Raw genomic sequence first — 123,398 nt, forward strand, 5'->3', positions numbered from 1 at the left:
TAGCCGTTTATATTGGTGTTTCGTACTATAATATTCACTCCATTCTCCAGTGGATAGGCTGATATTGTAAAGATTTAGCTTACGTTTATTTAAGTTAGCCAGCTCAAAATCATACCACTTGTTCATAAGTTTGACACTGACTTCTTTAGAGTATGTCAGGGTGGTCACTGCGCTTGATAGCGTATTATATAGGAATGTTGCCTTATTTTCGATACTCAGATTTTCAAAGTCAGTGTAGTTAAGCTGTCGTAATTCATTAACAAGGCTGTCGCTTGTATAATTTTCCCAGGAAAGTATTGCTCTCTCCGTTCTCATCTGAAATAGTTTATGTAATTTGATTTTGAATTTAATCGTTTCATGATCTGAAATCTGAAACTCTTCTAATTTTAAACATGATATAGAGCTACTATCTGTAAATAACAAGTCGATCAATGTATCTGTCTTATCGCCCTTTCGTGTATAAAAATCTATTTTTTGCTCCATAGCAAAGGATCGAAATAAGTCAACTAACTGTTTACTATAAGTTGTGCTCTTGTAAAGGTTTATATTGAAATCGCCCACAAAGATAATATTATCCTGTGTTACGCAGTTATTATTTAAAATGTCGTATAAGTACGTTATAAATTCTGCATCACTCGAGCTCGGTGGGTGATATATCAGAGCTAATTGATATTGGGTGAAAATATTTTTAACTTTTAGCATAATACACCAGATGTTCTTGTTTAATGTTCTGTTGTAACTTATTGAGTATTCAATTGTTTCATTTATAGATATATATTAGCACACCGCCTGTGTGCCTGCTGTGGGAATCGCACCGTACAAGTTTATATGTTTGTATCTGTAGCTCTTGATTCGTTATTTCTTCAGTCGAACAAGTCTCCGAACAAAATATTAAATGTGGTTTATGTACATCTATCAGACGCTCTAGTTCAGCTTTATTGGCGACGATATTGCTAATATTTAAATATATACAACTTAGCTCCTCTGGTATTCGTTGCTAAACTCGTGCCTTATTTCTTGGCTGCGAATATTTTTTATACGCTGGACAATCTTTGCTGAAAGCGTAATGGCTAACATCGACGTCAATAACTTTTTTTTGAACAAGTTCGCTACAGTTTACACATTTAACAATGTTAGATGTGCACTCTTTGCTATCATGGGGTCCGGCACAGTTGCTGCAAGCTACCTTATTCGTGCACTCAGCTGCTTTGTGCTTATATCCCAGACATTTAAACACTTATATGCTCGTAAGCGACGCAAGTATCCCACTCTATATATAGTTTCTTTTGTTGCAACACATTATCAAATGTTACTGCACCTGTTTCCACTAATGCAATGTAGCTTACTTCTCTACGATTGGTATTTTCATACAGTTTTAACACTTTAAAATTTATTCATTTTATTAAATGATTGAAACTATAATCGCCGAAATGTATGTCAAAAATCGCCACATTCAGATCTATTCATTTTTGTTTGGAGTAGCAACATTGACAAATGTTATAAAAAATGTACATCATTGTGAATCAAACTAAGCGTGATATCCTATCTGTCAACTTCCTGACAAGATGTTCAATATGGCTACTTTTTAGCGTTTTGACAGGGTGTTCAATATGGCGGCGCATATCTTCAGCGGGTGATAGAAAGAGATACAGAATGAGACAGCGATAGTCAATTACAAATCAGGTAATCATTTTGACGTCTATGCAGAAGATATCACAGTTTCATTCACAATGATGTGCATTTTGACAGCGCTCTCTCGAAACAAAGAGTTGCAAATCCATTCATCTATGGTCTCTTATATTAACCCATAACAAGCAAAAACGCCCTTCATACGCTTTTTTGGCCATCGAATACTTGCTGGTATGTACTTGTTTGACTTTTTCAATAACCCATTAGGGAACGCAAACCCATGAACCTTGGGGATTTAAATATCAGTTATACTCATTCAAATATATATATATATATATTATTAATGTGTAACGGACCAAGGAATATAATAGCAAACATTGTTAAATGCAATGGAGGCGACGTCGACCTTTTCAGTAGGACTTTATCGACATTCTCTGCTAAAATTCAAAGAAGTTTCTAAATTTCATTGAAACTATTCAAGTCAATTTTCATAAATGTATATTTAGTTTGTCTTTCTATTCTTAAACAATTATGTTATGTAATGCCGATTGGCGTAAATTTTAATTTTATTTATATTTTCTAAATAAATAATAATATTGTTTATTATATTTCGTAACGTTGAAATAAATTTTAAATTCTGAGATAGGGCGTACTTCAAACGAATTCTGTAATGAGTCGTTTTTGAAACAAGTTCTGAAATGGGAAGATTTCCAACTGCCAGCCGAGATAGGGTTATATTTCGTTAAGGCTGGGTTTTTCAGTGCGAGTTTAAACTCCAGTTAAAGTTGACTAGAGTTTAACCTTGCCACTTTGTTCCATAACAACAAATTTTGCTGCTCATCTCAGCTTAAGCGGCCGAAGTGGCAGGGCTAAACTCTAGTCAACTGTAACTGGAGTTTAAACTCGCACTGAAAAACCGGGCATAAGTCATCAACTTCCACTTTGCAAATGAAACTACTTTCTGAAAGCAGCACAGTGCCAGTTATTTTTCGATCACATTGAAGACTTTACCAAAAATACTTTCACTTTAGATGCGTGGGTGTACTTAATAATATAATTATCTTGTAAAAAATTAGAATTGAACATATCTAGTTATGTGAATCGTTTTAAAGATTTCCCTGAAGTAAAACACAAATATTTGTTCTATATCCGGTTTAAGCTATGGTTGTCCCTATTCGTCTGGAATTTCAGTCCATTAATTTCCGATTTTTTTTCACGGCGGCCGCCGTGGTGTGATGGTAGCATGCTCCGCCTACCACGCCGAAGATCCTGGGTTCACGCCCCAGGCATAGCAACATCAAAATTTTAGAAACATGTTTTTTCGTTTCGAAGAAAATTTGTCTAAGCGGGGTCGGCAGCGTTTGGCAAGCGCTCCGGGTGTATTTCTGCCATGAAAAGCTCTCAGTGAAAACCCATCTACCTTGCAGATGCCGTTCGGAGTCGGCTTAAAACATGTAGGTCGCGTCCGGCCAATTTGTAGGGAAAATCAAGAGGAGCACGACGCAAATTGGAAGAGAAGCTCGGCCTTAGATCTCTTCGGAGGTTATCGCGCCTTACATTTATTTATTATTATTTTTTATTAACATTATTAAAGTAAATTAACAAGTTAATATATCTAATGAGCATTAGCTGCCAGGGCTATCCGCTCGATGGGAAATAGTTATATCGAATAATTTTGTTTTTTTTGTTATTTAAGTTTTAAAGTAATGTTAGATGTGTGCTTTAAGGGATTCAAGGGGTTGTGTAGTGCAATATATAGCTTCTCCAACCAAATTGTCAACCTCACCTTCGAGCGGCGAATCCCGTTTCATTAACAGACGAGGCTCTGGCGACCCCAAGCTCCTCATTAACTTGGGGTGGGGAGGGAGGCGTGGCCTGAAGGTTTAATGTGGCCATATAAATCGTCCCCGAGATGGTCGGGCCACCACCTTAATGGTGCTGTGTTACCGGAGCGTACCGGATCTGTATCCAGCAAAGGACCATCACATCGATAACACTCCCCAAAGCATTCGGGGAGTAGCCTTATCGCTACAACATCAACAACATGTATGCTTTAATGGCTTTGACGAAGTTATTGATTGAAGTTATGTTCACTTTCGTAGGTATTTTTAGTAGCTCAATCCAGTTGCTTTTTAGGTAGCGTCTTCTGGTTTCATCAGGGCATTCCGTGAATATATCTTTTAATGAAGGTAAGCCAGCTTCTATCAGGATGTTTTTTATTGGTGTTGTTCGGAAGGTGAAGACGCATGCCCTTGCTGCCTGGTTATAAATGGAGCTAAAGATATTCAGCGTTGATTTTGGAGACTTGCCATATAGATACAATCCATAGTCTATCTTACTTAATATTAAAGTTTTTGTTACATATCTAAGAGTGTTTATGTGTTGATGTTGTTATTTATTCTGAATAAACCAATACGGATGAATAGCCACTTCCATAACTTATATTCAATATAATATTACACACCTAGATCTTAGGGAATATCAAGTTTTGAAGAAATGTATGTACATATATGCGTCACTAACCGATCTGTATAATCTGTGTTCTAACATCTCAACTTAACCAAAATCTGTAAATCAGATTAGCGGATATAAGTTTTGAACATACCTTTTCGAGTTGATCGCTGTATATATACAGGTGAGTGTTATATCGGCGGGGTATATGGATATTTTTACACCATCCCAGTTGCCGATTGAAAACACCATCAAACTTTTTATTGCTTAGTGACAGTAATTTCGAAAACAATTCTTTAATCTGGGTAAGTAGGTAGAGATAGGATGATCATATACTCAGCCGACGATATACTATATATAAACATACATACAAATGTATTAAAATTTAACTAAAATTACATATATAATTAATATAAAAATTTAAGTCAATGCTTATTTTTAAACGAGTTACAGCACAACTTTTTGATCGTATAAAAATTCGAATTAGGTAGGTACATTTAAATTTTCTTATTTTCTGCGTCAGCTCAGGTAACTGCCGCAACTTTTTGTCTTTTACTTATCCTTTGGCATCTGCAGCATGTTTCAGATAGTAACTTCCAGCAGTTCAAATGGAAGCACGACCCACATCGATCACAGCGAAATACTTTTTGCTGCCACGGATAAATTACTTGATCCCTTTGGCAAAATTCGCAATGGAAACCGCGAGCAGTGCAAAGCTAAAATTTATTTAAATAAACAAAAATGAAAATGAACGAAAATATCAGTCTCATTTTATGACTTAACTTATTTAAAAACAAGTAAGGAAGGCTAAGTTCGGGTGTAACCTAACATTACATACTCAGCGGAGAGCTTTGGTGACAAGTATGGGAAAATCACCATGTAGAAAAATGAGCCTAGGGTTGTTTGTATGACATGTGTATCAAATGGAAGGTATTAAAGAGTATAGTAAAATAGAGTGGGCCATAGTGCTATAGGTGGACGCCTTTTCGGGATATCGCCATAAAGGTCGACCAGAGGTGACTCTAGAATGTGTTTGTACGATATGGGTATCAAATGAAAGGTGGTAATGAGGGTTTTGAAAGGGAGAAGCCCTTAGTTGTATATGTGAAGGCGTCAAAAAACCAATCCAATCGCAATGTTTGTTTTTTCGTATTTGGTGTAGAATTATAGCAATTTTTTCATCTTTTGAAATTTTCGATATCGAAAAAGTGGGCATGGTCATAGTCGGATTTCGCCCATTTTTAATACCAAGATAAAACGAGTTCGGATAAATACGTGAACTAAGTTTAGTAAAGATATATAGATTTTTGATCAAGTTATCGTGTTAACGGCCAAGTGGAAGGACAGACAGTCGACTGTGTATAAAACCTGGGCGTGGCTTCAACCGATTTCGCCCATTTTCACAGAAAACAGTTATCGTCATAGAATCTATGCCCCCACCAAATTTCACAAGGATTGGTAAATTTTTGTTCGACTTATGGCATTAAAAGTATTCTAGACAAATTAAATGAAAAAGGGCGGAGCCACGGCCATTTTAAAATTTTCTTTTATTTTTGTATTTTGTTGCAACATATCAACTGGAGTTTAATCTTGACATAATTTACTTATATACTATAAAGATATTGAATTTTTTGTTAAAATTTGACTTAAAAATTTTTTTTTTAAATTGGGCGTGTTTGTCATCCGAGTTTACTAATTTTTATTTAGCACATATATAGTAATAGGAGTAACGATGCTGCCAAATTTCATCATGATATCTTCAACGACTGCTTGCAACTGCAAACTTGTAAATTACCTCCTATTAAAAGTGGGCGGAGCAACGCCCATTGTCCAAAATTTTACTAATTTTCTATTCTGCGTCATAAGGTCAACCCACCTTCCAAAGTTTCATCGCTTTATCCGTCTTTGGTAATGAATTATCGCACTTTTTCGGTTTTTCGAAATTTGCGATATCGAAAAAGTGGGCGTGGTTACAGTCCCATTTCGTTCATTTTAAATAGCGATCTGATAGCGTTTTCTTTTCTTAAATAAATTGTTGCCTAACTAAATGGTAAAGCCTTAATAGAGTTACTCCTACCCAGACCTGTTAAATAATGATTACTAATGGTAATGATTAGCCGTGCCATTGAATATTTTCTTTAAACGCCATTTAATGATTACTTGCAATTATTTTATATTTTTAATAATTACTTTTCAATTGATTCAAAAAGTATCAAAAAAAAAAATCATGAATTTTTACGATTATAATCAATAATTCAATAATTATTGAAAAAAATCAGAAATAATTAAAAGTAATCAAAAATCAGAAAAAATCAAAAATTATCAAAATTAATGATTATTTTTGATTTTTTTAAATTTTTTTGATTATTTTTCCGCTTTGTTGAAAGAAAAGTTCTCATTTGTTGCATGCATACAAGTATATTTTAGGATGCAGTAGTAAATCGTAAGCGCTTATCGAGGCGAATATATACATGCAACATATAGGGCAAATAGTATATGAGCGTTGATTTAAACATATACTGAGGTAAGTATATACACATGCGCACTATTACATTCATTATATAAAATAATAATGGTTTCATCCTTAAGTCAAGCTAATTTTCTTTTGTATCTAAAATTAATATATCTGTTATTTTGGATTAAGTTATGGCTATGCACTGCTTATTTTGTAATCAAAGTTTATCATATTGTACGCTTTATTTTAGCAACATTGGTCTCATATAATCGCCACTATGTTAGTGTTCTTCGTCCAATTTAGTGAGCTTTATCATAAATAAGCATTTTTTCGGTAATATATTTTGAACGACTCAAAATTTTAGTTTTCCGCCTTCGGATTATTAATACTGACGTCAAGCTAAGTTTTTCAGGACACGTATTAGCAGTCGACCGCTGTTATAGACTTTTAAAATGTATACGAGTATATATATATATATATATTCTTGAAAAATATCCAACCATGTCGAAAAAAATAAATGTATGATAGGCAAACAAATATGTTTGGAATTTCCATTGTTAGTACTAAAAATATGGCTCACTGCAAACCATAAAATTTTATAGATTCTAGACGTAATCATAAGGAATTAAAAAACAAGTTTCATCCTAATGTACATGGACATATGTTAATAAGTTTACTTGGAATATAACAACTTTTGGTTAGACAACTGATCATGATGATGAATGACAACTTAGAGGATCGCTCCAGTTGGAAGTGAAGCTATCAACCTAAGTAGTATTATTCATACTATTGTTTTGTCGTAAAACAATGCGCGGTTACATCTATAGACACGATAATTTGTAGGTGGGTATGGACATATGTACCCATATGCTTAGATAAGCGATTACGATATACCGTTACATCAACCGATGTACTTGTATGTACAAAATAATCTGTGCATAGCCATAACGTAATCCAAAATAGTGGATATATTTATTTTGGATATACAAAACTGGCTAGACTTAAGAATGAAACCCCCTCACTAGGGTAGGCACCTTGTCGTTGGTGTGAGGGCTTAGCCGAACTCCATAGCGCCCGAGTATGAGGCGGAGCTGTTTAGGACTGACATCTACGCCGTTTCGCCTCATAGGAGGGCGGCGGGATGTCGGTGAAGAAGAACTGCCAACTCCCTAATCCAGGGTGTTATGCGGACCGTGCCTATTGGACGATTTGCAGCCAGGGGATAAATTCGGCTGTATTCGAACGGAGCCTTCCCGATACCGGGCCACATCGGAAAGTATTTATGGCCTTACCACAGTAAGGGGGCGCTGCTGTGGCGGACGGTTCTTTTCCCGTATATAATACTGGACCGCTAAGCGCGCCTTGTCGAGCAGGCCAAGATGAAGGACTCATTACCTGATTGTAATAAGGACGATGTAAAGAGGAGGACTCAGTCGCAATCCAAGGACGACAAATACGAATTAAGCGATGCGTCGGACTCAGCGAGCGAGAGTAGTGCTGATTCAATGAACTCCGTGTTGGAGAAGCACACAAATGGAAACGGAGTAGAAGAGTGGAGAAGGGTACGGAGCAGAGGAAGTAAAAGAGCCCTCTCGAAGTACCGTGCAGCACTAAGAATTGTACAACGATTGGGAGCAGTGGTCGACCCAACAGAAGTGGAGATCGAGCGCTTGAAATGGGCCCATGAAGCGGTAGAAGTAGGTCGAAGGCAGTTCAAAAGGTAAAAGGTTTGCTGCGAGAAACCCTCGGTTCTGCAACCCGTACGAGGAGAAAGATGCGTCGAATGGCAGAATGAAGAGGCAACGTTCGGCGGAAGGCGACAAGCCTGCTTTCAAGAGGCAGAAAGGACCCAGTCCTAGATCCGCGAGGCAGGGTAGTCGCATAGACAAGACAAGTAGGCCCAAAGCTGTAAGACAGATGGGCTCCAATAGCGAGGTAGCAACTACCTCGAAAGCCCTCCGGCGCATAATACCTCATAATTTGAGCCTGAGTCGAATACCCGAAGCTAACAGTGGAAGAAAAATGGCTCCACAGGGAGACGCGCTTCACTCTGGGACAATTCGATCTGGGTACTATGATATGTTATGCTCTAACTTATCCAGAATGATAACACACTATTCTGCCGTTCATAGCGAACTGCCTGGTCAATGAGGACCTCATGTAGACTGATTGAGTCCATAGTGATACCAGGAGTTTGTTAAACGACCAAACTAAAAATCCCTATCAAAAATCAGGACCCATGTTATAATATAACTCCGTACTCTTGGAAAATACTAAAGGCTTTCTAGGACCTATGTTACTTGCTGCTTCTAGATCTGATAGCCGCATCACTCCTAATACCTGGAGTCTTAGCCTGGCAAGCGAAGGGCACGAGCACTAAACGTGCTCGCACGTTTCCCCTCCAACCTGCACTTCTTACATCTGCTATCTATGACCAAGCCTAATTTGAAGGCATGTGACGCCAGAAGACAGTGTCCAGTCAGAATGCCCCTCATGAGTTTACAGCCCTCTCTCTTTAATTATAGAAGTAACTGTGTTAGTCTAAGGTTGTAAAATCTACACATGATACTCGACACTTTGCAGCTCCGAGTTTGGGTGCACGCCTTTCCCGCTTGGTTGATCATGTGCACTTCTCCCTTTCTCTTAATTTCGCCTAATCTAATTGGGATGTCTACGGAGCAAACCTTTTTAGCTAGTTCATCCGCTTTTCCATTCCCATCTCTTCCTATATGCACTGGGAACCAGTATTGCTGCGAGAAACCCTCGGTTCTGCAACCGGTACGAGGAGGAAGAAGCGTCGAATGGCAGAATGAAGAGGTAACGTTCGGCGGAAGGCGACAAGCCTGCTTTCAAGAGGCAGAAAGGACCCAGTCCTAGAGCCGCGAGGCAGGGCAGTCCCATAGACAAAACAAGTAGGCCCAAAGCTGTAAGACAGATGGGCTCCAATAGCGAGGTAGCAACTACCTCGAAAGCTGCGAGTCAGAGGGAAGTTCCAATTACGGAAGTAGGAGATAAGCCAAAGGGAGATAACGCTAAGACTCCGGCTTTCTCGGAGGCGCTAAAGGGAGTTAACGCTAAGACTCCGGCTTTCTCGGAGGTTCCAAAGGGAGATAACACTAAGACTCCTGCTTTTCCCGAGAATATGAGTGATGTGGCAAAGCAGTCACTGACTGTGGCGCTGGTTGATCGTAGCAGTCCTTTCGGACAAATGACTACTGAAAGGTGGAGATCTGTGAAAAGGCAGCTTATTAGCTTAATGCTTAAGATGATGCGGGAACAACCAAGTAAGCCCCTTCCAACCTTTGATTCGGGGGGATGGTATAATGGTGTGAAGATGATAGCGTGCGACAACATCGCGAGCTTGCGGTGGCTGGAGGAAGTGGTTCCAAACCTCCAAAGGCAAGGTACGAACGCGCGGTTTGAGGTGGTGGATAAAGCGCAAATCCCCACGGTACCAAAAGTTAAGGTATGGATACCATGCGTGATGAAGTCGGAGGATACACTGCGACTTCTGCAGAATCAGAATCCGAACATACCGACACAGGATTGGAAGGTACTTACTGTATCTCGGCCTACCGAGGATGGTCAATTCTACATCTTCCAAATAAACAAGCAGGCGGAGGATATTTTGTACACGCAGCTTGGCAAAATGTCCTTTGGCACTGGCAAAATTTACATGCGACTCTGGAAAAGAAGTCCCGAGGATAAAAACCCTAACACGCTAGAGGTGGGCAAAGTCGAAAAGGACCTCAAAAGCCTAAGGGAAAAAAGACAGGCGGAGGTCCCGACGTCACCACGAACACTAGAAGAGGACCAACCGCTAAATGGTGCTGTGACTCGCACAGAGGAACACCCGGCACAACAGTCGCGAGAGGCTGAAGGGGGCCTCTAATACTCTAAACTAAAAGGGCTAGGGGAGGACGACGACGTCAAGGCGAAGGTGCTGGAGGGGGACAAACAGCCCAATGGTGCTGCGAGTCCTACAGATAAACCTCGAACACAGTAAAGTGGCGTCGAGCGAACTCCTCCTAACCCTTGAGGAAGGTTCGTGTAGCTTTTCTACCAAAGGCGGGGAAGATCGGTCACGTGCATCCCAAAGGCTATATACCCATTAGCTTAACATCATTTCTGCTCAAAACCTTTGAGAGGCTAATAGATGTGTACATAAAGTCCAACGTGGATGAAAAGCTGCTCTCCACAACACAGCATGCGTACACCAAAGGCAAGTTGGTAGACACTTCATTGCATAGGGTGGTAATAAGCATAGAGAAATCCCTGGAATATAAGGAGTATGCTCTAGGAGTCTTCTTGGACATTGCCGGAGCTTTCAATAATGTTGCAAAATGGGCGATTATGGATGGTCTTAATTACATTAAAGTACATCCTGCCTTAATCAGATGGATCGGCTGCATGTTAAATTGCAGAAAGATTACATCACAATGGGGAATGTACGAGGCCACGAAATCAGTGGACAGGGGCACGCCGCAGGGAGGGGTGCTATCACCTCTGCTGTGGACGCTGGTCATCAACCAACTGCTCAGGCAATTCGATGAGGAACCCGTAAAACTTACGGCTTACGCAGATGACGTTGCAATTGTCATAAGTGGAAAGTGCCTTCCAACGATTAGTTCTTTGATGGATCGGGCGCTTCGGGATATTCATACCTGGGCATCTAATGTCGGGTTGAAAGTCAATGCGGAGAAGACGGATATGGTCTTGTTTACAAAGAGGTCCCAAATTGGACCAGGGCTAAGTTAGGAGGGGTGACCTTACAGGAGAAACCTTGCACAAAATATCTATCATCCTAGACAGTAAGCTGTCATGGAAGCTCAACGTGGAGGAGAGGATCAAGAAGGCCTCAACGGCACTCTATGCATGTAAAAGAATGCTGGGGTGTACGTGGGGTCTATCGCCCTCTCTTTCTTATTGGGTTTTTACAGCGATTTTAAGCCCTATTCTATACTATGGAGTTCTTGTTTGGTGGAAAGCCACACAAAAAACAACATACCTCAAAAAATTAGAGGGGGTATGTAGACTATCGATGCTTAGCATTACGGGAGCCCTGAAAACAACCCCGACGGCTGCACTGTATGTCATTCTGCACACCCCACCTGTAGACCTGGTAGCAAAGAACAAAGCGTTAACGACCGCAACCAGGCTCGGTGCTTTGGGGCAGCTGGAGCGCCGACCATATGGCCATAGTAGTATAACGTCATCAATCACAAGACGAACAGACTACATGATTCCCTATCTGCGCTTCGAGGGAGATCTTAAGGCCACAATAGAGGTGGACGGTTGGCGCAAGGGTGCGCAAATGGCGGACGAGGCGATACATGTGTACACCGATGGTTCCAAAGTAGTGGAAGGAGTAGGGTCTGCGGTATACTGCGCTGATCCGGAAATAAACAGATCCTACAGGCTGCCGGATTACTGTAGCGTTTTCCAAGCGGAAATATTAGCCGTAACCAAAGCAGTAGAAACCCTGGAAGAGAATAGTTTAAGCTGCAACCGTGTTAACATTTATATTGACAGTCAAGCAGCAATTAAGGCAGTAATCTCGCATTGCACAGCATCTAAATGCGTGTTAGAGTGTAAGCAGTCTCTGGAGAGAATCGCGACAGGGATAAGCATACATCTATATTGGGTCCCAGGGCATATGGGAATAGACGGGAATGAAAAAGCGGACGAACTAGCTAAAAAGGGCGCATCCCTTGAAGCTTGCTCCGTAGACGTCCCAATTAGATTGGGCGAGATTAAGCGAAGGCGAGAGGTGCACATGATCGACCAAGCCGGAAAGGCGTGGGTTCACGCGCGGGGCTGTAAAGTGTCGAAGATTATGTGTAGGTCTTACAACCTTAGACTAACACAGTTGCTTCTATCATTAAAAATAGAGGAATGTAGACTCATGACGGGTATTCTGACTGGACACTGCCTTCTGGCGTCACATGCCTTTAAATTAGGCTTGGTCAGTGATAGCAGATGTAGGAAGTGCGGGTTGGAGGAGGAAACGATCGATCACGTTCTGTGCTCGTGCCCTGCACTTGCCAGGCAAGACTCCAGCTATTAGGAGTGATACAGCTGTCAGATCTAGAAGCATCATGTGGCTTAAGTCCTAGGAAGCTTCTAGTATTTGCCAAGAGGACGGAGCTTTTTATAACATAGGTCCTGAGTTTGGTCGTTAAAACAAACTTCTGGTAACACTACGGACTCAATCAAACTATGTGAGGTCCTCATGGACCGGCCAGTTCAACCTAACCCGACCTAAGAATGAAACCATAAAAGATCGTTGCTAAATGAAAGCTTTTGGACGCCAACCTATGAATCCAACATTTTTTTACATATTACCTGGGTAATTAGAAAAACCGCCGTTTTCGATCCCACATTATTTTATAAAATGAGTGTAGTAAAATATACAGATGTGTGTATACTTACCGGAGAATATGTTTGAATCAACGCTCATATACTATTCGCCCTATATGTTGCATCCTCAAATGTACTTGTATGTAGAAATTATCCCGTGCATGCAAGAAAGGAAAATTTTTCTTTCAACAAAGCGGAAAAATAATCAAAAATAATCAAAAAAAAAATCAAAAATAATCGAAAAAGTCAAAAATAATCAAAAGTAATCATTTTGATTATTTTTGATTTTTTTTTCTAATCGTAATCAATTAGTATTTGCTTTTTTCGGAAAACAATTGAAATAATCATTGGCCATTAAAATATGCATCTAATTAATTGATTACTAATGCTAATTCAAATTTAAAAGGTCTGCTCCTACCCCAGAAAATTTACAACATTTATAGTGCATGCAAAGAACATAAATGGCTAACCCGTGTGTTAGCTGATTTTCACAAAAGCGCTGTCAATGATAATAAAAATTCATCAGCAATTATATCTTTCATTTAAATTTTCTTCGCTAAAAATTTGTGAAGTTACGTTACGAACATACCAAATAAGATACCAAATTTCATTAAGATACATCAAAATTTACTAAGTTATCGTGTTCACGCACAGACAGACGAACGGACGGAAGGACGGACGGACATGGCTAAATGAATTTCTTTTTCCGCCCAGATCATTTTGATATATAGAAGTCTATATCTATCTCGATTAGTTTATGCCGTTACGGGCTATCTATATGCGAACAAAATTAATATACTCTGTGAGCTCTGCTCAGCTGAGTATAATTAAAGAGGATAAATATAATAAGAGACGTCACTCGATACTTTGCATAATGTTTTTGGTTGGGGTAATCGCAGGTTTTTGTTTGGGCGAGATGTGCATAAATGTCTTTATACCTTTGCGTAGGGTATTTGTGTTTATTTTTCCGACTGTATTTAATTAATTAACTAACTCTCTTTCCAAAAATAACATTTGCATAAGGTGCCTACACGACATGAATAAATGCGAGACAATTGAAAATGTCCCTCATGGAAAACATTAGGCATCATTTTTTTGGATTTCCAGCGAGTTACTCGCCACTCGTAGTAGACTGGTGGCTCTTATTATATTTATCCTCTTTGGTATAATTACCAGTTTTACACTGAATTGAATTTGAAATGCCCAAACCGAACCGAAAACTTTCCCATAAATACGTTTCTCAAGTACCAACGAAACAGAAACTTCTTAAACTCACCACACAATTAAAAATATGATGTTCACAGTTCTCGATAAGCTGATCAATTGAGCGTTGCATGCTTTTGTTGTTTACGTCAATAAAATCTGATAGTGACCAAATATCCGGATCGTTTGTAATATGCTCTGGTATGCTATCAAAATATGCTTGATATCTATACGTAGTAGATGAATAAAAATGTATTTTGTACACACATATGTGCTAAAAATAAAATATGTGACCCGGTCTATGAAAAGGTCGCTTATGACTCAAAAAAAAAAAAAAACAGCTGTTTCTCGCAAAAAAAAAAAAAAAAATAGCTGTTAACAGCTGTTTCTCGCAATTTCTTTTTTGAGTCATAAGCCACCTTTTCATAGACCGGGTCACATATATTTAAATATACCTGATAGCAAATCGACAAGTTTTCACAAAATCTTTAACAAATTTTAATTGTACACGTTTCTTACGCGCTAAAAACAATCCTTTAGTCGCTATGTAGAGTGTTGGGTTTAAGTCGGGTACATAAAATAGTGGATATGTATACATTTGCTCTAACAAACGATAAGAAAAAACACTGACCGGATAGCATTTGAAATCCCAACTACAGATACAAATTAAAAAAACAAACGGAATTACATTCATAAATGTTTAGCACATTGAAATATACTAACGGCCCATTCCACAGTGACCAATGCCAAACAATAATAAAAGAAGGCTCTATTTTGAGACCGCAAGCCTAAATTTTCTAATTTTTTTACAGCCGGGCAATTGCAAGTTTTAGCTGATGAAAATAAAGTTAGGGCGTAGTGAATCGTAACAGCTTCAGTATAGCTTCAGTTAAGCGCCAAATAAGTAAGTAATATATTAGAGTACCACTATTGTAACTGGGAAATGTGCCATATATACACCTTTTCCAGTTTAAGTTCAGAAAATTACAATTCAAGTTCATAATTTCCAATTTAAATTCAGAAATTTACAATTCAAGTTCAGAAATTTAAAATTCAAGTTCAGAAATTCCAATTTAAATGCAGAAATTTACAATTCAAATTCAGAAAATTACAATTCAGGTTCAGAAATTCCAATTTAAATTCAGAAATTTCCAATTCAAGTTCAGAAAATTTGTCGGGTATTTTTTTTCATCCAATGGAAATAAATGCATGTAAGATGGTATTTATGTGTTAAGGAAGCATTGGACATCTTAACTCGTTTAAATCAATTTTGCGAGATAGCGAAGAAAAAACTCTCACTCATAAGAAGCAATTGCAATGCCATCCAGCTATATTCTTAGCGTCACAATCATTGATCTGCACTGAGTATGACAGCAGTGATGACGAAGATATGACCACTTAAACAGTCAACGGAGCGTCCACACTCTCGAAAGTAACGTATCCGTACTGTCTGCATAGATGTTGTTGTTGTAGCAATGTTTCGCCACACCTAATAGCTGCGACCGATCACAAATTGTCATCAATATCCTCTAACGGGAGTCCAAGGAAACTTGCTGTTTCGACAGGCGTGGACCATAATGAGGCCTTGGTTCCACATTACAATTAAAGAGATGGTTGGTGTCATGTGGGGACACATTGCAAGCGGGGCATACATTTTGTATGTCGGGGTTGATTCTGGATATGTAAGAGTTTAACCTGTTACCGTATCCAGAACGAAGTTGAGCCAGAGTGACTCGCGTTTCCCTGGGGAGTATGCGTTCCTCTTCCGCAAGTTTTGGGTACTGTTCCCCGAGTACTGGATTCACCAGGCAATTCCCGGCATAAAGGTCCGACGCCTGTTTGTGGAGTTCACCAAGGACCTGCTTGTGTTTTTTTGCTTCATACGGCTGAGTTCTCAGCTGCCGTATTTCCACAAAATGCTTACCGAGATTACTCCTTAAGTCCCTAGGCGGTGCTGACTCATCAATCAGATGTCTGTTGGGATGCCCAGGTTTCTGGGTATTCAACAGGAACTGTTTGGTTAGCATCTCATTTCTCTCACTGATGGGGAGTATTCTCGTCTCATTATGTAGATGGTGCTCTGGGGACATAAGAAGACAGCCCGTCGCGGTTCTGAGCGCAGTATTTTGGCAGGCCTGTAGCTTCTTCCAGTGAGTAGTTTTTAGGCTTGGCGACCATATAGGGGACGCGTAGCACGCAAACGGCTTGGCAATTGCTTTGTATGTGGTAATGAGCTTTTCTTTGTCTTTTCCCCAAGTACTGCCAGCAAGGGATTTGAGGATTTTATTACGGCTCTGGATTTTCGGAACAGTTGCGGCTGCGTGCTCACCAAAATGTAGATCCTGATCGAAAGTCACACCCAAGATTTTTGGGTGTAGGACAGTCGGTAGCGTAGTGCCATCGACGTGGATCTTCAAAATGGTCGACATTTGGGACGTCCAGGTTGTAAATAGGGTCGCGGTTGATTTAGTCGGTGATAATGCCAGGTTTCGCGAGGCGAAAAAACTGGAGAGATCAGGGAGGTAGCCGTTTATTTTGTTGCAAAGCTCATCGATCTTTGGGCCCGGGCCTGTTGCCATTATTGTGCAGTCATCGGCGTAAGAAACGATAGTAACTCCTTCTGGTGGGCAAGGTAGTTTTGATATATAAACATTAAACAAAATTGGGGATAGGACACCACCCTGAGGCACCCCTTGTTTAATTCTTCTTGGCTTTGATATTTCGTTTATGAATTGCACCGATGCCTGTCTGCATAGATCTTGGCGCCATCTGCCAAAATATCTCAACTTATCCGCCATCATCATCATTCATCATGAATTGGCACTTAATCGCGATTTCGGCAATTTTGTAACAAATCATGCCAGCTTTCCCTGTTTCGCGGTAACTGACGGCGATTGGGAGCACCATGAGAGGTCAAGTCTTCCTCCACCTTCGCAAATCTGTGGAGGTCTCTCCCTTTCACTGCTTCCAAACTGCTGTTTCAACTGAAGTACTTTCTTGGCCGTAGCGTCATCATGAACTTGGAAAGAATTATCCTCCATTTGATTTCAAGCTTCGGGATGTACACACCTTTAAGAAAACTTGGGGTACACTATACCCAAGCCACCATTTTGGCAACATGGTCAACGCCGCAAGTAACATATAAGTATTAAATGAATTAATTAAAATAACTTTTGAAAATTAAAACCCTACTTATCAATTTCTGAATTCGAACTGTAGTTTTCTGAACTTGGAATGAAAATTCTGAACTTGAATTTGTATTTTCTGAACATGAATTGTAGTTTTCTGAATTTAAATTGGAATTTCTGAACTTAAATTGTAATTTTCGGAACTTGAATTGGAAAATCTGAACTTGAATTGTAAATTTCTGAACTTTAATTGTAAATTTCTGAATTTAAATTGGAAATTCTGAACTTGAATTGTAATTTTCTGAACTTGAATTGCAATTTTCTGAACTTGAATTGTAATTTTCTGAACTTGGATTGGAAAATCTGAACTTCAATTATAAATTTCTGAACTTGAATTGTAAATTTCTGAATTTAAATTGGAAAATCTGAACTTGAATTATAAATTTCTGAACTTGAATTGTAAATTTCTGAATTTAAATTGGTAATTCTGAACTTGAATTTTAATTTTCTGAACTCGAATTGCAATTTTCTGAACTTGAATTGTAAATTTCTGAACTTAAACTGGAAAAGGTGTATTTAATGTGTTTAACGACATACTCTTGCAAAATTTTTGCAGGTATTGGTGATATTTGATTTCGGTGACATCCGGTACAATGATATTTGCCTAGATAAGTGCAATAACGAAAGCTTTTCATATACTGACGAGAAACGCGCATGCCGCAGCCCGCACAGCGAGTATTCTGCTTTTGTATAATCTCTTTACGGCTAAGAAGAGAAAAGGAAATTTAAATAAATATGAGTTGGAAAAAACTTACTGGTAATATGCTCGAATGTCGCGCCCTGCGTTATTTTGGTGGATCGATCCTCAATTTCAAAAAATATATACTTTTTATGAACATAAGATAAGTGCATATGTAAATATTGAAAATATATATTTTTAATTAAATAAAAGATCTACAGTGTTTCTGTGCATATTACTTTTCTGCGTAGGCAGCCTTTCGCTGCGTTTTAAAACAAAAATCCTTAGCCGATGCAGCGTAGGTGACCCATAGCCACAAAATATAGCAAAAAAGAACTTTTAGCCGATCTAATACCGGCTACGCGTAGATCTTCGGCTGCGCTTCAAAAAAGTTACCCTTAACCGATCAGACACCGGCCAAGCGATCCACAGATCTCTTAACACTATTTCGGTCTTAAATATTTCAAAATATAATTTAAATAATTTTTCCAAATTTACGTCTTATCTAATATTTTTTTTTTTTTATTTTTTGTCAGATCGTCAGGGATTGAACACCAAACTAACGGATACTCTTCTCAAAAGTCATGATACTTGATGACATGACGTTTTTACTAAGACTTCGTTGAAACCAACTTTACCAATCCTATTTCTAACAATTCAGAAATTGATGATATTGTGACGAATATTAGTGACACTAAGTGATACTCACATCACTAATCTGATACTAAGTAAATAAAGCCACAACAACAATAAAGCAAGCAGTCACTTGTATTTGCATAAACGAATCAATCATTATGTCTACACATATGTACGTACACGCTAGAGGTTTACGCCGATCACTTCATCGGCGACGGCGGTGTAGGCTCTATTATATACCGGCGGCGGCGGCGTGGGCGGCGCGCCGGTGTACGCCGGTGTTCTTACTTTAAAAAGCTTAATTTTTCTATTTAAAAAAATAATATTTAGGAAAGGTTTTGTTTGTATGTATTTAAGGAAATCCACGTTTTGGCCATTTCGGAAAGATCCGGGGTTTTTGCCTCAAAATCTTGCAGATCGATCAAAATTTTTCAGGAGTAGCTCCTTGCGGAGGGATTGTCCCTCGTTCACTTACTCCAGAGAGGCTTGGAACCTAACCCCGGTCTTTGGAATTGGTACTGCTGCGTCTGCTGAAAAGAAATAGAGATACATACATAAAATGGTCACACTTTTGTCTGTATATCTCGTGCAAAGCGTAGTTTCACCTGGGGTTAGCTCTTAATAATCGTCGCGAACACAATTTCTTTAAATAATTTGTGTCTCCTTGGCGGTCACGCACGACATGCGAACAGTATCAATCCTGACCACCAGTCACTACTACGTCTCCTGACCCTCACACCATATGCCAGCATAGAAGCTATAGGAGTGCGACTTCGAACTCATACCTTCGTTAACGTCACTTTCCTAGAAGCTCTAGGTGTAGCTCTGAAGACTTTCTAAATGATGTTTTTACGTGCTATGCTGCCGAGCTATACCAGAGAAACACCTTAAAACATTAGCGAGTGACTATTCGGCCAAGGATGCCGCCCTCGAAATCATAATCAGTCTAAGTGGATGCCATTGCGTAACTCATTGGTGAAAATAGTATAATCCTCGACGCATCTACATAATTAAAATTTTACAAGGACCCTGGATAAGATTTTTAAAATGTAGACCAAAGTTTGCAGACGTTTGTACTCACAACATAGATTTTAATAGTCTTCGTTAAATCAAAACGATATTTTAGAATGACAGTCGACCGATATGATATAAGAGCTCATTATGGATGACCGCGTAGCTTCAGTTTTCAGACTAGTTCGGCTGTCCACTATGTTAGGGTAGTAGCACACACAGTCATTAGTTCGACTGTCTTGGGAAAGCTTTTGCTTCACCACTATGAGTGTTCTTGCGAAGGACAAAGCCTGACCTGGTAAATATATGTGCCTACGTATTCACATTTGTAAAAGGAGCCGTACCGTGTAAGTGATATTTATATTTGGGTGATAGGCTATAATCAATGTGATTCACTCTAAGGGACTACCTGGAGACTTGGGTGTTGAATGATGAAGTGTGAAAATCAAAATCAATATTTCAGACGCTATTGTATAGTTTCGCAAATAAACAACAGATGTTTGAATGTAAGCCAAAGGGATTTTTCAAACCCTTCTAATACGTACATATGTCCCCAACTTAAGTATGAGGTAAGGATCATTCCAAAGAAGTGTTTATGCCCCTAGAACCTACTAAAGGATTTTGCATCACTGATTTCGCTTATTCTTTCAGTCAATCGCAATATAAAATTAAAAAAAAAATCGGCACCTTTTTTGGGTAATTTGCTGTTTTTTAACAACTTGAGGACAATTTGAAAACATGTTCGCCTTGGGTCATTTTATTTTAATTCATTGTTAATTATTAATTTTTTGAAAAAAAAAAAATTTAAATTGAGCATATAAATTTATTATATAACTTTTCTTTTAGTGTTTTGTTTTAATAACTTGGTGAATTGGGTGATGCAAAGTCTGTGTTAAGCTAACATCGAAAGCGCCAGTTTTTTTAAATAACTTTTGAACAAATAGAAGGAGTTAAGTTTCGCAATTGGTTTCTTATAACTGGCAGTGATGCGCATCCGTTAATACCAATTTCGACCATATCCGACAAATTTTCGACATGAACAATAAATGGCCTAAACAGTCTTAAACGAGTAGAAAATGTATTAACGCACCGGACGCCGCCGCCGCCGCCGCGCCGATATTTTTGACATTCGGCGGCGGCGTGCGAAAAACGACAAAAATCGGCGGCGGTGTATATCTCTAGTACACGCAGCGGAGAGAAAACGCACAAACACATGCATATATCTGAGATACTCCCAAAAGTATGAAATAATTTTTGCAAGTATCACTCACAAACACACGCGCATATGAGATGCTGTAGGCGTGCATCTGTAGTTATAGCTGATAAGTTTATAGCTGATAAATAACTAGTAAATTCTAGAATAGAACCGCCTAGAAATATGTCAACGAGGAAACCAAACACTATAAAAGCAGCAACAGTTGAGGCACGAAATTTAGTTTGATTTAAGACGCTATCTGGCGAGCAATAGTAGTGTTATTCTGAAGTACTTTAATAAAGGCTATTTTGCATTATTGAATAGTGGAGTTATTTATTCAACAGTTTAGTGATTCCAACGTTAGCAGAAGGTTGCAAATAAGGGGAATTGCAGTAAATTCGTTACAATTGGTGTCAGAAGAGGAATTGTTGAATAAATTCCAGAGGAAAACAAGGGCATGGCAAAGTTAAGTAAAATGAAGATCGAGCAACTGAAGGAGTTGGAGAGCCGTGGATTGAATACAACCGGCATTAAACTCGAACTTCAGGCAAGACTACGAGAGGCAATGGAATTAGAAGGAATTGACGTGGAAGAGTATGTCTTTCATCTTGATGGCGATGAGACAACAAAATTGGAGGAGAAAAATGAAACACCGCAGACAATGGCGAACACAGACCTGAACATGATATTGGCTGCAATATCGGCACAAATATCCGAAATGTCATCACAAAAATCCACCAACATATCATCGCAACTGGAAGAACAGAAGACATATATGACATCTCAACTGGAAGAACAGAAGACATATATGACATCTCAGTCGGCTGAGCAGTTGAAAGCACAAGAAACGCGTATTTCAGAAATGTCGACACAGATTACATCCAAGATTGAAGCACAAGAGGAGCGCTTATCATTGCAGGTGGCACAAATGTCTTCGCAGTTAGAAGCACAGAATACAAAAATTGTACAGCTCGAGGACAAAATCGATGCCGAGACAGAAGCTTTGAGAGGTAGTATGCAGGAGTTACAAATAAATCGCACAACAATTTCAGCGAGTAATCCAAAGGTAAAGACACCATCCTTTGACGGTTCTGTTCCTTTCCAGGTCTTTAAGCTACAGTTTGAGAAGACCGCAGCAGTGAACAACTGGAATGCTGAAGATAAAGTTGCAGCTTTATTCGTAGCATTGAAGGGACCAGCAGCCGAAATCCTACAGACGATTCCCGAAGGAGAGCGGAACAACTATGAAGCATTGATGGCCGCTGTAGAATGACGTTACGGAAGCGAACACAGGAAACAAATCTACCAAACAGAATTGCAAAACCGCTGCCAAAAATCTAACGAGACTTTGCAGGAGTTTGCTTCGGACATTGAAAGATTGGCTCATCTTGTAAATTCGGACGCACCCGTGGAATACACTGAAAGGGTAAAGCTTCAGAGCTTTATAAACGGCATACGGGACGTCGAAACGAAGCGAGCCACATACGCGAACCCAAAGCAAACATTTGCTGAAACGGTATCCCATGCATTGACGCAGGAAAGGCGTCACTATTGAGTAAACCAGCATACAAAGCTCATCGTGTGGAAGTAGAAAGACCAGAGTGGGTAGACACAATTTGGAAGCACTGAAAGGATCACAACAGAAAAGTGCGGCAACCCAGGTCACAGTGCACGTCATTGCAACACCGGTCCTAATACTTCCAACAATGTGGGTGACCGTAAACGCAGAGCTAGCGGAGATGAGCAAATCTCCAAGTCCACTCAATCGTTAAACTAAAGAGAGTCAGCCGCAAGGGGCGACAGCTGGCTCCCGCAATTCAATGCCCCATAACCTCTATCTTGCAAATTGGAAGAAGGTTGAACAATCTTACTGTCGGAAGACATGTGAATGGAAAGGAACGTTTACTGACTGCAGATACGGGTGCATCTCATTCCATCATTCGAGCGGATTTAGTCAACAAGAAGATAAGACAATTGCATGGAGCAAGATTGCGTACAGCCACTGTAGAAGAGACCACGGTTCTAGCAGAAGTAGCATGTGAAGTCACAGGTGGGAACGTCACGGTAGTGCACAATTTTATAGTGGCAGAGATTGTTGATGAAATCATAAATGGAGTGGACTTCTTAATCGACCAGGGCATCAAGATCGGCATGCAAAGCAAGACGATGCGATATAAGAACATGGATGTACTACTTAATTTCGGCTACGAGAGAGACTACAACAGTAAACGAGTGCTGGTGGAAGAGAGTCAGCAAATACCACCAAAATCCGAATCAGTCATCTGGGCAAAGGTTGATGGAGATTGTGCGACAAACAAATTGTGGGTTGTCGAAGCAGCAAACAAATTAGCACCGAATATACTTGTAGGAAAAACCCTGTCTATGACAAAACAAGATGGACGTATTCCGGTAAGAGTACTCAATGAGTTCAAGTCACCACTCCAATTGACCAAAGGAGCTATTTTGGGAAGATGCCAAGAGGCTGAAGTAGTTATTAACTGTGGACAGCTCCCGGAACACGTTTCATCTAGTAATACTGACCTTTCAAATGACATCACGGCATGGACGGAGGGGTTAGAGGAAGCCTATCAGAGTAAGGCAAAACAACTGCTCCTAAAGTACGCGAATATATTTGATCAGGATGGTTCCAAACCAGGCCGCACCAACGTTGTGAAACATCAAATTGACACTGGAGATGCGAGGCCGATCCGTCAAGCTCCACGTAGTGTTCCACTGGCGAAGCGGGAAGTTGTGAGTCAAATCATACAAGAAATGAGCGACAGCGCGTCATCGAACCATCAGCTAGTCCATGGAGCTCACCGGTGGTACTTGTGAAGAAAAGGATGGGAAAATGAGGTTTTGCTTGGTGTACCTGGACGACATCATCGTATTGGGCAAGAACTTTGATGAACATCTTAAGAACTTGGAGGAAGTTTTCCAGAGAATAGCTGGCGCTGGTCTGAAACTAAGTCCCAAAAGGTGTTCGCTGTTTAAAAAGGAAGTAAATTATTTGGGTCACAAGGTAACGACAGAAGGCATATGTACAGCGAATGAAAAGATAGAGGCAGTAAAGGATTGGCCAAGACCACAGAACTTGCATGAATTAAGAAGTTTCCTTGGGCTGTGCACATATTACCGCCGATTTGTACCAAACTTTTCCAGCGTAGTCCATAGCCTCCATGAGCTTGCAAGAAAAAATAAAGCTTTTGAATGGAAGAAGGAGCAAGAAGTGGCTTTCCAAACTTTGAAGGAGCGTTTGTGCACTGCCCCAATGTTGGCATATCCGATTCCAGGAGCAACATTTATTCTAGATACAGATGCGAGTGGATATGCTATAGGAGGCATTTTATCATAACTGGTCGATGGACAGGAGAAGGTAGTTGCATATTACAGCCGTTCGATTGGAAAACCAGAGAGGAACTACTGCGTTACGCGGACAGTTGGCATTGGTAGAGTGCATTAAAAATTTTCACAAATACCTCTACGGCCAGCGATTCCGCGTCAGGACAGATCACGCAGCGTTGAAATGGCTTCTGCAGTTCCGTAATCCGGAAGGACAATTGGCACGGTGGATCGAGCGACTACAAAGCTATGACTTTTCCGGCTAATGATTATAACATGTACGGATGAATGGGACAAGGAACAACTAAGGAAGTGTTAGCTAGAAGATACTGATCTGTCACATGTTATGCAAGGGCTCGAACGAAACGAAAGACCAAATAGAGAGGAGATGTCAGCAGAGAGTCTCATTGCGAAGTCATATTGGGCAGAGTGGAACAGTTTAGAATTGATATCCGGTTGCTTGCATCGAGTATGGGAGAGTGAGGATGGTCAATGCAAGAAGAAACTGATATTTGTTCCCAGAAAGAGGATCCTGACGTGCTCAGTGAGCTGCATAATGATCCAAGCGGAGGTCATCTTGGAACCACGAAGACGCTCGAGAAGATTAAACAGAGATTATATTGGGTTGGTTGCCGTCAGTTGGTCACTGAGTGGACTGTGAAAACTCGAAGTCATGGCCAGATGAAGCAATATAACTCAGGTGCGCCATTTGAATGGATCGCTATGGATGTCGCAGGTCCATTTCCTACTAGCAACTGCGGAAACAAATATGTACTGGTGGTTATGGAAGTTAACACGCGCCAGTTGCCCTTATCGCAACATTCGCACGTATGGTCAGTACACGCGCGCCGAGTCAGCAAATTATATTTCTCACAACATACGGCTGCGCATGGCAACCTAACACTTTAATTCAAGGCCATGGTTAGTGACGGCAACTAACACCTGCAAATTATGGTTCTCACTACATACGGCCGCGCATGGCCTAACACCTAACACCTTAATTCAAGGCCATGGTTAGTGACGGCAATTAACACTCATGCTACGGAACTACTCCAGACGCACAGTCAGCTAAATTCTATTACACATGATTGTGAAATGCACACATACAGCACCTATGGGAAGAAACCGACTTCAACATTCTCACACAGCGGGCTGTCAACAAGTTACGCAAGAGGCGCGTCGCGGCTTGTTGATTGGCTATATATGGGAGCAGTTGCGGCAGACCCGGCAGTCGAGTTCGGGACGGATTAGTGTTAACAGTAAATTAATCTTAATTGTAATTGCGAAAAAATTTAATTAAAATATACTTGTAAAAGACTATTTGAACTTGTGTTGTTTAGTGTTGTTGGTTGGGCGAGTTGGCCCAACAAATTAATTTTTTTATAAAACAAGGACTATAGTCCTTTAACTGGCGCCCGAGCAGGGACCCAGGAAGTGAAGGGAACTGTGAAAAAAATTCAAAAAAGAATTTGTTCGAAAAAAAAGAAGAAACTGTGAAAAAAGTGCTAAAAAGGAAAAACAGTCCTTGCAAAAAAGAAAGAGCTGCCTAAAGAATTTGTTGAAAAAAGGAAACCGTGGAAAAAACTACAGGAGAATTTCTGGCAAGATCATCAGCATTACATACTGCCGGCATTACCTACTAGTGGAAGTTCCTGAAGTGCCTGCTTGCAACGTAATAGTGGTCACTAGTGAAAATTCCTGAGAGCTCCTGTACGCACTGCAGTGTAATTCTGATATAGTACGGATGATTTATCTCATCACGTGAGTATAAAAAACACAAAGGTAAAGTCAAATAAAAAATATTCCCACAAATAATGGACGATATAAGAGCCACAGTGACAAATTTGACTGGGGCCGTCAACGCCCTTCTTGAAAAAATAAATTTGCTAGAAATGCGGTTGGCTCGCGTTGATTCAGCTAGGTCTTCCTCTACAGCGGCCACTACTCCAGTGGTTCAGACTTTGCGGTAACGAAGGGAAAGCCCCTTTACCGAGCGATTCTCCAACATATTAGACAGAAGGTGCGGGGAGCAGCTGATTCTGCACTTATTTCCTACAATATATTCGATAGCAATTGGGGAAAAATTAAGGAATGCCTCTCCCTGCACTACGCAGATAAGAGGGATGTTGGTACACTCGAACACCAACTGCACCAGCTACAGCAAAAGGGAATGAGAATTGATGAATTCTACGCCAGGGTGAATCATCAATTCTCCCTCATTATTAATAAAATAAAAGCCGAATCCTACACGGAAGATGCCGTTAAAGTTCTGGAAGAAACCTACCGAAATCGTGCCCTGGACGGTTTTATACGTGGGGTTAACGGCGAAATGTCGCGAATGCTTCTAAAACATTGCCAGAGGCATATTCAGCTTGTTTGGAAATCCAAAATGTGGATTTCCGCAATTTTTCCGTTCATACGAACAATTCCAATAACCGTGTGGCTGTCCCTGTTAACAATTTTCCAGGTACCTCCTCATTTAGGAATAGGATCAAGCCTCCCCAGTTACCCCCTAAACCTACTTGGCGCAACCAGGAAAAGCACTCATATGTAAGGAGTGACCGCCCGTCAGGTCGATTTGGAAATGCCAGCACCCCACTACATTCGCCTGTAGAGAAAATGGACGTAGACCCCTCGGTACAGACACGCAACGTTAATTACATGAATCGCCCAAATCCGTTTAAAAGAAGCGCAAGTTCAGAAAATCTACCACGGAAGCAGCAAAGGGTGTTTTCCATACTACACCCGAGGAGAGCGAAGAGAGAGATGTGGACCTGAAGGAATCGCCAAGTGAAAACAACTCGGAGGATTTTCTGTCTTCCGGTCATCTAGCGTACCATACTTAGAATATACCTTGCCTGACGGTCGTGTGCTGGATTTCCTCGTGGATACCGGCGCAAATAAGAATTTCATAAAAAATAATATTGCAACGAAAACAACTCCTGTAAAGAAATTATTCAGTGGGGGTAGCGTGCCAATAAAGGATAAAGTAAAACTAAAATTATTCGAAAGTGTGGGTAACTCCACCGAATTTGATTTCTTCGTTTTACCGACTCTTAGTGAATTCTGCGGAATCATTGGGGACGATACCCTGAGGAAATTAGGTGCGATAATATATAGGAAGAATAACCTCCTTAGTATAGACAATTACAAAATCCCCTTGAAAGACAGAAGATCTCTCGATGCAAACTTCACATTAGGAAAGGACCTACCTCTTGATATCCATGGAAAGGTCAATTCACTATTAGAAAAATACTCTGGTCTTTTCAAACCACTTAACGGTTATGAGCTTGCAAACACGAATGTCCGTGCAGAAATAAAAACATCAACTGACGAACCGGTGTATAGTAAATCCTACCCCTACCCAGCATGTATGAGAGATGAAGTCGAAAAACAGGTATATGAGCTCCTAGACGAAGGTGTCATCCGGCCGTCGAAAGCCCATACAATTCTCCAATTTGGGCAGTCCCTAAAAAGCCTAAGGCGAATGGGGACAAACAGTATCGTATGGTTATAGTCTATAAACGGTTGAACGCTGTAACTATCGCCGATACTTACCCAATTCCCGATATAAACGCTACTCTTTGCAGCCTTGGCCAAGCCAACTTCTATACTGCAATTGATTTGACTTCCGGATTTCACCAAATTCCCATGAAGGAATCGGACATCCCAAAGACAGCCTTCTCCACAATGAATGGCAAATATGAATTTCTTCGGTTGCCATTCGGGTTGAAAAATGCGCCTGCGATTTTCCAAAGGATGATAGACGATGTCCTCAAGCAGTACATCGGGAAAATTTGTTACGTCTATATCGACGACATCATCGTATTTGGCAAGGATGCAGAGGAACACCTCGTTAATGTTGAGAAGGTTTTTGCAACGCTTTGGGAGGCGAACCTTAAGGTTAATTTGGAAAAGACATGCTTCTTTGAAAAAAAAGTCGAATTTCTAGGCTATGTTATTACTCCCGATGGAGTACGCGCTGACCCAAAAAAGGTAGAAGCTATTAAAACGATTTCACCCCGGAAAATTTGAAGGATTTAAAAAGTTTCCTTGGTATGACCTCATACTATAGGAAATTCATTACGCCAAGGTCGCAAAGCCACTCACAAACCTCACTCGGGAGGAAATGCACAGGTAAAAGCGAACGCGTCCAAAAATGTAGCGATTATGCTTAACAAGGATGCCTTACAGGCCTTCTGCGAGCTGAAACAACTACTGATGTCAGCGGACGTATTAGCATTTCCAGATTTTTCCAAAGCATTTAATTTGACAACGGACGCATCAAACTACGCCATTGGCGCTGTACTATCACAAGGATCAATAGGCGACGATAAACCGATAGCTTACATATCACGGTCCCTAAACAAAGCCGAAGAAAACTACGCTACGAATGAAAAAGAGCTTCTAGCTATTGTTTGGACACTAGATAATTTGCATTCCTACCTTTATGGCGCAAAGAAAATTAGGGTTTACACTGATCAACAACCTCTGACATTCTCCTTGAGTAATCGCAATTACAATGCAAAGCTCAAGCGATGGAAAGCTCGTATAGAGGAATATAACTGCGAGTTAATCTAAAAGCCAGGTAAGACAAAGGTAGTCGCTGATGCACTCTCCCGTCTCAAGACGGAAGTGAACGTACTCACTGACTCCATAGCTGTACAACCATCGAGTACTATAGCTGACGCGGTGTCTGAAACTGACACTGCTTCAGAGGGTACCATGCACTCCGCAGAGCAGGACAGCTCTGACCTCATACCTCACGTAGAGGCACCCATAAATGTGTTTAGAAATCAAATAATTTTTAGGCGGGGGGCGAGTTGCGAGTGTACAGAAGAGGCTCATAGGGGGTACAAGAGGTACTTTGTCACAATGCCTGTATTAAGCGTCGAAGCTTTGTCACCAGTCCTCAAAAATTACCTCAACCCAAATGTTATAAATGGCATTAAAATTCCGGAAACTGACCTCCATAGTCTGCAGGCTGTATGCGTTAACAATTTCAGCAGATATAAAATTAGGATCACACAGTGCGTGGTAGAAAATGTGACAATAGCCGATAGGGTATTTGACATTATCGAGAAGGAGCACAAGCGCGCGCATCGATATGCTCGTGAGAATAGGGAACAGGTACTCGAAAAATTTTATGTCCAAACAGATTAGGGAATACATTAGCCAATGCGAAACATGTAAATTTAACAAATACGATAGGCACCCTTCTAGACCATATGAGCAACCAACTCCCATTCCTAGTTATCCGTGCGAAATCTTGCACATCGACATTTTCGAAATTGAACGACAAAAATATTTGAGTTGTATCGACAAATTTACCAAATTTGCTAAGCTCTTCCCAATCAAAAATAAGTCATCTCCTCATTTGCGAATGAACCTAACGATCGCGCTGCATTATTTTACAGTGCCACGAGCCTTGGTCATGGACAACGAACGCGGATTCTTGTCACCACTTGTATTAAATTATATCAGGTCCTTAGGGGTAGTAATATACCAAACACCAACGCAGCGAAGCGAGGCCAATGGTCAGGTAGAGAGGCTACACTCTACTTCGTCTACAGTCGAAATATACCGCTGCCTTTCCGTTGAATTTCCTAGATTAACACCTGAAGAACGCGTCGCAATAACTGTGGATAGGTATTGTAACGAATTTACATGCAAATCCTCTTATTTGCAATCCTCTGCTGAGTTCGAATCATAAACTGTTGAATAAATAACTCCAATTTGTAATAATGCAAAATGGCCTTTATTAAAGTACTTCACAATAACAAACTGTGCAACGAATAGCTTGCTTAATAACCACACTGATTGATAGTTCAATGAAACTCTACTATTCAAAATAACACTGCTATTGCTCGCTAGATATCGTCTTAATCAAACTGCTTGACAACTCAAATCAAACTGAATTCTTCTTACTCGCTTGTGCCGCTTTTATAGTTTACGCTGCATACATCTAGGCTCTTCTATTTCCAGAACTTACCAACTATATTCGTGTGTGTATAGTTCTCATATAGTTTCTACTTGTTTACAATTGTCTACTTTTTAGCGCTTCTCAGCTGTACATATGTGAGTTTGTAGTTTACAGTCTCCCGCACACACATAAGCGTATAAGTAAATTCATCTGTGTGTGACATCTCATCTCTCGCTGCCTTGTATGTAAATGTTGCACGTCGGAATGTGTACATATGTGTAGACGCAATTATTGATTCGTTTATGTAGATACATAATGATTGAATTATTGATGTGAATTCACGTCACTGCTTAGCATCGGCCTGGAGATGGCAGCACTCCTTAGTTTTGCTAATATTCGTAACACTGCCCTCCACCTAAGTCTGATCGTCCCGATCAGACAAATCTCCCGATCTAACTGCCGCTAGCATCTCCAAATGTACCACTCTTCTAATTCGTAGTTTCCCAGTGGTTTGTATGCGGTAGATGGTATCACTGATCTTCTTCACAACTTTGTACGGGCCTTTCCAACTGCACCGAAATTTGGCTGGAACACCTTTCCGCCGGTGAGGGTTGTTTAAGTGTACCAAATCTCCCTCCAAGAACCCTTCCGAATTATTGTTCTCATTGTCCCTGCGTTTGATCTTACTACTCATTATCATTAGTCGTTCCCTCGCACTCTGTTGTTTGACCAATGGACTACTTCGCAGAGCTTGCGCTTGACGGATTGGCTTGACAGTATCGTTCCGCCGTTTCCCAAGAGAAGTGCGCGATGGCTTGAAACCACCCTTGCATGCTTCCTGCAAAATTCTTGCAGTCGTTTTAGTGCGTCCATTTGGGTTTGTCAATGCCGGTGTTTTTCTCGCAGGTACTTTTGATTTCGCTTTGTTTGGCCCATTCGTTTCATCAACCTTTACCTTTGACATTCGTGGCCTTTGTCGACTTTTCTCCACCAGTACTCGATTACTGCTGAAACCTTTTTCCAAACTGAAGTTAATTGGCACATCCTGGTTCTTATAATGCATCACCCTTTTCTGCATATCGATCTTGATGTCATGGTCAACTAAGAAGTCCACTCCCAATATGACTTCATCAACGATCTCCGCCACAACGAATTTGTGTAGAACCATGACCTTCCCAATTAGGACTTCACATATTACTTCTCCCTGGACTTGGTTATATTCGCCTGTGACCGTACGCAACCTCGCTCCAGGTAATGACTTTACTCTCTTGTAGACCAAATCAGATCGAATCAAGGAATGAGATGCGCCCGTATCTACAGTCAGTACACGCTCCTTGCCATCCACATTCCCTCTGACGGTAAGACTGCTTGATTTCCTTCCAATTTGCGACACAGATATCACAGGACATTCAATAGCTGGGGCAAGTTTTCGTTCTTTACATTCGACACGCTCTTGCTCATTTCCGCCAGCTTTGCGTTTACGGCCACCCACATTGTTGGAACTATTAGGACCAAGATCGCAATGACGTGCAATGTGACCTGGGTTGCCGCACTTCAAACATTTAATAACTCCGGCATTCTTCTGTTGAGATCCCTTCAGTGCTTCCAAAATTGTGTCTACCCAATCTGGCCTTTCTACTTCCACACGGCGTGCTTTGAAAACTGGCTTACACAGAAGCGACGCTGTTTCCTGAATCAGAGCATGCGATACCGTTTCAGCAAATGTTAGTTTTGGATTCGCATATGTAGCCCGCTTCGTTTCCACATCTCGTATGCCATTTATAAAGCTCTGAATCTTTACCCTCTCGGTGTATTCCACGGGTGCGTCCGCATTTGCGAGATGAGCCAACCTTTCAACATCTGAAGCAAACTCCTGCAATGTCTCATTTGCTTTTTGGTAGCGGTTTTGCAACTCAATTTGGAATATCTGTTTCCTATGCTCGCTTCCGTAACGTCTCTCGACAGCGGCCATCAACGCTTCATAGTTGTTCCGCTCTCCTTCGGGAATCGTCTGTAGGATTTCGGCTGCTGGCCCTTTCAATGCCACGAACAGAGCTGCAACTTTATCTTCATCATTCCAGTTGTTCGCTGTCGACGTCTTCTCAAATTGGAGCTTAAATACCTGGAATGGAACAGAACCATCAAACGTTGGGGATTTTACCTTCAGAGTAGACGTTGAAGTGATTGGACGGTTCAATTGTAACTCCTGAATCCGATCTTTCAAAGCATGCATCTCGGCCTCAACTTTATTTTGTCGTTCACTAACAGCCTCCAGCTGCGATGAGAATTTTGTTTCCTGTGCCTCCAGCTTTGTTGAGATACGTTCTTCTTGTGCTTCGAGCTGTAATGTTATGCGTGCCTCTTGTTCTTTTAATTGTTCTGCAATTTGTGACGCCATGTGTGTTTTCTGTTCTTCCAATTGTGATGACATATATGTCTTCTGTTCTTCCAGTTGAGTTTCCATCTTGGATGTTATCTGTGTCGACATTTCTGAAATGCGTGCCTCCTGTGATTCCAATTGTGAAGAAATTTGTGTCGACATTTCTGAAATACGTGTATCTTGTGCTTCAATTTTCGATGTTACTGTCGACGTTTGTGCAGATATTGCAGCCAATATCACGTTCAAGTCTGTGCTGGTAACCCTTTGCGATGTTTCGTTTTTCTCTTCAATTTTTGTTGTCTCCTCGCCATCAAGATGAAAGACATACTCTTCCACATCAATTCCTTCTGCTTCCATTGCCTCTCGTAGCCGTGCCTGAAGTTCAAGTTTAACGCCGCTTGTATTCAATCCACGGCTCTCTAACTCCTTCTTTAGTTGCTGGATCTTTAATTCACTGAACTTTGCCATGTCCAAGTTGTATTCCCAATCTTCGGAATTTATTCAACAATTCCTCTTCTGACACCAATTGTAACGAATTTACATGCAAATCCTCTTATTTGCAATCCTCTGCTGAGTTCGAATCACTAAACTGTTGAATAAATAACTCCAATTTGTAATAATGCAAAATGGCCTTTATTAAAGTACTTCACAATAACAAACTGTGCAACGAATAGTTTGCTTAATAACCACACTGATTGATGAAACACACTGATGATTGAAACTCTACTATTCAAAATAACACTGCTATTGCTCGCTAGATATCGTCTTAATCAAACTGCTTGACAACTCAAATCAAACTGAATTCTTCTTACTCGCTTGTGCCGCTTTTATAGTTTACGCTGCATACATCTAGGCTCTTCTATTTCCAGAACTTACCAACTATATTCGTGTGTGTATAGTTCTCATATAGTTTCTACTTGTTTACAATTGTCTACTTTTTAGCGCTTCTCAGCTGTACATATGTGAGTTTGTAGTTTACAGTCTCCCGCACACACATAAGCGTATAAGTAAATTCATCTGTGTGTGACATCTCATCTCTCGCTGCCTTGTATGTAAATGTTGCTCGTCGGAATGTGTACATATGTGTAGACGCAATTATTGATTCGTTTATGTAGATACATAATGATTGAATTATTGATGTGAATTCACGTCACTGCTTAGCATCGGCCTGGAGATGGCAGCACTCCTTAGTTTTGCTAATATTCGTAACAGTATAATAACACGATACATTCCGTAATAAAGCGCAAACCGTCTGATGTTTTTCTGAATAGGACAGCTAGGATAAATTACCAGGATTTAGCAAACTTCAGGGAGCGCACTAACGAGGACATAAAGGCTCTTCTCCTACACGAACAGGAAAGTAGGAACTTAAGAAATAATAAAACTCGTTCGCCCGCCCCCCCCCCCCCCCCCGCAATTTTGACAGTGGCGATGAATTATTCATAGCTAATAAACAAATAAAAAGCAAGCAAAAGCCACTTTATAAGAACGAAGCTGTGGCGGAAAATAGAAATTCCACTATAACCACGCAAAGTGGGAAAAAATACTACAAATCGGATATTAAAAATATCCAACGAAAACAAAAATGTCTATAAACAGACAAAATGTCCAAGGACACATTAAAAACTTACAAAAAACATAAGAGGCGAGATTCGGCACTAAGAGGGAACTTCAAAACAAGAGCGGGCTTTTAAGTAGGACAAATCGTGCCTTAGTAGGAGGTGGCGCCATCGAACATGACAAATGGCAATGCGACCTCCAAAACGGATACACACGATCCCCCATAGCTGGTTCGAGAAATGTTGGCTCCTCTGGTCGAAATTCAGGCACTCAAAATCTCAGCAAGGCCGAAGAATTAATAATGTTGGTCAAGAGGTAGAAAACTCATGCATAGATCCTAAGCCCCGGTGGTCCGGGTACAAATTCACTTTTGTATTCGATCTGTCGTATTGGTTCAATTTCAGTTAACTCGGTGGTCCGAGCGATATCAATCGAAGTGGTTCAATTCCTCCATGAGACTATTGGCTTTAATTGACATGAGAAATCACTCGTTCGATGGGCGGGAAAATTTTCACTTAAAAAAACTTATGTTGTTCACTTTCAAAGGGGATACTCACGAGCCTTCGTCATGTCATCTGAGTTTATGCCTGCATTCCAATACAAAACAAAAAAAAAGAAAACTAAAGGAACAAAAGTTAAAGAATTATTTGAGAGAGAAACATGATCTCACAAAGAAAAGGCGCTAAAAGCCACAAAAGAAAACAAAAAAAAGAAAAACAAAGAAAAGGCGTTTAAAGCCACAAAAAGAAAAAAAAGGGGAAACATTCCTCGAAAAATACTAATACTAACAAAAAACTAAAGCTAACTAACTAACTTACAAAAAATAACAAAAAAAGAAAAAATATAAATCTAACAAAAACTAACAACTAACTTACTAAATTAATTACTGAAAACTAACTGTCAGAAAAATTCCACTTTTAACATCACTCCTGGGTCCTCGTAAAATCCTGTCAAACCCTTGCCGACCCGAACTCCACTCATTAGGTATAGCAGTAGGATTTAAAAATAGTCTACTTTATACTTGAAATGTTAATTACAATTTGAAATCTAAAATCTACCTAAATTAAAATGAAATTTGAAATTAACTTAAACTAGTACCTAAACTTTGAAATATAAATTTTTTAATAGCAATAGTTGACTATGTATTTCACTAGTTATTAGAATTATGTGTACTCCGACTCCTAGAATCTGCCTCTGTGCATCCGCACAAGCATATGTGGTATTCGATCTCGACTCGCCCGTGGTAACCGTACGTGATGGTTACGGCTGGATAATCAATGGCTACTTCAAATTAATTCATGTAATCAACCTAGCCCGTTATGAGGAAATAGCAAACTGCCTGGAAATTGAAGTCAAGAAACTGGATGAAACGAACGACCTCACAGACGTCATTTCTTTCCACTTGAGTAAAATCCAAACGCAGCTCGAGGAGTTAAAAGGCCCAAAGAACAAGAGAATCAAGCGATCAATCAACTGTATAGGATCGGCTTGGAAATGGATAGCCGGTTCCCCCGACGCTTCCGATTGGGATGAGCTCCTACGAGCCCAAGACACGCTAGTATCTAATAATAACCAACAATACAAGGTAAACTCTGAAATATTTAAGAAAACTCAGTTATTGCAGGTTGTCAACGGCATCGTAACCAACACAAATGACATCATTGGCCAGAATCATCTCATAAAACTTTCACAAGAAATCCTTCAGAAAGTCATGATCCTGAAGGACGATATGAACGAACTGGTGCAGGGCTGCCAGATGGCTAAGGCAGGTATTGTCAACAGCAACCTACTAGACAAAGAAGAGATCAATGGACTTATAAGCGAAGTAGATGTCCTTCCATACAGCAATGTGATCGAAGCAATAGAATTCAGCGAACCTTCAATCTACACCAACGGCACGATGCTACTTTACGTTGTGTCCATGCCAAAGGTGGCCCAAACGAGATTTAACCATCTGATCACCAGAGCAATAAAAGAGCAGTAAAAGACGGACATCGCATAGACCTGAAGTACAGCACAGTCTTAATCAACAAAGAGCAAACGTATGGTATCAAGGATAGCTGCACCCACCTTACAAGCGCAATGGTATGCAAGCAAAAAGCGCTGGACTTACTTCGAGAGGACGACTGTCTGCCACGTCTGCTCATAGGTGGTAAAACTAGTTGTCGGTACATCAATTGCAATGACTCGACGATCGAGGTGATCAAGGAAGACACGATTCTCTTAGACAATTTCAATAACACCGTGTGGTCAGGTGATGCTCCCAATCACTTGAGCGGCTCTTACATCCTTCAACTGGACGATGAAACGATCCGCATTGGTGACAGAACCTACTGGAGTATGAGTAGTTCAGGAGTTCAAATACTCCCCCCTGTGCTATCTACTATTGCAAATAAAAGCCTTGCAGTTAACCTCAATCTTGTACACGAGATGACAATCGGCAATGTTAAGCTCTTGAGGTACCTGAGGGACAAAACAAATTGGTTCACGGCGTCGGAAACTTTGGGGCTACTTCTGCTCCTACTCATGATTTGGATAATTTGGAGGAAATTAACAACGGGTCCAAAATTCCCAGAATTGCGACTATCCATTAGAAGACAACATAAAGAGGACACTTGTTCAAATCCTAATCTGCGGGACGCAGATCTTTAAAGGGGGAAGAGTTAACACGCGCCAGTTGCCCTTATCGCAACATTCCCACGTATGGCCAGTACACGCGCGCCGAGTCAGCAAATTATATTTCTCACAACATACGGCTGCGCATGGCAACCTAACACCTTAATTCAAGGGCATGGTTAGTGACGGCAACTAACACCTGCAAATTATGGTTCTCACTACATACCGCCGCGCATGGCAACCTAATACCTTAATTAAAGGCCATGGTTAGTGACGGCAATTAACACTCATGCTACGGAACTACTCCAGACGCACAGTCAGCTAAATGCTATTACACATGATTGTGAAATGAACACATACAGCACCTATGGGAAGAAACCGACTTCAACATTCTCACACAGCGGGCTGTCATCAAGTTACGCAAGAGGCGCGTCGCGGCTTGTTGATTGGCTATATATGGGAGCAGTTGCGGCAGACCCGGCAGTCGAGTTCGGGACGGTTTAGTGTTAACAGTAAATTAATCTTAATTGTAATTGCGAATTAATTGAATTAAAATATACTTGTAAAAGACTATTTGAACTTGTGTTGTTTAGTGTTGTTGGTTGGGCGAGTTGGCCCAACAAATTAATTTTTTTACAAAACAAGGACTATAGTCCTTTAACTTGGATTATTTCAGCAAATAGCCAGAGGTATACCCAATCCCAAATCAAGAAGCGGAAACAGTAGCAGAAGTGTTTATAAACAATTGGGTTGCAAGGTATGGTGTACCAATTGAGTTGCATTCTGACCAAGGCAGGAATTTCGAATCAGCTGTGTTCCAGGAAATGTGTAAATCATTGGGCATTCGAAAAACACGGACAACTGCTTTGCATCCTCAGTCCGATGGTATGGTGGAACGATTCAATAGAACATTGGAGCAGCACTTAAGAAAAGTAGTGGACAAGTTCCATAAAGAGTGGGATACCCGCATACCATTATTCTTGATGGCTTACCGATCAGCAGTGCATGAGACAACGGGCAATGACCTTCTACTGCCAGCTGATTTGAAGTTTGGGATAGATGCCGATGCGGAAAGAAATGTCAAGAAATCCACTGGTGTTTTGGAAGAAGAGCTGAGAGAAATACACGATCTGATAAGGCAACGAACAAAGATTATGAGTGAAAAGATGAAAGACAGATACGATAAAGCAATTAATTCGGAAGGTTTTCAGGAAGGAGATTTGGTGCTGCTATACAACCCACAACGGAAAAAAGGTTTGTCGCCGAAATTGCAGTGTAACTGGGAAGGCCCATACAAAGTTATAAAACGGATAAACGATGTAGTTTACCACATACAAACCATTGGTAAACCACGAACCAAAATGAAAGTGGTTCATCTGGAAAGGCTGGCGGCGTTTAGATCAGGAAAATTGTCTGATCGGGACGATCAGACTTAGGTGGAGGGCAGTGTGACGAATATTAGTGACACTAAGTGATACTCACATCACTTATTTGATACTATGCAAATAAAGCCACAACAACAATAAAACAAGCAGTCACTTGTATTTGCATAAACGAATCAATCATTATGTCTACACATATGTACGTATACGCAGCGGAGAGAAAACGCACAAACATGTATATATCTGAGATACTCCCAAAAGTATGCAATAATTTGTGCAAGTATCACTCACAAACACACGCGCATATGAGAGGCTGTAGGCGTGCTTCTGTAGTTATAGCTGATAAATAACTAGTAAATTCTAGAATAGAACCACCTAGAAATATGTCAACGAGGAAACCAAATACTATAAAAGCAGCAACAGTTGAGGCACGAAAGTTAGTTTGATTTAAGACGCTATCTGGCGAGCAATAGTAGTGTTATTCTGAAGTACTTTAATAAAGGCCATTTTGCATTATTGAATAGTGGAGTTATTTATTCAACAGCTTATTGATTCGAACGTTAGCAGAAGGTTGCAAATAAGGGGAATTGCAGTAAATTCGTTACAATATGTTTGCCGATTTCTTCCAATCCAACTACTCTAATACATGTGATTCGGTGCCTTCGGATTATGCAACATGTTTTATGGCGTCTAGAAAAACTAAAGGTTTCCTGTTCTGGCGAGCCATCAATTGTGCTTAAAACATGTGCTCAATACTTTAATAGACCTCTGGCTTCTATGTTAAACGACTCTCTGATGCAAGGGATGTTTCCCAAGCAGTGGAAGGAGCCCTCTTTAATTCCTCTCTTTAAAAATGATAGCAGAAATTATAGGAGGATTGCCAAACTACGTGTTGCATCATCGGCGATTGACTTAGCACAACGCAGTTTTTTTAAGGGTAAATCAACTGTAACTAATTTGCTTGAGCTAACAACCCTTGTATACCCCACAGCTTTAAGGCATCAGTGAAATGATGTTATATACACAGGTTTCAGTAAGGCATACTCTTGTACAAACTTTCGTCGATTTAGTCTTGTTTGTATGGAGAAAGCATACCGTTATATTTGAAAATTGTTGGTCTCATTTTGCTGATGTTACTTCTGGTGTTCCACAAAGTAGCCACCTAGGTTCAGTGTTTTCCTACTTTTCAATAATAGCCTTCGAAGCCTTTTGAAGTACAGCAAGCCGTTGATGTATGAGGTTGGTGTCAAACTTATTATGCCTATCAGCTCAACAGAGAGTAGAGCACTTCTTCAGCCAGATCTTAGCAGCCCAGTAGAACGATGTCTTGTGAACATCATGCGCTTTTGAGCTCTGAAGTCGTTTTCATATAGCTTTGACTGATAAACGAGTTTTTCCCCTTCAACTTCCTTTCTCTTGTAACCATATTAGGAAATATGTTTGTAAACTTAATGGTGTGTTCAATTTTACTTAAGATTTTTATGAATTAATGAGCTTAACACCGATAAATTATAATTGTTATTCAATTATTCATTTTTGGTTTTATTGGGAAAAACTGAAAAGAAGGAAATATTTACTGGCATATTGCGATGGCACCATTTCGAAAACCGCCACGTCATCATCGTCAGGCAATTTCGTAATGTTTTTATTTATTTCCACAGTTTTCACCGGGAATCGAACCGCGATCGAACTGCTGAAATCACAATCGCCTAACCATTGGGCTATTGTGTTGTATTTGCTTTCTTGGCTTATTTCAGATTTACTCCATTTTTACGCTCTCGCACAATTTGAGACATTCTGTCTCATCATAATTTCTACTAGGCGTGCTTTTTATACTCAGCTGAGCAGAGCTCACAGAGTATACTAATTTTGTTCGCATAACGGTACCATGTAACGGCATAACTAATCGAGATAGATATAGACTTCTATATATCAAAATGATCTGGGCGAAAAATAAAATTCATTTAGCCTTGTCCATCTGTCCGTCCGTCCGTCCGTCCATAAACACGATAACTTGAGTGAATTATGAGGTATCTTGATGAAATTTGGTATGTACCTTCCTGGGCACTCATCACAGATCGCCATTTAAAATGAACGAAATCGGACTATAACCACGCCCACTTTTTCGATATCGAAAATTTCGAAAAACCGAAAAACTGCAATAATTCATTACCAAGGACGGATAAAGCGATGAAACTTGGTAGGTGGATTGACTTTATGACGCAGAATAGAAAATTAGTAAAATCTTGGACAATGGGCGTGGCACCGCCCTTTTAAAAAAAATATATTTTTAAGTCAAATTTAAACAAAAAATTGAATATCCCTACATAAGTAAATTATGTCAACATTCAACTCCAGTAATGATATGGTGCAACAAAATACAAAAATAAAAGAAAATTTCAAAATGGGCGTGGCTCCGCCCTTTTTCATTTAATTTGTCTAGAATACTTTTAATGCCATAAGTCGAACAAAAAGGTAATGGCATAGCTTCTATGACGATAACTGTTTTCTGTGAAAATGGGCGAAATCGGTTGAAGCCACGCCCAGTTTTTATACACAGTCGACCGCCTGTCCTTCCGCTCGGCCGTTAACACTATAAATTGACCAAAAATCGATATATCTTTACGAAATCCGACTATGACCACGCCCACTTTTTCGATATCGAAAATTTCGATAAATGAAAAAAATGCCAAAATTCTATACCAAATACGAAAAAAGGGATGAAACATGGTGATTGGATTGGTTTTTTGACGCAATATATAACTTTAGAAAAAACTTTGTAAAATGGGTGTGACATCTACCATATTAAGTAGAAGAAAATGAAAAAGTTCTGCAGGGCGAAATCCAAAGCCCTTGGAATCATGACAGGAATGGTATTACATATATAAATAAATTAGCGATACCCGACAGATGATGTTCTGGGTCACCCTGGTCCGATATCTCGAAAACGCCTTCACATATACAACTAAGGTTCACTCCCTTTTAAAATACTCATTAACACCTTTCATTTGATACCCATATCGTACAAACACATTATAGAGTCCCCCCTGGTCCACCTTTATGGCGATATCTCGAAAAGGGGTTCACATAAAGAACTGAGGCCCACTCCCTTTTAAAATACTCATTAACACCTTTCACTTGATACCCATATCGTACAAACTCATTATAGAGTCACCCCTGGTCCACCTTTATGATATTCCATTTGATACCAATGTCATACAAACACATTCCAGGGTTACCCTAGGTTCATTTTCCTACATGTGATTTTCTCTTATTTTGTCTCCAAAGCTCTCACCTGAGTATCTAATGTTCGGTTACACCCGAACTTAGCCTTCCTTACTTGTTGTTATTGGTATTGTACCACTCCTCTTCACTGCAGTAGAATGAATAACAATTATCATTTATAGGTGTTAAGCTCCTTAATTCTTAAAAACATATTATGAAATATCATGTTGATATTATTGTTAAGCCAGCTTACCGCTGTAAAATGTTGGTAAACATTTTAGTTGAATTTCGCTACAGAACTATACGAAAACGACCACAGAGCCAATCCATTGGATTGAAGCTATAATAACCTGTGCACAAGAAAAGCCGATGTTTTTGATGGCCCTATCGACAATTGTTGACCAAAATAATGCAGTGAACATGTTATAGTACTTGATTATTTACCAATTGTATTACCTGGCTGTGGGATGATTCGTGAAAATTATTTGTTGCCGTGGTGGCGCCCAGTAACGAGTGCCCCTTGTTAACGGCCGTATAACATTTTCGTCTGGATTAGATGTAGACCTATAATCAGGAATTGGTAAGAGTTGTTGTGGTGTATCCTCCTCTGAAACGAGCCATTTTAAATCTGATACCTTTGGCAAATGTTTATCGTCAAATTTCGAAATAAGGGAGAGACCAACTACTTCAGCGGAAAGCGAATCCAAAATACTTTCATCCACTTCCGCATAAGGAATATGTTCACTGGATTCATCGCGAGATCGCTATAAATTTTATGGAATTTTTTTTTTTCTTGATAGCATTGTTCGTTCGTTAAAAAGTTACATACCTCTATTTCTAGTTTTGGCCTACTCTTATTGTATCGTAAATCATTAGTGGCTAAGCAATCTGTCGCAGTTGTTACTTTGGCTGTTGGAAGACATGTTAAAAGTCAGCTAAATAAGACATTTAATAACCGTTTAATTGCAATAAAATTACTTTTTCTCCTCCGCAATTTTGTTTCTGGATCAGTGCTCTTGTCCCATTTAATATGCTCTATTGCTGATATTATCGCTTCGGATACCAAAAAGTGAGCATTCTCCTTTTCCAAATCTGTATTATTTCGAGACATTTGGGAAGTTTGTAAAAAATCTGTCAAACTTTGCTGATACTTTGGTAATGTTTTACAAACTCGGCTACATTTTGCACCTTCGTTTTCTTTCGTTACTGACTTTGTGGATTCATTACTGGCAGGCGTTTTATAATCAAGCGTGCTTATGCCGTCTTCGAAGAGAGTTTGAGAATTTCGTGGACGAAACTTTTTTCCATATACAGGCATAAAAGAATCAAAAACACCACCTCCACTTGCACTATTAATAGAATACCCAGTATTTTGAAATAGATTACAAGGAAAAACAGCAGCAGCAGCAGAAGCAACAGAAGAAGCATTTTGTTCGGCATCAATGCCATTACCACTATAACAACTACTACTTTGATTGGCTAAAGACCAATGAGTATACTTTGGTGGAGTGCTGAAGAGATTACACAAAAAACTACCAATGGGGCTAGAATTTTTCGGTTTCTAAAAAAAAAAAAGAGATATTTTTATTAATACTGTGGCGAATATAATCACTATGCTGTTAGTAAATAATCAGAACACAACGAAGTGATATCTCACACACACACATGCAGTCAACTGCCGAAGTAGTTACTCACACATATACACGCATATGGCTATAAGAAAAGCATAAACTACAAATATACATGTAAATAGCTGGTAACAAAGCATGAGATACAATTGTTCTCGAAAAGATTTTCGCGAAATGACTAGACCTTAGGAGAAACGGGTGAACGAGAAAACCGAGAGTATGAAAGCAGCGCAAGCTGGGGAATCAGTCATCAGTTTAATTTAAACACGCTATTAGTTGTGAAGTATAAGTGTTATTGTGAAGTACTCCCAAAGTAGTCTAATAAAGACCATTTTGCATTACTGAATATTGGAGTTATTTATTCGACAGTTCAGCGATTCGATCGTTGGTAGAAGGTGTAAAATAATCAGGAATCCACAGAATTCGTTATAATGCAAATGAGAAAGGCTAAGTATGGTTAAGAAGAACATAATATACCCAGCTACACATTTTTCCATGAAATATTTTTTGTTAGAAGACTTTCTGGGGCTGGCGATTTTTTGATTCCTAGCGAATAAGTACTTTTCTATGCAAAAGAGCTTAACCATGCCCATTACCGTGTGGTTGTTGTTGTTGTGTTAACAGTGCTTCCCCCATTCAATGGGCACGACCAGGGATATTGCATATTAATTACAGGTCCCTGGCAAAAGCTTTTACCGATTCTGTGTGGATTTGGCTTAGGGCCTGCTTATGCTTGTCTGGATCACACGGCTGTGTTGGCAGGTGCCGGATCTCGTCATAGTACTTATGGATATGTTCCCTTAACCCCCGTTGGGGCGTGGCTAGATCAAGCAGTTGTTTGCTGGGATGTCCTGGGTTATGAAAATTTAGCAAAAACTGCCTGTTCAGCATTTCGTTGTGCTCTTTGGCCTCACTATGTATATGGTGTTCGGGGATCAGGAGACATCCGGTGCAGTTCTGATAGCAGCTTTCTGACAGGCCTGCAGCCTTTTCCAGTATGTGTTTTTAAGACCAGGCGACCAAACTGGTGAAACGTAGCTCATGAGCGGCCGGCCAAATGCTATGTACGTGGTAAGAAACGTTTCTTTATCTTTTTCCCAGGTGCTGCCAGCAAGCGACTTAAGGATTTTGTTGCGGCTTTGTATTTTAGATACAACTAGCCTTTACCCGCGGCCCCGTCCGCAAGGAAAATTTTAAATATATGGGCTATTCGCGTTAGCCTGCTTATTATCTGTTTATAATTTTGTTTTCTGTCTAATGCATTTTATTTTTGTAATTGAGTAAAAAAAAGAACTAAATGAGCTGATAACCTGATAGGATCCCAAATGATCCAGAAAAAGCTACGAAATGACCCCAACGCTATCGCGGACGGATCCCGAAAACCATCCAGAAATGCCCCGAAAGGGTCTCCAAAAGTTCCCCGAATAGTCCCAAAAAACCCCGAAATGAGAGCGACACGATTCTAGACGTATCCAGAGAACCACACAGAAATGATCCCTGAAGGTGTTCCAAAATGATCCCGAAAAGGTTCCGAAATGACCCTGACGGGCTCCCGGGCGGATCTCAAAAACCATCCAGAAAATATCCAGGAAGGGTCCCTAAATTATCCCGACTAACTCCAGAAAAAGTTCCGAAATGGCTCCGACGGGATCCACGATGGATCGCGAAAACCATACAGAAATGATTCCGGAAGGATTCCAAAATGATCCCGAAATAGTCCGGAATTGACCCAGATGGGATCCCGCACAGATCCAGAAATGATCCCGGAAGGGTGCAAAAACTATCCCGGAAAAGTAACAAAAAATCCCGAAATGGCGTCCCGGACGGATCCAGAAATGATCTCGGAAGGGTCCCCAAATGATCCCAAAATGGTCCCGAAATGACCCTGATGGATCCGGCAAACCATCAAGAAATTATGCCGAAAGGGTCCCAAAATGATCCCGAAATAATACAGAAAAAGTCACGAAACGACCCCCAGAGGATCCCCAAATGATCCCGTATTAGCCCCGAAATAACCCCGACGGGATCCCGGACAAATCCCGAAAACCATCCAGAAATGATGCCGGAAGGAATCCCAAATTATTCCGTAAAAGTCCCGCATTGATTCCGACGGGATCCCGAACGGATACCGAAAATCATTCAGAAGTGATGCCGGAAAGGTCCTCAAATGATCACCTAATAGTCCCGAAATGACCCTTAAGGGGTCATGGACGGATCCCATAAACCATCCAGAAATGATCCCGATATAGTCCCGAAGAAGTCCCGAAATGACCCTGACGGGATCTCGAACGCACCCCTAAATGACCCTGACGGGATCCCGGACAGATCCAGAAATGATCTTGGGAGGGACCCCAAATGATCCCGAAAAAGTCCCGCAATGATTCCGAGGGGATCCTGATCGGATACCGAAAACCATCCAGAAGTGATGCCGGAAAGGTCCTCAAATGATAACCTAATACCAAAATGACCCTGACGGCATCCCGGACTGATCCCAAAATCCATCCAGAAATGATCTTGGGAGGGTCCCAAAATTATCCCGAAATAGTCTGGGAAAAGTCCAGAAATTACCCTGACGGATCCCGGACGAATCCTGAAAACCAATCTTAAATGATGCCGAAAAAGTCCCGAAATGACCCTGATGGGACCCGGAAAGGATCCCGAAAACTAACCAGAAATGATGCCGGAAAGGTCCTCAAATGATCTCCCAATAGTTCCCAAAAGACCCTGACGGGATCCCGAACGGATCCCGACAACTATCCAGAAATGATACCGAAAGGGCCCGCAAATGATCCCGTATTAGTCGAGAAAAAGTCCCGAAATGACCCCGACGGGATGCCGGACGAATCCCAAAAACCATCCAGAAATGATGTCGGAAGGGACCCCAATGATCCCGAAAAAGTCCCGCAATTATTCCGACGGGAATCTGAACGGATACCGAAAACCATTCAGAAGTGATGCCGGAACGGTCCTCAAATGCTCACCTAATAGTCCCAAAATGACCCTGAGGGCATCCCGGACAAATCCCGAAATCCATCCAGAAATGATCTTGGGAAGGTCCCAAAATGATCCCGAAATAGTCTCGGAAAACTCCAGAAATTACCCTGACGGGTTTCCGGACGAATCCTGAAAGCCATCCTTAAATGATCCCGAAAAATCCCCGAAATGACCCTGACGGGATCCCGAAAGGATTCCAAAAACTATCCAGAAATGATGCCGGAAAGGTCCTCAAATGATCCCCTAATAGTTCCATTTCGGAACGGATCCCGACAACTATCCAGAAATTATGCCGAAAGGGTCCGCAAATGATCCCGTATTAGTCGAGAAAAGGTCCCGAACGAATCCCAAAAACCATCCAGAAATGATGCCGGTAGGTATCCCAAATGATCCCGAAATAATCCCGAAATGACCTCGTCGGCATCCCGGACGGATACCGAAAATTATCCAGAAATGATGCCGGAAAGGTCCACAAATGATCCCCTAATAGTCCCGAAATTACCCTGATGGGATCCCGGACGGATCCCGAAAACCATCCAGAAATGATGCCGGAAGAGCCCCCAAATGATCCCGAAAAAGTTCCCAAATGACCCCGACGATATCCCGGACAGATCCCGAAAACCATCCAGAAATGATGCCGGAAGAGCCCCCAAATGATCCCGAAAAAGTCCCCAAATGACCCCGACGAGATCCCGCACTGATCCCGAAAACCATCCAGAAATGATGCCGGAAGAGCCCCAAATGATCCCGAAAAAGTCCCCAAATGACCCCGACATACTCCAGAAAAGGTTCCGAAATGGCTCCGAGGGAATCAACGACGGATCGCGAAAACCATACAGAAATGATTCCGGAAGGATCCCAAAATGATCCCGAAATAGTCCGGAAATGACCCAGATGGGATCCCGCACAGATCCAGAAATGATCCCGGAAGGGTCCAAAAACTATGCCGGAAAAGTAACAAAAAATCCCGAAATGGCTCCTACGGCATCCCGGACGGATCCAGAAATGATCTCGGAAGGGTCCCCAAATGATCCCAAAATGGTCCCGAAATGACCCTGATGGATCCGGCAAACCATCAAGAAATTATGCCGGAAGGGTCCCCAAATGATCCCGAAATAAAACAGAAAAAGTCACGAAACGACCCCTAGAGGATCCCCAAATGATCCCGTATTAGCCCCGAAAAAGTCCCAAAATGACCCTGACGGGATCCCTAAAGGATTCCGAAAACAATACAGAAATGATGCCGGAAAGGTCCTCAAATGATCCCCTAATAGTCCCAAATTACTGTGACGGGATCCCGACAACTATCCAGAAATGATGCCGAAAGGGTCCGCAAATGATCCCGTATTAGTCGAAAAAAAGTCCCGAAAGGACCACGACGGGATCCCGGACGAATCCCAAAAACCATCCAGAAATGATGCCGGTAGGTATCCCAAATGATCCCGAAATAGTCCCGAAATGACCTCGTCGGCATCCCGGACGGATCCCGAAAATTATCCAGAAATGATGCCGGAAAGGTTCCCAAATGATCCCCTAATAGTCCCGAAATTACCCTAATGGGATCCCGGACGGATCCCGAAAACCATCCAGAAATGATGCCGGAAGGGTTCCCAAATGATCCCGTATTAGTCGCGAAAAGTCCCGAAATGACCCCGACGGGATCCCCGACGGATCCCGAAAACCATCCAGAAATGATGCCGGATGAGCCCCAAAATGATCCCGAAAAAGTCCCCAAATGACCCCGACGAGATCCCGGACGGATCCCGAAAACCATCCAGAAATGATGCCGGAAGAGCCCCCAAATGATCCCGAAAAAGTCCCCAAATGACCCCGACGATATCCCGGACGGATCCCGAAAACCATCCAGAAATGATGCCGGAAGAGCCCCCAAATGATCCCGAAAAAGTCCTCATATGACCCCGACGAGATCCCGCACGGATCCCGAAAACCATCCAGAAATGATGCCGGAAGGGTCCCCAAATGATCGCGAAATAGTCCCGAAATGATTCCGGAGTAATCCCGAAAATGTTCCAAAATAACCCCGACGGGATCCCGGACGGATCCCGTAAACTATACAGAAATGATCCCGGAAGGGTCCCAAAATGATCCCGAAATAGTCCCGAAAAAGTCCCGAAATTACCCCGGCGTAATCCCGGACCGATCCCGAAAACCATCCAGAAATGATCCCGGAAGGGTCTCGATATGGCGGCCACCGTGGTGTGAGGGTAGCGTGCTCCGCCTATCACACCGTATGCCCTGGGCTCAACTCCCGGGCAAAGCAACATCAAAATTTTAGAAATAAGATTTTTCAATTAGAAGAAAATTTTTCTAAGCGGGGTCGCCCCCCGGCAGTGTCTGGCAAGCGCTCCGATTGTATTTCTGCCATGAAAAGCTCTCAGTGAAAACTCATCTGCCTTGCAGATGCCGTTCGGAGTCGGCATAAAAACATGTAGGTCCCGTCCGGCCAATTTGTAGGGAAAAATCAAGAGGAGCACGACGCAAATTGGAAGAGAAGCTCGGCCTTAGATCTCTTCGGAGGTTATCGCGCCTTACATTTATTTATTTTTTTATTTAATTATAAAACCATGTTAATAAGGCAGCAGGCGCATTGGAGCGAATAAAAAGTTAGATAGAAACATACAGGTAAAGCTAGTAAAAGCGTGCTAATAAAAACAATTGATGGAGGGCGGATGGCGGGAGTAGAGGAGAGGACTACTGATCGTTCCTCCAAAATTGTCTAGATCTCGTTCTGTATGTACCAGATACCAAAAACTATTGATTTAGGAGAAAATTTAGATTGAGTTATAACAATTTATGGATTTTACACCAGAGGGGGGGGGGGGGGGGGTGATAAAGGGGGGCGGGCGGAGGGTGTCACTGCTTACTTTGTAAGCCCTCGACTTATTTGACCCCTTGAGTCTGTGATATTGGTGAAGGCCAGTATACGTAAAGTTATGTGTAAAAATTATGAAAAATAATTTTTTCCCCAACCCCTCTTTCCATGTTCGAAAAAAATTTCGCTGGTAGAGTACTGTCTGTGTCCCAAATTTCATCAAAATCCGTGTAGCCATTCTGGCGTGATTCAGTCGCAAAGACGAAAAAATATAATAATTAAATTATAACTGTTCCTAGGGGGCGGGGACCACGCCCCTTTTGAAAAATATATAGCTAGTAGATCCTTCTAGACTATTGGCTATATGTGTGCAAAATTTCATCCAAATCGGTCCAGCCGTTCTTGCGTTATTGAGTCACAAAGACAAACGTCTGGACAAACATCCAAACATCCAAACATCCAAACATCCAAACATCTTCACATCCAAACTTTGCCATTTATAATATATATTAGATTAGATATTAGATTAGATTAGATATTAGATTAGATTTCGGTGGCATGCGCCTTGAAGGTCAGAGTAGATAGTATCGAACGTTCGAACGATCGTGTGAACACAAGCACTATAAGAATCGCAAATGGACTATGGTCAGCCATATCATCGTGTGAGACATCGAGGCAAACCTGGCCCTCATATGACAAGGGGCGCACAGAGGCGCTTCTGATTTTAAACAAACAGCTATATCGTCCCTGATAAAGGTTCTAACAGGGCATTGCTTAATAGGCACGCATGGTGCTAGAATGGGGGTAACGACCTTCGACTATTGTCGCAGCTGCAGATGTACAGAAGAGGAAGAGAGCGTCCAGCACCTTCTCTGTCACTGTCCAGCGCTTAGTAGGCGTAGGATGGCTATCCTTGGTAAACCTTTTCTACATGACCTCGCTGAGGTCTCTTGCTATGAAGTAAAGGCTCTGGCAAAATTTATAATTTCCACGAGGTGGTTTGACCCGCTTTAGGCAGAGTAGGGGTCCTCCTTTGAGACCGTATAGGGTATTACAATGGGCCCATTGGTGGCCTAAGTAGTGAGCTGTTACCATAGTGTTCAGCTCAGCCCTTGCAACCTAACCTAACCCCTAAGATCTTTGGGTGACTGACAGTCGGTAGTGTGACACCATCGACGTGAACGTCCAATATTTGCAACATCTGTTCCTTCCACGTCGTAAACAGAGTGAACGTGGATTGTCGGTGATAATGCCAGGTTGCGCGAGGTGAAGAAACTAGAAAGATCGGGGAGATAGCTGTTTATTTTAGAAACTAATTAATCAATTGAAGGGCCAGGTTCAGTTGGCATTATCGCGCAGTCGTTAGCATAGGAAATGATTGTAACTCCTTCTGGTGGGCGAGTTTCCTCATTCACCCTTCCTCTCCTTCTCTATCAGTCCTTGTCTTTGTCCTATCGTTCTTCCTGTACTACTCCTTCTCCCTTTTTTTATCTTATTATACCCCTTCCCCAGAAATAATATATTGCCTTATATTAAAATCGCAACATACAACTTTTTGCGTCTCCAACTTTTCCGGTATATTACAAGGTGACGTTGTAGGCATTTCCTGTTGTAAAACGCTTTGTTCGGATCGATTGCTATCATATGTTTGATCAGTCCATATTTTAATATCATCACAGTTAATTAATTTGATGGGACACGCTGCTGTGTCGCTACTAAAAGACGCGATTGATGATGTACTTGCTGCAGATGGATTTACGGTGGCGATGTCACTTAAATCTGAAGCCGTTGCTTGTAGTAATGGCAAATCAGCAAAATCACTTCCAGAAAATGAGCCTGTTGTAGTTGTTGTACTGGTGTTAGTATTTGAATTGCTATAACACGTACTAAATTCATTCGAGGAGTTATTGGCAACAAAGGGTATCGAAGTAGGACTCGTGTGCTTATATTTTATTATATCTGCAGGATTATTTACAATCGATTTACTTAGCATGGTTTTGGATCGTCTTCTAGTCTTTGAATCCCAAACAAATTCAAATGGTACACTAGGTTTATGCTGTAATATCGGTAGACTTTTGGTTTTACGAAACGTCGTAAAAATAGGAACCCCAAGTTCGGCATTTGAGCTTTTTTGTACGACAGTCTGTGAGTGTAAAGTGGATTATTCAAAAAATGTTGGTCAAATTAGCTTAAAGCTTCTATTACCTGATTATTTACTAGACTGTCACTTTCGAATTCAGCTATTTTCGAATTCTTCGCTGGTGAAATAGAAAATAATGGATGAGAAGTGCTTCGTCTATGTTTAATATGCGTTGAAAGATAATTAGCTGTTAAAGCGCCGGCTGTCGTAGGACTATACAAATTTGACTCAATTTGACTTAATAGACTAAACTGATTTAATTCAATAGCTGACAAACAAATAAGAAGCGCTGTTGAGTATTGTTCCTTTTGTAGATATGCGTATTCCTTGTAATAGATATTTAGAAGTTCCTTTTCCGCCACCAACAATTGTAAGCAGGCACTTAAACAATTAGCTTTTAGATTTCGCGCTACCCAGGAGTGTAGGAAGTATTCAATGGCATGTTCTATATTGCCACCAACAAGTGGAGGTGTTGTTTCATGTGATGATTGTCTAATACTTTGCGGCGACACCGACATTTGTGTTGAGATATTAGAAGCAATGGAATTGCGAATTTGTGCTGATCTACAAACCCAATCAAACTCATCCACCATCTTTTTGAAACCATCAGTACTGTTTAATGATAGGTTTTCTTCAGAGGAATGTGCCTAAAAATAGCAAAACAAGTTTTTAGATTTAATAGAGTACATAGCTGATTTTATTCCAAATGATGTTGATGATGAAATTTCTTCATTCTACGAGGACAATGGTTCTTGCACATGTTAAACACCGTATGCTAATTTCTAAACCACAATTCTTCGTTACTTCGATCCGTCTTTGGAACTCCCTTCCAGCCAGAATAAGACAAATAAGTAATGCACTGTAAAGTTGGAACAGGGGGGCATTGGAAACACGTCCTTTTCAACCTCCCATTACATGTTCAGCTGTGCGGATCGGAATCTTCTTGCTTTCCCACAGCGTCATAAATCAAAATATATGTTCAAAATTTTGTTGCCTTATGCTGGGAGCACTGGAGGATTGGAAACGCGTCCTTTTCAACCTCCCTTAAAAGAGTGACTCCCAGACTCGTCCATTTGTCATGCTGATAAATATGCTGATCGGAATCACATGGCATTCCGACAGCATATTCAATAGAACTAAGTAATTTTAATTAATGAATTGTATTTAGTAATTTAAGTTTTAGGCCTAAACTGCCGTAATAATAAATAAATTCAATTAAATTTCAAAAAAGAATTAATCTTGTTTTATAACTGACTCACCTCTCCTTCTTCAACTGACTCTCTTTACTGATCTTCTATCCGTTTTTCTTGCCACCTCCTATTTTCTCTAAGGATAGAATCTAATAATTATTACTGTACTACCATTGCAAGTCTCCTTTATTCTTATTTCTTTTCTGCGTCCCTAGGCTAAGCTCTATAAATTTATAATGTAACCATTGTGTCTTAGTTCACAAATTATCTATTGTTTATCTATGTTATTGAAATATTTTTGAATTTTCGCTTTTGTTCTCTGTCACTGATCTGACTAGCCCTATAAAATAGTTTTGCCAAATTGTTGTGCTAGGAAAAATTTAATACAATACAAATACAAATACTATAATTGGATAATTAAAATTCAACTTTTAGCTCCTAGGGTGTTGATACCCAATATATGGACCCTGGTATCTATCGTATGTGTTTATACCATATAGATACTAAGCTTTCCGTTAAAGAAAAGTTTCGCTTAGCCGAGTGGAATATAATTAATTATGGTCTAAAAATAAGCTGTGCCAAATTTCATTCGAATTGGATAACTCTTAGAAGTGCCACCTTGCATTTGAAAATTTTTAAAGCCACCTGCATTCATGGTGCAGCAGTTTATATAAATTAATTGATTTAATTTATTTATTATTACGGCTGTTTAGGCCTAAAACTTAAACTACTAAGTACAATTCATTATTATAATCTCTTATTTCTATTGAATATGCTGTTGGAATGCCATGTGATTCCGATCAGCATATTTACCAGCGTGACAAACGGACGAGTCTGGGAGCCACTCATTTAAGGGAGGTTGGAAAGGAAGCGTTTCCAATCCTCCAGTGCTCCCAGATTAAGGAATTGGAATGTATTAGTCTCCGATCAACACAGCTAAACATGTCTTTGGATGTTGGAAATTGAAAATAGCGTGTATCCAATCACACCTCAACTTCGTTTAGTAAGGTCGCTGTCCGAATGCATGAAGATTCCGATCAGCACAGCGCAACATATAATGGGAGGTTGAAAAGGACGTGTTTCCAATCCCCCTGCTCCAACTTTTGTTTGGCCTTATTTTCATTATTTTCGTTACACATCATATAATTTTGTTGTTATCTTAATGCTGTCGGAATGCGAGTGATTCCGATCAGCAACAGTAAATATCGGCTGAAAATACCGAATTCCAGAGAAATTAGTTATTGGAACTGTCTGGAGTTACAGGTGGCGACCAATTTTCTTTTCCTTAGGGACGGATGCATTTTATTTTGGTGCTTCCGATATTACCATTGCCTTTTCGCGCTCCAGTATCGAATATATCATGTAAAAAAATAAAAGGAGAAAATTTTTATCTTATTGGAAGGGTTTTACAATGCTCCAATAAACTTTTTTTTTTATTGAAGTTATTACTATTTTTTAATCACATAAAACAGAAAAAGTTCACTGAAATATTACAGGCCATTATAAAATATATTTTGCTTGTCCACTACTGTTTTGAAAAGAGGTAATCTAAAATTATTGTTTTCTCTGATTACGTATGAATGTGCCTCATTTAAATATATAAGCTTTTCGCTGAGGTAACCGTTAAATTGATAGAAGGTGCAGAAAAATCGAGCATTTTCCTGAAACTCAATACAATATACATGGATATATTTACATATGTATATGAAATTCTTAATTTCGATAAAATTCTAGACCCAGCCAGCATTTTTTGAAAATTTTGATCAAAAAATATTTAAATATTATACCCCAAGATGATTAAAAACGTTTAAATTTAAAAGCAATTTCTGTTCGAAAATTAATGTATCGTCGGGAGAAATATGTACCCTAAATGTGATTATTCTTGAATAATAATTTTAGAGTAATATTTGACTGTTTTCCACGGTCATTTTCTAATCATATTCGTGAACATATTTCAATCGTTTTGGTTGAGATTTTTGAATCATTGCGATTATCATGCATTTATTCTTCATATCTCATCCAAAATAAGATACTAAAAGAAAGAAAGCGTGCAGAAGTGAGCTATTCGAATCACAGGTAACTCCCAAACAAACTTGACGGATATACCTACAGCTCCGACTACAACATCCAACATCAGCTATTATCGTCTAGATCTTAAAATACGGATACGGGACGTTGAAGCCGTATCCAGGTATGTGAAGATAGTTTCACTTACCTGGGGTTCAAATAGCTTTCAATACCTTTGTATTGTCCAATCATTATGTATTTTCTGGGAAGCCGAAGGTGGAGAAATGGTTGGGGAAATCTTCGGTCACGAGCAGCATTACATTATTTTTTGTCTTGTAGAATATCTTTTTTTATAAATAACTAGCGGGACCCGGTGTGCTTCGCTACACCAATAGAGATATTGGAAAAAGAATAAAATATCATAGAATTTTTTAATCTTTATTTCAATTCTTAATCCAAAACATTTGGATACACTACATTTTTCGTTTTTCCATCTGGGATATAAATAAACAAACAATTTGGAATGCCTACTCTGGAACAGGCAACGTATAGCTGTCCATGCGAAAAGCACGGTTCCTCCAAATTCAATCCGCATACTCGAAGCGTTTGTTCTTGCGCCTTGTTGACTGACATAGTAAATGACAGGCTCACTGGAAATTGCAAAAGCTTGAATTCAAATGGCATGTCTGTTGGTATCAGTGGGATTCGCGGTATAAGCACAATGTCACCTTTCGCCTTGCCGGTCAGTATTGTTGCTTCAATTAAATTCGTCATCAACTTTTTTACATTCAGTCTTGTTCCATTACACAGTTTTGGTGCATTTAAATTCCGTAATAAAATAACTGATGAGCCGACCTTCAAATTTAAACAATGCGGTGGCATACCAGACGGTTCCAATGAATTCAAAAATTCAACTGGATAATTCACTGCGTCATCTTGATTAATTACGCTATCCACTGACTTGTATGTTGTCACCACACCTGGCAATTTTTTCAGAATGTGATGGTTGATTTCCTTGAAATGTATTGCGCGTTCTCTCAACCAATCGTGATTCATGTAATTTTGAATAATATTTGGAAACACTCGTTCAATTAATTCTTCTTTTGATTGGATAATTGTACAAAAATTGTTTGGCAATGTTATCAAACCATTTGTTTTGTCGATTAAAATTTTGCCATTTCCGATCTCTAACAATTGCTTCGAGAACTGCTCTGCAGACTGATCATTGTGCAACTGAACACGCATGTTTATGTGTAATGTTAATTTTTTCACGTATCGCCACAAAAGGGAAGACTTCAAACATGCATTGATCTCATCTGCCGGTGTTGATCGTAGAATAACGGGCAATGTTTGTCGAAAGTCACCTGACAATAAAATTAAAGCACTACCAAAAAGCCTTCGGTTACCACGTAAATCTTGCATCGTTCGATTTAATGCTTCCAATGATTTTTTGTTTGCCATTGTACACTCATCGCATAGAATAACCGCTGCTTGTTGCAAAACTTTTGCCATCGCTGAATTTTTGGATATGTTACAGGTTGGAGTTTCAACCACCTGTATATTCAATGGCAATTTTAAAGCTGAATGAGCTGTTCGTCCTCCATCCAATAAAGTTGCAGCAATTCCAGAAGAAGCGAGTGCCAAAGTAATTTTCTGTTGCGATCGAATAGTTGCTAAAATCAATGAAATCACAAATGTTTTTCCGGTGCCGCCAGGTGCATCCAAAAAATACAATCCACCAGTGTTATCAGAAACAGGTTGCATGATTTTGTCATATATATCCTTTTGTTTATTGTTCAATTTGGTGATGTTGGATTGAACAAATGTACGTAAATCGTCGCAATCGATTTGTTGTTCACGCTGCAACTCTCGATCAAATAAATCATGCAATGGACGATTTGGTGAAATCAAGGCTAACTGCCCCAATGCTTTATTGGCAATCGCAAGTCACATATCTTCAATTATTATCAAAGCTTCATTATACATTTCCAATATAATCAGCAGATCAGGATCCATTGCTCTACGACGCATGCGAATTAAAATATCTTCAGTCATATAATCTTTATATTTTCTCCACAATTCAATTGTATTCGATGGCATGCATGTTGATATTATAATCGAAAATAGCATTCGTATTTGCTGTGGATGAGATGAAATCGTTGCATCATGAAGTGTTGCGTACCAATGAGTGCCATCTTCTTCAAATGCAAGAGCTGACATGCTTCGCGATGTCTGACAAAAATGACCGTGAACCGTTCTTAAATCCTGAAATGATTTTGGTCCTCGAACGTTTACCAACAACATTCGCAAATAGAAACATTCAGCATTGTTGGGATGTTTCGTATACATCCTGCCCAAAGCATCTGTTTGGAAAATACCTGGATGACCATCAACTGGTGTTCCTTGTTTACGCCGTTGAAATTTTTTCGATGATGCATTCCAGGTGTAATATTGCGGTATATCAACATATATCAAATTTCTGGCAAATATGTCGATTTCACACAATTGAAAAAAAGCAGTTAAAGTAGTTGCTGGTGGTTGTGCTGCTCTCTGCTGTACATTCTCAGTAGTGAAATAAACTCGTTGACCATTCTCCAGATGAACTGCCAAATGGACAACAACAGGATGTCTTTCGTGCAAAGGAAACGAAAAGATACGCCAAACTGCTTCCTTCCGCCCCATTTGATATTGAGAGATTTCATCATTTCTATTTTCACCATCTACTCTAAAAACAGCCATATCACTTCTTTTATTCACATACAAATGTACTTGATAGACTTTACTGAGTTAATTCTTAATTTCACAAATAAATCCATCAGTTCCACATCGTTTCACATCGGATTACGCGTAAAAGTGATGAAAAGATCTGGTCGGCCGTATTTTCGACATATGACATAGCATCTTGTGCATATTCGTGCATGTGGCGTGGACTACCAATATAAGAAGCTGGTAATATCGTCAGACGTCCGATATCATTCACATTTGCATCATTCGCTATTGCATCTTGCAAATTTTCTGTACTCTTCAGATCGCAATTTTGCTTGATTGAATCGGATGAAATTGAGACGTTCAGTTTCAATTTCTGCATACATGTCTACAATGTATTGGTGAAAAAGTTTACCACATCTAAGAATGTAATTTTGTTCTTGTGCACGAATAATCAATCGATAAGAATAATAATTCATTGCACTAACTTTCTTTTGAACATCTCGACCTGTAAAAAATATGTCCATTCGATTTAAAATTTTAGTTTTTATTTAATATCTGATTAATATAATTAGTATATTATTTACCGGTTCTTGGATCTATCATTGGTATATTAATGTGATAACCATCATCACCTTTCCAATGTAGAATTGGATATTGTAATGCGTGGTAACTGCGATGAAGCTCCGAAACACGCTGTAATTGTTCATTTCTACGATGAAGTACAATATCGGGGGATTGAAACTTATCGTCAACAATTACAATTGCCACTTCAGCAATCGTCGGTACATGAAATCTTCTGACATGCTCACCAAACGGCGTTTTATCCGCTCTGATTATAAGATGGCATACGATCGAGAGCGGTTTTGAACAATTTCACCAATTCATTGTTCTGATGAAAAAATCTTTGGAGATTGCAAATAATCGCTCGTTTCGTATGTGAGCCAATTGTGCAACGTTCATCCAACTCACGATTTTCATCTCCGATAAAATATATTTGCAAAGATTGATGATTAGCGTCAGGAAATGGTAACAATGCACCCGCTCGATGATAAATCTGACCTTGAATCTGTAATATGTATGCAATGTAATTTTATGTTGGATCAGAATCCTTAAAAACATTGTAGAAACTGTTACTTAGATCTACAGAACAATTAGATATTCCACATGAAGTAATCACCTTAAATGTCGGCATAAAATTGTATCTTATAATTTTTGTAGCACCAAAAGAAGTCATTTGAAATGATGAATTGTATTCTTGTATGTCAATGGTTCCCAACCGGTGGTCCGCGGACAAAATATGGTCCGCGAATGATTTGAAATTTAACGGTTGGTAAACAAAAACTATCCACATATGGCATGGCAAAATAACGGCTGCTCCACATACATATATTTATTTTCCATGTATTTTGTTTCTGTAATTTGAGCCTTATGCCAAATCGTATTACCACAAAAGTTATTACGCCAAATTTCGGTGCTGTAGGACCCCCCTCCATAAAATAAGAACACATAAGTGAAATCGGAATAGCGATTGTGATTTTCTTAAAAAGTAACAGCTATTGAAGGTAGCAGTCACTGATACTGAAAAAACAGTGCGTCGCTCATAACTAACCCAGTCATTTGTTATATTTGAGTTTCTGTAATAGCATTTAGTATTACTTTACTGTGTGAGGAAGGGAATTGATCATTACTGATCGTTGTTCTTAACTTTATTTTTTGAATTTGTCCGTACAGGTAAGTAGACATTTTAATTAAATTATTTTCGTTGGTCTAAAAAACTTCCGATTTCTGGAATACCATGTACATTTTAAAAGCGTATATTTCTGTTTAAATCAGCTCACGATTATGTGTAAATGGTGTTGAATCAGTGCATATCAAATTGCTGTTGTGATTTGTATATGATTTGATATGATATCGTAATTTTAATGAAACATCAATATAGGTATATGCATATGCACATGTGAAGTAACATGGTTAAATTACAAGAGTTACGTTCCATTGAGACTTGAGCGAGATACGGATAGAAATTTAACATGCAAATGCAACAACAACGTTGTGATCCTGATATTTATCTGGTTCAATTTCTGATCCGTATAGCTGTTCTGTTCGTTTCGTTTTCTGTAGTAGATTTTTTGACAGCTAACCACTTTTGAGTTGGTAGCACTCATGACTCAACTATATGGTTGGTTCATCTCTACAGCAACAACATACATTTGTTCACATTGCCAAAATCAGAGTGTTGCTGTTAGACGAATGGAATGGAATGAAATGATAAAACTTAGCAGTATTTGTATGTAGTAAGAAAATGTTGTAAATTCGTTGGTTTCATTTTAAGTTTGCCATCTCCTTCTGACAATCTCTACTACAGTGAAATGAAATGAAAAAAATAAAATCAGCTGGTGAGATGAGCCAACCATATAGTTGAGCCATTGTAGCACTGAACTAAATATGTGTACATTTGTGTATACATAAAAGAATTCGCCATATTTAAAAGCAAAAACACTGAAAGAGTAAACAACTTGAAGATGATGTAAGGAAAATAAATAGTTTGCTTACGTGCGAAACTATTTAAATGTTAATAATTCTATCAGTATCTTAAAATTTTGTGTACGTTTCTTCTTATTTTCAACAAAACAGATGTTTTATATTAGTGCTGCCAGTTCTCATAAAGTTGATCCAGATCGTTCCAATGAGATTTGAGCCACAGCCAGAGCTCGATAAACCAATGGAACGGCCCTAAGGTTACCTATTCCATGCAAGGAAGAACAGCTGATGTTCCTTGTAAGAACACTATCGGTTAGATAACTAGAGGTCACGATTTAAATGTTTATGAACTTCTAAAAGTCGAATTGATAATTCTAGTGCGAAGATATAAATAAACAAACAATTTGGAATGCCTACTCTGGAACAGGCAACGTATAGCTGTCCATGCGAAAAGCACGGTTCCTCCAAATTCAATCCGCATACTCGAAGCGTTTGTTCTTGCGCCTTGTTGACTGACATAGTAAATGACAGGCTCACTGGAAATTGCAAAAGCTTGAATTCAAATGGCATGTCTGTTGGTATCAGTGGGATTCGCGGTATAAGCACAATGTCACCTTTCGCCTTGCCGGTCAGTATTGTTGCTTCAATTAAATTCGTCATCAACTTTTTTACATTCAGTCTTGTTCCATTACACAGTTTTGGTGCATTTAAATTCCGTAATAAAATAACTGATGAGCCGACCTTCAAATTTAAACAATGCGGTGGCATACCAGACGGTTCCAATGAATTCAAAAATTCAACTGGATAATTCACTGCGTCATCTTGATTAATTACGCTATCCACTGACTTGTATGTTGTCACCACACCTGGCAATTTTTTCAGAATGTAATGGTTGATTTCCTTGAAATGTATTGCGCGTTCTCTCAACCAATCGTGATTCATGTAATTTTGAATAATATTTGGAAACACTCGTTCAATTAATTCTTCTTTTGATTGGATAATTGTACAAAAATTGTTTGGCAATGTTATCAAACCATTTGTTTTGTCGATTGAAATTTTGCCATTTCCGATCTCTAACAATTGCTTCGAGAACTGCTCTGCAGACTGATCATTGTGCAACTGAACACGCATGTTTATGTGTAATGTTAATTTTTTCACGTATCGCCACAAAAGGGAAGACTTCAAACATGCATTGATCTCATCTGCCGGTGTTGATCGTAGAATAACGGGCAATGTTTGTCGAAAGTCACCTGACAATAAAATTAAAGCACTACCAAAAAGCCTTCGGTTACCACGTAAATCTTGCATCGTTCGATTTAATGCTTCCAATGATTTTTTGTTTGCCATTGTACACTCATCGCATAGAATAACCGCTGCTTGTTGCAAAACTTTTGCCATCGCTGAATTTTTGGATATGTTACAGGTTGGAGTTTCAACCACCTGTATATTCAATGGCAATTTTAAAGCTGAATGAGCTGTTCGTCCTCCATCCAATAAAGTTGCAGCAATTCCAGAAGAAGCGAGTGCCAAAGTAATTTTCTGTTGCGATCGAATAGTTGCTAAAATCAATGAAATCACAAATGTTTTTCCGGTGCCGCCAGGTGCATCCAAAAAATACAATCCACCAGTGTTATCAGAAACAGGTTGCATGATTTTGTCATATATATCCTTTTGTTTATTGTTCAATTTGGTGATGTTGGATTGAACAAATGTACGTAAATCGTCACAATCGATTTGTTGTTCACGCTGCAACTCTCGATCAAATAAATCATGCAATGGACGATTTGGTGAAATCAAGGCTAACTGCTCCAATGCTTTATTGGCAATCGCAAGTCACATATCTTCAATTATTATCAAAGCTTCATTATACATTTCCAATATAATCAGCAGATCAGGATCCATTGCTCTACGACGCATGCGAATTAAAATATCTTCAGTCATATAATCTTTATATTTTCTCCACAATTCAATTGTATTCGATGGCATGCATGTTGATATTATAATCGAAAATAGCATTCGTATTTGCTGTGGATGAGATGAAATCGTTGCATCATGAAGTGTTGCGTACCAATGAGTGCCATCTTCTTCAAATGCAAGAGCTGACATGCTTCGCGATGTCTGACAAAAATGACCGTGAACCGTTCTTAAATCCTGAAATGATTTTGGTCCTCGAACGTTTACCAACAACATTCGCAAATAGAAACATTCAGCATTGTTGGGATGTTTCGTATACATCCTGCCCAAAGCATCTGTTTGGAAAATACCTGGATGACCATCAACTGGTGTTCCTTGTTTACGCCGTTGAAATTTTTTCGATGATGCATTCCAGGTGTAATATTGCGGTATATCAACATATATCAAATTTCTGGCAAATATGTCGATTTCACACAATTGAAAAAAAGCAGTTAAAGTAGTTGCTGGTGGTTGTGCTGCTCTCTGCTGTACATTCTCAGTAGTGAAATAAACTCGTTGACCATTCTCCAGATGAACTGCCAAATGGACAACAACAGGATGTCTTTCGTGCAAAGGAAACGAAAAGATACGCCAAACTGCTTCCTTCCGCCCCATTTGATATTGAGAGATTTCATCATTTCTATTTTCACCATCTACTCTAAAAACAGCCATATCACTTCTTTTATTCACATACAAATGTACTTGATAGACTTTACTGAGTTAATTCTTAATTTCACAAATAAATCCATCAGTTCCACATCGTTTCACATCGGATTACGCGTAAAAGTGATGAAAAGATCTGGTCGGCCGTATTTTCGACATATGACATAGCATCTTGTGCATATTCGTGCATGTGGCGTGGACTACCAATATAAGAAGCTGGTAATATCGTCAGACGTCCGATATCATTCACATTTGCATCATTCGCTATTGCATCTTGCAAATTTTCTGTACTCTTCAGATCGCAATTTTGCTTGATTGAATCGGATGAAATTGAGACGTTCAGTTTCAATTTCTGCATACATGTCTACAATGTATTGGTGAAAAAGTTTACCACATCTAAGAATGTAATTTTGTTCTTGTGCACGAATAATCAATCGATAAGAATAATAATTCATTGCACTAACTTTCTTTTGAACATCTCGACCTGTAAAAAATATGTCCATTCGATTTAAAATTTTAGTTTTTATTTAATATCTGATTAATATAATTAGTATATTATTTACCGGTTCTTGGATCTATCATTGGTATATTAATGTGATAACCATCATCACCTTTCCAATGTAGAATTGGATATTGTAATGCGTGGTAACTGCGATGAAGCTCCGAAACACGCTGTAATTGTTCATTTCTACGATGAAGTACAATATCGGGGGATTGAAACTTATCGTCAACAATTACAATTGCCACTTCAGCAATCGTCGGTACATGAAATCTTCTGACATGTTCACCAAACGGCGTTTTATCCGCTCTGATTATAAGATGGCATACGATCGAGAGCGGTTTTGAACAATTTCACCAATTCATTGTTCTGATGAAAAAATCTTTGGAAATTGCAAATAATCGCTCGTTTCGTATGTGAGCCAATTGTGCAACGTTCATCCAACTCACGATTTTCATCTCCGATAAAATATATTTGCAAAGATTGATGATTAGCGTCAGGAAATGGTAACAATGCACCCGCTCGATGATAAATCTGACCTTGAATCTGTAATATGTATGCAATGTAATTTTATGTTGGATCAGAATCCTTAAAAACATTGTAGAAACTGTTACTTAGATCTACAGAACAATTAGATATTCCACATGAAGTAATCACCTTAAATGTCGGCATAAAATTGTATCTTATAATTTTTGTAGCACCAAAAGAAGTCATTTGAAATGATGAATTGTATTCTTGTATGTCAATGGTTCCCAACCGGTGGTCCGCGGACAAAATATGGTCCGCGAATGATTTGAAATTTAACGGTTGGTAAACAAAAACTATCCACATATGGCATGGCAAAATAACGGCTGCTCCACATACATATATTTATTTTCCATGTATTTTGTTTCTGTAATTTGAGCCTTATGCCAAATCGTATTACCACAAAAGTTATTACGCCAAATTTCGGTGCTGTAGGACCCCCCTCCATAAAATAAGAACACATAAGTGAAATCGGAATAGCGATTGTGATTTTCTTAAAAAGTAACAGCTATTGAAGGTAGCAGTCACTGATACTGAAAAAACAGTGCGTCGCTCATAACTAACCCAGTCATTTGTTATATTTGAGTTTCTGTAATAGCATTTAGTATTACTTTACTGTGTGAGGAAGGGAATTGATCATTACTGATCGTTGTTCTTAACTTTATTTTTTGAATTTGTCCGTACAGGTAAGTAGACATTTTAATTAAATTATTTTCGTTGGTCTAAAAAACTTCGATTTCTGGAATACCATGTACATTTTAAAAGTGTATATTTCTGTTTAAATCAGCTCACGATTATGTGTAAATGGTGTTGAATCAGTGCATATCAAATTGCTGTTGTGATTTGTATATGATTTGATATGATATCGTAATTTTAATGAAACATCAATATAGGTATATGCATATGCACATGTGAAGTAACATGGTTAAATTACAAGAGTTACGTTCCATTGAGACTTGAGCGAGATACGGATAGAAATTTAACATGCAAATGCAACAACAACGTTGTGATCCTGATATTTATCTGGTTCAATTTCTGATCCGTATAGCTGTTCTGTTCGTTTCGTTTTCTGTAGTAGATTTTTTGACAGCTAACCACTTTTGAGTTGGTAGCACTCATGACTCAACTATATGGTTGGTTCATCTCTACAGCAACAACATACATTTGTTCACATTGCCAAAATCAGAGTGTTGCTGTTAGACGAATGGAATGGAATGAAATGATAAAACTTAGCAGTATTTGTATGTAGTAAGAAAATGTTGTAAATTCGTTGGTTTCATTTTAAGTTTGCCATCTCCTTCTGACAATCTCTACTACAGTGAAATGAAATGAAAAAAATAAAATCAGCTGGTGAGATGAGCCAACCATATAGTTGAGCCATTGTAGCACTGAACTAAATATGTGTACATTTGTGTATACATAAAAGAATTCGCCATATTTAAAAGCAAAAACACTGAAAGAGTAAACAACTTGAAGATGATGTAAGGAAAATAAATAGTTTGCTTACGTGCGAAACTATTTAAATGTTAATAATTCTATCAGTATCTTAAAATTTTGTGTACGTTTCTTCTTATTTTCAACAAAACAGATGTTTTATATTAGTGCTGCCAGTTCTCATAAAGTTGATCCAGATCGTTCCAATGAGATTTGAGCCACAGCCAGAGCTCGATAAACCAATGGAACGGCCCTAAGGTTACCTATTCCATGCAAGGAAGAACAGCTGATGTTCCTTGTAAGAACACTATCGGTTAGATAACTAGAGGTCACGATTTAAATGTTTATGAACTTCTAAAAGTCGAATTGATAATTCTAGTGCGAAGATATAAATAAACAAACAATTTGGAATGCCTACTCTGGAACAGGCAACGTATAGCTGTCCATGCGAAAAGCACGGTTCCTCCAAATTCAATCCGCATACTCGAAGCGTTTGTTCTTGCGCCTTGTTGACTGACATAGTAAATGACAGGCTCACTGGAAATTGCAAAAGCTTGAATTCAAATGGCATGTCTGTTGGTATCAGTGGGATTCGCGGTATAAGCACAATGTCACCTTTCGCCTTGCCGGTCAGTATTGTTGCTTCAATTAAATTCGTCATCAACTTTTTTACATTCAGTCTTGTTCCATTACACAGTTTTGGTGCATTTAAATTCCGTAATAAAATAACTGATGAGCCGACCTTCAAATTTAAACAATGCGGTGGCATACCAGACGGTTCCAATGAATTCAAAAATTCAACTGGATAATTCACTGCGTCATCTTGATTAATTACGCTATCCACTGACTTGTATGTTGTCACCACACCTGGCAATTTTTTCAGAATGTAATGGTTGATTTCCTTGAAATGTATTGCGCGTTCTCTCAACCAATCGTGATTCATGTAATTTTGAATAATATTTGGAAACACTCGTTCAATTAATTCTTCTTTTGATTGGATAATTGTACAAAAATTGTTTGGCAATGTTATCAAACCATTTGTTTTGTCGATTGAAATTTTGCCATTTCCGATCTCTAACAATTGCTTCGAGAACTGCTCTGCAGACTGATCATTGTGCAACTGAACACGCATGTTTATGTGTAATGTTAATTTTTTCACGTATCGCCACAAAAGGGAAGACTTCAAACATGCATTGATCTCATCTGCCGGTGTTGATCGTAGAATAACGGGCAATGTTTGTCGAAAGTCACCTGACAATAAAATTAAAGCACTACCAAAAAGCCTTCGGTTACCACGTAAATCTTGCATCGTTCGATTTAATGCTTCCAATGATTTTTTGTTTGCCATTGTACACTCATCGCATAGAATAACCGCTGCTTGTTGCAAAACTTTTGCCATCGCTGAATTTTTGGATATGTTACAGGTTGGAGTTTCAACCACCTGTATATTCAATGGCAATTTTAAAGCTGAATGAGCTGTTCGTCCTCCATCCAATAAAGTTGCAGCAATTCCAGAAGAAGCGAGTGCCAAAGTAATTTTCTGTTGCGATCGAATAGTTGCTAAAATCAATGAAATCACAAATGTTTTTCCGGTGCCGCCAGGTGCATCCAAAAAATACAATCCACCAGTGTTATCAGAAACAGGTTGCATGATTTTGTCATATATATCCTTTTGTTTATTGTTCAATTTGGTGATGTTGGATTGAACAAATGTACGTAAATCGTCACAATCCATTTGTTGTTCACGCTGCAACTCTCGATCAAATAAATCATGCAATGGACGATTTGGTGAAATCAAGGCTAACTGCCCCAATGCTTTATTGGCAATCGCAAGTCACATATCTTCAATTATTATCAAAGCTTCATTATACATTTCCAATATAATCAGCAGATCAGGATCCATTGCTCTACGACGCATGCGAATTAAAATATCTTCAGTCATATAATCTTTATATTTTCTCCACAATTCAATTGTATTCGATGGCATGCATGTTGATATTATAATCGAAAATAGCATTCGTATTTGCTGTGGATGAGATGAAATCGTTGCATCATGAAGTGTTGCGTACCAATGAGTGCCATCTTCTTCAAATGCAAGAGCTGACATGCTTCGCGATGTCTGACAAAAATGACCGTGAACCGTTCTTAAATCCTGAAATGATTTTGGTCCTCGAACGTTTACCAACAACATTCGCAAATAGAAACATTCAGCATTGTTGGGATGTTTCGTATACATCCTGCCCAAAGCATCTGTTTGGAAAATACCTGGATGACCATCAACTGGTGTTCCTTGTTTACGCCGTTGAAATTTTTTCGATGATGCATTCCAGGTGTAATATTGCGGTATATCAACATATATCAAATTTCTGGCAAATATGTCGATTTCACACAATTGAAAAAAAGCAGTTAAAGTAGTTGCTGGTGGTTGTGCTGCTCTCTGCTGTACATTCTCAGTAGTGAAATAAACTCGTTGACCATTCTCCAGATGAACTGCCAAATGGACAACAACAGGATGTCTTTCGTGCAAAGGAAACGAAAAGATACGCCAAACTGCTTCCTTCCTGCTTATGTATCGCCCCATTTGATATTGAGAGATTTCATCATTTCTATTTTCACCATCTACTCTAAAAACAGCCATATCACTTCTTTTATTCACATCTTTACAAATGTACTTGATAGACTTTACTGAGTTAATTCTTAATTTCACAAATAAATCCATCAGTTCCACATCGTTCCACATCGGATTACGCGTAAAAGTGATGAAAAGATCTGGTCGGCCGTATTTTCGACATATGACATAGCATCTTGTGCATATTCGTGCATGTGGCGTGGACTACCAATATAAGAAGCTGGTAATATCGTCAGACGTCCGATATCATTCACATTTGCATCATTCGCTATTGCATCTTGCAAATTTTCTGTACTCTTCAGATCGCAATTTTGCTTGATTGAATCGGATGAAATTGAGACGTTCAGTTTCAATTTCTGCATACATGTCTACAATGTATTGGTGAAAAAGTTTACCACATCTAAGAATGTAATTTTGTTCTTGTGCACGAATAATCAATCGATAAGAATAATAATTCATTGCACTAACTTTCTTTTGAACATCTCGACCTGTAAAAAATATGTCCATTCGATTTAAAATTTTAGTTTTTATTTAATATCTGATTAATATAATTAGTATATTATTTACCGGTTCTTGGATCTATCATTGGTATATTAATGTGATAACCATCATCACCTTTCCAATGTAGAATTGGATATTGTAATGCGTGGTAACTGCGATGAAGCTCCGAAACACGCTGTAATTGTTCATTTCTACGATGAAGTACAATATCGGGGGATTGAAACTTATCGTCAACAATTACAATTGCCACTTCAGCAATCGTCGGTACATGAAATCTTCTGACATGCTCACCAAACGGCGTTTTATCCGCTCTGATTATAAGATGGCATACGATCGAGAGCGGTTTTGAACAATTTCACCAATTCATTGTTCTGATGAAAAAATCTTTGGAGATTGCAAATAATCGCTCGTTTCGTATGTGAGCCAATTGTGCAACGTTCATCCAACTCACGATTTTCATCTCCGATAAAATATATTTGCAAAGATTGATGATTAGCGTCAGGAAATGGTAACAATGCACCCGCTCGATGATAAATCTGACCTTGAATCTGTAATATGTATGCAATGTAATTTTATGTTGGATCAGAATCCTTAAAAACATTGTAGAAACTGTTACTTAGATCTACAGAACAATTAGATATTCCACATGAAGTAATCACCTTAAATGTCGGCATAAAATTGTATCTTATAATTTTTGTAGCACCAAAAGAAGTCATTTGAAATGATGAATTGTATTCTTGTATGTCAATGGTTCCCAACCGGTGGTCCGCGGACAAAATATGGTCCGCGAATGATTTGAAATTTAACGGTTGGTAAACAAAAACTATCCACATATGGCATGGCAAAATAACGGCTGCTCCACATACATATATTTATTTTCCATGTATTTTGTTTCTGTAATTTGAGCCTTATGCCAAATCGTATTACCACAAAAGTTATTATGCCAAATTTCGGTGCTGTAGGACCCCCCTCCATAAAATAAGAATACATAAGTGAAATCGGAATAGCGATTGTGATTTTCTTAAAAAGTAACAGCTATTGAAGGTAGCAGTCACTGATACTGAAAAAACAGTGCGTCGCTCATAACTAACCCAGTCATTGGTTATATTTGAGTTTCTGTAATAGCATTTAGTATTACTTTACTGTGTGAGGAAGGGAATTGATCATTACTGATCGTTGTTCTTAACTTTATTTTTTGAATTTGTCCGTTAATGGTACAGGTAAGTAGACATTTTAATTAAATTATTTTCGTTGGTCTAAAAAACTTCGATTTCTGGAATACCATGTACATTTTAAAAGCGTATATTTCTGTTTAAATCAGCTCACGATTATGTGTAAATGGTGTTGAATCAGTGCATATCAAATTGCTGTTGTGATTTGTATATGATTTGATATGATATCGTAATTTTAATGAAACATCAATATAGGTATATGCATATGCACATGTGAAGTAACATGGTTAAATTACAAGAGTTACGTTCCATTGAGACTTGAGCGAGATACGGATAGAAATTTAACATGCAAATGCAACAACAACGTTGTGATCCTGATATTTATCTGGTTCAATTTCTGATCCGTATAGCTGTTCTGTTCGTTTCGTTTTCTGTAGTAGATTTTTTGACAGCTAACCACTTTTGAGTTGGTAGCACTCTTGACTCAACTATATGGTTGGTTCATCTCTACAGCAACAACATACATTTGTTCAAATTGCCAAAATCAGAGTGTTGCTGTTAGACGAATGGAATGGAATGAAATGATAAAACTTAGCAGTATTTGTATGTAGTAAGAAAATGTTGTAAATTCGTTGGTTTCATTTTAAGTTTGCCATCTCCTTCTGACAATCTCTACTACAGTGAAATGAAATGAAAAAAATAAAATCAGCTGGTGAGATGAGCCAACCGTATAGTTGAGCCATTGTAGCACTGAACTAAATATGTGTACATTTGTGTATACATAAAAGAATTCGCCATATTTAAAATCAAAAACACTGAAAGAGTAAACAACTTGAAGATGATGTAAGGAAAATAAATAGTTTGCTTACGTGCGAAACTATTTAAATGTTAATAATTCTATCAGTATCTTAAAATTTTGTGTACGTTTCTTCTTATTTTCAACAAAACAGATGTTTTATATTAGTGCTGCCAGTTCTCATAAAGTTGACCCAGATCGTTCCAATGAGATTTGAGCCACAGCCAGAGCTCGATAAACCAATGGAACGGCCCTAAGGTTACCTATTCCATGCAAGGAAGAACAGCTGATGTTCCTTGTAAGAACACTATCGGTTAGATAACTAGAGGTCACGATTTAAATGTTTATGAACTTCTAAAAGTCGAATTGATAATTCTAGTGCGAAGATTTGTTATTCGTGGGTTTGTAGTACATTATTTTTGTTTTTTTTTTTTTGTTATATAAAAAATAAGTACCTCCCGTGACAAAACCAAAACAAGTATTTATCGATTAGTTTCCCACCTGCTTACTTGGTTATGCATTTGTCACGAGAGAGCTACTTACTTGGTTTTGTTGTGTCACGGGAGAAGCTAGCTTAGGCTACGCTCACACTGCAACCGATTTTTGTAGTCCGGCACGGCCGGCAAATTCGAGCGCGTTCTATTTGCACGGACGAGCAAAAGTTTGTTTACATTCGGGTGAAATCGAATGAAACTTGCGAGCACATTTAAAACACATGTGTGCGGATGTGTGTTTGCTGATGGACGACAAAAGTCGGTTGCAGTGTGATCGTAGTGTGACACCATGATAAATATTTTTTATCATGTCTGAACTTACGGTTTTGTTTTCCTAGTTTGTATTTAGCTCTATTTTTTTTTTTTATTTTATTTTAAGGACATGACGCCCAAGAGAAAATACGATAGTAACTACATAAAGTTTGGATTTACCTCGATAGAAAATAAGGGAGAAATAAAACCACAGTGTGTTATATGCTCAACTGCCCTCGCAAATGAAGCTTTAAAACCGGCGAAGTTAAAACGCTACTTAGACAAGATACATCCTAATTTGTCTGACCGTCCAGTAGAATTCTTTGAAGGAAAATTAGAAAACCTAAAAAAATGAAACTCGGACCTAGAGGTACGAGATTTTCAGCATCACAAAAGTCATTAGTAGCTTCGTTTGAGATTTCTAAATTGATAGCACAATCTAAAAAACCTCATACAATCGGGGAAACGCTTGTGAAACCCTGTATGATCAAAGCCGTCGAAGAAGTACTGGGATTAGAGGCCAAGAAAAAAATTCAGGATATACCTCTGTCCGTCAAAGCTCGAATTGAGCTAATGTCAAATGATATAGAGGAGCAACTTGTTTCAAACATCAAAAAATCTCTACTACAGTGAAATGAAATGAAAAAAATAAAATCAGCTGGTGAGATGAGCCAACCGTATAGTTGAGCCATTATAGCACTGAACTAAATATGTGTACATTTGTGTATACATAAAAGAATTCGCCATATTTAAAAGCAAAAACACTGAAAGAGTAAACAACTTGAAGATGATGTAAGGAAAATAAATAGTTTGCTTACGTGCGAAACTATTTAAATGTTAATAATTCTATCAGTATCTTAAAATTTTGTGTACGTTTCTTCTTATTTTCAACAAAACAGATGTTTTATATTAGTGCTGCCAGTTCTCATAAAGTTGATCCAGATCGTTCCAATGAGATTTGAGCCACAGCCAGAGCTCGATAAACCAATGGAACGGCCCTAAGGTTACCTATTCCATGCAAGGAAGAACAGCTGATGTTCCTTGTAAGAACACTATCGGTTAGATAACTAGAGGTCACGATTTAAATGTTTATGAACTTCTAAAAGTCGAATTGATAATTCTAGTGCGAAGATTTGTTATTCGTGGGTTTGTAGTACATTATTTTTGTTTTTTTTTTTGTTATATAAAAAATAAGTACCTCCCGTGACAAAACCAAAACAAGTAAGTATCGATTAGTTTCCCACCTGCTTACTTGGTTATGCATTTGTCACGAGAGAGCTACTTACTTGGTTTTGTTGTGTCACGGGAGAAGCTAGCTTAGGCTACGCGCACACTGCAACCGATTTTTGTAGTCCAGCACGGCCGGCAAATTCGAGCGCGTTCTATTTGCACGGACGAGCAAAAGTTTGTTTACATTCGGGTGAAATCGAATGAAACTTGCGAGCACATTTAAAACACATGTGTGCGGATGTGTGTTTGCTGATGGACGACAAAAGTCGGTTGCAGTGTGATCGTAGTGTGACACCATGATAAATATTTTTTATCATGTCTGAACTTACGGTTTTGTTTTCCTAGTTTGTATTTAGCTCTATTTTTTTTTTTTTAATTTTATTTTAAGGACATGACGCCCAAGAGAAAATACGATAGTAACTACATAAAGTTTGGATTTACCTCGATAGAAAATAAGGGAGAAATAAAACCACAGTGTGTTATATGCTCAACTGCCCTCGCAAATGAAGCTTTAAAACCGGCGAAGTTAAAACGCTACTTAGACAAGATACATCCTAATTTGTCTGACCGTCCAGTAGAATTCTTTGAAGGAAAATTAGAAAACCTAAAAAAAATGAAACTCGGACCTAGAGGTACGAGATTTTCAGCATCACAAAAGTCATTAGTAGCTTCGTTTGAGATTTCTAAATTGATAGCACAATCTAAAAAACCTCATACAATCGGGGAAACGCTTGTGAAACCCTGTATGATCAAAGCCGTCGAAGAAGTACTGGGATTAGAGGCCAAGAAAAAAATTCAGGATATACCTCTGTCCGTCAAAGCTCGAATTGAGCTAATGTCAAATGATATAGAGGAGCAACTTGTTTCAAAAATCAAAAAATCTCCATTTTTCGCTTTGCAGTGTGATGAATCGACCGATATTTCAAATTGTTGTCAACTACTGGCATTTGTTCGCTTTTTAGATGACAACGTAATTAAAGAAGAATTATTGATTTCACGGGAGCTGGAAACAACATCGAAAGGTATCGACGTCAGGAGTTCAATAGCGGAATATTTTGATAAGCATAATCTGATGTGGGATCACCTCGTTTCTCTCTGCACTGATGGTGCTCCAGCAATGTTAGGGTCACGTTCTGGTTTGTGGACTTTAGTTAAACAGAAAAATCCCAAGGTAATAACGTCACATTTCTTAATTCATCGACAGGCGTTAGCTTCTAAGACTTTACCCGTATGCCTTAATGATACGTTGCAAATGGCTATAAAAGTTGTGAATGTAATTAAAAGCGGCGCATTAAATACACGCCTTTTCAAAAAGTTTTGCACTGATATGGAGTCTAACCATGAAGTACTTCTTTTTCACACAGAAGTTCGATGGCTTTCGAAAGGTAATATGTTGGCAAGATTGTACGAACTAAGGGCAGAGGTTGAGATATTTCTGGTTGATAAAAAAATGAATGATATTTCAAAACAGTTTACTAATCCGACGTGTCAGCTAAATTTGGCTTATCTTGTGGACATTTTCGAACATTTGAATAAACTGAATATGCAACTGCAAGGTCCCGGAAATAAACAGTTACAAAACGTCGGAAATATATTCATTTTTGAAGACAAACTTCGAGCTTTTATTTGCAAACTTCAGTTATGGATAAATAAACTTGAAGAAAAAATTATTCTGCGTTTGCGACATTTAAAACTCTTGTGGAAGACAAAAAGTATGTCTCGAGTGTAGCAAATATCCAAAAAAACATTAAAACTCATTTACAAATGTTGATTGATGAATTCAATCGTTACTTCCCAGAATATGCCGAAGAAGCTATAGTTGATCAAAAACTGATTCGTAGCCCTTTTACCATGAACGTAAGTGAAGTTGCTGAAGGAATCCAGGAAGAACTGATAGAACTCCAAAATGACAGAAACTGCAAGGATGCTTTTGAATCGAATTCAATAGAGTCGTTTTGGTGTAAAAAAGCTATTTCTTATAACAAACTTCGAGAAATTGCCTTGCGTTATTTGATGTGTTTTTCAACGACTTATTTATGTGAGCAGGAATTTTCTGCTTTGTTGGTAATTAAAAACAAGGCAAGGAATCGTTTGGAAGTAAGTGATGATCTGCGTGTAGCTTTAAGCAACAGCATTAGTCCGAGGATCCACGAGCTCGTACAGAATATACAAGCTCAAAAATCACATTGATACCAAATTACCGAACATTTTTTTAATTTATTTTTGTGTACATAAATACCCATTGAGGTTTTAAATAAAGTTCAATTTGATTTTTAAAATTTTTTATTATACCTACTTAACTAGTGGTCCCTGGCACCAACATAAAGGTAAAAGTGGTTCCTGGCCTAGAAAAGGTTGGGAACTACTGTTGTATATGATTCATAAAATGCTTCGACATTGGTGATCCTCCAAAAATCAATGAGTGCAGGATCAGGTGAAGTTTCAAATGCCGGCAATTTCACTTTGCCATTAGCACAACACATGCCAGCCGTTTCACCCAGAAACTTAGCTGCTTCACAATGTGGACATATCGCACTCAATTATCCAATATATCCATGCATACTGTAATCAATTTGTGGATGGTAATTAAAAGCAGCACGATACATATTTTCTAGAACACGACGTCGTATTTGTCTTGGTCGTGCTGGATTTCTTTGCCGCTGTGGTTCTGCTGATCTATTTCGTGCATATCGTTCACGTCGTATTTCTTTGAAGTAACATTCTGTTAGCACTACGCGTACGTCGAGCGATATTTAGACGTCTGGCTTGATGCATTTTCTTCAAGAGAAAGGACAAAAATTCACTAAAACTCCATCTTCAACGCAAGAAATTTAATTTAAGAAAAGCACATGTGCAAACAAAAAATGGGCGGTCGAAATACACCCACACGTATATATCCAAAAGACAAAACGAAAATATAAACAGTGCAAAAATTTGATGAAAAACACAAAAAACACGTGCGCACGATTAGATACAGTTCAAATCACTAAATGTATTCTGTAAAATGAACGAAGAAAGAACATTTGAAAAAATAAATTTGAATGGAAAAACATGATACATCATTGCCACAATTTTCTACTATGTTTTTGTTCAATGATACGACATACTTACAGAAGGAATTCCCAATGTATTATAAATATTGATATCAATTCAATTGAAAATGAAGAAATACTCAATTATGAATCGAAAACTACATAAATATTGAACACACGTGTTGATTCTCCATAGTTCATAACAAAAAGACCTAATGACAATATACACCGAAAGTACGATGTGACAGATATGTTGTGTTGTGGTGTATCTCTTTCCATTGTATCTGAAAAATCCCTATTGCCAAAATGGCAGCCATGTTCGTTGTATTGTATTGTATTTTTATTTAATTTCCCAGCACAACACTTTGACAAAATTATTTTAAAGAGCTATTCAAAACAGCATAAGATCAAAAAAATAGTGCAGGTCAGGGAAACAGACTCTTAGTCCCTACCTCCGTTTGCACCGTCTGCCAGCACAGAATATATAGGTTTGCGACATCCGCCCAATGCAGCTCCTGCCTTGGGTGGTGCCACTTTCCTAGATGTTCTGGTCTCCGCGACGGCAACCCCCCGACGGGTTTCATCGCGCCATGTTGCCAGGTCGCAAACCCAAATCATCCGGGTACCCCAATGCTTGCCCAAGGACGCCCAGTCCCAGGGCCACAACAGCAATTGCGTCCTGGCCTTCCACAACCCAGGCATAGTCACCCGTCACTTATCCCCAGAGTGGCGGCGTCTCCCCTTATGCACTTCAGAATTCTGCAGTTAAACTGTAATAGACTAACTGGGAAGATTACGGAGATAGTCGATTTCATGAAGCGGCACAACATCCGCATTGCTGCGATTCAAGAGACTAAACTCACAGCAAGATCTGCATTGCAGACCTGCTCTTGGTATAATGTCCACAGGAAAGACCGCGAGAGCGGAAATGGAGGCGGCCTCGCGTTTATCATACACCACTCTGTGCAATATTATATATTTGATCCTGGCATCGACCGCAGGGACAATGTCTTAGAACATCAAGGCCTATCTGTCCGGTCAGGCGATGCAAACCTAGAAATCATCAACATCTACATCCCTCCTGCCACCTGTTGCCCCAGTGGATACCGCCCTAATATCAGGGCCTTACTCACTGGCAACAATCGCATTATCTTAGGCGATTTCAATGGCCATCATGATCTATGGCATTCAAACTTGCGGGCGGACAGTAGGGGTGAGATGTTGGCGGATCAAATAGAAGAAACGAAGTTCTGCACAATAAACGGAGACGCCCCCACACGTATGGTAGGAAGCTGTCACAGCTCGCCAGATATCTCAATCGTGAGCGCAGAACTCGTAAACTGCGTCAACTGGCAGCCGATGGTAACATTGGCATCCGACCACCTGCCCATACTTATTTCGCTCGAGCGTACCGCCGACTTCAGCGTCACTGAAAAACGCACTTTCATAAACTTCTAAAAAGAAAAGTGGAAAGAATATAAATCCTTTACAGATAACCGCTTTGCTGCCCTCCCTATCCCGACTGATGCCCGCCAAGGGGAGCGTGCCTTCCGTAAGGTCATTGAATCCGCCTCGGCACGTTTCATTCCCGCCGGGAGAATTCCCGAAATCCGGCCCCACTTCCCGGCGGAGGCCGCAAATTTAGCGGGGGAACGTGACCTTATAAGACAGCTTGATCCAGGCGACCCCCAAATAAGGGATATAAACGAACGCATCAGATTGCTTGTGGATGAACACAAGCGGGCGAAATGGGAGGAGCACCTAAGAGGTTGTAACCTCTCTACCGGTGTGGGTAAACTCTGGTCCACCGTAAAGTCCCTATCGAATCCGACTAAGCGCAAAGACAAAGTTCCCATCGCCTTTGGCGACAAAGTGCTGTCGGATGCGAAAAAATACGCGAGCGCTTTCTGCCGACAATATATAATGCATCCTACGGTCGACAAAGATAGACGGACGCCATTAGACGCGCACATAAACACAAATTCAGCGCGTCACCAATCACCATCACCGCTAAAGAGGTTGACGCCGCCATTGGTCGTGCTAAAACATCCAAAGCAGTGGGCCCAGACGGCATAGCCATGCCGATGCTTAAAAGCCTAGAGAAAGAGGGTTTCAAATATTTAGCGTATGTCTTCAAACTGTCTCTTTCCACCTTTGTCATACCCGAGAAATGGAAAATGGCCAAGGTGGTCCCGCTACTAAAGCCTGGGAAATCAGCTAACATAGGTCGCTTCCCAAGGCAGTCGGTTCTATGTACCGGAGGGACTCGGGATTTTTCCCGACCAAGGACTGTCATTTCAGTGTGACCCCATCTAATTTGTTTCGTCCCTCCCACAAACTGTCATCCTCCCAGCAGCTCCTTGCAGCAGGACTGCTCCATATTATCTTACTCCGGGAAGGCATCGAATCCAATCCGGGTCCGTCTCCTGACCCCGGTCCTGAGAAATGGTTTTGCTGCATCTGCTGGAAAAGAATATTTTTAGGACGGTCATACTCTGTTCAGTGTGTCTCGTGCAAGGATGGTTGCATCGGACAGGTTGTTCTGGGCTTGATCCCAAAACCCGACGTCCACGTGACTTTTATAAATCTTTTGTGGCTCCTCGCTGTTCACGCCCAAGGGCGTCCCGTAGTCTACGCTTAAGCGCCCCCCACTACCTTCCAGCAGCCCCGCTGCTCAGCAAGCCACAACAAGTACCCGCTGCTGCTCGCGCCCCACGGCGCCAACAACTCAAACAGCTAATACCACTCATAACTACTACCTTCGTAGTAGAGTTGGTAGCAATGCTGAGCATCAGCCCCTGCCCCCGTCTTCTCCCCCCCCCCCCCCTTTTTTCCGCCAGCAATCGTGCAGGTCAGGGAAACAGACTCTTAGTCCCTACCTCCGTTTGCACCGTCTACCAGCACAGAATATATACATAGGTTTGCGACATCCGCCCAATGCAGCTCCTGCCTTGGGTGGTGCCACTTTCCTAGATGTTCAGGTCTCCGCGACGGCAACCCCCCCCCGACGGGTTTCATCGCGCCATGTTGCCAGGTCGCAAACCCAAATCATCCGGGTACCCCAATGCTTGCCCAAGGACGCCCAGTCCCAGGGCCAGAACAGCAATTGCGTCCTGGCCGTCCACAACCCAGGCGTAGTCACCCGTCACTTACTCGCAGAGTGGCGGCGTCTCCCCTTATGCACTTCAGAATTCTGCAGTTAAACTGTAATGGACTAACTGGGAAGATTACGGAGATAGTCGATTTCATGAAGCGGCACAACATCCGCATTGCTGCGATTCAAGAGACTAAACTCACAGCAATATCTGCATTGCAGACCTGCTCTGGGTATAATGTCCACAGGAAAGACCGCGAGAGTGGAAATGGAGGCGGTCTCGCGTTTATCATACACCACTCTGTGCAATATTATATATTTGATCCTGGCATCAACCGCAGGGACAATGTCTTAGAACGTCAAGGCCTATCTGTCCGGTCAGGCGATGCAAACCTAGAAATCATCAACATCTACATCCCTCCTGCCACCTGTTGCCCCAGTGGATACCGCCCTAATATCAGGGCCTTACTCACTGACAACAATCGCATTATCTTAGGCGATTTCAATGCCCATCATGATCTATGGCATTCAAACTTGCGGGCGGACAGTAGGGGTGAGATGTTGGCGGATCAAATAGAAGTGTTAGTGCCCAACAAATCGGTACGCCCTTGAGTACCTAAAGTTACAAATTTATTCTACTTCAAAATGCAACCTTGTGGCTGTATATCAAGTAAATCGCATACACGAGTTCAACTGACGTTAAGGCATTGTATTGGAGCCTTTGCCTTTTCCTTTTCTTTTCGTTGGCGGCGTTGAACAAGGAGGACAAGCAGCACAAGTATTTTAACGACCACGCTTATAATTAGAATTACAATCATATAATTGCAATATAACTTAACTATTTCCTTTGTACAGAATTACAGCTGAATTAAATGAATTTTACAAGGTAATACAGCTTAAAATACGTGTTATTTTTCCACCCGCCAACATTCTAAAATACTTGTGGTAAACGACAACCGAAAGCACGTTGTGGAAAATATATTGTTGGGAATTTCTACGCATCCACCATTTTGCCATGAATGACTTGCAAAATTCCGAAGTTTCCCTTGTTAGTGATGCACCCCCGCTTATTGGTGCATTCAGCAGTAATTCACAATCGCACGTTACGGGGGGCAATTTATCAATTGGAACAACTGCTACCACAATACCAGCGAGTGTGCCCGGAATATTTTCCACGAATAGTGCTTACCAAATGTCACCATACACATCGCTACATGCCGGGCTCGGAGGCCTGGGTGTACCCATAAATCAACAGCCATGTTATACTAGCACACATATGATGCATAACCAATATCTTTATAATGGTGTACCCTCTTATATTGGTAAACCTCAGCTAAACTCAACGTTTGCTCACCCATCTGGGTGCGTGTACGGTCAGAGTCGTCACGGACCAAATAGTACCATTTTCACATCCATTCAAGGGGGTAACGACCAACATGCATCGCAATTGCCATTCGATACATCACAGGCTAACGTAGGCACTGCACATATAGGAACATATGGCGCTGCCGCACCATATCAACCTGTCTCACCAGTGAACGGCTGGTCCGGGCAACCACATAGAGGTTTAGCGCCCGTCAGCAACAGCACGTGGGGTGGTATATACACGCAGCCTCGGTATAATCTCGACGTAAGCCTGACACCATCGCAAGTGGCAGCACGACACGTGCTTAGTAAAGATCTGCCACCCTTCTCTGGAAAACCAGAGGAGTGGCCACTCTTCATAACGAACTACGAGCAATCAACTGAGCGTTGTGGGTTTACCGAACAGGAAAATCTAATTCGACTTCAAGTCACTACGCGGGGCGGCTCTAGAAGCTGTGAGAGGGAAACTAATGATGCCGTTCACCTCGCCATTGCTACATTGCGCATGCTTTTCGGGCGACCCGATGTAATCCACGATACACTCCAGCGCAAGTTGAGACAAATGCCAACAGTAAAAACTGATCGGTTGCACACTTTAATCGATCTCGCTCTGGCCGTTCAAAATTATAGGGCAACGATGCAGGTGTTGGGTCTTAGCGACTATCTCAATGATCCAATGTTGATAAATGAGTTGCTGGTCAAACTTCCAGGGGATATGAAACTAGATTGGGGTCGCCGTCGAATGACCACAGCTCGCGTCGACATTATAGCATTTGACGATTGGCTTTTCGGCCTAGCATCGTGCGCCAGTCATCTGTGCGGCAACGACCATAATCTCTCCGAGTGTCAAAACTTCAAGGCAAAGAGCAGAAATGAACGTTGGCAGGTGGTGAAGGACAAAAAAATATGCATCCTCTGCTTCGAAACGCATTTGCTTCGTCGCTGTGTATCCAAGAAAGAGTGCGGAGTTGACGGTTGTAGAATGGCCCACAACCCCCTATTACATAGTCGATCATCTGCAGCTGACAACAGCAAGGTGAACAATAATGACGGGCCCACAGTGCTATTCCATCAGCGTAAATTCAAAAGAGCAATCTTCCGCTACATTCCGGTGACTCTTTATGGACCGAAATCAACTTTAGAGACGTTTGCCCTGATTGATGAAGGATCATCATGCACATTGATGGACAATAGTTTGGCCGAGCACTTGGGGCTTGACGGTCCCAGCGAAGAACTTTGTTTGAGATGGACAGGCGATATCACTCAACAACAGGCTAATTTGAAGTTTGTAGGCTGCGAAATATCTGGCAGAGGAGAAAACTCAACACGATACCGTATGCGTAACGTGCGCACCATCACTAACCTAGAGCTACCGCAACAATCTCTAAACGCTGAAGAGCTGGCAGAGCACCATCACTTGAGACCACTGCCTATTGTACCATACACTAATTGCAGAGCATGTTTGTTGATAGGTTTGGATAACACATTCCGATAGAGGTACACGAAGTCGAGGGTGATGATCTAGTAGCTGCGCGTTGCAAGTTAGGCTGGTCGGTATACGGCCATAAAAAATCCGATCATCCATTAGAGGAAAGCTTGTTGCACGTGTGCCCCTGTACGCGAGATAATCAAGTGGACAGCTTGATGAGAACATATTTTTCCATAGAATCGATAGGTACCAGTCCCACCGTCAAACCGCTCAGCCCAAAAGCAGACGAACGAGCATATACCATAATGCAGAATACAGTCAAATATAAACCATACGAAAAGAAGTGGGAAACTGGCCTCTTATGGAGATACGACATAATTGATTTACCCGACTCCTTCCAAATGGCTTATCATCGACTTCAATGTCTTGAAAGAAAGATGGAAAGGTGCGCCGAGTTGAAAGAATTCGTCATTGAGAAAATGAATCACTACATCGACAAAGGGTACGCTCGAAAGCTTTCCGCCGACGAAGTCCCTAAAGGAGGTAAGTCCTGGTTCATACCAATGTTCACCGTCATGAAAGTTAACACGCGCCAGTTGCCCTTATCGCAACATTCCCACGTATGGCCAGTACACGCGCGCCGAGTCAGCAAATTATATTTCCCACAACATACGACTGCGCATGGCAACCCAACACCTTAATTCAAGGCCATGGTTAGTGACGGCAACTAACACCTGCAAATTATGGTTCTCACTACATACGGCCGCGCATGGCAACCTAACACCTTAATTCAAGGCAACGGTTAGTGACGGCAATTAACACTCATGCTACGGAACTACTCCAGACGCACAGTCAGCTAAATTCTATTACACATGGTTGTGAAATGCACACATACAGCACCTGTGGGAAGAAACCGACTTCAACATTCTCACACAGCGGGCTGTCAACAAGTTACGCAAGAGGCGCGTCGCGGCTTGTTGATTGGCTATATATGGGAGCAGTTGCGGCAGAGCCGGCAGTCGAGTTCGGGACGGATTAGAGTTAACAGTAAATTAAACTTAGTTATAATTGTGAATTAATTGAATTAAAATATACTTGTAAAATACTATTTGAACTTGTGTTGTTTAGTGTTGTTGGTTGGGCGAGTTGGCCCAACAAATTAATTTTTTTATAAAACAAGGACTATAGTCCTTTAACTGGCGCCCGAGCAGGGACCCAGGAAGTGAAGAAACTGTGAAAAAAATTCAAAAAAGAATTTGTTCAAAAAAAAAGAAAGAAGAAACTGTGAAAAAAATTCAAAAAAGAATTTGTTCAAAAAAAAGAAAGAAGAAACTGTGGAAAAAAAGGTGCTAAAAAGGAAAACTGTCCTTGCAAAAAAGAAAGAGCTGACTAAAGAATTTGTTGAAAGAAGGAAACCGTGGAAAAACTAAAGGAGAATTTCTAGCAAGATCATCAGCATTACATGCTACCGGCATTACCTACTAGTGGAAGTTCCTGAAGTACCTGGACGCATTGCAACGTAATAGTGGTCACTAGTGAAAATTCCTGAGAGGTCCTGTACGCACTGCAGTGTAATTCTGATATAGTACGGATGATTTATCTCATCACGTGAGTATAAAAAACACAAAGTAAAATAAAAAAATATTCCCACAAAAAATGGACGATATAAGAGCCACAGTGACAAATTTGACTGGGGCCGTCAACACCCTTCTTGAAAAAATAAATTTGCTAGAAAGGCGGGTGGCTCGCGTTGACTCAGCTAGCTCTTCGTCTACAGCGGCCACTACTCCAGTGGTTGAAGAAGTGGTGGCTCAGCCACCCACCTCTGAGGCTGAGATCAGAGATATCTGTAGGCTCCCTGATTGTGTTAAGGAGCTACAAGTGTTTTACGGTAACCCTGTCCAGTACATCTCATGGATTCAGTCTGTGGAAGTGATCCTTTCAGACTTTGCGGTAATGAAGGGAAAGCCCCTTTACCGAGCGATTCTCCAACATATTAGGCAGAAGGTGCGGGGAGCAGCTGATTCTGCACTTATTTCCTACAATATATTCGATAGCAATTGGGGAAAAATTAAGGAATGCCTCTCCCTGCACTATGCAGATAAGAGGGATGTTGGTACACTCGAACACCAACTGCACCAGCTACAGCAAAAGGGAATGAGAATCGATGAATTCTACGCCAGGGTGAATCATCAATTCTCCCTTATTATTAATAAAATAAAAGCCGAATCCTACACGGAAGATGCCGTTAAAGTTCTGGTAGAAACCTACCGAAATCGTGCCCTGGACGTTTTTATACGTGGGCTTAACGGCGAAATGTCGCGAATGCTCCTTATACGACGCCCTAAAACATTGCCAGAGGCATATTCAGCTTGTTTGGAAATCCAAAATGTGGATTTCCGCAATTTTTCCGTTCATACGAACAATTCCAATAACCGTGTGGCTGTCCCTGTTAACAATTTGCCAGGTACCTCCTCATTTAGGAATAGGATCAAGCCTCCCCAGTTACCCCCTAAACCTACTTGGCGCAACCAGGAAAACCACTCATATGTAAGGAGTGACCGCCCGTCAGGTCGATTTGGAAATGCCCGCACCCCACTACATGCGCCTGTAGAGAAAATGGACGTAGACCCCTCGGTACAGACATCCAACGTTAATTACATGAATCGCCCAAATCCGTTTAAAAGAAGCGCAAGTTCAGAAAATCTACCACGGAAGCAGCAAAGGGTGTTCCATACTACACCCGAGGAGAGCGAAGAGAGAGATACGAACCTGAAGGAATCGCCAAGTGAAAACAACTCGAAGGATTTTCTGTCTTCCGGTCATCTAGCGTACCATACTTAGAATATACTTTGCCTGACGGTCGTGTGCTGGATTTGCTCGTGGATACCGGCGCAAATAAGAATTTCATAAAAAATAATATTGCAACGAAAACAACTCCTGTTAAGAAATTATTCAATGTAGCTTCGGTGGGGGGTAGCGTGCCAATAAAGGATAAAGTAAAACTAAAATTATTCGAAAGTGTGGGTAACTCCACCGTATTTGATTTCTTCGTTTTACCGACTCTTAGTGAATTCTGCGGAATCATTGGGGACGATACCCTGAGGAAATTAGGTGCGATAATAGATAGGAAGAATAACCTCCTTAGTATAGACAATTACAAAATCCCCTTGAAAGACAGAAGATCTCTCGATGCAAACTTCACATTAGGAAAGGACCTACCTCTTGATATCCATGGAAAGGTCAATTCACTATTAGAAAAATACTCTGGTCTTTTCAAACCACTTAACGGTTATGAGCTTGCAAACACGAATGTCCGTGCAGAAATAAAAACATCAACTGACGAACCGGTGTATAGTAAATCCTACCCCTACCCAGCATGTATGAGAGATGAAATCGAAAAACAGGTATATGAGCTCCTAGACGAAGGTGTCACCCGGCCGTCGAAAGCCCATACAATTCTCCAATTTGGGCAGTCCCTAAAAAGCCTAAGGCGAATGGGGACAAACAGTATCGTATGGTTATAGTCTATAAACGGTTGAACGCTGTAACTATCGCCGATACTTACCCAATTCCCGATATAAACGCTACTCTTTGCAGCCTTGGCCAAGCCAACTTCTATACTGCAATTGATTTGACTTCCGGATTTCACCAAATTCCCATGAAGGATTCGGACATCCCAAAGACAGCCTTCTCCACAATGAATGGCAAATATGAATTTCTTCGGTTGCCATTCGGGTTGAAAAATGCGCCTGCGATTTTCCAAAGGATGATAGACGATGTCCTCAAGCAGTACATCGGGAAAATTTGTTACGTCTATATCGATGACATCATCGTATTTGGCAAGGATGCAGAGGAACACCTCGTTAATGTTGAGAAGGTTTTTGCAACGCTTTGGGAGGCGAACCTTAAGGTTAATTTGGAAAAGACATGCTTCTTTGAAAAAAAAGTCGAATTTCTAGGCTATGTTATTACTCCCGATGGAGTACGCGCTGACCCAAAAAAGGTAGAAGCTATTAAAACGATTTCACCCCGGAAAATTTGAAGGATTTAAAAAGTTTCCTTGGTATGACCTCATACTATAGGAAATTCATTACGCCAAGGTCGCAAAGCCACTCACAAACCTCACTCGGGAGGAAATGCACAGGTAAAAGCGAACGCGTCCAAAAATGTAGCGATTATGCTTAACAAGGATGCCTTACAGGCCTTCTGCGAGCTGAAACAACTACTGATGTCAGCGGACGTATTAGCATTTCCAGATTTTTCCAAAGCATTTAATTTGACAACGGACGCATCAAACTACGCCATTGGCGCTGTACTATCACAAGGATCAATAGGCGACGATAAACCGATAGCTTACATATCACGGTCCCTAAACAAAGCCGAAGAAAACTACGCTACGAATGAAAAAGAGCTTCTAGCTATTGTTTGGACACTAGATAATTTGCGTTCCTACCTTTATGGCGCAAAGAAAATTAGGGTTTACACTGATCAACAACCTCTGACATTCTCCTTGAGTAATCGCAATTACAATGCAAAGCTCAAGCGATGGAAAGCTCGTATAGAGGAATATAACTGCGAGTTAATCTAAAAGCGAGGTAAGACAAAGGTAGTCGCTGATGCACTCTCCCGTCTCAAGACGGAAGTGAACGTACTCACTGACTCCATAGCTGTACAACCATCGAGTACTATAGCTGACGCGGTGTCTGAAACTGACACTGCTTCAGAGGGTACCATGCACTCCGCAGAGCAGGACAGCTCTGACCTCATACCTCACGTAGAGGCACCCATAAATGTGTTTAGAAATCAAATAATTTTTAGGCGGGGGGGCGAGTTGCGAGTGTACAGAAGAGGCTCATAGGGGGTACAAGAGGTACTTTGTCACAATGCCTGTATTAAGCGTCGAAGCTTTGTCACCAGTCCTCAAAAATTACCTCAACCCAAATGTTATAAATGGCATTAAAATTCCGGAAACTGACCTCCATAGTTTGCAGGCTGTATGCGTTAACAATTTCAGCAGATATAAAATTAGGATCACACAGTGCGTGGTAGAAAATGTGACAATAGCCGATAGGGTATTCGACATTATCGAGAAGGAGCACAAGCGCGCGCATCGATATGCTCGTGAGAATAGGGAACAGGTACTGGAAAAATTTTATGTCCAAACAGATTAGGGAATACATTAGCCAATGCGAAACATGTAAATTGAACAAATACGATAGGCACCCTTCTAGACCATATGAGCAACCAACTCCCATTCCTAGTTATCCGTGCGAAATCTTGCACATCGACATTTTCGAAATTGAACGACAAAAATATTTGAGTTGTATCGACAAATTTACCAAATTTGCTAAGCTCTTCCCAATCAAAAATAAGTCATTTCCTCATTTGCGAATGAACCTAACGATCGCGCTGCATTATTTTACAGTGCCACGAGCCTTGGTCATGGACAACGAACGCGGATTCTTGTCACCACTTGTATTAAATTATATCAGGTCCTTAGGGGTAGTAATATACCAAACACCAACGCAGCGAAGCGAGGCCAATGGTCAGGTAGAGAGGCTACACTCTACTTCGTCTACAGTCGAAATATACCGCTGCCTTTCCGTTGAATTTCCTAGATTAACACCTGAAGAACGCGTCGCAATAACTGTGGATAGGTATAATAACACGATACATTCCGTAATAAAGTGCAAACCGGCTGATGTTTTTCTGAATAGGACAGCTAGGATAAATTAGCAGGATTTAGCAAACTTCAGGGAGCGCACTAACGAGGACATAAAGGCTCTTCTTCTACACGAACAGGAAAGTAGGAACTTCAGAAATAATAAAACTCGTTCGCCCCGCCCCCCCCCCCCCCGCAATTTTGACAGTGGCGATGAATTATTCATAGCTAATAAACAAATAAAAAGCAAGCAAAAGCCACTTTATAAGAAAGACGCTGTGGCGGAAAATAGAAATTCCACTATAACCACGCAAAGTGGGAAAAAATTCCACAAATCGGATATTAAAAATATCTAACGAAAACAAAAATGTCTATAAACAGACAAAATGTCCAAGGACACATTAAAAACTTACAAAAAACATAAGAGGCGAGATTCGGCACTGAGAGGGAACTTCAAAACAAGAGCGGGCTTTTAAGTAGGACAAATCGTGCCTTAGTAGGAGGTGGCGCCATCGAACATGACAAATGGCAATGCGACCTCCAAAACGGATACACACATACCCATAGCTGGTTCGAGAAATGTTGGCTCCTCTGGTCGAAATTCAAGCACTCAAAAGCTCGGCAAGGCCGAAGAATTAATAACGTTGGTCAAGAGGTAGAAAACTCATGCATAGATCCCTAAGCCCCGGTGGTCCGGGTACAAATTCACTTTTGTATTCGATCTGTCGTATTGGTTCAATTCCAGTTAACTCGGTGGTCCGAGCGATATCAATCGAAGTGGTTCAATTCCTCCATGGGACTATTGGCTTTAATTGACATGAGAAGTCACTCGTTCGATAGGCGGGAAAATTTTCACTTACAAAAACTTATGTTGTTCACTTTCAAAGGGGATACTCACGAGCCTTCGTCATGTCATCTGAGTTTATGCCTGCATTCCAATACAAAACAAAAAAAAGAAAAACAAAAGAACAAAAGTTAAAGAATTATTTGAGAGAAACATGATCTCACAAATGAAAGGCGCTAAAAGCCACAAAAAAAAAAAAAAAAAAGAAAAAAGAGGGGAAACATTCCTCGAAAAATACTAATAATAACAAAAAACTAAAGCTAACTAACTTACAAAAAAAGTAACAAAAAAAAAGGAAAAATATAAATCTAACAAAAACTAACAACTAACTTACTAAAGTAATTACTGAAAACTGTCAGAAAAATTCCACTTTTAACATCACTCCTGGGTCCTCGTAAAATCCTGTCAAACCCTTGCCGACCCGAACTCCACTCATTAGGTATAGCAGTAGGATTTAAAAATAGTCTACTTTATACTTGAAATGTTAATTACAATTTGAAATCTAAAATCTACCTAAATTAAAATGAAATTTGAAATTTACTTAGACTAGTACTTAAACTTTGAAATGTAAATTTTTTAATAGCAATAGTTAACTATGTATTTCACTAGTTATTAGAATTATGTGTACTCCGACTCCTAGAATCTGCCTCTGTGCATCCGCACAAGCATATGTGGTATTCGATCTCGACTCGCCCGTGGTAACCGTACGTGATGGGTACGGCTGGATAATCAATGGCTACTTCAAATTAATTCATGTAATCAACCTAGCCCGTTATGAGGAAATAGCAAACCGCCTGGAAATTGAAGTCAAGAAACTGGATGAAACGAACGACCTCACAGACGTCATTTCTTTCCACTTGAGTAAAATCCAAACGCAGCTCGAGGAGTTAAAAGGCCCAAAGAACAAGAGAATCGAGCGATCAATCAACTGGATAGGATCGGCTTGGAAATGGATAGCCGGTTCCCCCGACGCTTCCGACTGGGATAAGCTCCTACGAGCCCAAGACACGCTAGTATCTAACAATAACCAACAATACAAGGTAAACTCTGAAATATTTAAGAAAACTCATGAGTTATTGCAGGTTGTCAACGGCATCGTAACCAACACAAATGACATCATTGGCCAGAACCATCTCATAAAGCTTTCACAAGAAATCCTTCAGAAAGTCATGATCCTGAAGGACGATATGAACGAACTGGTGCAGGCCTGCCAGATGGCTAAGGCAGGTATTGTCAACAGCAACCTACTAGACAAAGAAGAGATCAATGGACTTATAAGCGAAGTAGATGTCCTTCCATACAGCAATGTGATCGAAGCAATAGAATTCAGCGAACCTTCAATCTACACCAACGGCACGATGCTACTCTACGTTGTGTCCATGCCAAAGGTGGCCCAAACGAGATTTAACCATCTGATCACCAGAGCAATTGTAAAAGACGGACATGGCATAGACCTGAAGTACAGCACAGTCTTAATCAACAAAGAGCAAACGTATGGTATCACGGATAGGTGCACCCACCTTACAAGCGCAATGGTATGCAAGCAAAAAGCGCTGGACCTACTTCGAGAGGACGACTGTCTGCCACGTCTGCTCAAAGGTGGTAAAACTAGTTGTCGGTACATCAATTGCAATGACTCAACGATCGAGGTGATTAAGGAAGACACGATTCTCTTAGACAATTTCAATAACACCGTGTGGTCAGGTGATGCTCCCAATCACCTGAGCGGCTCTTACATCCTTCAACTGGAAAATGAAACGATCCGCATTGGTGACAGAACCTACTGGAGTATGAGTAGTTCAGGAGTTCAAATACTCCCCCCTGTGCTATCTACTATTGCAAATAAAAGCCTTGCAGTTAACCTCAATCTTGTACACGAGATGACAATTGGCAATGTTAAGCTCTTGAGGTACCTGAGGGACAAAACAAATTGGTTCACGGCGTCGGAAACTTTGGGGCTACTTCTGCTCCTACTAATGATTTGGATAATTTGGAGGAAATTAACAACGGGGCCAAAATTCCCGGAATTGCGACTATCCATTAGAAGACAACATAAAGAGGACACTTGTCCGAATCCTAATCTGCGGGACGCAGATCTTTAAAGGGGGAAGAGTTAACACGCGCCAGTTGCCCTTATCGCAACATTCCCACGTATGGCCAGTACACGCGCGCCGAGTCAGCAAATTATATTTCCCACAACATACGACTGCGCATGGCAACCCAACACCTTATTTCAAGGCGATGGTTAGTGACGGCAACTAACACCTGCAAATTATGGTTCTCACTACATACGGCCGCGCATGGCAACCTAACACCTTAATTCAAGGCCACGGTTAGTGACGGCAATTAACACTCATGCTACGGAACTACTCCAGACGCACAGTCAGCTAAATTCTATTACACATGATTGTGAAATGCACACATACAGCACCTGTGGGAAGAAACCGACTTCAACATTCTCACACAGCGGGCTGTCAACAAGTTACGCAAGAGGCGCGTCGCGGCTTGTTGATTGGCTATATATGGGAGCAGTTGCGGCAGAGCCGGCAGTCGAGTTCGGGACGGATTAGAGTTAACAGTAAATTAAACTTAGTTATAATTGTGAATTAATTGAATTAAAATATACTTGTAAAATACTATTTGAACTTGTGTTGTTTAGTGTTGTTGGTTGGGCGAGTTGGCCCAACAAATAAATTTTTTTATAAAACAAGGACTATAGTCCTTTAACTTGAATGTTAACAAAAATAAGAGACGAATCGTATGGGATGCGGCGGCCAAGGTGCAAAATACAAGCCTGAACGACGTATTGCTTACACGCCCTGACCTCTTACGATCGATGGTGGGTGTTTTAATGCGGTTTCGCGAACGACCGGTGGCTATATGCGGGGACATCCGTGAAATGTTCCACCAAATACATGTGAGGAAAGAGGACCAGGTGGCGCAACCGTTCCTTTGGAGGGATGGTGATACCAGCCGGCGACCTGATGTATTGACTATGTCCGTGATGACGTTTGGAGCGTCTTGCTCCCCATCTTTAGCCTCCCCCTGTGGGTTAGGGGTTAGAATATGCCCACGGTAGGTATACCGGTCGTAAAAGGCGACCATAATACCATGGGTACCCAATCCATGAGTAAGGTGTTTTACTCGAAAGGTAGCAGGGTGGACGCGGTGATCACCCTGCGAGACCCTAGGCAAGGTCTTTATAAAAAGTGCTACCGCGGGAGCAGGAGAAGCCAGTGTGATCTGGTGCACTGCATCGAACGATGCTTTGTACTCAGGTCTCACCTCCTGTCCTGGGATGGCCCCCTAGTGGGAGCATCGCGGTGGCTGTGGTTTCAAATAGAGTTCACTTATGACACACGCTCTGAGTAGACTTGTTTTCCCTTGGGCACCCAAGACCCAAGGGAATTCGGTCTCATGCTTGCCACGGCGGTCCCAATTTCATTGAGAAGCTGACCCTGAGGGGCAGATGATAGGTTGGTCACATCCCTTAAATTGTGACAAATGCTGAAAATAGTTGACGAAAGATGGTGTAAGAGCGCATGTCTATCGTCAGCCAAAAAGCAATCGATAATTGTACGAGTGGGCCGGTGCTCATCTCGTCTTTTGAGATGTTTTGAGGCTGCTTTAGACTGCGCAAGCGAATAGAAGGCGTTCGCTGTGTGGATGGCCACACCCTATATGTGGCAAGATTTGACGATGTCAAATCACTGTAGTGTGGCGGACTGCAGTGCAAAGATGTTGCTGGGGCAGGTACTCGGTACTTACAGGTCTGTGAGCGGAAAAGGTTGGCCACATCCCTTAATTGTGGTAGGAGTGTATTTGGAGGCAAATCGGTGCATAATTGTTATGTAATTGAGTGGAAATTGGAGCGAAATTAGTAGCGAAAATGGAAGCCAATAGAAGACGATATGGCACACAATGTTTGTCAACGTAGTGTGGCCTCAAGCGATGTCGAGGGCCATTGTTGAGGCGGGCACTCGGCACTCACAGGTCTGTGTGCGGAAAAGGTTGGTCACATCCCTTGACTTAAATTGTGATGGTGTTTGATGTTGAAGACGGCGCATAATTGGATGCCAAGCTCACTTTGTTTGTCAACGTAGTGCGGCCCTTTAAGCAACATCTAAGCAAAACCAAGCGCCGCTAAATATCTCAATCTGGTTAACTTGTTAACCAGATACCGAGATATCAAAATCAATGAAAGAGGGACCTTGAGGCAAGCACGGAACTCGCGGTGGAGTTGCCGTGCAACCGGGTGCCATTACCCGAAAATGGAAGAGGAGGATGGATAGTCCTCCTCGGCCAAACCAAGGCTGGTTGACTTGAACACCCCAGCTCACCGCATTGGTACCAACTTGTTGGGCCGAAGATCAACGGACATTGATCTGTGTTTTACACCGGAGGTAAGTCTTCACGACAGGGACTCCCGTAATTCACGTTCTTTCCCCATCTTTAGCCAACTATATAAAGGACAAAAATGCGCAACGTTTCGAGAAGAAGCTTCCTCAAGCAGTGGCAGCAATCGTTCAAACACATTTGTGGACGATTGGCTGCATAGCGTAGACGACGAAGATGAGATGATTCGCTTAGCTAATGATGTCCGCCACATCCACGGTGAAGGCGGGTTCGAGATGCGGAGTTGTCTGTCAAATTCTGCGCGAGTTGTGCAGGCACTCATGAGAGGATCAGAGTCCATAAACAAGTGCTTTGACGAGCCAAGTTCGGAATTCCAAAAGGTTCTCGACATGTGGTGGCTGCCGAACAGTGACGAGTTAACCTTCAAACATAATTTCAAGCCGGATGTTTTTGATGAATCAAGCATACCAACGAAGAGGCAAATGTTCCGAGTGGTGATGACGATATTCGATCCCTTGGGCCTGCTAGGCTTTTTTGTGATCGAGGTTAAGGCAATTCTGCAAGATGTTTGGCGGTCAGGGGTGGCCTGGGACGAGCCCGTGCATAACAAAGAACGATCGGCGTGGTGGCAGTGGGTACGTAAGCTGAAATACATTAACGACATCCGAATTCCACGCTGCTATGTCTTGGCGAGCCGTAGTGACGATAATCAGCTGCATGTTTTTGTAGACGCCGGTGTATCAGCATATGCGGCTGTAGCATTCCTGAGTTCCAACGTAATCGGCGAAGTTCAGTGCAGCCTAGTAGCATCAAAAACCAGAGTCGCCCCATTGAAGCCGCTGTCTGTTCCGAGGCTTGAGCTGATGGCTGCAATTCTTGGGCTTCGGCTCGCTAAATTTATACAACAAGAGATCTCTATACATATTAGCCGTCGTATCTTCTGGTCCGATTCGAAGGACATGTTATGCTGGATAAGGTCTGACACCAGAAAGTTCCACCAATTTGTGGCCGTACGCGTCGGCGAAATCTTAAAAGAATCACAAGTCAACGAATGGCGGTGGGTGCCACCAAAGCACAACGTCGCGGACGACGCCACTAAGTGGAATCCCAAACTCGCCGTTAATAACGCTGACAGGTGGTTTACGGGACCGGAGTTTATGGGACTACCGGACACTTCCTGGCACACATCCGAAATACAACAATCGCAATCCACCCTGGAAACGATACAGCACATAGCAGCTGACATCTCGGTTGAAGAGGGTGCATCACCAGATCCCAAAAGATTCAGCAAATGGGAGAAACTACGTTCAGCACAGATGTGCGTTCTCCGTTTTCTTCGATCGACTATAAGAGCTCCGGTCAAAAACCCTATAACTCAGATGCTGCTCTACGATACGACTTGCAAAAGTGCCGAGCTTCTGATATTTCGTATGTGCCAGCGCGAATGTTACAGCGAAGAACTCAATCAACTGAGAACCGGCGGGGTAAGTCGTAAAAGCTCAATTTACAAACTTTCTCCATTCACAGATAAGAACGGTCTGCTGCGCGTAAAGGGACGAATCGAGGAAGTAAGGGGAGTGCCATCAGATCTAAAACAGCCGATAATTATCCCGCGGCATCACAGCGTTACAAATCTCATCGCAGACTTCTACCACCGCAAATTCCATCGCCATCACAACGAGATAGTGGCAAATGAGATGAGGCAGCGATTCTGCATTCCGGGATTACGTGCATTAGTGAAAGCGGTTGCAAAGGTCTGTCAACAATGTCGCAACCAACGGGCCACGCCAAATCCACCAGAAATGGGCAGACTTCCGGCAGATCGTCTTCGCATACACAGGGGTTGACTATTTTGGACCCTTTGACGTGATGGCAGGAAGAAGGCATGAGAAACGGTGGGGCGTTGTGTTTACGTGTATGACCATTCGAGCCGTCCACATCCAAAGCAGGGGGCCCAGACGGCATAGCCATGCCGATGCTTAAAAGCCTAGGGAAAGAGGGTTTCAAATATTTAGCGTATGTCTTCAAACTGTCTCTTTCCACCTTTGTCATACCCGAGAAATGGAAAATGGCCAAGGTGGTCCCGCTACTAAAGCCTGGGAAATCAGCTAACATAGGTCGCTTCCCAAGGCAGTCGGTTCTATGTACCGGAGCGACTCGGGATTTTTCCCGACCAAGGACTGTCATTTCAGTGTGACCCCATCTAATTTGTTTCGTCCCTCCCACAAATTGTCATCCTCCCAGCAGCTCCTTGCAGCAGGACTGCTCCATATTCTCTTACCCCGGGAAGGCATCGAATCCAATCCGGGTCCGGTTGCGTCCTGGCCTTCCACAACCCAGGCGTAGTCACCCGTCACTTACCCCCAGAATGGCGGCGTCTCCCCTTATGCACTTCAGAATTCTGCAGTTAAACTGTAATGGACTAACTGGGAAGATTACGGAGATAGTCGATTTCATGAAGCGGCACAACATCCGCATTGCTGCGATTCAAGAGACTAAACTCACAGCAAGATCTGCATTGCAGACCTGCTCTGGGTATAATGTCCACAGGAAAGACCGCGAGAGCGGAAATGGAGGCGGTCTCGCGTTTGTCATACACCACTCTGTGCAATATTATATATTTGATCCTGGCATCGACCGCAGGGACAATGTCTTAGAACGTCAAGGCCTATCTGTCCGGTCAGGCGATGCAAACCTAGAAATCATCAACATCTACATCCCTCCTGCCACCTGTTGCCCCAGTGGATACCGCCCTAATATAAGGGCCTTACTCACTGGCAACAATCGCATTATCTTAGGCGATTTCAATGCCCATCATGATCTATGGCATTCAAACTTGCGAGCGGACAGTATGGGTGAGATGTTGGCGGATCAAATAGAAGTGAGCTTGCGCCATCACTCTCGACTGACTCATTTCTCCTCATTTTGAAATTGTTCATTGCCAGAAGAGGCGTTCCCAGGCGAATTCTATCCGACAACGGGACCAATTTTAGAGGCGCCAGTCGAATACTGGCGGAAGAGATCGAGAAAATATCGTCTGACGCTATTATGCAAAAATATCCTGAAATCGAATGGTCCTTTATACCACCAGCAGCGCCACATATGGGTGGAGCATGGGAGCGCATGGTTCGCTCGGTGAAATCAGTCTTGATGGACATATTACCAAAAAGTGGTTTGCGCGAAGAAGTGTTGAGAGCTGCCCTAGCCGACGTTGAGAGCATCATCAACATGCGAGCACTGACGTATATTCCGCTTGACTCACAAGAAAGCGAGGCTCTGACGCCAAATCATTTCCTACTTGGCAATTCAAGTGGCATAAGAGAAAAAGATGACATCGACGTAGATCTTCCTACACAGCTGAACGAAAGCTTTCGCAGTGCCGGCGACTTAGCGGACCGATTTTGGAGAAGATGGCTCCGTGAATACTTACCGGGTCTCACCAGACGGGCAAAATGGTTCGATAACCCCGAAGTACCAATCGCTCCAGATGACATCGTCATAATCGTAGACGAGAACACAAAGCGGAACACATGGGTAAGAGGAAGGGTACTAGATGTCATACGCAGCGCTGACGGGCAAGTCAGGAGTGCAGTGGTCAAAACCTCCAGCAGCTTGGTCACCCGCCCAGTGGTGAAACTTGCGCGCCTCGATCTGAAATCGGTGAACCCCACACCAGAGCATGAAGTTCACGGAAGGGGGAATGTTAGCGCGCAACAAATCGGTACGCCCTTGAGTACCTAAAGTTACAAATTTATTCTACTTCAAAATGCAACCTTGTGGCTGTATGTCAAGTAAATCGCCTACACGAGTTCAACTGACGTTAAGGCATTGCATTGGAGCCTTTGCCTTTTCCTTTTCTTTTCGTTGGCGGCGTTGAACAAGGAGGACAAGCAGCACAAGTATTTTAACGACCACGCTTATAATTAGAATTACAATCATATAATTGCAATATAAGTTAACTATTTCCTTTGTACAGAATTACACCTGAATTAAATGAATTTTACAAGGTAATACAGCTTAAAATACGTGTTATTTTTCCACCCGCCAACAAGAAGAAACGACGTTCTGCACAATAAACGGAGACGCCCCCACACGTATGGTAGGAAGCTGTCACAGCTCGCCAGATATCTCAATCGTGAGCGCAGAACTCGTAAACTGCGTTAACTGGCAGCCGATGGTAACATTGGCATCCGACCACCTGCCCATACTTATTTCGCTCGAGCGTACCGCCGACTTCATCGTCACTGAAAAACGCACTGTCATAAACTTCAAAAAAGGAAAGTGGAAAGAATATAAATCCTTTACAGATAACCGCTTTGCTGCCCTCCCTATCCCGACTGATGCCCGCCAAGGGGAGCGTGCCTTCCGTAAGGTCATTGAATCCGCCTCGGCACGTCTCATTCCCGCCGGGAGAATTCCCGAAATCCGGCCCACTTCCCGGCGAAGGCCGCAAACTTAGCGGGGGAACGTGACCTTATAAGACAGCTTGATCCAGGTGATATAAGGGATATAAACCAACGCATCAGATTGCTTGTGGATGAACACAAGCGGGCGAAATGGGAGGAGCACCTAAGAGGTTGTAACCTCTCTACCGGTGTGGGTAAACTCTGGTCCACCGTAAAGTCCCTATCGAATCCGACTAAGCGCAAAGACAAAGTTTCCATCGCCTTTGGCGACAAAGTGCTGTCGGATGCGAAAAAATACGCGAGCGCTTTCTGCCGACAATATATAATGCATCCTACGGTCGACAAAGATAGACGGAGAGCCATTAGACGCGCACATAAACACAAATTCAGCGCGTCACCAATCACCATCACCGCTAAAGAGGTTGAGGCCGCCATTGGTCGTGCTAAAACATCCAAAGCAGTGGGCCCAGACGGCATAGCCATGCCGATGCTTAAAAGCCTAGGGAAAGAGGGTTTCAAATATTTAGCGCATGTCTTCAAACTGTCTCTTTCCACCTTTGTCATACCCGAGAAATGGAAAATGGCCAAGGTGGTCCGGCTACTAAAGCCTGGGAAATCAGCTAACATAGGTCGCTTCCCAAGGCAGTCGGTTCTATGTACCGGAGCGACTCGAGATTTTTCCCGACCAAGGACTGTCATTACAGTGTGACCCCATCTAATTTGTTTCGTCCCTCCCACAAATTGTCATCCTCCCAGCAGCTCCTTGCAGTAGGACTGCTCCATATTCTCTTACTCCGGGAAGGCATCGAATCCAATCCGGGTCCGTCTCCTGACCCCGGTCCTTAGAAATGGTTTTGCTGCATCTGCTGGAAAAGAATCTTTTTAGGAGGGTCATACTCTGTTCAGTGTGTTTCGTGCAAGGATGGTTGCATCGGACAGGTTGTTCTGGGCTTGATCCCAAAACCCGACGTCCACGTAACTTTTAAAAATCGTTTGTGGCTCCTCGCTGTTCACGCCCAAGGGCGTCCCGTAGTCTACGCTTAAGCGCCCCCCCCCCCACTACCTTCCAGCAGCCCCGCTGCTCAGCAAGCCACAACAAGTACCCGCTGCTGCTCGCGCCCCACGGCGCCAACAACTCAAACAGCTAATACCACTCATAACTACTACCTTCGTAGTAGAGTTGGTAGCAATGCTGAGCATCAGCCCCTGCCCCCGTCTTCTCCCCCCCCCCCCCCCCCTTTTTTCCGTCAGCAATCGTGCAGGTCAGGGAAACAGACTCTTAGTCCCTACCTCCGTTTGCACCGTCTACCAGCACAGAATATATACATAGGTTTGCGACATCCACCCAATGCAGCTTCTGCCTTGGGTGGTGCCACTTTCCTAGATGTTCAGGTCTCCGCGACGGCAACCCCCCGACGGGTTTCATCGCGCCATGTTGCCAGGTTGCAAACCCAAATCATCCGGGTACCCCAATGCTTGCCCAAGGACGCCCAGTCCCAGGGCCAGAACAGCAATTGCGTCCTGGCCTTCCACAACCCAGGCGTAGTCACCCGTCACTTACCCCCAGAGTGGCGGCGTCTCCCCTTATGCACTTCAGAATTCTGCAGTTAAACTGTAATGGACTAACTGGGAAGATTACGGAGATAGTCGATTTCATGAAGCGGCACAACATCCGCATTGCTGCGATTCAAGAGACTAAACTCACAGCAAGATCTGCATTGCAGACATGCTCTGGGTATAATGTCCACAGGAAAGACCGCGAGAGCGGAAATGGAGGCGGTCTCGCGTTTATCATACACCACTCTGTGCAATATTATATATTTGATCCTGGCATCGACCGCAGGGACAATGTCTTAGAACGTCAAGGCCTATCTGTCCGGTCAGGCGATGCAAACCTAGAAATCATCAACATCTACATCCCTCCTGCCACCTGTTGCCCCAGTGGATACCGCCCTAATATCAGGGCCTTACTCACTGGCAACAATCGCATTATCTTAGGCGATTCCAATGCCCATCATGATCTATGGCATTCAAACTTGCGGGCGGACAGTAGGGGTGAGATGTTGGCGGATCAAATAGAAGTGTTAGCGCCCAACAAATCGGTACGCCCTTGAGTACCTAAAGTTACAAATTTATTCTAATTCAAAATGCAACCTTGTGGCTGTATGTCAAGTAAATCGCCTACACGAGTTCAACTGACGTTAAGGCATTGCATTGGAGCCTTTGCCTTTTCCTTTTCTTTTCGTTGGCGGCGTTGAACAAGGAGGACAAGCAGCACAAGTATTTTAACGACCACGCTTATAATTAGAATTACAATCATATAATTGCAATATAAGTTAACTATTTCCTTTGTACAGAATTACACCTGAATTAAATGAATACAAGGTAATACAGCTTAAAATACGTGCTATTTTTCCACCCGCCAACAAGAAGAAACGACGTTCTGCACAATAAACGGAGACGCCCCCACACGTATGGTAGGGAGCTGTCACAGCTCGCCAGATATCTCAATCGTGAGCGCAGAACTCGTAAACTGCGTCAACTGGCAGCCGATGGTAACATTGGCATCCGACCACCTGCCCATACTTATTTCGCTTGAGCGTACCGCCGACTTCATCGTCACTGAAAAACGCACTTTCATAAACTTCAAAAAAGGAAAGTGGGAAGAATATAAATCCTTTACAGACAACCGCTTTGCTGCCCTCCCTATCCCGACTGATGCCCGCCAAGGGGAGCGTGCCTTCCGTAAGGTCATTAAATCCGCCTCGGCACATTTCATTCCCGCCGGGAGAATTCCCGAAATCCGGCCCCACTTCCCGGCGGAGGCCGCAAAATTAGCGAGAGATCGTGACCTTTTAAGACAGCTTGATCCAGGCGACCCCCAAATAAGGGATATAAACCAACGCATCAGATTGCTTGTGGATGAACACAAGCGGGCGAAATGGGAGGAGCACCTAAGAGGTTGTAACCTCTCTACCGGTGTGGGTAAACTTTGGTCCACCGTAAAGTCTCTATCGAATCCGACTAAGCACAAAGACAAAGTTTCCATCGCCTTTGGCGACAAAGTGCTGTCGGACGCGAAAAAATGTGCGAGCGCTTTCTGCCGACAATATATAATGCATCTACGGTCGACAAAGATAGACGGAGAGCCAATAGACACGCACATAAACACAAATTCAGCGCGTCACCAATCACCATCACCGCTAAAGAGGTTGAGGATGAGTCGTATCGTCCGATATCTCTCCTATCGCCAGTGGCAAAGACGCTTGAAGCCATTTTGCTCCCTTATTTCCAAGCAAATTTGCAGCTAGCCCCTCATCAACATGGCTTCAGAAAACTCCATAGCACTACCACCGCGCTAAATGCCATTAGCACCCAGATAAATTGCGGTTTAAATCAATACCCCGACCATAGAACAGTACTCGTAGCGCTAGATCTATCAAAGCTTTTGATACGGTCAACCTTGGCTCGTTACTGCAAGACCTGGAAGGGTCTACCCTTCCCCCATGTCCTAAACGGTGGACCGCAAATTATCTGGGTGGTCGGGGTGCCACAGGTTAGTGTCCTATCCCCACTTTTGTTTAATTTCTACATATCTAAGCTACCTTCACCACCTGAAGGAGTCACAATCGTTTCCTAGGCCGATGACTGCACAATAATGGCCACAGGCCCAGGCCCAAAGATCGATGCGCTAGGCAATAAAATAAACGGCTACCTCCCTGATCTATCCAGTTTTTTCGCCTCGCGAAACTTGGCATTATCACCGACTAAATCTTCCGCGACCTTATTTACATGCAAACGGTAAAACGGTACGGTTGTGTTTATTTCTGCTCCTTGAATTTTACATTTTAAAATGGTAAAACTATATTCAAATACTTCTTAAGAATAAATAATGTGTGAGACAGAGACTCAAAAAGCGGAAGCAGAAGTTGGTTTCAAGAATATTATACCAAATAAAGTTTGATTTTTTAAATTTAATATATTTGCGAGAAAGTGACTCTAAATAAAGAAAGCAAAACGCATACACTTACAAAGATTGATACATATATATACATATATTCATTCCATATAAAAAATGGAGAGTAAATGCGACAAGTGCAAAAGTACAATACGTGGAGAAGTGTCAAAAATTCGTTGCGAAGGGGTATGTGGGAGATATTATCATTTAGCACCAAAATGCTTTGGCATAGACCAATACAGTGTTAATAAATTAGACGAATGTGAAATGCTTAGATTTATGTGTAATGATTGTGTGCAGTATGTGCATAACGTAGATGACATTCTAAAAGATATGCAGATGGTAGTGAGCAAAAATGGCAAACAACTATCTGAGTACAGGAATGAATTTGATAATGCTCTCAAGAAACATGAAAGAGAAATAAAGCAAGTTTTAAAAGCAGTGGAAGTTGCATTTAGCGACAGAATTAAGGCAATGCAAAAAGCGCAAGAATCATGCGAAAAGAGTGTTGTAGAAGTGAACAAAATACGGGAAATTGCTGAAGGCTTCAAGCGAAGCAGCGAGCAGGTCTGTGATGAGTTGAAAACAAACAAGGATGACAATAAGAAAATGATTGAAGAAATAAGTAAAGAGAATAAAAAAATGTGCAATGAAATAAAGAAAAATGTTAATAGTGTTGAAGCCAAAGTGTCATACGCAGCGATAACAAAAAATGATGGACAAAAAAAAGAAGTGTTACCAGACATTAGAAAGAATCATCCCCTAATTGTCAAGCCGAATAAAAAGCAAAATATAGAAATAACCAAAACTGACCTAAACTCGAAAGTTGATCCTAAAGGGCTGCAAATAACTAATATAGTAGCAAGGCAAAGCGGAGTTGTTATTGTTGAAAGCGAAAATGACCATGAGCGTGACAAAATAAAAAATGCCATTGAGAACAATCTGGGAAATAACTATGAGGTTAAGATTCCCAAAAAAGTGAAACCAGCAGTCATGGTGACTGGTATAAATTTTAAATATAGCGACGAGGAACTGGTGCAAAGAATTAAATGACAAAACATTTGTTTAAGTGAAACGGACATCAAAATTGTTAAGCAATATGAAGTGAAAAAGAACGCGAAAAACTATTATAATGCTGTGATAGAAATGAATGTTGAAGCGTTCGCAAATGTACTAGCTGGAGAGAGGCTTAATGTAGGTTGGGAACGTTGCCGAGTATATGATGCAGTGCAGGTATTGTGTTGTTTTAAATGCAAAGGCTTCAATCACAAAGCGGCTGACTGCAAGGAAAAGGAAGTATGCACAAAATGCTTGGGTGAGCATAAGCATACACAATGCATAAAGGATGCAGTAAACAAGTGCATTAACTGCATACGAGCAAACAAGCAGCTGAATATAGGACTTGACGAAAACCATGATACTCTGGATAGAACTTGTCCCGTATACCAACAAAAGCTAGATGCAAGGAAAAGGAAAGTTGTTTATTAGCAACCAAAGAAAATCCTTACAGCAGCGCAAAAGTCAAAATATTATTCAAATCGAGATAGCAATATATACAACTTGGAATGCATTTATCTTAATATTAGTAGTATCATAGCAAATAAAATCGAGCTGGAACGTCTTATTGAAATAAGAAGACCAAGTATTGTGTTATGTACGGAAACGTGTACAACAGAACATATCTTGGATTCTGAACTTAGTATTCCGACATACAAATGCATTCGTTGCGACTCTCAAAGTAGGCACACTGGCGGTGTTGTCATGTATGTGAATGAAAATATACAATTTAGCATAGTTTGTAATAAAGCTATCAACATGAAGGTGTGGTGCATTATTGTAAAAATAAACAAATGCGCGTTAAAATGGAAAATCGGTGTACTATATCATTCACCAAGTAGCAGTGACTCCACCTTTATTACTTATCTAAATGAAATCATCACTGAACATCTCAAGGAGGCGGATAATAATTTAATAATTGGTGATTTTAATATCAATGTAAATGTATCGTCAACATACTCAAACCAGCTAACAAGTTTATTTGCACAAATGGCAATGATACAAAGGATAAACTTCGACACAAGGATAACAGAGTACTCGTCTACAAGAATTGATTTGCTATTCAGTAACAATGATAAAGTTAAAGCAGTAAATATAGGTGAACATCGCATTTCTGACCATGAGACAATCCACTTCGAAGTGCCAACAACAAAGCTTTGTAAAATGAGAAGGTATGCTACTGTTACATGTTGGGAGTACTATAGTGCTGAAAATCTTTTAACTTTGCTACGAACATGCGATTTCAGCTTTATGTCAATTTCCGGAGTAGAAACTAAAACTAAAGCCCTAAACGAAGTTTTAACTGTGGCTATGCAAGCACTGACTTATATAAAGAGGACCCAAATACAGATAAGAAATAAGTGGTACGACCGAGAATTAACAAACCTGCATAAAAGAAAAATAGAATCTTATAAAACTGCTCGAAATACTGGATTTTGGGACGAATATAACGTCATTAAGAAAATATATAAAAGAACCATAATTTATAAAAAAAAGAAATACATGGAAGATAGAGTAAATCATAACAATGGCGATATGAAACGTATGTGGAAGTGTCTAAAAGACCTCGTCGAGCTTAATGACGTTAAAAAACATATTGTTACGAATATTAGCAAAACTAAGGAGTGCTGCCAGCTCTAAGCCGATCTAAGCAGTGACGTGAATGCACATCAATAATTCAATCATTATGTATCTACATAAACGAATCAATAATTGCGTCTACACATATGTACACATTCCGACGAGCAACATTTACATACAAGGCAGCGAGAGATGAGATGTCACACACCGATGAATTTACTTATACGCTTATGTGTGTGCGGGAGACTGTAAACTACAAACACATGCATATACCTTATCTGAGTTGTCACAAGAGAGAGCAATAATTTGTGCACGTAGTTGTGGCTGGCGATTTTGTAGCCGAAACAACTAGTAACTTCTGGAAATCGAAGAGCCTAGAAGTATGCAGCGTAAACTATAAAAGCGATGCAGGCGAGTAAGAAGTAATTCAGTTTGATTTGAGTTGTCAAGCAGTTGCGATTAAGGCGATATCTAGCGAGCAATAGCAGTACTATTTTGAATAGTAGAGTTTCATTGAGCTATCAGTCAGTGTGGTTATTAAGCAAGCTATTCGTTGCACAGTTTGAGTGTATTGTGAAGTACTTTAATAAAGGCCATTTTGCATTATTACAAATTGGAGTTATTTATTCAACAGTTTAGTGATTCGAACTTAGCAGAGGATTGCAAATAAGAGGATTTGCAAGCAAATTCGTTACAATTGGTGTCAGCAGTGGGATTGTTGAATAAATTCTAGAGGACAACAAGGACATGGCAAAGTAAAGTGAATTGAAGATCCCGCAACTGAAGAAGGAGTTGGAGAGCCGTGGATTGAATACAAGCGGCGTTAAACTCGAACTTCAGGCACGGCTACGAGAAGCAATGGAAGCAGAAGGAATTGATGTGGAAGAGCATGTCTTTCATCTTGATGGCGAGGAGACAACAAAAATTGAAGAGAAGAACGAAACATCGCAGACGGTTACCAGTACAGACTTGAACATGATTTTAGCTGCAATATCTGCTCAAACATCGACAGTGTCATCTCAACTGGCAGAACAGAAGACATATATGGCATCACAACTAGAATCGCAGGAGACACGCATAACATCCAAGATTGAAGCACAAGAAACGCGTATGTCAGAAATGTCGACACAGATTACATCCAAGATTGAAGCACAAGAAACGCGTATGTCAGAAATGTCGACACAGATTACATCGAAGATTGAAGCACAAGAAACGCGTATGGCAGAAATGTCGACACAGATTACATCAAAAATGGAGACACAACTGAAAGCACAAGAGGCACGCATAACAGTACAACTCGAAGCACAAGAGGCGCGTATATCATCAAAACTCGAAGCACGTATGGACGAGAAAATAACGCAGTTTGAGGAAAAAATCGAAGCCGAGGTGGATGCTTTGAGAGGTCGTATACAAGAGTTGTAATTAAACCGCCCAGCTGTTTCAGCAAGCAATACAAAGGTAAAAACACCATCCTTTGACGGTTCTGTTCCTTTCCAGGTCTTTAAGCTACAGTTTGAGAAGACCGCAGCAGTGAACAACTGGAATTCGGAAGATAAAGTTGCTGCACTATTCGTGGCATTGAAGGGGCCAGCAGCGGAAATTCTACAGACGATTCCCGAAGGAGAGCGGAACAATTATGAAGCATTGATGGCTGCTGTAGAACGACGTTATGGAAGCGAGCATAGGAAACAGATATTCCAAATTGAGTTGCAAAACCGCTACCAAAAAGCAAATGAAACATTGCAGGAGTTTGCTTCAGATATTGAAAGATTGGCTCATCTTGCAAATGCGGACGCACCCGTGGAATACACTGAAAGGGTAAAAATCCAGAGTTTCATAAATGGCATACGGGACGTGGAAACGAAGCGAGCTACATACGCAAACCCAAAGCTGACATTTTCTGAAACGGTATCACATGCATTGACTCAGGAAACGGCCTCACTATTGAGTAAACCAGCATACAAAGCTCATCGTGTAGAAGTGGAAAGACCAGATTGGGTAGACACTATTTTGGAAGCACTGAAGGGATCACAACAGAAAAATGCCGGAGTTATTAAATGTTTCAAGTGCGGCAACCCAGGTCATATTGCACGACATTGCAGCAGCGGTCCCAATAGCTCCAACAATGTGGGTGGTCGTAAACGCAGAGCAGAAGGTGATGAGCAAATATCCAAGACCACTCAATCGTTAAACTAAATCGAGTCAGCCGCAAGGGGCGACAGCTGGCTCCCGCAATTGAATGCCCCATAATCTCTATCTCGCAGATTGGAAGAAGATCGAGCAACCTTACTGTTGGAGGACATGTGGACGGAAAGGAACGGTTATTGACTGTAGATACGGGTGCATCTCATTCCATCATTCGAGCGGATTTAGTCAACAAAAAGATAAGACCATTGCTTGGAGCAAGATTACGTACAGCCACGGGAGAGGACACCCAGGTAATTGGAGAAGTAGAATGTGAAGTCGCAATTGGGAACGTCATGGTAGTACACAATTTTATAGTGGCAGAAATTGTTGATGAAATCATAATTGGAGTGGACTTCTTAATCGACCAGGGCATCAAGATCGACATGCAAAGCAAGACGATGCGATATAAAAACATGGATGTACCACTTAATTTCGGCTATGAGAGAGGCTACAGCAGTAAACGAGTGCTGGTGGAAGAGAGTCAGCAAATACCACCAAAATCCGAAGCAGTCATCTGGGCAAAAGTTGATGGAGATTGTGGGACAAACAAATTGTGGGTTGTCGAAGCAGCAAACAAATCAGCACTAAACATACTTGTAGGAAAAACCCTGGCTATGACAAAACAAGATGGACGTATTCCGGTAAGAGTACTCAATGAGTTCAAGTCACCACTCAAACTGACTAAAGGAGCTATTTTGGGAAGATGCCAAGAGGCTGAAGTGGTTATTAACTGTGAACAGCTCCAGGAACACGTTTCAGCTAGTAATACTGATCTTTCAAATGACATCACGGCATGGATGCAGGGACTAGAGGAAGCATATCAGAGTAAGGCAAAACAACTGCTCCTAAAGTACGCGAACATATTTGACCAGGATGATTCTAAACCAGGCCGCACCAACGTTGTGAAACATCAAATTGACACTGGAGATGCGAGACCGATCCGTCAAGCTCCACGTAGTGTTCCACTGGCGAAGCGGGAAGTTGTGAGTCAAATTATTCAAGAAATGAACGACAGCGGCGTCATCGAACCATCAGCTAGTCCATGGAGCTCACCGGTAGTACTTGTAAAAAAGAAGGATGGAAAAATGAGGTTTTGCGTGGACTACCGGAAGTTGAATGACGTAACGAAAAAGGATAGCTACCCATTGCCAAGAATTGACGACACTCTGGACTCGCTATCTGGTACGAAATGGTTTTCCACGCTGGACTTGAAAAGCGGCTACTGGCAAGTGGAGGTGAAGGAGGAAGATAAAGAGAAAACAGCCTTCAGTGTCGGTGATGGTCTTTGGCAATTTACAGTGATGCCTTTTGGACTTTGTAATGCACCAGCTACTTTTGAGAGACTCATGGACCAGGTACTGAAAGGACTACATTGGAAAACATGCTTGGTGTACCTGGACGACATCATCGTATTGGGCAAGAACTTTGATGAACATCTTAAGAACTTGGAGGAAGTTTTCCAGAGAATAGCTGGCGCTGGTCTGAAGTTAAGTCCCAAAAAGTGTGCGCTGTTTAAAAAGGAAGTCAATTATTTGGGTCACAAGGTAACGACAGAGGGCATCTGCACTGCGAAGGAAAAAATAGAGGCTGTACAGGATTGGCCAAGACCACAGAATCTACATGAATTGAGGAGTTTTCTTGGGCTGTGCACATATTACCGCCGATTTGTACCAAATTTTTCCAGCGTAGCCCATAGCCTCCATGAGCTTACAAGAAAAAACAAAGCTTTTGAATGGAAGAAGGAGCAAGAAGTGGCTTTCCAAACATTGAAGGAGCGTTTGTGCACTGCCCCAATGTTAGCATATCCGATTCCAGGAGCAACATTTATTCTAGATACCGATGCAAGTGGATATGCTATAGGAGGCGTTTTATCACAACTGGTCGATGGACAGGAGAAGGTAGTTGCATATTACAGCCGTTCGATTGGAAAACCAGAGAGGAACTACTGTGTTACGCGGAGAGAGCTGTTGGCATTGGTAGAGTGCATTAAACATTTTCACAAATACCTCTACGGCCAGCGATTCCATGTCAGGACAGATCACGCAGCATTGAAATGGCTTCTGCAGTTCCGTAATCCGGAAGGACAATTGGCACGGTGGATCGAGCGACTTCAAAGCTATGACTTTTCCATTGAGCATCGAAAAGGTAGTACCCATGGAAATGCCGATGCAATGTCACGAAGGCCATGTAGTTTGGAATGCAAGCACTGTTCAAAGGCCGAGGCTAAAGAAGACATTATAGATGTCCGGCTAATGACTATAACGTGTACGGATGAATGGGACAAGGAACAACTAAGAAAGTGTCAGCTAGAAGATACAGATCTGTCACATGTTATGCAAGGGCTCGAACGAAACGAAAGACCAAGCAGAGAGGATATGTCAGCAGAGAGTCCCATTGCGAAGTCATATTGGGCACAGTGGAACAGTTTGGAATTGATATCCGGTTGCTTGCATCGAGTATGGGAGAGTGAGGATGGTCAGTGCAAGAAGAAACTTATAGTTGTTCCCAGAAAGAGGATTCCTGACGTGCTCAGCGAGTTGCACAATGGTCCAAGTGGAGGCCATCTTGGAATCACGAAGACACTCGAGAAAATTAAGCAGAGATTCTATTGGGTTGGTTGCCGTCAGTCGGTCGCCGAGTGGATTGCCAATTGCGAGGTATGCAACAGAGCGAAAGGGCCCAAAACCCGAAGTCGTGGCCAGATGAAGCAGTATATTTCAGGTGCACCATTTGAAAGGATTGCCATGGATGTCGCAGGTCCATTTCCTACTAGCAACCGCGGAAACAAATACGTACTGGTGGTTATGGATTATTTCAGTAAATGGCCAGAGGTATACCCAATCCCAAACCAAGAAGCAGAAACAGTAGCAGAAGTGGTTAAAAACGAATGGGTTGCAAGGTATGGTGTACCAATGGAGTTACATTCTGACCAAGGCAGGAATTTTGAATCAGCTGTGTTCCAAGAACTGTGCAAGAAGTTGGGCATTCGAAAAACACGGACAACTGCATTGCATCCCCAGTCCGATGGTATGGTGGAACGTTTCAATAGAACATTGGAGGAGCATTTAAGGAAAGTAGTCGACAAGTACCATAAGGACTGGGATACACACATATCATTATTCTTGATGGCCTACCGATCGGCAGTACATGACACAACGGGCCAAACTCCCGCAAAGGTAATTTTTGGCAATGACCTTCGACTGCCAGCTGATTTGAAGTATGGGATAGATGCCGATGCGGAGAGGAATGTCAAGAAATCCACTGATGCCTTAGAAGAAGAGCTGAGAGAGATACACGATCTGGTAAGGCAACGAGCAAAGATTATGAGTGACAAGATGAAAGCGAGGTACGATAAAGCAATTAATTCGGAAGGGTTTCAGGAAGGAGATTTGGTGCTGCTATACAACCCACAACGAAAAAAAGGTTTGTCCCCGAAATTGCAGTGTAACTGGGAAGGCCCATACAAAGTTGTAAAACGGATCAACGATGTAGTGTACCGCATACAAACCACTACCAAACCACGAACCAAAATGAAAGTGGTTCATTTGGAGAGATTAGCAGCGTTTAGATCGAGAGATTTGTCTGATCGGGACGATCAGACTTAGGTGGAGGGCAGTGTTACGAATATTAGCAAAACTAAGGAGTGCTGCCAGCTCTAAGCCGATCTAAGCAGTGACGTGAATGCACATCAATAATTCAATCATTATGTATCTACATAAACGAATCAATAATTGCGTCTACACATATGTACACATTCCGACGAGCAACATTTACATACAAGGCAGCGAGAGATGAGATGTCACACACCGATGAATTTACTTATACGCTTATGTGTGTGCGGGAGACTGTAAACTACAAACACATGCATATACCTTATCTGAGTTGTCACAAGAGAGAGCAATAATTTGTGCACGTAGTTGTGGCTGGCGATTTTGTAGCCGAAACAACTAGTAACTTCTGGAAATCGAAGAGCCTAGAAGTATGCAGCGTAAACTATAAAAGCGATGCAGGCGAGTAAGAAGTAATTCAGTTTGATTTGAGTTGTCAAGCAGTTGCGATTAAGACGATATCTAGCGAGCAATAGCAGTACTATTTTGAATAGTAGAGTTTCATTGAGCTATCAGTCAGTGTGGTTATTAAGCAAGCTATTCGTTGCACAGTTTGAGTGTATTGTGAAGTACTTTAATAAAGGCCATTTTGCATTATTACAAATTGGAGTTATTTATTCAACAGTTTAGTGATTCGAACTTAGCAGAGGATTGCAAATAAGAGGATTTGCAAGCAAATTCGTTACAATATCACTAAAATTGTAATTAACGGTGAATGCCTGGAAAATGAATATGATATAGCTAATGCCCTAAATAACTTTTTTATACAAAGTATTGTTGAAATTAATGATAGCATCGAAGAAATTGTAAATGGGGATGAAATAAGCGCAAATCATAGTAATCCATTTGAAACATTTAAATTTACTGACATTGTAGTGGACGATATTATTATTATCACAAAATCACTTAAAAACAAATATGGCGGCGACAAGCTTTTATCGGAGGGTGTCGTTAAAGATGCCATGACATATACTGCTAATTTCTACAAAGACATAATTAACGAATCCTTAAACAGCGGTATTGTACCTAGTTACTGGAAAATTTCAACAATAATACCTGTTGAAAAAGTAAAAAATACAATGAAACCCGAGGAACTACGTCCAATTAACACGTTACCTACAGATGAAAAAATTATGGAGACAGTGGTGAAGGATCAACTTGTGGCATACTTAGAGAAGCACAATGTGATTATCCCAGAACAATCGGGATTCAGGAAGAGCCATTCTTGTGAAACAGCGTTGAATATGGTAATTGCAGATTGGAAAGAAGACATGGCGGACAAAAAATTTACGGTGTCTGTCTTCTTGGATTTAAAACGGGCTTTTGAAACTGTCGATAGATCTGAGCTATTGGACGTTATGTTTAAAATTGGTATAAGAGGAAAGGCTTTGGAATGGTTCCGGAGTTATTTGGGTGACAGAAAACAGAGAACGATAATTGGAAAGGAGGTTTCATCAGTGGTGGATGTTAACATTGGTTTACCACAAGGCTCGGTCTTGGCGCCAATATTGTTTACATTGTATATCAATGATATCAAAAGATGCTTAAAATATTGTAAAATACGTCTATTTGCGGATGATGCATTGCTTATCATAAGTGAAAAATATGCAGAATGTGCCATGCTGAAAGTACAAGAAGACCTGGACTCGCTATACAAATGGTTATGCCTTAGAAAACTGAAATTAAATGTCGAAAAAACTAAGTTCATGATATTTTGTAAAAACACTACTATCATAAGTAACAATAGTTTAAATAATATTACGCTGAAGGTAAAAAACATGGAAATCCGAAGAGTAGAAAAAATTAAGTATTTAGGAGTTTTGATTGATGATAATCTAAATTTTGGAGAGCATGTAACTTATCTGGAAAGGAAAATTGCACAGAAAATAGGCTTCATGTATAGAACATGTAAACATATCTGTCAAAGTCATAAAATATTGGTATATCGTTCAATTATTGAACCACACTTTATTTATTGTCCTACTATTCTGCTATTAAGTAATGATATATATATTAAGAAACTTCAAATACAGCAAAACAAGGCAATGCGATTTATTTTAAAATGTCCTCCAAGAACGCCAAAAATTGTAATGCTCAATAGATTAAACTGGCTTAGTATTAAACAGTCAGTTAGTTATTTCACATTGAAAATTATACACCAACTTAAGTTAGGAATGTTACCGAATTACCTGAGTAGTAAAATACATTATAATCATGAAATCCACAATTATGGAACAAGAAATTGCAATAATATAAGACTGCCTAGAATAAGAACTGAGTTCGCCAAAAGGTCTATTGAATATTTAGGGTATAAAATGTATAATGAGTTACCTTCTGATTTGAAAGACTGTGAAAATATTAGTAAGTTCAAAGAAAAATTGTTTTTATATTGTACGTCACTAAATGTGACATGAGTATTTATGTTTAATCTCTTATTTTAACCTAAACTAGGTCTTAAAGACCGTAATAATAAATAAATAAAATAAATAAACATGGACTTCCCAAATGTCGACCATTTTTAACATCCACGTCGATGGCACTACGCTACCGACTGTCCTACACCCCAAAATCTTGGGTGTGACGGTTGATCAGGATCTACATTTTGGTGAGCACGCAGCCGCAATTGTTCCGAGAATTCAGAGCCGTAACAAAATCCTCAAATCCCTCCCAACAGCAACATCAAAAAAATAGTAACAAAAACAAAAAATGTAATGTTTAAAAATATGACAATAAATTAACCAATTAATTAACAATAGATAATAGACAATTGATAAGACATTTTCATTAAAATATATTTAATAGAGCTAAGCCTGAAGAACAGAAATTAAGATTAAAGGAGAGTTGCAATAGTAGTGCGACTGTAAGTTTAACCTTTAGGGAACGTTGAAAAAACAGGATAAGAAATCAGTAAAGTACATAAGTTATGGAAGGAAATGAGAGACAATTATAAAAACAGACTAACTCTTTCTTGAAATGCAGTGCATTACTTATTTGCCGTATTCTAGTTGGAAAGGAGTTCCAAAGACGGATCGAAGTGACAAAGAATTGCGGTTCATGAAACTAATATACGATATTTAACATGCGCGAGAAGCATTGACCTTGTTAAATGAAGAAATTTAAGCCTTCGAAATAGGTAATGAGGTTCTTTGGTGTAAATTATCCTATGTAAGGTAATAAGAGTTCTAACCTTTAGAAGGTTGTCAAAGGATATGTCTAGCAACTTTTCAGAGTAATAGGAAACGTGATCAAGCCTATTCAGCCCATATACATATCTGGCAATGCTATTGTAAGCAACATTTAACTTCTTTTTGCTCGCATAGTCAAAGCTAGAAAAAATCTCACAGCCATAAAGAAGCGTGGGTATTAAGTACGCTTTGGATAAAGTAATCGTATATGTAGCGGGGTGAAATAATGTGTCAACCACAGTGTACGGAGCATTCCGTAAACTTTTCCTACCGTGTTAAAGATATGGTCTTTCCATGTAAGTGTTTTGTTAAAAACTATACCAAGATCTCTTGCCGTGTCAACATATTCTATAACAGAGTTTTCGAACATAATATTATCTAAGGCATTTGTAGCAAGCGGCTTTCTACGAATGACGATACATCTCGACTTTCGAGGATTTAGAAGCCCATACACCTATTTGGCCCAGATCGTGATTCAAGTTACTTATACATAAACTGGTACAATCGACAGGACAGCACCACCCCAGCGGGTCAGGGGGTTAGAATATACCCGCGGTAGGTATGCCTGTCGTAAGAGGCGACTAAAATACCGGATTGGCCTGAAGGTTTAATGTGGCCATATAAATCGTTCCCGAGATGGTCGGGCCAGCACCTTAATGATGCTGTGTTACCGGAGCGTACCGGATCTGTAAACGGCAAAGGACCATCACATCGATCACTCCCTAAACCTTCGGGGAGCAACCGTATCGCTACAACAACAACAACAACAACAGGACAGCACGTATACAATTGCACATCGTCAGCGTAGATGTGCACGTCGCAATACTTGAGAACACTAGGCAGGTCATTAATGTACAATACAAATAACAAGTTTGACTTTCCACTATCTACACATACTGCTTGGGTTCTGCCATATAGCTAGGAACTGATTAGGTTGGTTGCATGACTCGAAAAATTAAACAGGTTTTTCAGCTTCCTACATAGTAGTGTATGGTCGACAGAGTCAAAGGCTTTTGAATGGTCAAGGGGGATTAGAAAAGCCGTAAATTTATCATCGATGCGCTGCCTTATATCCTCAACTACAGAAAGGAGTGCCGTATTACAGATTCTCTTTGGGCGGAAACCAGACTGATGGTCTGCCAGGAGTTTATTTTCACGCACATATGTAGCGACGTACGACCTTCGAGAGGAAAGGTAGTATGGCTATAGGCCTGTACACATTGTTCTGTTTCGGAATCGGTATAACTTTAACAGCTTTTCAACATTTTGGAAAGACACAGGTCGTAAGAATGGAGTTTATTAAATATGTTATGTGGGGAAGGATAATGCGTTGGACTTCACCGAAAGTATAGCTTGCACAAATTCCCAATCATCGACACTGTCAAACTCAATGGGACTTGCATCAACATTAACACGAGCACAGTAATTGTCAGCAGCCGAAGAAAGAAGTTTTACAAAATTATCACTGAAATCGTTGACATCGACATGGGGGAAACTAAGAGAGCCGTCTTGGATTTGCCAATCCCCATTCCTTCATTTTATTCCAAGTTTCCTTCGAATTTAAAGCGGAACTAAACTTATTTTTGTAGAACTCAACCTTAGCCGATCTTATGGCTTTGTTGGTAGTGAATCGGGCGGCTTTGAAGCGTAGATGCATATCAACAGTTCGGTATATTTTCCACCGCGAGTAAACCAGGTTACGCAAGTGTATTAAATGTCTTATTCTGCCGCCAAACCATGGGTTGTTATAGTGCTTCATCACCTTAAGTTTTGTTGGAACGTGGCCATCATAGAGCTTATTTATATTATCTTGGAGGAACTTTGTCTGATCATAAACCGATGAGAATTATTCCCCACTCGACAGACGCCACTGCTTCAGCAAGTTTACTATAATTTATGCATTTGTTCATACTCTTGACTAAGAAAACTCGATCAGATGCAGATGAATCAGTACAACACGTCATAAATACAATTATACATTCCGGTGTTGGACCGACCCACCCAAGGTAATTTTTTATAAGCGCGATTCGGCACAAAAATACTATGGATACCACCTCCGGTTTCGGAAGGACCCGAGGGTCATTTTTCGGTTTTTTGTTAATATCTTTTGAACGAGTAAAAATTTTTATTTTCCGCCTTCGGATTATTAATGCTGATGTCAAGACGCGTCGATAGACACCTCTGGATATTTGGTAGCGTATTAGCAGTCGACCCTTCAACTAGACTATTACCCGCAATTCTAATACAATGTTGTTTCTTTGATACAACAAAATCACACTTAATAAATTTAGTGGGACATTACTCACCAAACTGAAGCACACCATATACCGAATTTACTTAAATCCAGTTCATTAATTTTTTTCTCACATTGAGAAATGCGAACGTCAAATTAAAATTCTAGAAACGTTAATTCCATTGAATAATGCAAAATGGAAATAATCACCACCTATTCCATTTCATGAAATAACGCAAATATGCAAATAAGCACCATCTATTGGTATGAACCGTAGCCGTAGATTGGTGTGATATATCTCATGAACCGCTCAATCAAACTTTACAGAAACCATCTACATGATAGCCCAAATGTACCGTAGAAATTTGGTTGAATTTGACGGAGCCGGTCTCAAGTTATAAAGTAACACCAAAAATGTGCACTTATTTCTATATACATATATAGAAAGAAATTGTATATATTTTTTCTTAGCTTCATGATTGAAAAAATATGTGTACGTGAAAAAAATAATATTTTTAATGAAAAGTAAAATTTCAACAAGTATAAAATTCATTATTCAGTCAACAAATATATTCATAAAAGATTCAGAAAGCTGAATGAAAAATGATTATAAATTTTTGATCACCTAACATAAGCACATTTGATTCAAATATGATTCCAAAATGTGATTGAAAAACTATATTCAGTTTTTGATCATCAAAATTAAGCAAATTTGATTATTCTTTTTGTTGATATTTATGAAATATTAAAATTTATTCATCAAAGTACTTCAAAAATGATTCCAAAGTGTTCGAATAATAATTTTCAGTTTTTGATCACCAAAAGTATTCATATTTGATTATTTCTATTGTTCAATTGAATGATACTCATTTTTTAGTCAAAAAGAGTAATCAAGTTGTATTGATATGTAGAGGAATTCAAAATTTAATCACCTAAATGCTGAGTGGGGAGCAGGTAGGTATCGATTGCTAATTCGCGTCCAAAAATATCGGGAGAGTGGTCAAAAGATGTGTATTGAATCCGAAGGCGGAAAACAAAATTTTATTTTTAATATAATTAATTTTGATCCCACCCCATTGGTGGACCGGCCAGTGTGCTCTGCGCAAAAATACTATGGATCCCACCCCGGTTTCGGTGGCACACGGGGTAATTTCGGTTTTTAATATCTTTTAACCAAGCTAAAATTTTTTCTACCTTCCAATTACTGTTACTGATCAGCGGCCACCGTGGTGTGATGGTAGCGTGCTCCGCCTACCACACCGTATGCCCTGGGTTCGCACCCCGGGCAAAGCAACATCAAAATTTTAAAAATAATGTTTTTCAATTAGAAGAAAATTTGTCTAAGCGGGGTCGCCCCTCGGCAGTGTTTGACAAGCGCTCCGGGTGTATTTCTGCCATGAAAAGCTCTCAGTGAAAACTCATCTGCCTTGCAGATGCCGTTCGGAGTCGGGGTAAAACATGTAGGTCCCGTCCGGCCAATTTGTAGGGAAAATCAAGAGGAGCACGACGCAAATTGGAAGAGAAGCTCGGCCTTAGATTTCTTCGGAGGTTATCGCGCCTTATATTTATTTTTTTTATTAATTACTGATACTGATGTTGGACGCATATTAGCAGTCAACCCCTGTTCTGGACTATAACCAGAAACGATACCATTGTAAATTTTACCAAGTAGCGCAACTAACAGCTGATCGGTGAAAATTCGCACATTCACACGCACAGTTCTCGACTCAGTTTCAAAACAAAACTTTAGATTATTTAATTCAAATTTTAAAGTGAGATAATCCTTACAAATTTATGTATACAGAATATATATGGCGTTTTTGTTGTTATTAAAACAATAGTTTTATTTATATTAAAGCTTTTATCATTTTTTTTTTAACTTTGAAAAATCTCCGAACACCATTCCTTCATTATATGACATTCGACTGCCTAGTCCACTGCCTTCCACTCTATTCGCAACATAACCTCTACTTAAGCTGCCAAACTATATAGTAAACAATGAACGATACAATATAGAGACATTAAAAAAAAATAAATGTAAGGCGCGATAACCTCCGAAGAGATCTAAGGCCGAGCTTCTCTTCCAATTTGCGTCGTGCTCCTCTTGATTTTCCCTACAAATTGGCCGGACGGGACCTACATGTTTTATGCCGACTCCGAACGGCATCTGCAAAGCAGATGAGTTTTCACTGAGAGCTTTTCATGGCAGAAATACACTCGGAGTGCTTGCCAAACACTGCCGAGGGGCGACCCCGCTTAGAAAAATTTTCTTCTAATTGAAAAATCTTATTTCTAAAATTTTGATGTTGCTCTGCCCGGGAGTTGAACCCAGGGCATACGGATTGATAGGCGGAGCACGCTACCATCACACCACGGTGGCCGCATAGAGACATTGCATACACGAAAAATCGTGTGAGGCAAGCTTCACAAAATTCTAGTAGGTCACATTCACCACTTACCACAGCAGAATTTGTTAAACTACCACTGTCTGTATTTGTTATTTAATAATTATTTGTACACTTTTTATTCAGCTAATGTGTTCAGAATTTTAACTTTTACTCACTAAAACTCCAATCAGTGTATTTCTGTGCTTAAATTATGTTAAAACTTGTGTTAAAGTTTTTGGTGGTGAAAGTGCCCTACTAGAATTTTGTTACGCTCCGCTGCTTTCCACCGAAGTTCGCGCATGCAATATCTTTATATTCAAAAATTTTTGACAAAATTCTAGTAGGTCACATTCACCACTTACCACAGCAGAATTTGTTAAACTACCACTGTCTGTATTTGTTATTTAATAATTATTTGTACACTTTTTATTCAGCTAATGTGTTCAGAATTTTAACTTCTACTCACTAAAACTCCAATCAGTATATTTCTGCGCTTAAATTATGTTAAAACTTGTGTTAAAGTTTTTGGTGTGGTGAAAGTGACCTACTAGAATTTTGTTACGCTCCGCTGCTTTCCACCGAAGTTCGCGCATGCAATATCTTTATATTCAAAATTTTTGCTCTAACCTTCGAATAATCCGCAGAGCATTTTCCGTATATGCGATTTTTTGGGGAAAAAATAGACCCGCCCTAATGAAGGCGTATTGCAATACTAGCAACATTTTCAGGCCACCACATACATATTTACTGTTTATAATGAAGGGTTACTGACCGTGCCAACATCTTCCTTTAAACGTAATCCATGACGCAATATCTCTACTACGGTTAATATTATGTTGTCATATTTGGAAGTGAATGTACTTTCCTCAACAACTCTATCGTGGGTAGCTTGCTCGTTGAGAAACCATAGGCTACAAGCTTTCTTCAAATTGGCCAATAGTACTTGCAAATCAATTTCCATTTTATTAGCACTAATTTTGTAATTTTCCACACCTGTATATCATAATAAAATTGTTATGACGCTTTCATGAATAAATTAACAAATATTTTCGCTTTCATCATAGTGACTTTGCAAACTTATCGAGCATTTTGCGAATTTCTCATGGTTCAATTATGTACAGGTTGGCTCATCTCATCAGCTGATTTTATTTATGTCATTGCATGGTCGAACGGATTGTCAAAAGGAGATGGCAAACTCAAAATGAAACCAACCCATTGGCAACATTTTACTTGCACATACAAAAAATGCTAAGTTTTATGTTTCCATTCCATACCATTCGCACCAACCCCAATACACAGATTTTGACAATTTGAACAGACATATTTTGTTGCTTTACAGATGAGCCAACCAGTATATAGTTGAACCATGCGAATTTCTGTATTGATTATAGCAGAAGCGCACAAATTACATACAGAAATTGTGCATTCACGAGTTCAAAATTGCTTTGTTCTGCGCATTTACGTCACACTTGACTGCTTCAGCGAATGAAAGAAAGAGAAAAAAACAAGAGCTAAAGGAAAATGACATTGTGAATGATGACTAAGTGTGATATCTTCTGCATAAACGTAAAAATTCCAAAGTGATTGGATCACCTGATTTGTAAATGACTATCGCTGTCTCATTCTGTATCTCTTTCTATCACCCGCTGAAGATAGGCGCCGCCATATTGAACAGCTTGTCAAAACGCTGAAAAGTAGCCATATTGAACAGCCTGTCAGGCAGTTGACAGATAAGATAACACACTTAGTCATCATTCACAATGGAAAATGACGTAAAATTGCTCATAAAAAACAGCTGAACTAATGTTTATATGCGCAATGCGCCACCTTCTATATTTCCATCATGGGAAAAGCGATAAGATGTCGATAGCTGTATAATTAATCTAAGACAGTTAATCTATGGTTTCACATATGTCCCATTCATAGACCATAAGCTATTAAAGGGCGAATTAATGGTGACTTATAACCATAACGCCATAACCAGATAAAACAGCTGATCACACCTACCTTATGGAAATCAATGTAATCGAATTAGCGTTAAGGGCCCATTACTGATACTTAGCATAGACTTGACTTGACTTGGCGTAAACTTGGCAATTTAGCAACGATTATACTCCATTGTTGTACCGCCCGATAGGGAGGGTTCTTCTGAGACTCTCCATTTCAAGATCATATTCTCAGTTAGGTTGTTGCCAAGTGTTATATCTAGGACCTCTGCCCTGACTCTCGTAACAAACGTCGGTTTTCTCCCGACGTTATATATATTCAAATCGTTGCTGACTATATATTCTAACAAACACTCACCCCTTTGGCTGGTATCACTGCTGCCCCACTCTGTTTTCTGGGAGTTAGCATCGCTTTCTATGATCAACGGAAATTTCGCTCTTCTGCAGTGCTCCACTAGCTTCTGCAAGTTATCTGGAGGGACTGTGCTGTTGTCCCCCGGGACAATGCTGGTGTTGTCTCCATTCCATTCACCTTTGCCTCGATCTGCACCGCCACCAAATCCCGACTTAAAAATTCTGTAATACAGAAATATTTAATATTTGCTTTAAGCATTACACATGCTCTTGGTCTCTGCTGTGAGAGATCCCAAACAACTTTGATATTACTCACATTAAGGCCCCTCACCTGTCCCTTGTAAGCCCAAGGTTCTTGAATGAGGGCGATGCCCAGATCATCCGAGGCGAACCTCCTCGCCAGTACAGCCGAAGCTGCAATGGCGTGATGGAGGTTGATCTGGGCAATTTTTATGCTTGTGCCAGTAATTTTGGCCCAGCCGGCGTCATCGGATCATCGTCATCCGACAATCCGCTCTCGCTTTCGTCCCGCCTATTCAGCTCCAGCTACTGGAGGTCGAAGCCCTCGATGAGCTCTTGTGTGGTGGGGATTTCTCCTTCATCGCAAGGCTGCACGATTGTGTAGTTCTTGCTTGCTGTGGTGTGAGGGTTTGTGATCTCGCGAGCTCTGATGGTATCGGTGATCGCGTCCGTCATATCCTCGTCCGACAGCTCGCCTCTGTCGGCGCCCTCTGCATCCGCCTTGTCGTAGGGCTGCTCATTATTCCCTGGTTGCCTCTGCCTTCAGGGTCTCACTAGGACCAGGCCGTACCTATAGTGCAGCTTAAATCCGTTTCTGCGTGTAATTTGGTACGATTCCTCGTCTATGCCCACGTCGAGACCTAGGCCTGTTTCCTCTGCGCTACAGTTAATAACGCGCCATCTCTGCGTCCTGAGGCCCTCATTTTGGTTGGCGAAGAGCCGTAACGCAAACTCTTTGGGGCGTTCCGCACTCTTGGTGAGGAACATAATCACATTATGCGTTGGCGGTATTTCATCCCAGCGTCTCGTGCATAATTGCGGCCCTGTCCACCCCTCAAACGTCGGTATCACTTCAACGAGCCACTTAACCGTTTTCTCGTCCTCGCAATCTACGAGGAGGAGCCTTGCTCGGAAGTACACCCCGCAAAAAAACTAGGGCATGCCCACACCCCCTGAACACTCCGTCCATTATGAGCTCTTGGAGATTCGTCAGGTCCTCTTGACTTAGGGCCTCCGCTGGGTAGTTACTGGGCAAAACAGCTATTCGTATACCCCTAAGGGCTTCCGAATAGCTCTGCTGCCTTAGTGCCATCTCTGCGGGTACCCCAGTCGCCCTGGCTAGAGTCTCCCTGCCCGTGGGTGCAGTGTTCCTGGGAGCGTGGGCCGTTGCCTCTTTGAACTTGGAGTTTCCTCCGGCGTAATTTGGCCGATCCTACGCTTTTCAGCGGGATCGGGCGCATGCTAGTCAGCTGCCGCTGGCTGTGTTCTCCTTCCTTCTATACTTTCTCTTTGAGCAGTGGCTTTTCTTTGCCCGTGGTCTGGTTCGTGTCTGTGCTCATCTGCCCTGGCTCTTTCCTCCCTGGGCGACAGGCCCTCCTCGAGACATCAGAGATATCTTTTTACCCCAGCCCCACTTAGTCCAAAGCGCCTCTTATCATCCAGCGCTCCTGGACTGCCCCGTGGTGGAAGTGCAGGTTGTCTGCCTCTGTTGTGCCTTCTGTTAGGCCGCCTTCACTTCTCCGGGTTCCGCTCTTTACTGTTCCCTTCCTGGGACTTTTCATAGTTGCTCTGTGAGCTGCTACCTGAGTCATGCTCCGACGGTGAGCGCCTAGACTTACTCGTCCCTCTAGAGGGACTGCTAGGGTGGTGGTTTTCGTGCTTGGATGCACCGTCGTAGCCTCTCTTTGTCACCTCTTCTCGCTCTTCGGAAGTCAATTCTTTTTTTTTTCCTAGCGGCCCGCGCTGCGCAATGGAGGTACTGGGACCTCCATGGATCGCGGGTTTTTTGCCTGCCGCCGCCTTCTGCTCTCCTTGTTGGCCTTGCCTGCGCTGCTCACCAGTATATAGGGGTCCACCGGGGATCGCGGGTTTCTTTGTTTCCTGGTTGGAATGCTCTTCGGGCCCGCGCTGCTCTCCTTGGGTTTTGGTGTTGCCCTTGGGGTTCGCGGTTTTAAGAGCCGGTTCTCTGTACACCCCAGTGCTTGTGGAGGGGGATTCATCCCTCTGATGCTCTAGGAAGAGCATTGCCTCCTCTCTCGTGAGGGTCTCAGGAATTGCGTGTAGTACGTGCGTGGCCTACCGCTTCTCTGCCTGCTGCTCTTCTTGGAGCCCGTTATCTTCGATGTGCTTTTATTGTTGTTGTTTGTTTTTTGTTGTTGTTCATTCTATTATTCTTACGACAACTTGCTTGACGTGGCAAGCGTTGTTGTCAATGTTTTAATTTGGAGAACTCGGTCCGCGGCGGCAGAGTCGTTTGACGCGGTAAGGCCATGGTTACTCCCCAAGGTGGCCCGGTGTTGGGGAGGCGCCGTTATAATACAGCCGGTGTTGTGGCCCTCCTGGCTGCAAACCAGTCCATTGGGCACGGTGACGCATGACACCCTGGATCAGGAAGTGACAGTTCCTGGTTACCGATCGCATTTGACCACATCTGTCAGCTGAGCGCGGTTGCCCCGCTCCCATCTGACCAATTAGTATCGTATGCGATCGGCGTAAGCCCCTGCACCGCTACAAGGTGACTGTCTTCGCAGGAGATAGCGCATGTAAACAAAAGATCAGCTGTTTTTATGGTAAATTTTTACATCAGTTACCTTTAGCTCTTGTTTTTTCTCTCTTTCTTTCATTCGCTCAAGCAATCAAGTGTGACGTTTTTCGCAGAACGAAGCAATTTTGCACTCGTGATTGCGCAGTTGTCTGTGTGATTTGTGATTCTAACCAAATATTTTCAACATTATTATCGATAGCCAGGGAATATTGCCAAAAACGTACATCACTAGAATCCTCAGATTTTTGACCATTGTAAACTTTACCAAGTTGCGCAACTAACAGCTGATCTCTCAAAATTAGCACACACAAACATCACCTTGGCCTTATTACGGAAATCTTTATAAGTTAAATTTTTAAACAGACATAAATTGTTATAATTTTGGAATATATAGCATCTAGGACACCTTAATTGCAGTAATTGAGAGAAAATGTTTGCTTATACTCAAGTATTTAATTATTTTTTCTAAATTTATCTTTAATATTGATACAATGACTGAAGTTATATTAATCCAATGCATATCTGCTCTTCCTACTGTTCTTCATTCCACTCCATTGGAGTGCCTTCTTTCACTGAATTCGAGTGCCTTCCACTCTATTCGCAACGCAACCTCAATTTAGCTGGCAAACTATATATTAAACAATGTTTTTGACAGCTATCAACTTTATTGTTAAACTTTTTTCGGTTTCCCACCTGACGGGTTTTGGCAGAAAATGCATCATCTAATGTTGGTCGATCCCGTGATTTTTGCGGAACAATGTTATTTGTGATTGTGACCTCTCAGTCACAGCGGCTTTTAACAGTGACTGTGACTGAAAAAAAAAAATACCACGCCAACAGGAATTAGTTTTGGTGACTCTATACGACAGCATGACACTGCTAATATGCGTCCAAAAATATCGAGAGAGGTGTCAAAAGATGCGCATTGACCTCAACAACAATAATCCGAAGGCGGAAAATAAAAATTTTGGGTCTGTCAAGAGATATTTGCGAGGAAATTGAAAATTTTCATGTGGTTGTTGTAATTTTGAAGATTTTGCGATACCCACAAAAAAAAACTGTGAACATAAGTCTTTTGCGCGGATATAGTTTTGGTCTCCAAACCGGTTTCGGAGCACTCTGGGGTAATTTTCAGGGTTTCGTTAATATTTTTTGAACGAGCTAAAATTCTTATTTTCGGCATTCGGATTATTGTTGTCGAGGTCAGTACGCGTCTTTTGACACCTCTCTCGATATTTTTGGACGCGTATTAGCAGTGGCATGCTGTCATATAGAAGTACCTCAGTTTTATATTTTCCCCTGCGGATTGTGTTGCGAATAATAAACTCTGCGTAAATTTTTGAGATATCTACTGTTATTCAGTCGCTGCTTAAGGCCGCGGCACAATGAAATTTTTCATATAGATGCGTTTAACACAAGCTTACGCATTTCAATAACATTGTCACAATCAACCAAGATGTTGCGTTTGTAAATATGAAGGAAATTCACACTTGGCAATTGAAGTTTATTTGACCTTGCCCATTCACATACAAAATTTCACGAAGCACTGTTGTAAACATTTTCCCAATACAAAAAAAATACTTGCTAACATATTTTGTATTCGATTATTATATTGCAGTTTTGGTAATAGTCTAGTTGAGGGGTCGACTGCTAATACGCTACCAAAAATATCGAGAGAGGTGTCAAAAGACGCGTATTAATCTCGAGAACAATTATCCGATGGCGGAAAGGAAAAATTTTATCTATGTCCGGAGATATTTGCAGTTGAAGTTGGCGATTTGCATGTGGTTGTTGTTGTGTTTGTGCCCACAAAAAAATTTGTGCATCACCGTGGCGGTAGCCACGGTTATACCACACACCCGGACTTGGCACGGCGTAGCCCAGGGTTATTGTTTATAATCGCGGCCGAAGGCCGCCAACTCAGAAAGGTGTTCTGCGCAAAAATACTATGGATCCCACCCCGGTTTCGGATGTACCCGCAGGTCTTTTTTCGGTTTTTCGTTAATATCTTTTGAACTAGTTAATATTTTTATTTTCCGCCTTCGGATTATTAATACTTACGTCAAGACGCGTCGTTTGACACCTTTCTCGATATTTTTGGTAGCGAATTAGCAGTCGACCCCTCAACTAGACTATTACCGCAGTTTTTAATTGTGAAAAATTTTATAAAATTTACCAACCAGTGGGAAAAATAATTTCACTTGCAAAGTGTGCCAACACCCTTAGCCAAAGCAAATGTCAAATTCTGCTTCTTATGATTTGCTTGGAACAAAATTGGGGAGTTGGCTTTTTCTCAATATCAGATGGCGCCAGTGTCGCTCATTCTTCTATTCTCCATAAAAATACATACAATCTACCCACGTGTTAAACTCATCTATATGAAAAACTGCTTATGTGAGTTTAAGCAACTCTATAGCCATCTGATGTTCTTGGAAACGAATGAACTGTTGTTTACAATCGAATGAACTTCAAGACCCATTCTTGGAAACGAATGAACTTCAAGACCCATTCCTGGAAACGAATTGAGAGAGAATAAATGTCATAGATTAGATTGATACGAAT

The 123,398-nt window shown here is 40.8% G+C and overlaps 1 protein-coding gene across 5 annotated transcripts; it reads right to left on the reverse strand.

Annotated features, from left to right (window-relative positions):
• Positions 1-2,113: 2,113 nt before the first annotated feature.
• Rubicon (run domain Beclin-1-interacting and cysteine-rich domain-containing protein rubicon) lies at positions 2,114-116,825 on the reverse strand. 5 transcript variants are annotated; one of them, XM_067784403.1, is made up of 11 exons: positions 116,524-116,825; positions 50,896-51,477; positions 50,240-50,833; positions 42,214-42,796; positions 42,065-42,144; positions 41,692-41,999; positions 17,824-17,991; positions 14,554-14,751; positions 14,172-14,325; positions 12,968-13,077; positions 4,658-4,796 (listed from the first exon to the last, which is right to left on the reverse strand). In XM_067784403.1, exons 1-10 carry the CDS (start codon positions 116,710-116,712, stop codon positions 12,985-12,987), a joined length of 2,949 nt encoding a protein of 982 aa, XP_067640504.1. In that variant the 5' UTR covers positions 116,713-116,825; the 3' UTR covers positions 4,658-4,796; positions 12,968-12,984. The 5 variants fall into 5 exon arrangements, 4 of the variants coding, with proteins under 4 accessions (XP_067640506.1, XP_067640503.1, XP_067640505.1 ...); XR_010953097.1 differs by having other exon boundaries at positions 4,712-4,796; positions 12,968-13,031; XM_067784402.1 differs by lacking the exon at positions 12,968-13,077 and having other exon boundaries at positions 2,116-4,796.
• Between the last annotated feature and the right edge of the window lie 6,573 nt (positions 116,826-123,398).

Source organism: Eurosta solidaginis, chromosome 4 (genome assembly GCF_040869045.1).
Source record: "Eurosta solidaginis isolate ZX-2024a chromosome 4, ASM4086904v1, whole genome shotgun sequence".
Lineage (NCBI taxonomy): Eukaryota > Metazoa > Arthropoda > Insecta > Diptera > Tephritidae > Eurosta > Eurosta solidaginis.

Coding starts and splice junctions, on each gene's coding strand:
- Rubicon (XM_067784402.1), bottom strand. CDS start 116,712: ATGGAAATTGATTTGCAAGTACTATTGGCCAATTTGAAGAAAGCTTGT. Junction 51,478..116,523: donor TAAAGGAAGATGTTGGCACG/GTCAGTAACCCT, acceptor TGCTATTTTTAG/GCACATTCCTCTGAAGAAAA. Junction 42,000..42,064: donor GGCCAAAACTAGAAATAGAG/GTATGTAACTTT, acceptor TAAAATTTATAG/CGATCTCGCGATGAATCCAG.